General features: G+C 37.3%; 2 protein-coding genes and 1 pseudogene across 13 annotated transcripts in view; 1 reads left to right on the top strand and 2 right to left on the bottom strand.

Moving 5' to 3' along the window:
- Window positions 1–8,238: 8,238 nt before the first annotated feature.
- On the top strand, window positions 8,239–8,323 carry LOC112810382 (U6 spliceosomal RNA; annotated as a pseudogene).
- Window positions 8,324–27,698: 19,375 nt separating this feature from the next.
- On the bottom strand, window positions 27,699–101,732 carry TTC21B (tetratricopeptide repeat domain 21B). Of its 4 annotated transcripts, none has more exons than XM_025853692.2 (29): window positions 101,596–101,732; window positions 97,957–98,086; window positions 97,755–97,865; window positions 94,511–94,677; window positions 91,732–91,854; window positions 88,827–88,984; window positions 84,290–84,374; window positions 82,978–83,076; window positions 80,895–81,087; window positions 80,343–80,440; window positions 79,824–80,024; window positions 75,813–75,942; window positions 72,409–72,566; window positions 70,690–70,914; window positions 69,338–69,576; window positions 67,484–67,556; window positions 66,893–67,003; window positions 66,055–66,193; window positions 62,102–62,208; window positions 55,092–55,280; window positions 53,553–53,663; window positions 52,475–52,556; window positions 44,705–44,855; window positions 44,350–44,511; window positions 41,909–42,104; window positions 38,138–38,362; window positions 33,109–33,229; window positions 29,463–29,530; window positions 27,699–28,249 (listed from the first exon to the last, which is right to left on the bottom strand). In XM_025853692.2, the coding sequence occupies exons 1-29, from the start codon at window positions 101,614–101,616 to the stop codon at window positions 28,172–28,174; spliced, it is 3,951 nt and encodes a 1,316-aa protein (XP_025709477.2). In that variant the 5' UTR covers window positions 101,617–101,732; the 3' UTR covers window positions 27,699–28,171. The 4 variants fall into 4 exon arrangements, with proteins under 4 accessions (XP_025709477.2, XP_025709479.2, XP_073739131.1 ...); XM_025853694.2 differs by having other exon boundaries at window positions 38,138–38,305; XM_073883030.1 differs by lacking the exons at window positions 27,699–28,249; window positions 29,463–29,530 and adding an exon at window positions 34,596–34,768 and having other exon boundaries at window positions 33,120–33,229; window positions 38,134–38,362.
- Window positions 101,733–122,759: 21,027 nt separating this feature from the next.
- The window catches only part of LOC112809530 (sodium channel protein type 1 subunit alpha), a 143,924-nt gene continuing 122,504 nt past the window's right edge, over window positions 122,760–144,179 (bottom strand). For all 9 annotated transcript variants that reach the window (XM_073882996.1, XM_073883002.1, XM_073882998.1 and 6 more), the window contains 7 exons: window positions 143,406–143,528; window positions 136,077–136,358; window positions 133,610–133,663; window positions 131,960–132,097; window positions 129,782–129,886; window positions 127,975–128,245; window positions 122,760–125,829 (listed from right to left, as the gene is read on the bottom strand). In XM_073882996.1, the coding sequence (XP_073739097.1) occupies window positions 124,652–125,829; window positions 127,975–128,245; window positions 129,782–129,886; window positions 131,960–132,097; window positions 133,610–133,663; window positions 136,077–136,358; window positions 143,406–143,528 (2,151 nt within the window). In that variant the 3' untranslated portion in view covers window positions 122,760–124,651. The remainder of the gene's footprint in view (window positions 125,830–127,974; window positions 128,246–129,781; window positions 129,887–131,959; window positions 132,098–133,609; window positions 133,664–136,076; window positions 136,359–143,405; window positions 143,529–144,179) is intronic.

Here is a 144,179-nt window from a genome sequence, read left to right as displayed (position 1 = left end):
CATTAAAACAAAACCAAAACTACTTCACAAAGAAATAAAGAGAGAACTTCCGCAGGGAACTTGATCATCAAATGTGAGATAACACATCCAAGATCACTAAAATAGGAACTTGAACCAGGACAGATTGCTTCAAATTGCAGGGGATCTAAAATGCCATATAAGAGTGTCAGACAAAATGCTTCACCAGTTCAAAGGGGGGGATGCTTTATTCCTCTGTGGAGCACTCCCCTATTGAATGTGTTTTGAGAAATGGTGCTATGGCAGTAAAATCAGGTGGCCCAACCTGGCCTTTTCCCTAGAGGCATACCCTAGAGAGGCATGCCCCCTTTATGTTTTTTCCTGGGTAGAAAGAGAAAAGGAAGTTCATGGAGAATTAAAGCCTCACTCTCCTCTTTTGATAAAGACATCTGGCAGGAACCACCATGGAATTCCAGAGCATTAGTCCTTGGGAGATCTACATCACTGAAGAACAGAAAAACCTGTTGCTACAAGTTTCTTGTCAGGAATAATTTGGACTGACCAGTCTGGCTCTTCCACTCAATTTGGCTGCTGGTTCTCGAAGATGTGAACTTCTAGAGGTGTGTTTAGGTCATGGGTAGCTTTAAGTATACTGAAGAACCCTACTATTTTGACAAAATTGAGGATATGATTTGTTTGTGTTTGTCTATTTTATCTAATAAGAAAGAGACAGCAAGCTCCATTAGAGCAAGAATTTTGCCTCCCTGGCCTACTGCAGGTTCTCTTTTTTTTTTTGTTTTTAAAGATTTATTTATTTATTTATTGAGAGAGAGAGAGAATGGTAGAGAGAGAGCATGAGAGGTTAGAAGGTCAGAGGGAGAAGCAGACTCCCCGCTGAGCAGGGAGCCCGATGTGGGACTCGATCCCGGGACTCCAGGATCATGACCTGAGCCGAAGGCAGTCGCTTAACCAACTGAGCCACCCAGGCGCCCTTACTGCAGGTTCTAAATAAATAAGTAAGCAAGTAAGTAAATAAATGCCAGAAAAAAAACCTGTGAAAAGATTTATGTAGTTCTATTTTGGGGATTTTTAATGATGAGGAAGGTGGCAAGAATTACACGGAATAAGAAGAAATGCAGCCTTTAATTTATTATGTTTTTTGACATAATTTGAAGATAAAGCCAATATGCCAAGAAGGCAGAGCTGGAGAGATCTGCAGAGAAATGGAGCCTTATCACCCAGAGTCTGCCTTATCTCTGGCCTTAGTGTTAAGACAATGTGTTTCCTTATTGCTCAAATCTGTTTTTCTAATATTTGTGGTTAAAAGCATCACGACTGGTTCAGCATCAGTGCATTTACTTACACTGAAGCAAATTCCTTACCAGAAATGCATTTATCTCCTATTCTCGCACCCTTTTTTTATGTTGGAAGATCTAGGGAGCCAGATTAGTCATCAGATGGTTCTCCTTCCCCTCCACCCAACCTCCATATCTCTATCTCTATCTACTTCCATCTCTACCTCTATCTTCTTCTCTTTCTCTTTCTCTTTCTCTTTCTCTTTTTCTCTTTCTCTTTCTCCTCTTTCTCTTTCTCTTTCATCTCTTTCTCTTTCTCCTTTCTGAGAGTGAAGTCTTTTTAAAGGGAATGGGATAGTTATGGATAGTTTTCCAGAGGATGTTAACTCAGTCTTTAGAATTCCAGTTAAAATATTGCTATTCAGAAACAGGGAGCCTCTCTCTAGTGACTGGAAAATTCAGTGCACTCCAGAGCAAGACTTTTATTTCCTCTTGGACAATGATAGAGACCCTCTGTCCTTGTGTTCTTCTTTACTGGTGTTTATATAGGCCATCAGGGTTGAAAAGAAAGATAACATGAGCCTCAAGTGTGAGCAGAGAAATTTCCTAGTAGCCATGTTTTTAAACGTAATGAGAAATAGGTGAAATTAAATTTCATGATATATTTTTAAATCCATAAATCTAAAATATCATTTCAACATGTAGTCAATATAAAATTATTTTTTCAATATAAAATTATTGTTATTTTACATTCTTATTTTTGTACTAACTCTTTGGAAGTCTGTGAAATCTTATTTTACATTTCTAGCACTCCCCAGTTTGGATCAGTCACATTTCAAGTGCCTAGCAGTGCAGTTGTAGCTGGATACAAATCTCTACTTCTGTTACAGCCTGAGACACATGGGCACATGACATTTGATTAGGTGCTTGCATTACATGTTATTGCACTCATCCCCAAACTAGTGCCATTCATCCTTTTATCTGATTTAGTGCAGTCTTATGGTGTAATAGTTTTCTGTTTTGTTTTATTTTTAAGTAGGCTCAATGTCCAACATGAGGCTTGAACTCACAACTCTGAGATCAAGAGTCATATGCTCCTGACCGGCTGAGCCAGCCAGTGCCCTGTGTGTCATAGTTTCTAATAGTAAGTGAACAAGCCAGTCTTCTTGATAGATAGAAGGGAGGCCATTTGTCTTTATCCAAGGATTTCCTTATTAGTCCTTAAAATGTATATTACATATAATATAATATATATATATGTATAGAGAGAATATATTCTTTATTTCAAAAAGTGACTGAATGTTAGTTTTACAGCTATTAGATGGAAATATTATAATTCATCCTAGGAACTCTACTTTTAAACTATGTATTGACCAAAAGTAAATATGTACAAAGTGTCTGTTTATTCATGGTAAACAGGGATAGCTAATGTAGCAAACAGGTACTCAAACCAAAAAGTAAACTTTACTTTGTTGGCCTTTTGGTTTTAAAAGTGTTTTTATCTGATTAGTTGCATTCTAACTATCTTGAGAAATGGATGAACTGAGTGTCCAAGAGACGGTGTATCACAGTGAAAAGAACATGGCCATCAGTCAAGCCACTTGGCTCTATTGTTTACGAGCTGTGGGACAATGGGCATATTTGTTAACTTCTCTTCATCTGTTTCCTCATTTGTAGAATGAGAATGACAACATACCATGATGGAGACTGTGAGTTTTATCCCAATATCTATTCTTCCTTTCTTTATCAGCCCCAAATCCCCAGATGATAGCTAGACACCAGGATGCCCAAAGTGAAGTCCGCATTTCCAGCCTCCCTTGCAGTTAGATGTGCTTATGTGATTAATTTCTCCCCAAAGAGGTGAAAAGAAAGGTGGAGCCTGCCACTTCCAAGAAGTTTCCCTAAAAGAAGAGGGAGATTGCCCTTGGGCTTCCCTTTTCTTCCCCTTCTCAGGCTGGGATTCAGATGAGGCCGGTGGAGATGAATTAGGGGTCTTGAAAAATGAGAGGTAAGCAGAGTGTGGAGCCTAACCCAGCAAGAGCAGGAACTTGGGCATTTAGCTTCTAGGGCATTTGGGAACCTAAATGATCCCTTGTCAGAAGGAGAGCCGCCTCCTGGGTTGGGTCTTTGGGACCAGTGGGGATTAGGGCCTAATGGCTCTTGAATAGCTACCAGGCAACCAGTGATGCAGCTTGCCCTGGAGAGATGAGTCACAGGGTGCAGTGGGTAGCAAGTCCCTGGGAGGAGCCAACTGTGGGTGTCTGCTCCCAGGAAGGAGCCAAGCTGATGTGGACTGATGGCTCTGGGGCAGTGGAAGTGGACTGTGACAGGAACTATCACTCAGAAGGGGCAAATGGGAACTCCACCTCGAAAGATGGTAGCCTTCACCTTATAAATCTGATAATTTTGCCATTCCCCAAATGTCTTAAGTATAATTATACCAGACCCTGAAAAACAGAATGAATTAGGGGAAAAAATGAAATGAAATTATTTTGTACAAACACACAATTCTGCCTTCAAAGATGTTAGGTGCCCGTAAATAATGTTAAAAATAAATCCAAGAGCACCTCATATTCTAAAACTGGAGTATTCAGGAATCTGTATGTATCTGAGATGGGTAGTAACTTTTTTCAGAACATTTCTGATTTCTTGTGAACCTGGAGCCTTGAATGGTCATAGCTGGATCGGAAATAACATTGAACTCAGTACCATCATATACTTTTTTGCTCTTGTAGCATTCAAGGCCTTGAAATCCATCTCTCACTGCTCTTGAAAAACTCTGGGTCTTAAAGAAGGAATGCCTTTCGTCGTATATCCACCAGGGATGGGAAACCTTTTGATAATCCCCACAAAGTCTTTGCTGGTGGAGGTCTTGCTTGGACAGGCTGAGAGACCTAGGTTTGGATCTCAGTAGAAGTGCCTGCCACCACCATCATTCCTGTTTATATGAAGCCATTCTCAATCCCATAAACTCATAGGGTCATGGCATTTAGAACTTGTTAAGTATCTTAGAAATTGCCAATTTGAACTCATTTTATAGAAGAGATAACTGAGCCATGGAGAAGAGTGTTGCCCAAGTTTAGATAGCTAATAATAATTTTATCCAAGGACATTAATATAATCTTTTATGAGTTTGTTCATAGTCCCATTTTTATTAATGTATCACTAAAACTTTACTGTGTATTTATTGAGGTTTAAGTAGACAGGTAAAAATAAAGGCAATTCTGCTTACTGCTTAGGTCATAAAAAATGTTGGCTCTCAGTATAGACTTCCATATTCTGCTATTTTACTACATTCAAGATTTCCAGTTAAAATGTTGTGGTCACTTCCTCTGAGAAATCTTTTTTTTCCTCTCTAGAATAGGTTGGGTATCCCTCCCATGCGCCTGCCCATCACCTTGGTTTTCTCTCTGATAACATTTGTGACATTATATTATAGTTGTCATTTAAATTTTGATTCCCTATAACCCCTAAGCTCTATCAAATGAAGGAGCCAGGGGCACCTGGGTGGCTCAGTCGTTAAGTGTCTGCCTTCAGCTCAGGTCATGATCCCGGGGTCCTGGGGTCGAGAGCCCCGCATCGGGCTCCCTGCTCCACGGGAAGCCTGCTTCTCCCTCTCCCACTCCCCCTGCTTGTGTTCCCTCTCTCGCTGTGTCTCTCTCTGTCAAATAAATAAAATCTTTAAAAAAAAATGAAGGAGCCAAATAAGAGAGGTACAAATAAATGTAAGAATTAAATAGTTACAAAGTTTATAAAATTTATAATTACAATTTAAAATTAAGAATTACAAAAATTCACAAAGTTTTAAGATTTCTAAGTAGGACAGAATAAAATACTCGTTAGCAGAGTTCCCTGTCTTTGCCTTTATGTGCCTATTTACATGTGGGGGTGTTGGAGGTGTGTGGCAGACACCATCTAGGGGACCCCCCATGTTTCCTGCCCCCTGAGGTTCACATCTTTCTGTAATTCTCTCCCCTTGCATGTGGCCTTTGACCTTCTTCAAACCAATGAATATAGCAGAGGCAAGGAGGTGTCACTCTTGAGATTATATTACCTTATATAAACAGTCTGGCAAGCCGACTTCTCTAAAGGCTCTCCTTGCTGGCTCAGAGAAGGAAGCCACAGGAAAGCCTGTGTGGCAAGGAGCTGCAGGTGGCCTCTAGGAAATGGGGGTGTCTGCTAGGAACTGAGGGCAACATCCCGCTGACACTCAACAAGAAGCCAAGATCTTCAGTCTTACAAGTGCAAGGAGAATGAGTTCTGCCAACAACCTGAATACACTCGGAAGAAGATTCTTCCCTATTTAAGCCTCCAGATAAGAATACAGCCCAGCTGACACCTTTCTTGTGGCTTTGTAAGTAAGATCTTAAGCAAAGGACTCAACTAGGTCATGCCTAGACTCCAGACTCACAGAAATTGTGAGATAATAAATGTGTGCTATTTTCAGCCATGAAATTTGTGGTAATTCATCACACAGCAAGAGATAACTAGTATAAAGTGTTAGTTTATACAGATGCTGCATAAATAACTAGCCCTCCATTGGAAGGAAGGAAGGAAGGAATATAGCTTTAGTTAAAGTTTCTAGATTTTTAGAGGATTTATTTGGTCACTTTAAAATCAGTTTAGAAAACACCCAAAGATGTTACCTTAAAAGATTTTAAGAAAATAGCAAACATCAAATATCTACCTGACCTGGGAGGTTTAGGCAAATTTTTATGGGTGAATTTTGTGAATGTATAGGACTGAAGAAGATCTTAAGAAGACTGGTGATTTATGTGTGTCTTCAGGCAAGGTTGTCCCTAAACCTTCCCAAACATACAGTGACAATGATGATGATGACATGAATATTATGAGGTTCCAATATTGAGTTCCTCATATGCATCACACAGAATAAGAAGCAACTGACTTTTACAGAGCACTTAAAATTGTTCATGTATTGTACTGTGAACTTTATATAAATAATCCTATATTAAATATAGGATTTCTCTTTCACAATAAGCCTCGAGTATTATCTTCCCCCATTTTATTGCCACACGTGGGCTCACATGCTTAGCATGCATGCAAAAAGAGACACACGGAGAGATAGCGCTTTACTCCAAGTCAACCAGCAATTAAGTTGTGAAACTGTGATTCAAATACATAATTAACCATTCTTACTACCTGGAAATTTCCCCAAACAATCTGATTTCCAACTTTCATGCTATATTTTAATCCCAAGGTTGCTACAGATGTGAAAAAGGCAATTCACAGAAGAGAATGGCAAATGGCTCATAAGTATACAGTCCAATGGTCACCCTCACTAGCAGTCAGAGAAATATATATATATATATATCAGGTTGGGAAAAATTAAAACTTTCAATAATATCAAGTGTTGGTCAGTCTGATTAGATCAATTTGCAGTATTTGGAGAGATTCACCTTGTGTAGATCTAAGACCTAACCTAGGGCCAGCAACCTAGTTTGTAGAAGCTAGGAGCTGGTGTCAACCTAGATCTATCATTGGAAGAATGGATAATTAAAATGTGTTGGATGCCTCCTATGAAATAACACACAGTGGTTAGAAGCAATGAATTAGTACATATAGCATCATCTTAAAAATACAGCATTGAATGAATAAAAAGTACAGGAGAGAATGAGATCTACTGTACAGCACCACTTATGTATATTAAGACACGCATACATGCAACCAGTTTATATATATATTTTTTTTTAAAGATTTTATTTATTTGACAGAGAGAGACAAAGCCAGAGAAGGAACACAAGCAGGGGGAGTGGGAGAGGGAGAAGCGGGCTTCTCGCGGAGCAGGGAGCCCGATGCGGGGCTCGATCCCAGGACCCTGGGATCATGACCTGAACCGAAGGCAGACGCTTAACGACTGAGCCACCCAGGCGCCCCCCAGTTTATATATTTTTAAAAGACATTTACAATAACCTATATTGAACTCATTAAAAATGGCTTCCTGTAGGGGAGGGAAAGATCGATGGTGGGTGGCGGGGGAGGGATAAGGAACAGACTGAAAGAAAAAAAACATATGAAGGAAAATAAAGGTGGGGTCTTGACCAGACTAAAAATTGTTAATTATGAACTAATTAACTAATTAACTAATTAACTAATCTCTCGGCATTTGAGGTCCCCCAAAAGACAACTAAAAATGCTGTGGAATGAAGCTTTATTATTATTGGCTAAAGACCTTATGTTGATCTGGGATATTTGAATTTAAAAATATGGGTACCCAACTTTTTTACTGGAAAGAAGAGTCACATCAGGCAACGCACTCTCAAATGCTGAGGGAAATAGAGATTTTTTCTCTAAAAATAAAGTGGGTAATTTAGATTTGTACTTGGAGAAAACACAATGACAAATATTTTGGCAAGGTGTTAGAACTTGTGCATTAGTCTTGTCTTAATGGAAGAGAATCTGATGAAATCATTACATTTAAGCAGAGCAATCTTATAGTAGATGACGCTCTATCTATGTATAAACAGCCAAAAGAGACTTTCAGCCTAGGTTTCATGGTGCATCCCACTTATATACTCTCTAGCCAAGGACTGTGGGATCATCTCAGGTCTATGTGAATATCCAGATCAACAAGGCAGGGTACACTAATGGGATTTTTTTAATCCCAGTCAATCTGAGTTCACAAGGAAGAAATTACAAGGAATAGTTGACATATGTCTTTTCCAAACCATTACACATATTTGACATAGTTTAGACATGTGATTCAGAATACATTTTCAATCTAGCATTTTAGAACTCACTTGGGAAGTCACAAATTATAAAATAATGAATGAATAAACAAATAAACCAATGAAAGCAAGGCAAACAAAAATAGAAAATGCAAGGTACATGTCTTTGCTATGAATACAATTATCACCATTGGCTATGAATTTGAGGGAGTATGTCCCACAATAAATGCTATCATTTGGCTGAAAATGATTTTTGCCTATTTTGAAAAGTAGCAGATAGATGGAGAATAAAGAAAAGGTGAGTAAGAAATTTAACGACACAGAGAACATTAGCATGGACCCTATGCAAGGATGACGTAAATTCGTGAAGTGTCCCATATTAGAAAAAAAAAATAGGAAATTACTCCATTTATCTATACCTTGGGGGAATGATGAGATGTTTTATATAAGTGATTGATCACTTAACCTGATGACTACTTTTTTTTGGTTCACTCACCTCCTTTTCTTAATGTAAACACTTTCTGTGGAATTTTCTGGTTTGTACAGTGGATAGAAATTAATGATATACTTTTAGGCATAAGATCTCCAGGTATCCATCAACTCTGATGTAACACAGTAATGTCTGTAAGGGCCTTTGGGCTGTAAAGGCTTAGCATCATATATATAGCCCCAAACTCCACATGTTTACAAACCTAGTCTGCCTTTTATTGGTATCTTCCTTCTCAGTCTTCTGTTGTTTCCTCCTGCCATGATTGTTTTAGCTGTTCTACCCTTTCTTGGCCATTCCCATGCCTACCACATTCACATCCTCTCCCATCGGAAAAGAATCCACGGACTTTGTGACAACCATGTAGAGTAGCTATTTTCTTCTCACTTCCTGGTGTGTGTATCCAACTCGAATACCCAAGGCAAATTCTAAAAGCATAGTGGTACCCAGATTAGAAAATCCTTTCTGATTGAAATTATTTTAAATCAAACCGTCACAGTTTTTATTAGGATTTTCCTGTCTACTAATAGGTAAATGTGTCCCATTTGGAGTTTATAGTTCATTTCATTCTACAAGGTGATCCACCAACACACCAGATATAATTTTATCCATACCTATTTTATTGTGCTCCTCCTGCATTTTACTAGTGAGTTCAAGATAAGTTTTTTTTTCCTCTTGGCTCTCTTCTGCTAACTCCAAAATTTTCCAGAGGCTAATTAAATCTGAAACTTAATAAGCTCCGAGTTATAGCAACAGCAAAATTTTAGCATAGCTTAAGAGATAGGAATAAAACTTCCCAGGCTTTTTTCTCATTAGAATGCTACTCTCCCGATCCATAGACTAAGCCTCATGAATGAAGCTATGCTTAACAGTAGAACTGTAACAAAATTTCAGTGAGCAGCTTTTCATTGGAAGCCCTCTAAAGTTGAGCCTTTAGCATGGCCCACAGTACATAAACTATGACCTACAAACATAAGCCTTTCAAACACTAAATACAGTGCCCTGTTCCTAGTAGGTACTTTATAAATAGTAGAGCACCATTTCCCTCTCTTTACTCCTTAAAATAACCTTAACCAGTAAACATTTCAACCTCATTTTTCTGGATGGAAATTAAAAATAACAATAACCACTTGGCCCTACTTGGTCAGAATGAAAGAAGGTACATCTGACTACCCAGGGTGATTATAGAAGCTTAGTGGTAAAACTATTTCCGAATTGGTCTGCATTCTTCCAACTTAGAGGCTTCCTTAAGTATCAGCCACCATCCTGCTTTGCAGGACTGTAATTGTTAGAGTTGAGGAAGGGTTGGGTGGTCTGGGCTGTGCACCATGTCATGCTCTGCGCAGTCAATCAAATGGCCATCAGAACAGTGCGAGGACAACTGAATGCCTATGTGAGTAATTCTGAGTCTGTAAGCACAGAGTGTACACAGGAGAACAACCCTTAAAAGGTCTAAAAAGCATAAACTGCAATATGCTGGACTCCCACAGTCACACTCCAATTCAGTAATGTTTTCACTCAGTATTAATGAAAGGTCCTTTTTCAGGGGCTCACATGTTATTTTCCTGAAAGGAACAAAACATGCTAGAAGACTATCTTCTAATTCCTATCATTGTTTCTTTAATATTATTAAATAATAATGTACAGTAAACTCTGATGTCATACTGAGACAATACTTCTGTAAATCTAACATTTTTATTACACTCTCAAGTCACAAATACGGTTATATCACAAATTTACGTGTAATGCATAGTCCCCAAAGAAAGAACTCCATTCCCTAAAAAAGTGACAAAGCATTTGGGCATATTTCTGAGCAATAACATTCAAATCAAAATTACCAACAAGTGGTAGGTGACTGTTTTGAATGAAGAAAACTATAGAAAATAATTGAATCAGTTTACCATTTGTAGCAAAAATAAAATAATCCATACTTGATGCATTCTGTGATACTTTAGAAACTTTCCAATCATGGCATTTGCAAAAAGAAACGTATGTGTATCTAATATTTTTCTTCTGATATACATATAAAGTACAAGAACAATCATGACAATCAAAAGTTTTATGTAATTTTTAAATTTGATTTAAGAATGTCCAGTGGAAAGCCACTTTTAAAGCTTAATATCACAACAATTAAAACATCTACAGTTCATTAAATTTAAAAATATTCTTTTACTTTCCACCTGAAAGGTCAACAATTAATCCATGTTATTATAATTTATTTTGTAATCTACCTCAATTTAATACTTGCAGGATTAATTTATCTGCAACTTTTCTTTAATATTCTGGAATTCAAAGTTCTTTCTAAAAGGTTTCTGAAAATATTGGTATTTTTCTTCCCCTTGTATAAGAGGAGTTACTTTTTTTGGAAGGGGGGGAGTTGCTTTAAAAAAAAAACACATGAAATGTGAGTGGGCATTCAGTTACACACTATTTTAGTTTAAAATGGGAGGGGATGGTGGTGGGAAATACTCACAAAAAGATACCTGTCATGCAGACTCTTCAATTCGTTCATTTTATGTTTTCTTTCTTTTTTTCCTCCTTAATGAATGAGAGGAAAATAAATCTTTGGCATTCCAAGGAAGTGATTCTGAAGTGTAACCTCCATCAGATCATCTAGAAGATCAACTGTCCAACAACATTATATTAAAGGCCGTAAATAAGGTTGTTCCAAAGACCAGCCGAAAGCTGGAGCTTCCGTCAATGGCCATGACTGAAACTCATCATGGTTTGGACGCTGCAGCTGAAACCTCAAGCCTTATGCACTGAGCAACAATGAAGATATTGTACAATCAACCAGGATTACAGTGAAGAAAAACAAAGTGCTTTCAGATCATAAAAGAAATGATTATCACGAGGAAAGAGAAGGGGCTGTTGGATTTAAAAGGCAACCAGAGAAAAATAAAACCAAAAGTAAATATAAAACATCAGCACCCTACCCCTCGAGGATGTTAAAATCACAAAGAATTTCCAAAGGAAGTATAATAAGCTCACAGATGAAAAAGCATTTACACAATCCATTTTAGGATGTACACTTTGCTAAATGATCTGTAAAATGAGAAAAAGAAACTGATACATTGTAGAGGTGCATTATCTGAAGAGTACACAGTGTCCAGAAATTCTGTTGCTTCTTTCATAAGAATCAGTTTGAGGTTTGCATTAGTAAAGATGGAGAAGTTATTTTATAAGAAGAAGGAGGAGGAGGAGGGCCAGGAGGAGGAGGAGGGGCAGGAGGAGGAAGGGGGAAAAGAAAGCTAGAGAACTAGTATCAAGCCAAGAAGCAAAAGGGAGTGTCAACAATGTTTATTTCCGAATGTGGAGAGGACTTATTGCAATATAATAAAGTGCCTCCTTTTTCCTTCAACTAAGATAGAAAAGTTAAAAATCTCCAGTATTCCTGAAAAGAGATGGTTTCTGCAAATGATACATTTTTTAAATACCTTTCAATAGCTACTGTTGAAGTTTGGCTCATGAAAAAGTTGCCAGAGGGGAGGGCAAAATAGGTGAAGAGGAGCTGGAGGTACAGTTTTCTGGTTAGGGAATGAAAAAGCCGTGGAGCTACAAGTCACAGAGTAGGGCATATTGTCAGTGGCATTGTAACCGCGCTGTATGGTGACAGACGGGAGCTATACTTGTAGTGAGCATGGTATAGACTTGTCCAACCACTATGTTGGACACCTGAAGCTATTATAACCTTGTGTGTCAACTATTCTTCAGTTTTTAAAAGAAAAAAAGTAAAAAAAAAAAAAAGCTGCAGTTACATTGTTCATGAGGCAAATGACACTAGGCACACCAGTTAGTTGTGCAATGTCATGCCACTGTTTTGTTTCAGGTACACTTGTGTCAAAATTTTAACAGTGGTTCTTATCCTCTTATGTCCTAATACATCTGATGTAAATGTTATTCTCCTAGCAGTAACAGGCATCACTGCAGTAATCATGAATCCTTTCAGAGAAGATGATGTTGAGTGTTAAAACGCTTCTCTAGTGGGAAGCTGAGAAGGGGCCGCAGCTTTAAATACCTTGTTCAGGAGCTTCTGATAGGACCCCCAAGGGGTGTAAATCTCTTCCCCCTTTGAGAATAACTAATTTCCTCAAAGGCTTATAAACTCCTTTCCCCCTTAAGAATAACTGATCTTTGAATGAAGATAATTTTTTCTCCATGCCAAGTTAGCAAGATTCCAAAACATAGTGTATATATGCTGGATTCACCAAGGTCATTCAGTAACCCACATTTGGTAGGGCTTGCACTTTGAGATAGATATATATATATTTTTTTTCCCCTTGTAGCAATGAAAGATTTATACCTATCCATCACTTTATTGTGATCACCAGCAGAGGAGAGTTGTCTGGGGTTAAGGGTATAGACAGACCATGGGATAGAATGAAGTTTCACTTTGGCTTATCTGCTCGGCAATTCTAACCAAAGCTAATAAACCATAGATCAAAGTCATATGTTTACAGTAATATTAATGGCAACCTCAGTTTTAAGTAAATTATCTGGGCCTTTCACTCAGATGTGTGGATCTTAGGAAGATGAAGGAAGAGGTCAGACAAGCCTTGGCTGTGACAACATTCACTAGTATGACTAGCAACTGAAACAATTAGCTTTAGTAGCTTTAAGTGCTTAATGACTATTTTTCTATCCCAATGACTGAAAAACTATATAAAAAAGTAATCTCCTTATACATAGGCATTGCATCCCACCAGTGGATTCTGTAGTAGGCACCATCTTCCTCTTCAGGATCAAAGCATTCCTTCCCCCAGCTGCCAGGATGTTGGCTGCTGGTGGCTCACAGCTAAGCCCTTTTTTAGGAATTATCCTTGGCCTAAGATTATACCTCTTACTGGAGTGGGGGGAGGGATAGCCTGCGTACAATGCAGGGCCAAGAGGAAGGTGGAGCAAGTGAGGAACGGGCCTTGCCACAAAACTCAGTAATCAAGTGAAATAATATCTTCATGCACTATTTTTAAAAATAAAAAATATAAAGAATCCACGATGATCAAATATGACAATTTTAAATAAAGACAGCATCGGTAATAACTAATTTCTCTTTCGGCCTGAGGCTCCAATATGGGTCCACACAGCACTCTTACTGATCCCATCTTTATTTAACATGGTTCAATATTTTGTTCATTGTGATGTTGTATTAATTTAGATTTCTAGAAATAGTGCATTAAAATATTTATCTTGGTTACTGAGTTTTTTGGCACCCCTAAATTTTGTCCTTGAGCAGAGCGCCTCCCTTACCTCACCCTAGTTCCAACCCTGGCAGGTGGTACCATTGCTTGGTTCATTTGCCCTATAGAGGGACAATGTTGAAGGGCCATCCCAGCAACAGAATCCCTGTGGGACTGGCTGAAGCCTTTCTTGTGACTTCATTGAAGTCCAATCCTGTTTCATTCCCTTCCCAGTGTTCCCAGAACAGCCTTACGGGCAAGTCTCTGTCTCTGTGTGTGTTTCCCCTAAAACATCCCCATAGAAGACAGGTGAAAATCAAAACTCAGAGAAGCTGTGGGACTTGCCCAGGTTCTCCAAGCTCCTGAGTGGTGGAGATGAGGACCCAGGTATGTCCAACTTGAAGCCAGGCCTCCTCTTTGTAACACCCATAGACTAAGACCAGAATTTAGGACTACAGTCGAATAAGCCAAAGGTCAAACCCAGATACCAACAATCCCCATGCATTTACCTGATAATGAACTGGAAATCAGGCTGATTCCCAGGAGGTAAGCCTCTGCTTATGTCAGACCCTGCAGCATACAGAATAATGCCCGCCCTACCCCGCAACAAAGATATCTCCTCCTAATCCCTAGAACCTAGGAATATGTTAACTGACATGGGAAAATGGATTTTTCAGCTGTCATTAAGCTAAGGATCTTGAGATGGGCAGATTATACTGCATTTCCAGGTGGGCCCAATATAAGCACAAGGGGCCTTTTAGGGAAAGAGTTGTGATGATAGAAGCAGAGGTCAGAGGGGTGTGACCATGAGCCAAAGAATGCGGGCATCCTCTAGAATCTGGAAAAGTCAAGGAACAGATTCTCCCCTGGAGCCTCCAAAAGAAACACAGTTCTACTTGACCTTGATTTTAGCCCCATAAGAGCCATTTGGACTTCTGACCTCCAGCAGTATGAGAAAATAAGTTCGTGCTCTCTCAAGCCACTCCGTTTGTGGTAATTTGTTACAGCAGCAATAGGAAAGGAAAACAGATCCCAAAGGTGGCATCTTAACCCTCACGTCATGGCCCTGCTCACCACACTCAGAGGTGGAATGAATCCCTCACAGAAATCAGACAGAACCAGCAGTGGAATTTAACAAATGACTTCTCAGTTGTGTTATATAGAAAAAAAATTTTTTTAAAGAACTTGGATATGTGGAAGGATTGATGATCTTGTTCTGACTCCAGATGGTCATGTTCTCCTAATGACAGATGGAAGTCAGGACAGGCGGGCTCCTCTCCATGGAAGAAAGAGAGAAATCATTAATAGAAGAAGGCCAGCAAGATCCAAGATCTCTTTAAAGCAAGCTTCTTTCTTTTCAGATTCTTCATTAACTCTCTCTGAATTGTGAACATTATATTCCTAATTTTTACAATGGAACAAACTACTCTTGTTTTTCTTCTCTTTCCTTGCTGCACTTGAAGAGTTTAGAGTTTAAGCTTCTGCACTGAAACAACAACATTTTTTTTGTTCTTGTTGATCAGATTTGGGGTCTGATGTGCCATCAATTTTATTATAAAAAAGCTGAATCTCGGGGTGCCTGGGTGGCTCAGTTGGTTACACCTCTGCCTTCAGCTCAGGTCATGGTCCCAGGGTCCTGGGATCGAGCCCCGCATCCGGCTCGCTGCTCAGCGGGGAGCCTGCTTCTCCCTCTCCCTGTGCCCCTCCCCCCTGCTTGTGCGTGCGTGTGCACGCACGCGCTCGCGCGCTGTCTCTCTCTGTCAAATAAATAAATAAAATCTTTAAAAAAATTTAAAAAGCTGAGTATTACAGAGGTTTTTATTTTTTTGTTTTGTAAGACTCACTAGAAGAAAGAGGACAAAATAGTTCGGCTAGAAGCCAAAACAAGAGAATTTGGGGCACCAAGAAAATATCTTGAACAGAAACAGAAAACAGTAGGGCTTCGCTACAGGTAGGAAAGGGGTCCTGTCATGGGGACAGACAAGAAGAGACAAGAGAGTACCAGCACCGTGTGTATGTAAATCAGGGGTGGGACGGGGAGGAAAAGGGGCAAGGGGGGGCGGTTATACCTAAGCAGATGGGACCTCGAGTAGCCTTGCAACCATAGTCTTGCGTCAGTGTGTCCCCGTGAGATGTAGTACCACCAGCGACCTCACAGGAGCAGTCCTCACCGGGGAGTGTTAGCCTTCAGCCAAGGGAGCGTCTCCTGCCTCTGTAGGCTCCCTTGGCTTTACTAACTTGCCTTCCGCTTCAGCTGAAGATTTCGCTCCATCAGTTAGCATCTTGTTTGCGGCCTCCCTGAAGAAATGATGCAGATCCATTTCCTTAAATTTTGCTTGGTTTCTGCCTAACTGGGTCTTACCTCACATTGCCTCAGGACATAATGTGGGCCCAAGAGAAGTGGGCTGGAGTCCTGGAGACTTAATGGGATAGCACAGCAAAAAATCCTTGGGAGCTAAATGGAACCAGGTTAATTTGTTACCCCCTGCCCCCGTATGTCTTTCACATGAGATGGGATAATGTTTAATGGCCTCCTTTTACACGATAATAGAATAATGTGTAAATATAAGGGCCATCCTGCACAGAAGGAATATGCAGGTCAAAGGTCTTGTTATAGATCAACATAGTCTTTGAAATAGCTTACTAATCAGTATGGAGGAGCACTGGTCATTACGGTTGTTTTTTCCCTGCTGTGGAAAAGCATCGGCCTGGACAGTTATGGAGTCACTGAGACTCTCAGCAAGGTAGGCCCCCTGAACTCCTAGTTAGCACTGAAGTGGTGCAGAGCATGGTAGGTCCTCTGCTGGGTTTTTTAGACATCTGGTAGAAAGCAACCAGATGAAAGAATTACGATTTTGAACAAATAATTTACCATGTTAAAAATTAGTTTATCAGTGAAGCTTGAGGACTTTTTCCCATTATTTAACTGAAGTGTGTGTTTTTTTATGTAGATGGTCAGCTATGCTAGTGTCTGAATGACTTTTAAAAAAATATACCATATTAAATACTATGGAGGGAGATGTGCAAAAAGATCAGAGGGCATGCTTGTAGTGGGGCCTTTGGGCTGCCTGCCCAGAGCTTTCTGAGCCAAAGAGGGAGACTTGGGTAGCCTGTTTCACTGGGTGGCCTCTCTCGTGGCCAGAATGGGAGAGAGATGGGACCAAGGGGCTGTATGTCCGTCCCTGCATGTGGCTAAACGTGGACCACGGGAGCAGGGAAATGTCCCTGAGAAATGGAGAAGAGCATGTCTGCTTTGTTTGATGTTCTCTTGCCTGGCGCAGAAGATGTCTTCAGTGAGCATTTGTTGAATGTCTTGAATTAGTAAATGGCTGAATGGAAGGATGAATACAGACATGCAGAAAACAGCAGAGGAAAAGCGGTAGAGTCCACATTCCAATCCATGGTTCCAGTTCCTTCCTGCCTCCTAGCTCCAGTGCTGACCTACATAGCCCTCCATGAGGTCCTAAGAACCTCATGTGTAACTTGGGCCATTCTATGTTGGTTTCTGTTACTTGCAAATTATAATCACTAATGATAATGGGAAGTTTGGAGTCTCCTTTGAGACAAACATAAAAAAAAAAATCTGTAAGACTTATTCTCATATATGTGTATAGTTATATGAGTGCATGTGTATGTATATATAGTATCATGTACATATATAGAGCTCCAAATGAGCTGGATCAATTAATCAGTGTCCCTGAGCTCTCTCTTCCTTATATGTAAAATGAAGGGATTAGACTAAATGATCTGAATTTTTAAGAGGTAATGCTTTCTAGGAATTATGCCAATGATTTGTATAGAAGATATAATGTTGCCAGCAAACAGCGCCCAAGATAGGCACTTGGGAAATTCTTACACTTTCCATGTTGTGTCATTGCTGAAAACAGTTTGGCGGCTCTTTTGGAAGTGCATTGGGAGGTGGTCGCCCACTATTTGAACTCCCTCCACGGAGGCAGACCTCCAGTCTGATGAAAGGGTGACTGAGGGTGTTGGTAACACCAGTTTGGGCAGAAAGCAAAATCTGGCTGTACAATAGCAGTTTTCCTGTGACCTGGCCCTGGAGGCAGACCCCAAGGGCGTGCCGTGTTGTAGGGATGGAGTATCCGTGACAATGACAAACCGAACTGGAATGTCTGGAGGCGGGAAGGGGGATAACCTGCAGGCATCACTTACACGTGGCTGCCCTCTTTCTGGCTGGGACTTCGGGATCCCTCTCACGTTGAGCACAATGCTGGGCCTGTACCGTGTGTTCAATAAGCGCCGGGTGATTGACGGAGCCAGATTCATAGTGACAGCCAGGTCGCTTTACATAGATTTTCTTATTTCACACTGTCAACAGTCTCCTTTTTAGGCCCATTTCAAATGTTAGGAAAGAAACTTCAGGAACTTAAGCAACTTGTCCCAAATCCCACCACTAGCAAGCGGCAGAGGACTGAAGCCAGGCTGTCTGACTCCAGAGCCCACTATGGTCTCCTGCCTCCCCCTTCTCAACCATAATTGGAGGCAAGCGAGAATGGCACAAGGCATTTTACCCTCTACCTGATTTAACTAGCAATCATGAAGACTCTCCATTAAATAATATTGATCTGAGCCATAATGTTTTCCTGAATAGCATCGTCTGCCTAGAAAATAAAGTTAGGGGATCATAAATGGTTCCAAACATTGCCCGTCAATATTTTCACAATGTGAAAATAACATGCATTTCTAGCTGTTATTTTTACTTTGTATTTTCCGGATGTCTGAAAGGGCAGCATATCTTCTAGAATACTCTTCTCTACGTGTCTCTGCTGCCCATGTGGGCTTATACTGGCATTGCATTATCGTCCCCTCCTTCTCTTATGTGCCTTCAGTTAGGGCAATTCTGCCACCCACTGAAGCTCAGTTCTAAAAAGCGAATAGCTTTGGCAAAACAGCAGAGGGGTTAGTTATTTTCTTTTTTCAAGTTAGTGTGGAGAAAAGGGAACAGAACGGGTTCTTCCCAGCTGCCTGATTTCTAGTCAGCATGCTGCATGAATCCCTGGTTGAACACATTTCAGCCATCCTGTGCCTAAGGAGAAAACCACCACTTGTGCCTGCGTCGCTATGGTAACTGATGCTCAGCAGGCAGTTGCAGTTTCATTTAACATAACTGGCTTTTAGAACTTGAGGGGAAAGTATGCTTTCATGTAAGAGAAAGGGAAAGGCGAGTGGTTTAATTAACGTGTCTCGATTTAACATAGGGATACAGGTCACTTCCACTGTTTGACCATAACGTGTGTAGCTCTGTTTTATATCTGTACCAGATCTAAGGCATCAAAGGATGGAATATTGCTCTCATCATGTGTGAAGTGTACAAAGTGGGCAGAAAAGCAGAGACGCGTTGTGTTGGACCCTTTGCGAAAGGTTTTTCACTTTATAAAACCATCTCGGCTTGAGAGTGTATAGAAGAATTGCTTCCTCTTCTCGCATCCACAAAGGAGGCCTGAGAGATGGGTTGCTAAGCAACCTCACACCGAAGACTGGGGCTCTTTGAAATTAACATAGCTGACCTCCCCGTCAGCTCTGCAGCTCTGCTATTCAAAACCATTTTGTGAGGCCGTAGGATGCAAGAAAATAGCTATAAAATGTAAATACAAAAATAAAGACTAAGGGAAATACATCTAACTTTTTCCAGCAGAGACCAGGATTCTCTCAATGAAAAAGGCAACAGTATGAAAGGGCAGGCTAAGGGGAAAATGGTGTTAGTGGCTATAGATCTAGAAACTTGTATTTTGAATAATCTAGGAAGCAAAATCTCCTATGTTTTTAGAGATGTTTATAACTGCCACATAAACTATCATAGCAAAGGGTCTGAAAATACGTGAGGGCAAATAGAAATCAGTTTATGATAATAAGATCTGCTACATATTTTTAACAAAACGCTCAACTCTCAGTCCTCAGAACCTGATGTTTTGCTTAAGCTCCAGAGTCTCCTATTCTCCTTCCTGCGACTACATCATTAATATGACACTGGTTAGTGTGGGAAGGGATGGCATTTATTTTCCAAGTAGATGAATATTTGGAGGGAGATTGCAAAGTTGGTTTATGGAGCAAATCATACACTCTTGTCAGCAATAAATTATTTAGTTTGATTTTTAAAATACCTCATACCGCTGCAAAATGCTTATGGCAACACTTTAAGATAGGTTGTTAAATTTATCAACATTAAAATCAATCAAAATTGGTGGTGCTGAGGAAGGTGGGAGACAGCAAACAAATCTTGAGGTCTTTAGTAGGTTTGCTTTTTGTCATGAGTGTTGGGTGAAGCAATTCTGAAACTATTTTAGATGGATTATAGGATTGAAGAAATGAACAAATATGTTGAGGTTGTTGGGACTCAAGGTCTCACTGTGGAAGAAGGGAGGTACAAATGAAGACTGGGGGAAAGCAAGAAAGAACCCAAGATGATAAATTGGAATTGGAGAAATGGATGTAGTTTTGTGATTTCTAAAATATGTGTGTATAATTTGTGCATTCATGTGTATGTGCACACATGTGTGTATACATGTGTACGTGTGCAAATGCACGCATGTTTTTTATTTGCTCAAAGTGTTTACATTTCTTTTTAGAAGATTTATTCATTTGAGAAAGAGAGAGAGAGTGAGCGAGGGGAGGGGCAGAGCGAGAGGGAGAGAATCTCAAACAGACTCCCCGCTGAGCGCAGAACCTGACACAGGGCTCTATCTCATGACCGTGAAGTCATGACCTGAGCCAAAACCAGGAGTCAGACACTTAACCGACTGAGCCCCCAAGGCGCCCCTGCTCAGAGTGTTTAGAAGCAATTTACCCTAGCAGCAGTGAGCACTTTAGCAGTAAGATCTTGATCTCTAACACCATCCCCTCACTAAAGGGAACCAGGGCTCCTTGGAGAAACTGCTGACTGCAGGGCTGGGGAAGGGCAATTAAAAGTTCAACCTAAGACATTTTGTTATACTAGAAAGTAGGGAAGTGCTCAGAAAGGAAAAAAAAAAACAAAAACGATGGGGGCATGTCACAAGACCAGAGGAGCCAGCTTAACGCAGGTCCTGCTGGCCAAATCTGAAACAATTTGAGCACCAAAATAAGGACATTAGTGACTTATGAGTCATTGGGGGGGGCAATAAAAAGAATTCATGAATCCATAAATAATAGATTAATTCATAAAAAGTAAAAAATAATAAGTAAGAAAGGGAGGGGCTCTTGCTTACAGTAAAATGCTGAGGGCTGACTGGTTGGTACATGTGGAGAATGTGCTGATGATAGACGAGACTGTCTTTTATAATCATCATGGTAAAGAAGAGATCAGGAAAGAATCATGCTAACCTAGGGAATATTTTTGAAGAAGAGTAGACTCTTTGTATGATCTAAAAGTATCTCCTCACAGATTGGTTACTAGTTACAAGGGAAAACACTAACAACTCCAGAGTGGGAAATTTGACTGGGTAATCAAAATTAATGTCACCAACCAGGACAGATGGACACTGTGTGCTTCCAGAGGATATCCTAAGGACAAGGCATTACTTATATCGGATTATGGCCAGGTATGCTCAATGTAAATCTAATCATGAAGAGCTACCAGACTATCCCCAAATGAGGAACAACTCTACAATAAAGAAAAGGGCTGGATGACTGTATCCTTCAGACATGGCTGTGTTACAAAAGACAGAGAAAGGTTGTGGGAATTGCCCCAGCTTTAAACAAGACTAAAGAGGCATGACAAGCAATGCAGTCCCCGATTCCAGAGTGGAACCGGATTGGAGGAAAAGGATGCGAAGGGATAGAGGACATTATGGCACCAACTGGCAGTAGAGTGGGACATTAAAATTCTTGTGTCGATGTTAAATTTACTCAAGCTCACGACTGTACTGTGATTGGAGAAGGATTTCCATTCTTGGGAAATACACAAGAAAGTACTTAGGAGAACAGGGGCATGTATAATATATGCAACTTAGTCTCAAAATGCTCAGAAAAAAAATTCTATGTATGGGTATGAGTATATAAGTGTGTATGCATCAACGTATATATAAACATAGTAACTGCACAGAGAAGGCACACAGGATGGAGCCTTGAGGTAAGACAATGGCAATATTTTTATATCTGAGTAAACGGCAGGTGGGTAGTCTCTGTACTTTTCCTATTCGTGCAACTTCTGTAAGTCTGACAAGATTTCCAAATGAAAAGTTAAGTCAACCAAAAAAGAAAAAAAAGTTCTCTTTTTGTGAAAACAAAAACAATTTGTACTGGAACTAAAATAATGAATATTTGACATTTTAAGAAATCTATGACAACAATGACAAAAACGTACAAAAAGATGTGACACTATAACTTGGAGTTATGTGTTTAGCACAGAGAAGTGCTAGCAGGGTCCAGACACACCCTGTTTGTAACATTTCTTCCTCTTGCCTCTTTGTGGGGCATATGTTCAATCATTTTAACTTTGCTCTTGGGTGTTCTTAAAATCCTGGACTTTCCCAATTCCTAAATTCCCCTCCAAATGTCCTCTGCAATTTGTGACTTAAGTCAATGTGAAAAATTGGTCAGACGTTTTTCAAGAAATTATATGTCGGGGAGAAGTTTTTATTCATTAACTAGAGCAATTTCAAGTATTTAACTTAAACCATTTGAAAAGAGCATTTATATAACTGCTTAGCATTTTAGCACATTTTTTTTTCCTTCAAAGTTTTTAAACTTAGTTTTTCAAAGAAAGTTTAATCTCTAACTGGGGAGCAGAACCTCTTACCCTGGCCCATTGAAAGTGAGGATACTACGCCTCCTCAGCTCTGTTTGTGATTAAAAAAAAAAAAAAAATTTTTTTTTTTTAACTTCTTACATCATTTACCCATTAAAAATAAAAGTAGCCTGCCTTTGGGGGAAACTGAAATAGTAATTACCTTCTTAAAATACCCTTATTTTTTTTTTTAAACAGAGTTTCTTTTATGTTGCCAAAACAATTTGTTTGAAGAAAGATAAAAATAACATGCACACTATTTGAAAACAGTTTGGTTTAAAGATTGCCATAGCTTCTAAGGTTATACCACTCGGAAGGAAGACATTTAGAACCTGCTCATTACTCAGCTTTCATTTATGGGATCAAATTGCTTTTGTGGGCATGGTGCCAGATTCATTTATGTGCACTGTAAGGCAGATTGTAGAGTGAAGCATTTTTCTAGAAAACATCTGGTTCTTAAGAAGAGTATTAAAAGGTGGGTAGCACTTTTTTCCGCCCATAACTATGATTTATTATGTTACAGTAACCCCCCTCTAATCTGGCAGGCAGACTTCCAGCAACCACAACCAGGAACCTGGAAGTAAGTGAAAAATACTTCAGAGCCCAAGGGAAACAGAGGCCCCCAAATTCCATGCATATGAAGGAGTGGTACTGCATTTAGGTCAAAGTCCATTTTATTTATTACAAAATTATTGGAGCCAATTAGCATAAGGGCTCCCGAGGCCACCTTTATATGTCATACCTCTTTTCTGCAGTTTTTTGGTTCCGATATTCTCCTTACAAAAATCACACCTCCCTGCAAACTCTAATTCTTCTAAACGCCCCTGGACCCTCACCCTTTTCCTACTCCAGTTTTCCCCTCTTCTCTTTCTTATATCTTCAATATCTGTTGGCTTTCAATATTCCAAGATGCTCAAGTAGCTCCTATCTTAGAAAACAGAAAAACAAAGCAAGACACTGGTCATGTCATATGGCTCTGCAGCCAGCGCGCCCCCAATCCCTTACCCTCAGCTCTGTATCTAAACATTTCCTAGGCTGTCTGCTGTCTGTAACTCCTCACCTTCCATTCACAGGGCTGTTACTAACCTACAAGGAGTCTTTGTTCAGATTAGAAGAGGGGGCCCTCTTCCTCCAAGGGAGGGGGGAGGTTCACGACACCAAACTGAACGACCACACTTTGTGGCCCTGTGTGAGTTCAGTTATTTCCACTGGCTTATTAAATTTGGTAGGATCAGCACTAGAACTTTATTAGAATATGAGATAAAACTGCAGAGAACTGGCTTTGCTCTCAATTTTTCTGCAGTTGCGAGACTGTGCTCTTTACCCATTTTGACGAGAAACTTCTAGCCTCCTTAGTAATCCCATGTCCTCCTATTATCATGGCTATTACCACCCCTGTTAACATTTTGCGGCAGTCTTTTTCTATCTTCTACATCCTGAATCTTTTCCTCTGACAAGTGAAATAAACCAGATTACATTTTGCATAAACAATTAGTAGTAAAATGTGGTGTTCAGAGTTGAAAGAATGTTAGTGTTTGTTTAGTTTTTCCTACTCATCTTTGCTCAGCTAAAGAACTTTAAACAGTCAGCAAGAAGCAAGTTTGAGAATGTTATTCTCTAAAATAAAAAAATTTTTTTAGTGTATATGTTCATTGCAGCTAACTTGTGAAATACATCTCTGATTATTTCGGCACTCAGATATGATGAGTTAAAAATTGGGTTATTTAAAATAAAAAGATTTATTTATTTGAGAGAGAACATGAGTCGGGCAGGTGGGGGGTGGAGGGAGAGGGAGAAGCAGAGTCCCCGCTAAGCAGGGAGCCTGACGTGGGGCTCGATCCCAGGACCCTGGGATCATGACCTGAGCCGAAGGCAGACACTTAACTGACTGAGCCACCCAAGTGCCTCCCAAAAACTGGGTTAGTTTCATCTGGCTTTGTATGTATTTATATCCATGCATCTATTTTTTTCCAAGTTAATATTTTATATGGAGTTATGTTTCCTGCTATTTTGCTTATTATTTTGTGAGAACTTTAGCAGTTAAAAATCTTTGAGAAGGGGCGTCTGGGTGGCTCAGTCGTTAAGTGTCTGTCTTCTGCTCGGGTCATGATCCCACGGTCCTGGGATCGAGCCCCACATCGGGGTCCCTGCTCAGCGGGAGGCCTGCTTCTCCCTCTTCCACTCCCCCTGCTTGTGTTCCTTCTCTCACTCTGTCTCTGTGAAATAAATAAATAAAATCTTTAAAAAAAAAAATCTTTGAGAAGTTTCAAAAAACACATAAAAACATCTTTGAAAATAGTTTTGATGACTACATAGTACTCCACTATTGGGTAAACTTTAATAATTTGACCACTTCCTTTTTGTTGAGTGTTTTGGTAACAAAAACAACAAAAAACCCAAAAAACAGTACGTTTTTTGTTATTTTTAACTGAAAAATTTTGAGAAATTTCTGAATATCTCCCATGAAAAACTTCTCTAAGTGCGATTACTCAAAGGACAAGCTGTTAATTCATGCTGCCGACTGCCCTTCAGGAAGGCTGACTATACTGTGCCAGCAGAGTATGAGCGTGTTAGCTTCCTTGCACCTTTGCCAGTCTTTCATGTATTACTTTATCAGCGCTAGCAGTGCTATATAATCCTATTATAAGGCTAGTCACTTGTCTCCAGTCCCAAACTAAAAGTTTCTGTCAGTTTTAATTGGTCATTTGGTTTCCACAGCGACTCTACTGGCTCTAGCAGAGACCAGAGGTACCCTAATGCAAGGTTCAACGTAGCTTCCTCAGCTGTGCATGCGGAAAACCCTTCCAGAACTGCTCTAGGTTCTTGACTTCTAGGGTAGAAAGCTACTTCTTCTTGGGACCCAGTTCATCATACTAGCTGGCTTAAGGTCAAGGTGCATTAAACTTGTAACTGCTTCCTCACCATGAGGGGATGGTATTCTGATCCCAGGTTGACAGAAAATTCTTTCATGTTGTGCTCCTCTGCTCTCCGTCCTTAGCGCAGCCCCCAAACTTTCACTGCACCTGATTCCTTCAACTAGCAGTTCGAGTTCCCGCTTTCCTCGATATGTGATCTTGCGTACATCACGTAAGGCCTGGTCATAAACCGTGCCTCAGTGAACAAGAAAACATCAGAACTGGTTAAGTGTTAAACAGTTTAAAAAGGGTGATAAGATACAGCATGACAGGATGGCTACTTCAGGCTGTGGGCCCGGATGTCGACACGGCCTCTGAGGAGGTGACAATAAACTGACACCTGAAAGAAAGAAAGAAAGAAAGAAAAAGCCTAGAGCAGGAAGCTTGGAGACAGGAAGCAGGGCAAGGGAGAGGAGAGCAGGGAGAGAACCCCGGGTTGGAGGAGGCTAGAGCAAAGGCAGAGATGGATGAAAAGAGATCGTGCACGTAGAGAGTCCAGCACAGTGTCTGGTGTGGGGAGGGGAGAGGACAGCGGGGTAAGGAGGGGGGAAGTGTGGGGAGGAGCGCGAGCATGAATGAGAACCCTGAACCCCGTTCGGCTGAGCGGTCTTGGGGAACTCACCTCTCCTCTTTATCTCACCTTGGACTTCATTTTTTTCTTCTGTGAAGGTTTTTCTCAGTTGCAGTTACTACTTGGCCCTGTTCCACTTATAATAAGTAGGTAGAGCCACTATTCACTAAGAGCCTAAGTGAGTCAGGTTCATTACACGTTTTATGTTTTCTCATTTAATCCTTACAACGACCTGAGGCAGATTATCCTTATATGCTTCTTTATGGATGAGAAGACAGAAGCTCAGAGACCCTACATAACTTGAGAAAGATTAAACACCTTGTAAGTGGTACAGCCCAGCTGAAACCCAGGCTGGTCTGATTTCAAATCCATGTACTTAACTGCCGCACTACACTACTCCTCAGCTAGACTTCCTTTCGGTAGTTTCATGTTTGTAAGAACTGTTCACTCCACTCAGTTCATCTTGTTCCTCATTACTTGACTAGCTCTGTGATAGAACACTTAAGTTTCTTCTGCTAGCCAGATGTAGACAAGAGAATTTTTTCTTAGAGACACAATCCCTCTTACTGATGCAAAATGTCTTAATAGAGGAAACAGGGCGTGAGCTTTGAAGTTTTCTGGGTCAGTATGGCATCCAGATTCTGACACTTTTTCTGTGACCTTGGGCAAATCATTTAGTTGAAACTCCATCCTCCTCATCTGAACAATAAGAGTATTGTTTCTCTGGGGAGCTGAGTGTGAATTCTAAGACATAATGTAAGTAAAGTTCCTAGAATAGTACCTCACAAATGGCAGGTGCAAAATATTCAGTGGTTGCTAAAGAAACAAAAACAAACTCCCCATTTTACAGATAGGAAGACTGATTTGGAAGTGTCTTGCTGGGAGAAGAGATGTTCTACTTTCTCTTTCCAATTTCCAGGACTCTAGCATTCCATGATGCAAATTCACTGGAACTACTTAAGGTACTCTGTTATATAATATCCTTAACAACGTCCATTCAGGCTGAATTACAAAGAAAGAGCTAATCTGCCGCAGTTCCAGAATCACATATTCTAGGGTTCTGGTGATCAACTGTAATAAGACACGTGCAAGTGTTCTAACAGATATGAAATGCTTCATAAATGCTCCTAAATATTTTCATGAAATGCCATAAATAAGGTAGGTGAAAAAGAAGAATGATGAGAATTTTATGACGTATAACTGGAATTAGAAGGACCTCGGAAAATTGCAAAAGTAGTCAAAAACAAGAGAACATCGCCCCCCCCCCAAAATAAACATAGGACACTTATAAGCAACAGGCGACTTAAAAATACTCTGTATTTATTGGAAATGCAAGCGAAAGAGTAGACCCTATTTATGGTATTTTTAAAGACAACTGAAAAAGATGTAGACAACAAGTCAGAAATAATGCTGAACACTGAGATGATTAAGATTAGGTTAAAAATTTAACCTGAGAGGCTGAGAGCCGCTATGCCAGAGGGTGGCAGGCACGGTAAGGGAAGCAGCTGTTTTCACAGGGTGTGCCTGGTGAGTCCCTGCTGACCAAAACTGTCCTGTCACTCTTCCCGGCCACATGTTACCGTGTCTGAAGTGCCATCAAGAGATCTAGTCTTTGGGTTAAGGTGAATTATTGCTACAAGAGCTTACCTATTTTAACTGATTTCACATCCAGATTATTTCTTAAGATCACATTGGCATCGAAAGCAGAAAGAATGAGTTCAACAAAGGGAATGGAAGCTCCTGTTCTTTACACTTTTCCAAAAAGATTTTTCTAGGAATGTCACATATTCCAACGACTCATTAGCAGTGCAAATTGTTTAGGGGGCTTACCCTGATTTTGCAGAACTTACCACGTCTTTTGAGTTCCAAGAGCAATACAAACCATACATTTATAAAGTTTTTATTAAAATATACTTTTTCTTTCCATACATTATTTACAAGAACATTTTTCTCAAACCTTTGAAACAACAGAGAATGTTACAAAAAATTTTAAGAACAACAGCATTTTGAATGTATTTCCTGAAATAAACAACTAATATTCCTTAGAAAAGATACAGGATACTTAATTACCTCGTATTTAACAAAATATTCTTTATAGAAATGGGTTATAATCTGTACCACAGAGACACCAAATCTGCTCCTAATCAAGAAAGTCAATCAAATAAACCAGCTCCCACTGACCTCCATCAGAAACCCATCCATTTGCCATAGCATTTCTCTTTATATACAATAGCAGCCTCTGCTGGAGAAAGAAAAGTATGCTTCTGTTACAAAGTTTTAGCTCAAACCTATTCTGAACGATAAGAACTGATACCTGTCATTTCCTGCATAACCAACAAACTAAATTAAAATACTTTTCAAGGCCTCAAAGATGTACGGGCTTTATCAAGTATATCCTTCCTGATTTTTGGATAAGCTGGATGTGCTTCAAGAACCTGCAAAAACAAAAAAACAAAAAACAAAACAAAAGCACGAGAACTTGTAAATGATTACTGAGAACTGGAGAGCTACAAAACTTGCTGGAAATGAGCGTTACAGTTGAGATTTCATTGTATTAATATTACAAATATAACAACACTTCTTAAAGGTGACAGCTGAAATGTGACATAACTCATAGTAACAGTAATTAGATGACAACAATAGAATACAAATACACGTGAGAAACACAACAAATATGCTTACTTCCTTAATAGATCAGTTGCAAAAAGCAAGTACGTATCAATGATTTTAAATATTTAGAAAATTTAGGCTATTCATACGATATTTAAAAAACCCTTACAGAGTTATTTTTGACCAGGAGCACACATCATATTTACCTGGAGGGATTTTGAAACATAAATTTCCAGGTCTACTGAGTCTAGGAGTGGGGAGATAGTCATGTTTAAAAGAATTCCACAAATGATTCTAATGTATAACTTACATTAATGCACAACCTTAACCTTAATGTGAAATGTGAAGTTAATGTGAAATACTGCCTTACAGAGTTCAGCAATCAACAGCAATCACTGAAGCCACGTATTTGCTATAATGATGCTGAGACAGCCATCTGGGGTAGGAGACATTACATAATTCTTTTCTAAGGAGCTTTTCTTGGAGCTCCTAACGATGTTGAATATAATGCCTTATCTGGAACAATGGGGCAATGCTTTATATATCAACGAGACATTGTATATATAAAGAAGCTGCAAATTCTGAAAGTGTAACTTAAATATTTGTCATTTTAGTAAGGGATTGTTTAGTTAGGGATCAATTACAGAAATGTAATCGAATGGCTTCTAAATAACAGAAATACCTCTTATTTCTAATTTATAAATCTGAATTCCCTACTAACCAGACTTGGACACATTCACAAGAACTTCATTCAGAACATGGCTTGGAGAATCAGTAGTTTTATTTCACGTGCTTCTCCTCTAGCCTCTTTCACTTGACAGAAACGTTTTATTATTGGAGCCCCAATTAAAAACATGTTTAAGGAAACTTGATCATTTTCTAAACTTGGAAAGGTGGTAATCTCTCTCAGAGGTATTTGATGAGTCACTTAACCGAAACACAACATCCTCTACCTCTATTCATGTACATTTTGAGATGAACTAAAAGTAGGAAATTGTGCAGCCGAAAAATTTTAAGAAATCTAAATTGAAGTGTTACCTGGTGACATATGTCAATGGCATCCACATATCTTTTTGCTTTTAAGTAATTAAATGCCAGTTTGTATCCTGTTAAGACAAAAAAAAAAAAAAAAAGCCATAATGATGTAGTACTATTTATAGAGCACATGGCTAGCATTACCTTTTTTGCCTCCTCCTTTGTTTGCTTACTCACAGGAGAAGTCTAAAAGAAGGCTGGTGAGCACACTAGAAGAGAGAAGTGATGGGATGATGGGAGGGAGAACAGGTACAACAGAAAATGGAGCTGGAAAAGGGCCTGCAGTGAGAAGACTGCCATCCTGCAAGATGGCTTTTGGAACTTACCAACAAAGTACCATTTATGTCAGGTTATAGTATAGACTCATCACTGGACAGTAAATGATACCACAGCTATCCATTTAGACAGCATAGATTTATTTCGCCCTTAACATGTCAGGCACACTGTTCCTACAGGCAGGAGGTTTGCAGTCTATTAGGAAATAAAGTAGGTTATTTAAATAATCACGCAAGTAAGTTACCACTTTCAAAAGTGAGATAAATGGTAGGTAGGAAAGCAAGGTACGGGCCAAGGCCCGTAGAGTAGGAGACCTGGATGGGGAGAGGGTGGGTGTCAGGCAACGCTTGCAGTCTGAAGGATGAGGCCTGCACTGGGCCAAGGGAACGGAAGCGTGAACGCTCTTAGGCAGAGGAAACTGCTCCGATAAAAGGCAGTGATGGGAGCCACAGGAATGGAACAGACCCAGAGTACAGCGTGACAGGGCAGAGCAGTTAGGGGAGCCACCCAGAAGAGGGCAGAGTAGTCGTCAGACATTCCACATCAACCATTAGTAACAATTATCGCAAGCACTGATACTGAAGTGCCAGGTTTCAAATACTGACATTTAAAATAAGGTTTTAAGACATTCTTAAAGGACTGCTATTTTTCCAATAAGAACGCTATGAGAGTTAGCAAACAGAAGGAGATAAGAAAGTAACAGTGGCATTGTACTCCACAAATGCGAAGTGATATACCACGATGTAAAATAATATGTTAAAATTCATAAATTCGGTATTTCACTTTACGTCTTACAAATATAAATTAGGGAAATTTGAATGCTGCTCCTGGGCCCTAATAAAAGTACCAAAGCATTTTCTTTTTTAATTTCAAACAAATATTTGAAAAGAATTACTGGCTAATGTAATCATAAGGTAGTGAACGGTAAGAGAGAGGAATTATCTAAAATTCATAATATTTGATATAAACACACATAAACATACATGCCTATAAAACTGTCAATGATGAAAACAGTAAGTTTCAGAGAGTTAAACTTGATATCATTACCAAGGAAATGTAAAACGGGTTAAAAATAAAGTCGGTGACATTTAAAAAGGAAAACAATTTAAGATGTCATGCCATGCCAATCATACTTTACATGGAAACTAGAGCCAAAAAGCCTGGATTTCAGTTTTGGTTTCTGGCTTCCTGACTAGCTTGGAGACCTTAGCAAGTCAGGTGAGCTGTCAATTTCAAGTTTCCTCAATGGAACCCCACCCCCAACTCTGAGTGCGATTTTAAGATCAAATGAAATACTTGTGAAATGCTTTTAGAAGTTTTAGAGCGCCACACATATATTAGCAATTGAGTCAATACTAAATTGGAAGCATAAAGTTTTAATGTTGGAAGAAACTTGACAGATCATCTTGTCCAAAAAATCTGAGAGAGGAAATAAGGGGCCAGAAATGGCGAAGAAAATGTGCACTGCTGCCACATTACACCTGTCAAGCTTACAAAAATGCAACACCATGTAATCAGGGGGGAGAAAGGTAGCAGGGGAGGGGAGCGGAGAGAGGAACATGAACACTGTGAACAGTCTAGTCAGTGGTGCCCTGTGGCCCGAGGATGGGTGCAGAGGGGCAGACATAGATGTGTTTTCTTCCTGGCGCTTCTCACAGTGATAGCACTCAAGCCTGAATCTTACGGAAAGAACAAGACCATGATTTGAAGGATTTCCTGACAACTGAAAAAGTGAAATGCACTGTTAAATGTGGCCAGTTAACAACTGCGGGTGTTAGATGCAATGACGACCTTAAGGAAGAAACTAAAGAATGAATTGAGAGCCTCAGAGAAAACTTACCAATGAGAAGTCGGGGAAATTGATAAAACCATCTATAAAATACACAGATGACACAATGGAAGAACTAATGAGTTAGAATCTCTATATTTGCTGAAGTCTTCCAAGGAATAGAATGTTTAATTTAAACTTCTAAATGTATACCTTCTATGGAATAAAGTATCAAAATTACATATATTTTTAAAGACATTTAAGGAATTTTCATTTTACAAGCTGACTTGATTCTGTAGGATATAGGATACTTGAGAAGGAAAAATACCATCAACAAATGTGCCCTATACCAGTCTAGTAAAGTAACAGACCCCGGAAAAATACATGGTGGGGGAAGTCCTGAACTAACAGCAGTTAATGTAAAGATGACCTATCAGACTGCAAATTAAATCTGAGTCCATACCATGACATGGCTGCTAAAGACAGATGCTACCTTAAGGCCGAGTTAACAACTACTAAAATGCCTAATAAAAAAATCCAGCTTGATTATACATAATCTTAAGTATAATTCAGGAACTTGTTCATTTCTAGTACAAGAGGTCAGGAGGGGCATGGCCCAGTAAAACGACCTTTTCCAAACTCATCTGGCCATGAAATCTAATCTCCTCATACTCAACTCTCTCTTTTCATTTGTTCTTTTTTGTAAAGAAATAACTATTAATATCTCACCAAGTATTCCAAAGCACAGATTGGGAAGCACTATTTTAGAGTTTCCAGGAGACGGCAACAAGGAGGGTGAAAGATTTGGAAGCAAGTCTCAGGAAAAATGGGCGAGTAACCGAGAAAGGTTGAAGAGATGCGTTCGGAGAGACAGGACAGAAAGCTGAATTAGAGTATACCACACATGTAAGAAGGAAAGGGCTCTGTGGGTTGCTCCAGAAAGAAGACCTGGCAGCTTCAATGCAGCATATTTCGGCTCAGTACAAAGAAAGGGAAGAACATAGGGATGAGCTCCCTCACAATGTGGGGGGAGGCTAGTCACTAAGTATATCCCAGATCTGTCTATCTGGTAGGGATGTTGGAGAGCGCATTCCTTGAGTCTATCACTGGAACAAGCTGATGTTTCTAGATGCTCAAGAAAAAAAAAATGTCTATGGTCATACTATCGGGGGAAACATGTCCCCTCTGTGACATCCATCACAATTTGCATTAGTGTATAAAAGCACAGAGAAGTCCTGCAATAAAGAAACCTACAGAACTTGATTTAATGAAATGTTTTCCTAACTGACCTGATGCAGGAACACTTTTCCCCCCCAGCATTACCATTCAGAAATGGCTGAGGGTTAAGGGAGAGAAAGGGGCAGAATTAGATTAGATGTCCTTTAAGGTGACTGAGGACCAGTTTGAATCTCAAGAAATTATACTTAATAACTATTAAGTTAATAATCTATTATGAATATAAAATTTATTTTTTCAGAAGGACTAATAAGTTGGCTCTTAATGTATATTTTGTTCTTAAAAAGAAATCAAATGCATTTAAATGAAGATTTACAAACAGAACCCAAGTTTCCAGTGAAAACCTTGTATCTAATTTGTTAAACTCACCGACTGTTGGATTTGTCTGATTGCCATGTTTCCACGCCATCTCATAGTTTAAGGCAGCATCTGTGTATGCTTGCTCTTTTTCCATAATGTACCCCATATATTCATAAGCTTTGCAGCAAGACTGAAGGAAAATGGAAGAGGTATTAATAGACTAAACTTGATTTGATGGGGTGCTTAGGACTGTAGAGGTCGACCGTATTAACTCATTTAATTGGCACATAAAACAATGTTTTTCAACCTTGGCTATGCAATCAAATCATCTATGGGACTTAATAAAAGATTCTGATCAAGGCCGACTCCCATTCCCCCCAGAGTCAGGATTTTTAGGGGACAGGCAAGGGAATGTATATTTTACATACGTACATATACAGTTTTTATTACAAATAATTTCAAGTTAAAATTTACAGTGTAATGAACCCCATGAACCTGTATCTTCAACAATTAAATCACGACTAATACTGTTTTAACCTCTACCTCCCCATACTCGTCCTTCTGTATTAGCAAATAAAAAATCCTCAGATATTGTACCATCTCATTCATAAATATTTTAGTATGCTTCTTTAAATATAAGGACTTCCTTTAGACAGAACCACAGTTTATCATACCTAAAACGTAACAACTCCTTGGTATTACCAAATATCCAGTCATTATTCAAATTCCAAGTGGTCTCAATATAATTTTGTTTTGTCTTTAGTTTGTTAGGATGATGAGCCAAACAAGGCCCTCATGTTGTGACTGGCTGAAATGTCTCTTAACTTTCTTTTGATTTAGAGGTTTCCCTTCCATTTCTCTCTAGGTCTCTTTTCTTGTGGTTAAATGTAGCAAACAAGAATTTTTATCCTCGAGTTTGTCACAGCCCAGATTTAGTTGAGTGCATCCTTGCGGTGCTTATGTAATGTATTCCCATGTCACCGATATCTGGAAATTATAATTAGATCTAGAGGTTTAAATTTGATTTCCATCTTTGGGGAGAGAGGTGAAAGGACTTTAGAGGTCAGTGACCCTACTGAGCCACATTGGAGCCTGAGGCAAAAGGAAAAATGCACAACTCTGTATACATGTTTTTGTGATTTTTTTTAATTGTTAGTTTTTTCCCAAACATTAATTTTTACAAATCAAACTGAAAAGTGGGGATGTTGAAATACACATTTTAAATCTGGATATTTTCTTTATACCCAAACAAAATTTATTATTTTGTTTTCCTGACTTTAATGGGACTAAATATGTCAAATAATATTTTCATTAAAATCATTACCCATTGAAAAATACATAAAAACATGGATATGGAGGCATACATTTTCCCTTTTGTTTCTGGCTTCAATACCGCTCAGCACAGCACTGTCAGATGCTATTTACTTACCGTTTTGATTTAAAAAACATTGCATTATTTATTATAATTTTTATTATAATTTATTATAATATTCTATAATAACCTTGATTAAATGCTTATTTATCTACAGTGGATTGGATGTTTAAAAAATTCATACATTGAGGGGCGCCTGGGTGGCTCAGCCGGTTAAGCGTCTGCCTTTGGCTCAGGTCATGATCCCGGGGTCCTGGGATCGAGCCCCGCGTCGGGCTCCCTGCTCCGCGGGGAGCCTGCTTCTCCCTCTGCCTCTGTCTGCCGCTCTGCCTACTTGTCCTCTCTCTCTCTCTCTCTCTCTGTCAAATAAATAAAAATCTTTAAAAAAATAAAATAAAATAAAAAAATAAAAAATTCATACCTTGAAACCCTCACCTCCAGTGTGATGGTACTAGGAGATGGAGTCTTTGTGAGGGAATTAGGTCATGAGGATGGAGCTCTCACGAGTGGGACCAGCGTCCTTATAAGAGACCCCAGCCAGTTCTCTCGCCTTCTCCTTCCACCATGTGAGGCTAAAACAAAAAGTTGGTGGTCTGCAACCCAGAAGAAAGCCCTCACCGGAACTGAACCAGGCTGGCTTCCTGGTCTTAAACATCCGGCCTCCAGAACTGGGAGAAGTCAATTTCTGCTGTTTATAAGACACCCAGTCTATGGGACTTTGTTATAGTAGCACCAGCTGCTGAAGATAATTCCTGAGACTTAAAGTGCCCTTTTATATTCCGGACCCCAAGTGAGGGTTTGACTTGCTCACCCCAGTCCGGCCCCATCATAGATGGCACGTTCTTCCCTCAGCAGGCACATAATATCAGATTCTCTTTTTATGATGTTATATCCATTCCTTAATTTATCAGGGATGGAAAATGGTGATAGCCTACCACTCTTCATTTATTAGCCGGAAAATATCTATCATGAGAAATGTCTCCTTTTATGCTCTATTGTTACCCAGTAGTATAATTCACATAGAAAAGGTAGGCTAAGTGCTTAATGCCTTCCCCTTATTTGCTGGCTTCAGAAATAACAGTTCATGAGCATAGTTCAGTGGTGACCAATTAGGTTTTCGATTTTTTTTTCTTTTTTGGATCTTTGTAAACTCATGGATTTAAACTTATTTGGTGTGTTTCAATCCACTGCAGTTACTATTCTTACTGATAGTTAATGTGTTCCAACTTTGGCTAGTGTGAGTGTCTTCAAGTTGGCTCCTAAGTCCTTGACGTGACTCTAATCGTCTTCGATAGCTTCCTTGCCATCTGGTATGACAAGATGGTCTAGTATCATCTTGTACATTTCTGTCCCAGATCTGGATGATCTCCATCTTTTAATTATACAATTCAAGGTTTCTAAGCTCTAGTTCCTGAATCTCATGCTTCCAATATTGACATGTCTAATCAGCCAAACTGGCGCCTCTGAAGTAGCCATCGTGTTCAACCATGCAATGTATCGCTGTCAGTGTTCTGGCAAACTGAAATTCTATCTATACTGAAATCCTGATTCCCCTGTAATCTTGCTTAATCCTAGACTAGGCATGTAAGGGTCAGCCATCTGGCAGTTTACATTTTTTTTTCCTTTTTTTTTTTTAGTGAAGTATAGTTGACCCACAATGTTACATTAATTTTAGGTGTACAACAGAGTGATTTAACAAGTCTATACCTTATGCTATGCTCATCACAAGTGCAGCTACCATCTGTTATCATACAATACTATTACAATATCACATATTCCCTATGCTGTACCTTTCGTCCCCATGACTTATTCATCCCATAACTGGAAGTCTGTATCTCCCATTTCTCTTCACCCATTTCGCCCATCCCCTTACTCCCGAGCCCTCTGGCAACCATTAGTTTGTTCTTTGAATTTATGAATCTGTTTTTTTGTTGTTGTTGTTTGTTTAGATTCCACATGTAAGTGAAATCTATGGTATCTGTCTTTCTCTGTCTTATTTCACTTAGCATAATACCCTCTAGGGTCATCCATGTTGTCACAAATGGCAAGGACTCATTCTGTTTTATGGCTGATAATACTCCATTATATATATATATACCACACCTTCTTTATTAGTTCATCTCTCGATGTACACTTGGGTCACTTTTTTTTTAAAGATTTATTTATTTATTTATTTAGAGAGAGAAACATGAGTGGGGGAGGGGCAGAGGCCTGGGGGGGGAGGGGGGGAGAGAGAGGGGGAGGGAGGGAGAGAGAGAGAGAGGGAGGGAGAGAGAGAGGCAGACTCCCTGAATTAGTACTTTCATTTTCTTTGGGTAAATACCCAGTAGTGGAATTATTGGATCATATGATAGTGGCTGCACCAATACACATTCCCACCAACACATTCCCACAAGAGTTTCCTTATCTCCACATACTTGCCAACACTTGTTATCTTTTGTCTTTTCGATTCTACCCATTGTGACAAGTATAAAGTAATATTTCATCATGGTTTTGATTTGCGTTTCCCTGATGGTTAGTGATGTTGAGCATCTTTTCATGTGTCCATTTTGGCCACCTGTATGTCTTCTTTGGAAAAAAATGTCTATTCAGGTCCTCTGCCCATTTTTAAATTGGATTATTTGGAGGTTTTTTGGTGTTGAGTTGTACAACTTCTCTGTATCTTTGGATAGTAATCTCTTATCAAATATATCATTGCAAATATCTTCTCCCACGCACAGATTGCCTTTTTGTTCTGTTGATGGTTTCCTTCTCTGTGCAGAAGCTTTTTATTCTGGTGTAATCCCAACAGTTTATTTTTGTTTTGTTTTCCTTGCCTGAGGGGTCTGGGAGTTTAGATTTTTGAAAACCTATTAATGAGAATCTGTTTTTCAAGGACAATTTAACTTAAAATTAGATGTACAGACTCTAAATTGATAAATGGCTTGATGTTTTAGGTTTTTAAAGTTCCTAAGAAAATAATAGCATTAGATGATCATAATTGTTTAAAAAACAAATGATCCACTTTGTAATCTAATTTGCTGAAAATCAAACAGATTTACTATGATTAAAATGTTGAAGTAATTGTTATGAATCTGTAAAGATAAATATCCTCAAGTTCCTACGTTAAGTACAATTATTTCTCAACAAATACTAACAAATTCTTAAAAAATGATAAAATAAAACCTTCTTTTTTTGTGACTAAACACCAAAATGCACTGTTACTAAAAGGCCTTGGGTTTCCAGACTTGAAGATTTTCAATTTCATACCTAAAGATAAGGACTTTTTAATAAACAAATTAAATGCTGAAAAGACTTTTACCCACAAAATGTATTATGCATAGTGGATTCTAATAATGTGAAAACAACATGCAGCTGCGGTAAATTCATCTAGAGTATTTCTTAATAGGAGGGACAGACGTCCGCAATTAACGTTCTTCTGCAATTTTCATTAGGTCTGGGATGAGCTCGATAATCACAGGCAAATGCTTGACATTCCATAAACACTCTCTGTAAGTGGGGCATACCACAGCTGAAACTTGAAACTGAATAAATCTCTATTTTCAAGAGCAAATGGCTTCTTTCTTCTTATTAATGTTTATTTCCTGACTGTGGTTAAGAATAAACATTTAATGTTCAAAAAACACACAAGAACCCTTAGAAATGGACCATCATTCTATAATAACCTATTACAGAAAACTTTTACATCGAAGGTTAACAGTTATTTTTTACTCTTCAGTCACCTACCTTATTATGACGCAGGCACCGTTTCAGCAGCTCTTCCGCCATGTCGTATTTTGCTGATTGAATATAAATATCAGCAAGCAGCAGCCAACCCTTCTCAAAGTCCTCAGCATCAATAGGATTCCAGTTCATTTTCGCAATCCGCTTCAGCTGGTTTCTGGCTCGTGGAGTCTGTTTCAAGATCATATAAGCTGTTGCCATTCCCAGAAGTGCTGGAATATGATCTTTCTGTAAGGACGCAAAACTTCAGACCCCCAGATCCACAAACACAGATGTCCTATGTTTAGAAGGAAACATGGCAAGTACCAAGGGCTCCACAATATGAGAACTGGCCTGTGGACTCCATATCTGGCTCCTCACAGATAACTGTGATATGGTCATTCTTTAATGCACCAAGTAACCTCAAGCTACCATGAAGAAACTTGGTCAGGCACCACGTGGTCAAAATAATCCAATAAATACGCAGATGCCATAACCACACGATTCAGACAATTAGGGCGACTTGATCTTTAATGGGACTGACTATTATGGTTTTATGTAGAAACAGAAAAAAACAAAATTCTATTTCAATATAATCCTAACTGGAACATTTGTGTTTCAGATTCAGCATTTTGGCTGCTTAGTTCTTTCACTTGTAAAACAAGAATGAGACTGATTTACCTGCAAATGATATTCCTTACCTACAGGAACTTGTACTGACTTACCTATATTGACTTTTTATAAAAACTGACTTCTATTGCTCCTTTTCCCTTCCTTCTTGTTTTATTCAAAAGCTTTTTCACTCAATAAAGTTTTACCAATGAAATGTTATAAACAAGGCATGTGATTAATGAATCACTTGGAAATTATGAAATAAATTCATGCCTTAAAATACTTTTAGACTTAAGAGTCTGCAGCTTCTTGATAGTGTCTGTAAAACGCAATGTTCTTTTAGAGGGAGTTCAATGTCAGAAAATGTCACTCTGTGAAACCAACAAACTAATAAGAATTGGTATAAAATGGAAGCTATTGGTAATCCACCCAGGAAACCAAATTACCTAAGCAGTATGTGTATATCCCTGATAAAACAAGGGTGGCTTCTTACATTTCAGCAGAGGGATTGTGATGTTTTTATAAAGGGGAGGCTTCAGGTTAAAATACAAACAAAGGATGAGCAACTGTGATATAGAAATTATATCAAGACTATAATAAAAGTGCACGGTTAGACAGAAAGTTTGGGTAACCAATACGGAACACTGTAAAAGGAGAATAGAGCGGTTTGTTCATTGTCCAACACCGACCATGGTTGGAAGTCAGAAAAAACCCTGGAAGAGAGAAGGACAATTCCTTAGAGCTTGATGAAAATAATTTTTCGGAAGATAAAACTTTGGTTGTAATTCTATGCCTACCCACAATCTTCCAATATGTGATTTGTCCTCCTAATTAAGGAATGGCAAAAAGGTCTGAGTGCCAAATCCAGCTAACTGGTAGTAGGTTTCGGAGACACGAGGGGTATATCATCCATTTATTGAGGACCCCTTCCCCTGCCTCCTCCTGTAGAAAGGAAAGAAAGTAGAGGCCTGCTCTGAATTTCTCAGCCAGGTCCTAGGACATTCCAAGCCAAGAAGGGTCCTGTAAACATGTCCAGATCTAGTCACATGTTAAAAATATCCCACACTATACATTTAAAAATAAGTTCTCTGATTTTAAAATACCACACCCTGAGTTTGAGTAGAATTAATCAATATCTCACAGCTTGATCACTACTGAATGAACTCAAGAATAGTTTCTAAAAGTACAAACCTGAGTTCCAACCCCTGCATTAGACCCACATGTCTTTTTTGGTGCAGACACCCTAAGGTGTTCAGCTGGCTTTCCTCTGTCTTTCTCAGTCACTCTGAACTGCAACGACTTTAGATCACAGAGGACAATACAGCCATGTTATAAACAACACACCCTTCAGGTTCAAGGTGACAGGATGAAAGCAGGTGGAAACATTTTGCTTGGGTTTAAGGTATCTTGCACTGCTTCCTACCCTGACTTTCTGTCATGTAACTCTTTTTCAATCAATCTGAATGCCACATAGTGTCGTGAGTATACAGGATGCTTCCCTGCCTCCTTGCCTTTGTTCATATTTTCCCCTGCCTCTAGAATGTATCTTCTCCATCTCTGCCTGTGAAATGCAATTTATCGTGGTTCTTCTTAAATCATACTTCTCCACAAAAGGGCCTCCCCACTCTCCTAATATTGTTTCCTACAGCACTTTTATCTGCAACTCTAGAACAGAATGTAATAGATTTTGGTTTGTACACGGTCAGTATGCTTTGCCTCATCTTCCCTGGATTGTGATAAACTTGACAGAAGAGACTGTCGTTGGTTTATCTTTAGGATTCCCCCACTGTCCTTAGCACCCACTGGCTGCTTAATGAATATTCATTATATTTAATACATGCAGCTTATGAATTGAAAGGAAAAAACGTAAGATAAAAAACTCATTGTTTCTGAAACTTCATGCATCAGTCTTTGGCTGGTATTGTCAGTAGACAGATTTGAGGGTAGCATATTACTAATCACATATGTAAGAATGGTAAAAAAAAATGCAGTCTCACCAACACAAGAAACTGGTCTTTGTAGGAAATAGCCACACTGTCACTCACAGCTTTTGGTGTTATCTCAAACATCACACTTTAAACTCTCTCTCCTACTTCGGGTCTCCATTTGTCAGCCACTGTCATCCATCTGCTGCCCCGTGGCCTGCCCCCTGAGAACATTACTTCACGGGCAGCAGACGGGCCCTGCTCTAGGACGTTGCTGCTGCGGGAGCTACCTGCTGTTTAGTTCCAAGGTGGCTTACAGTGCTCATAAAATGCCATCTAGGATACGTGTTCCGAAATGGCAACAGGGGCTGCAGGTTCCCCAAAGCTCTCCCGGGTCCCAGGAGGCAGGAGGAAGGGGCCCCTGTAGGGAGTTTTTAGTAGCTTACTGCCACCACTGTGACCACTGAACCACAAGGAAACACAGCAAAGTTCTGCATATCCGCTGAGAGACACAAATTTTGAGTTTTCGGTGGCCTACAACACTGGTGAGTGGAAGAACACGAAATCCAATGAGTACGCTTAGACCTAGCTATCGCCCACTGCTCACAGAGTGGGCACCTAGAATCCCTTCCTTAATATCAAGCAATCGAAGAAATATAGGACTATGTGAGGGAAGGAAAAACAGAGCGCCCAGAGAGTGAGAAGGTGGGTCTGAGTGAGTTGGAAAGAGAAGAAAGCCTCTGCTCTAATTATTATTATTGTTGTTACTACTATTATTATTGCAGGGGGTTATTTCAGCATTGCTAAAAAACACCACCATTATTCGCATGACTGAATTATAAGCTGTCAGTACTGATCTCATTTAGCCTTAGAGCTGGAAACATTTCAAGTCTGCCTAAGTGAAAAGGTGAGTTATCAATGCAGCCAGGTGTTTTTCACTTAGTCACTTAAGCGAAACAACACAGAACTTCTCCAGACAATACAGCCATTCCTTTGAGAGTTAATTTATGCCCTTTTGAAGAATTCTTCTTTCTCTAGAATTTATCATTCTAATAGAAAAATATAACAATGTATCAAAATAGTAACAAAATACTATCTTCTAGAAACAAAGGTACATTATGTAGAATTATGCCAAAGTATAGAGACAATTTTTACTTGTAATTAAGTCAATCTTCAGAAAATACACAGCTCATCAAAATACATATTTCTATACTGCCAAGGAAAGAGAATACAAAGCTGAAAAACAAAATCTACTGACCTCAGATGTTGCTATCTCGGTGAAGGTATTCAATGCTTGCTCAACATTAGACTTCTGTTTGGTAGCGACAAGGCAATAGTTTTCCATGATGCGAAGCTGTACGTGACCCTGAATGGTCTGAGGTTTTAGTTCTTTAAGGAGTTTTTCTGCTGTTCTCACTGCTAACTGCACAGACTCTTGCTTTTCAGTTGAATTACTATATACAATTAAAAATAAATCTCTTATGTCTATTACTCATGAAGTAAAATTCATTGAGATTAGACTGAGCCCTAGGGTACACTGGTTTCTTTTCTGCCACTAATTTGAAGTAATCCTTTTGCAGAATATCACTCATTCTCTTCTAATACAAAGCGAACCACAGTTATAATGCATTACATTTACACAAAATTAATGTAGCTTTTTTTTAAAAGATTTTATTTATTTATTTGACAGAGAGACACAGCGAGAGAGGGAACACAAGCAGGGAGAGTGGGAGAGGGAGAAGCAGGCTTCCTGCGGAGCAGGGAGCCTGATGCGGGGCTCGATCCCAGGACCCTGGGATCATGACCTGAGCCGAAGGCAGATGCTCAATGACTGAGCCACCCAGGCGCCCCCAAAATTAATGTAGCTTTAATAATACACCATTAAACATTTATTCACTTTAGACTGAAGACAAAAATTGGACAGTATCTACATGTGGTAAGTGTGTTCATTTCTGCTAACATAAAACTAGAATTCAGGATAAGTAGAATCATATAATTATCAAGTAGATCTACTCAGAAAATGAAAGAAAGGAGGGAGTAAAAACTGACCTTGCTAAAGCACCTACTCTGTGCCAAGCACTGCAATATTTTTAGCTGCCTATCTGACTCTCAGAAGAGAAGCTATGTATCTGGGGCGCCTGGGTGGCTCAGACAGTTAAGCATCTGCCTTCAGCTCAGGTCTTGCTATCATTCACTCTTTGCCCCCCCCCCCCCCCGTTCTCTCTCTCTAATAAATAAAATCTTAAAAAAAAAGAAACTATGTATCTGTCAAAAGGTTGCAAATTTCAAGTGCAATAACAATTCGAATATGTAGTATCAATTTTTTTTTAAATATATAAATCAATTAATAAAAGGAAACTAAATTCTCAAAGCCCAATCACTAAAGCTATTGGTCTTTTTCTTAGGCTTTAGGCTTTATCTTCTCTAAAACATTTCACACTGTTAGGTACCTTCTTCGAAGTTCCCCTCCTTTGCCTTTTGTAACATTACACAGTTCTGGGTCTCTTTCTACCACACTGATTGCCCTTTTCTGACCTCCCTTCCAACTCCAATCCCCTTAAATGTCAGCATGCTCAAAATTTAGTTCTCAAACTTCTGTCACTGCATTCTATTTGCAAAGAGGCCATTCACTGGGTTCCAACTATCTACTCTGAGGATCCATCCCCCAAACCTGCATCTCCAGCTGCGACCTCCCTCTTGTTTTGTTGTTTTGTATTTTCAACTATTTGCTAGAGATTTCCAGGAGAACAGCCTATAGTTGCACAACACTACGTTACCTTAACCTTTCTAACACAAACAAACATGCCTCTCCCTTGCTCTAAAACTTTCAATGGTCTCTATAATCTAAGCCTTCAAATCTGTCATTAAAACCTCTCAGCAGTCTGGTTCTAATTTTCTCTCACTCCTCTGTTCATCTTCCCCCGACTGCTTGGCGGCACTGCTAGGATTTCTGTGAATTCCTGTAACACTTAATATCCATTTTGCCCATTCCTGTTTTGTCAGAGACTGGTTTCAAGATACTGTCTTGCCTCCTAGGTAAGTTACTATGCTCCTGAAGGCAGAAACTACCTTATATACCTTATACATTTACATCTTTACATATCCCCTATCATGCTTTGCCCAGTTTTGGGAACAGCAACAAACACAGGTTGATAGCAATAACACCACTTATCTGCAGTGCACTACAGGGGCTCCCAGCAGGGGCTTCACGGAAAAAGAGAAATTAATCCACATCTTGCCCCCACCCTTGACTACTACATTAGGTTAACTCTGAGCTTAGTTCACAACGCTGTTGCAGGGAGCAAATAAGACAATGCATATGAAGTATGAAGTACAGGGTATGGCACAGAACTACCATTTGCTAAGGGGTTACTATCATTGTGTGGATAGCTTTTGCTAACATAATCACATTCTACAATTTATCCTGTTCTCAACAGAGTAACTAGGGGAGCGTCTTCGTAACATGCTTATTCTGATTTCGGAAACCTAAAAGCATTTCATGCTTGTTTCAAAGAACAGCCATTCTAGCTATGATTTTTTCTTTTTTTTTAATTTTAATTTTTTTTTAACTATGATTTTTTTCATCTGACCTTTCATTAGTGCTGTCCTAGAATTGAGCCCTCTTTCAGAAGGTATCCTTGCCGATTATCCCTAACAAGTGTTTCCAGAAAAGGGATAATTTGTCAAACGATAACTCACCCCAGGTCTCCATCCAGATTTTCAAATACTTCACCTCCAACAGTTTCATTATCTGGATTCAGACAGATTTCTATCATATTATAAAGGGCATTTTGGCCCCAGTCACTGTCTTTCCGAGCTTTATTAAAATGTCGAAGGGCATCATTTGGTTCTCCAGTATACCTTGTTAGGTGTTTAAAAAAAAAAAATCACTTATTTCAGTCGTTGACTACAAACTTTGTCATTTATAATCTCTTTGGTAAATAAAATTATTGACATTTTTTAAAATGTAGATCTTAAGACAAGGAAATTTATTCTACTTTATTCACAATGAGAAAAAAGCTATTACATAGGATTTATTCACCAATAGATTTACCAAAGATATAGTCCTTTACAGTATTGAAATCCTGGCTCCAATTTTGCTCTGGAGTTATGTTTTTCAGCCATTAAGAAAAATCTTGGAACATCCTCAAGTTTTCCACATCGTCTCAGGAAATCAATTAAACGAGATAATGTCATATAATTATCTAGAAACAAAGAATATTTTGGAAATAGATAACATTTTATATCTCTTGTTTTGACAGTTATAATCCTACTTCATTAAAGTATAGTTTACTTCAAATGAAGTAGAATTTAAATACAATCAAAAGGAATGCCTTAGGGGTTATAAATCCCTGCTAAGTCCAAGGTTACTAGATATTAAAGTGGAGGAAGAGGGCTGAGAAATACAAATGGACCAATAATTTAGGGCCATCTTATTTTCAAAATAATGCTATGGGCAACTGGATAAGGGTTTGGTTGGTCTGGACAGTGAAAGAAGCTAATCTATAAAATACAATACAATCTATAAAAATGTACATTTGTTGTAGCTTAATTTTCAACTGTTCCTGGGAACAAAACCTAGAAACAGTCTCTGAATTGGTCATCTAAACTCTAGCTGTGAAATTCAGGAGGGTTGATGAGATTGCACAGGCTGAGTCTATCTCTGACGTAAGGACTGCAGTATTCACTGCAGCTAGGAAGGGGGCAAGAACAGTACCTTTTGATTATAATGTTTGGGGCGGGCAATTAGAAATTTTACTCCAGACTTTCCTTAATATGCGTATGTGACTAATATACTAGACGCTAGCTTACCATAATATAACTGTGATAAATTAGTCCCAGTATTTTTTTTTTTTAAAGATTTTGTTTATTTATTTGACAGAGAGAGACAGCGAGAGAGGGAACACAAGCAGGGGAAATGGGAGAGGGAGAAGCAGACTTCCCGTGGAGCAGGGAGCCCGACGCGGGGCTCGATCCCAGGACCGTGGGATCATGACCTGAGCCAAAGGCAGACGCTTAATGATTGAGCCACCCAGGTGCCCCTAGTCCCAGTATTTTACTCCTATTTTATCTTCTCCCAAGAAAAAAGAATTAATTTAGTTCTTTGGTGTCAGGTATAATTTCCTGGCAGTTTCCTAGAAAGCCTTCTCCCAATTCTATCTAGTTCTTTTGCATCACTAAAATACCAAGTTTTGAGAAAAAATTAATATTTTTAAGATTGTAAAAATAATGCAGACACTTTAGAAAATTTGGAAAAACAAAGAAAAAGAGAAGTATAAAGAAGAAAAAAAAATTACTCATATTCCCACCAGCTAAAGATTACCACCTTTTGGTACATTTCCTTTCATATAGTTATGAGTGAAAATCATCCTATCAATATTTAAAACATATTTCTTTGCTTACATATATACAAAGTTGAAGTCACACTTTGGGTTTTAATTTTGGCTCAACACTGGTACAGTAAACGTTTCCCAAATGTCAATAAATGGTCTTCAAAAACATGAGTTAAATGGCTTCATAACAGTCTATTATATTGATGGGTCACATTTTGTTTCTCTGTAGTTGTCCTTTGTAGATAATTTGGGCTCTCAAGTTTCAGTTAGTACAGGACTCATAGTAGGGGATTTGCAAAATTCCTCATTATATAAGCTATGCTGATCTTGTTTGTAGGGTTAGAATTAAAACACACAAACAAAAACTTTATCTTTGATTTTATGTTCTAAGAGAAAATATCGTATGATCCAGCAAGTCCACTTCTGGGTATATATTCAAAAGAACTGAAAGCAGGGAATCAAGCAAATATTTGTGCATCAGTGTCTACAGCAGCATTACTCACAGTAACCAAAAGTGGAAACAACCCCAATGTTCATCATCAGATGAATGAATAAATAAAAACGTGGTGTATATATACACAATGGGATATTATTTGGCCTTAAAAAGGAAGGGAATTCTGACACATGCTACAACACGAATGAACCTTGAAAACATTCTATTAAGTGAAATAAGCCAGGCACAAAAGGACAAATACCATATGGTTCCACTTTATAAAAGTATCTATAGGAGTCAAATTCATAGAGAGGTAGAATGGTGGTTGCCAGGGGATGGGGAGAGGGGGAGTTAGTGTTTATCAGTTACAGAATGTTAGCTTGGAAGGATGAAAATGTTCTGAAGATGAATAATGGTGATGGTTACAAAAATAATTTGAATGTACTTAATGTCCTTTAGCTGTACACTTAAAGATGGCTAAAATGGTAAATTTTATTTTTATGTTATCTCAATAAAAATATTTAAAAAAAGAACTTCTGTAGGCTTTGTATCTATCTACTCTATTGTATGATGTCAAGATAATCCAGGTTATGATGACAACATCATCACTCACCTTCCTTGACCTATAATCTTGGGTATCAAGATTTTGTTCTTCCTGCCTTTTGGCATCACTAAAAAGCAGAGGATGGTAAGACCATAGCTTCAGAAAGAGAGGATTCAAATATCGGTCTTGTATTTTGGCTATGCAAATTCAAGCAAATTATTCAAATTCTATGAGTCAAGAAATACTTATTTTCTTAAAAGAGGATTATAATCTTGACCCTCAAAATATCACTGAGACCAAATAAAATAAGGTCATGAAAGAGCTTTAAAAATACAATGGTCATTAGGAATATTTACAACTCCAGAAGTTTTGATAGGAACTAGGGATAACTACCTAGAATAAAGTCACAGAATCTAGAAGTTGTATTGGATTAGGCAGGACATAAAGGTTAAAATTTCAGGCCAAAGTTTTTTTGTATGATATTACTAATATGTGCGATGCATGATGTTGCTAATATTATCTAAAGTCAACCTTGGGAGGCCAGGTAATAATTATCACCTTCTAATATTACTGAAATGTATTATTAAATTATCATCACCACTGATAGATTAAATTACATTAACTTGTCTCTTACTTAAACATGAAATTTGACAGCAGGCAAATTTCTGTACTTAAGGAATCCATTGAAAACTGAAATGTATTACATTCTAAAAAAACATAGCTCATACTTATTGATGGATAGTGAGAAAATATCAAAATACAGTGTGATGTGATGCAGCAGGAATAAAGTGCTAGGGAATTACAACGCACGGAATTCCTCACTTTGCCTGGAGGAGGTTTTGTACAGAATCAGACTTGTGGGCAGCCTGAAGGCTAAGAGGAGGATCTTGCCAGCCACACAGAGACATTCCAAGAGGCAGATGGTGTGTGCAGGGACGGAGCAGCAGAGCCCGGGGAGTGCTGCTAAGTCCAAGGTTACTAGATATTAAAAGTGGAGGAAGAGGGCTGAGAAATACAAATGGACCAATAATTTAGGGCCATCTTATTTTTCAAAATAATGCTGTGATTTTAGACTGTACCCTGGAGAGCCATCCTAATTTTTTAAGCAAAGGACTAGCTTCTGATTTATAAAAGTGATGTGATAATCCTATGAAGGTGTGGGGCAGCAAGAAATGAGAGGCTGGAAGGTGAGTGGGGGACTGCACCGCCTGGGTCAGAGGGGAGAGTGGCCCTAATTCGAGCCAGGGGCTAGGAGAGGGCAGCCTGCATATGACAGCAGGCTCTTCAGCACACAGAACCGATGGGACTTGTTCAGCAGTTAGTGTCGGGGAAGGAAAACCCAGGATGATGTGGAGATTTTGAGAGAGAAGAAGTGTCACTTGTCAAGAGAAGAGTAATTCTATCTCTAAGAAGGATTCTCTACTAGCTGGGTTAAGTCAAATTAGACAGTACATTTCTGAAGTAAGCTAAAATACAGCATTAACTTAAGGTATAACATGTACTGCTAAGGATGACCTATAATTCATGCAGAAAGTATAGATACGTAATTCTGATAAAACAGATCTGTGAATGGAGTCCTATTAGGAATAAAGCATAAACTACATAAAATATGACATAGACAGTAACAATCTTCTTAACATTTTACATTTTTAAATGACTAGATATTTGAGTCATTCATTGGTCCATGCAACCAATTAACATTTCTTCTGCACCACCTACATGTCAGGCAATGTGTGTGACACCAGGGATGTAAGACGTGTATGACATGATGCCCACAAACATGCGGGGCCTGCAGTCTCATGGAGAAGACAAATGTATGCATAAGTATTTTCAGAAAAACGCTAAAAGAGCTAAAGAGGTATGGAAGAAGTTTCCAGGAATGGGGTGATCGACTCATCCCAGTTTGTTGAGACTTTCTTTCTTTTAGGATCAGAAGTCCTGCATTGTGCAGGAGATCCCCCAGTCTCAGGCAAATCGAGGCATCACATAAGGCATCTTAAAACGTCGTAGGTGGTGGCAGTAAGATATAGGCTTTTGTTTTTGGCAAAGGGTGAGTAGATTTCAGATTATGTGTTGGGAAAGACAGAGAAGAAGAAGAAGAAGGCAGGCACAGTACACTTTAGGCAAAAGGAAAAAGAAACATGCAAAGACTGGGAGGTGTGGATGTATGTCCTTTGATATTTGATATTTCTGGAGTACAAGATCCTTACACTGATAAACTTGCAAATAATTTTTGTTTATAAACAGTCAGTCCAAAGTTTCCAGTCGACTACGCCAATTTGACTATTATTTATTTTAAAAGACTGCTGATGCTAAGTTGCCTGGCTGAGACCAAATTCACATGAGAGATGAGGGCTTCTTCAAATCTTCCATGTGAGCACACACTAGTGTCCTCAATGGCTTACAAGATTTGCAAGAGGGGAGGTGTGTTTTTAAAGAAGCCAGGCTGAATTACTGTCTCAGAGGGCAGTGCTACAATATGCGAACAGCTTAAGGCAGAACGTCAGTAGTACGTGCATCCCCTTAAGAGGCAATTCAGAGAAGAAGAAAAGGACACAACTGAGTCTGGAACCCAGGAGAGGAAAGCATGAGAAAAATAACTAGGCTGAAAGAAAGCAAGAATCCACTTTGGGCAACTGGGCGGGAAGGCCAGGCCTGTATTTTGGAGCCCTAGCGAGTAGAAAAGGTAAGGTAAGGTGCTGATGTCATGAACACCGAGCAGAGGCTGGGGCCAACGAGGCCAAGAAACAACCGCATGGCCTGAGGCAATCCGGTGGTGGGAGAACATTTAAAAAAAGACAATAAAAATGATACAAAGAAAAATGTTGATATGACCATACAGACAGACAGGACTTTTTTCCTCTCAATCTTGACCCTAGCTAGGGGTACTTTATTCGTAAGCAGAAAGCGTTGTTCTCAAATTCAAACTTTTTAAAGGTACAAGCGTTAGTAAGTACAACACGGAGAGGACACCTGGTGCTTTGAGTCGCCCTACTTGAAGGAGAGCCGTCCGTGTGTCCACGCCGCCCGGGCCAGGCAGCTCTGATCGCCCGCATCATCCCGCCACGAAGGCGTCAGGGTTTACAAGAACCGAATGACAGCTCCAGGGCTCCTCTGGGACTTCAAATTCTCCTTGGTAAAAACGTAAGTAACGCACATTACTGTTTCTACCTTCCCTTCCTGTTTTCCCCTTCCTTCCCTTCGCTCCTTTCCTTTGCTCCTTCCACTCTTCTTTCTATTCAACATTCACTGAGCACCGAACCAGCCAGATACCGTTCTAAATCCTGGAAACAGCAACGAAGACAAACTTCCTGGCCACTTGATGCTTATTTTCAGTGATTTATAATTTTTGTTTTGTTTTGTTTTACAAGGGTGATATGAAACAACAAAACACAAGACAGAAAGATGGAGAGCAGTAAGAGGCGCTGTTGATACAGGATGGCCGCGGAAGGGTGCTCTCAGGAAGTGGCATTCTGGCGCCACGTCCTGAAAGAAGGAAGTAGCCGCCACCTGGCTGTTTGGGAGAAGCATATTCCAGGACGGGGGAAGGGCAACTCTAAAGTCTCTGGGCACTAACCTGCTCAGACTGTTGCCTACCTAATATCTATTATCCCTTTCTTCCTCACTATCAGAATTCTGACTTTATACGACGTGGCCCTGGGTTCAGGTAAAGGATGACATTACCCACCATCTTGGCAGCCATGGAGGTGCTTTTAGAAAGGAGTTTTTTAAAGAAAAAAAAAAAAAAAAAAGGGTTCACTGGGGAGGTATGCCTTTGGCCCACCCCTACCCCAGCCTTTCTTCCCCATCCAGGTCCTGGAACACTGAGGCTAGAGCTGCAGTCATCCTGGACCATGAGGTGATCCTCGGAATGGAAGTTAGGCTGGTGACGACTGAAGAAAAAGGCAGAGGACTCAGGTGTCCTGATGATACTGTGGAACCTCCGTGCTACTCCCTGCATAACCTACTTTTAAATTTCTTTTACATAAGAGAAAGACAAAAAGCCGTAATTATTTAGGCCACCGGAATTTCAAGGCGGGGAGGCTCTGCTCCTTTCAGCTGAAAGCATTTCTAAACTGTCCAGAGGCAAGGAACAGAAACTGGGGTGCTTACGAGAACGGAGCAGTAATAATCGACAGGAGAGCTGATGATGGGCAGCTGAGCCCCGGTGGCAGCAGCACAGGAGGTAAAAGGTGATGGGATCCCAGACGGACCCTGAAGGTAGAGCAAAGAGGGATCTGCTGACAGGCGGCATGTGGTACAGACAAAGATGAGCCAAAGGCCACTGTAAGAATTAGGGCCCGACAAAGTGGGTAAATGGTGCTGCTATTTACTGAGGTGAGAAATGGAGAAGGAGCAGATTTGAAGGGACGGAAAGATCAACCGTTCTCCGTGGGCATGTTAAGCTGGAGATCCTCCAGGACAGCTGAGTGGGAACGTAAACAGACAGTGGTGTGTGTGAGGCAGGACGGGAGATGCACATCTACAAGACACCAGCACGCACACAGGACGTAAAGCCACGGGCCTGCATGAAGTCACCCAGAGGGCATAATGTATAAAAAAAGAGAAAAAGTTCAAGAGCCAAGGTCTAGAACATTCTGAGATTGACAGGTCATAAAGAGAAAACAGATCAAGCAAAGGGGTGGGGCAGCAGAAAGCAGAAAACCCAGGACATCCTAGCACCCCAGTAGACAAGTGGAGAAAGTCCTTCCTGAGGGCGGAGAGAAGCTGTGCTAATAAGGACGAGGGCAGGCCGCGCTGGCGGAGAGCTGAGACCTGAACGCGGGCCCCGCAGCACAGAATTGGCTGGCTGTCCTGCAGGAGCAGCTTCCCTGGACTGCAGGAGTGGAGCAGCCTAAGGGGACGCAGCTTTGAGGCGATTTGCTAGAAAGGGAGACAGAAGAATGGAGCCATCACTGGGAGGAGAGTTAAGAATTGGTTTTTATTTATTAACGTATTTAGTATGTTTGTGTGTGGACAGGGGCAACAATGGTGGTGCAGGAGAGAGAGGGGTCAGGAGGGAAGCGCTCTAGGAGGTGAGGGGTGGCGTCCCGGGCCCATGGGGAGATGCTGGCTGCATGGTGGGATGGCAGACCTGGGGAGGGCGATGGCTGGGAGCAGGCCGACTTTGTGACAGGTGGATGTAGACATTCTCTTTCAGTTGCTCATATTTTCCTACTCAGGTAGGAGGCAACATTTTTAGCTGAGGACAAGGAAGGGGCAGAGTGGACTGGAGGTTTTAGGAGGGAGGAGAAGTGTAAAAAGTACTTGGAGGGAGCGAAATCATTAGAGAAATACAGCAGGATGGCCAGGCAGCATCTGAGGGCCCATTGGGGTCTGTGGTCATCATTTAAGGCGAGGCCAGTCCATGCTCTTGCATTTTCCTTACAGCTATTTCTGCAGCTCAAGGGCAAGTGTGGACTAAGTAGACAGCTGGATTCAGCCGAGGCTTCCATAATAGCCAAAAAGAGGCTATTATGCATTAGAAAAAAAACATAATCAGTGGATATTTACCTGGTTTGCGTTCTAAAAGCTGCTGTAAATGAAACACTGCTTGTTCATAGTCCTGTTTTCTGAACATGAGATCTGCCATCATCTATAAAGGTAAAAGTTGGTTCTAAAAATATTGCCATTATGTTTTAGAAAGCACATCTTTCCTATCAGATAGATTTACGGCTATGCAAACACATACAAAAAACACGAGGGAGGCAAAGATTATAAAAAGGAGCCATTTAAAATTCAAGTATACCTTAAGCAAATTAGCACTGATATCAGCCTAACAGAAGATAATTAAGGATGTGAAACAGATCGCTCTGTTCACAAAACTTTATTTTTAGCAGAAAATATGTTCCAACTGGTTATTTTAAAAACAGAAATTTGAAGGGAATTGCACACTCTATGTGTTATCATTGAAAAGATACCTCCCTGGACTTGGCTAAAATGATGGGAAGATTTAAAAAAACCAAAACACTCTTAAACCCTCAATATTTCAAAAGAATTTAAAATGAGCAAAATCTACTGAGATTTTCTTATTGTGTGTTTTAAAAGGGATACTTTCTATATTTCTTTTTAGTTATAACTTTCAGTGAACCTCATGCACTGTCATCTATGTAGCTGTTTGAAAGCTAATGAATACCTCAACCCAGGCAAAAATGAGAAAGCAAAAGCAAAACTCTGAAACACACCATCTTAGAATGATATACGAAGTTTTCCTCTGAAACTCCAAAAGTCCCACAGAAACTTTTAAATGAGTCCAGCATGTCTGGGTAAGAACTTAAGACTTAGTCGTTAGCAAATTATAGCTTTATCACATGAACTCCTCCTGACCAAGTATCCTCTTTGGCATAAAGAAAAATTAACTAGGCCTGCCAGGGCAAGTGAAGATCTGATCCAGGTTTACCATTCTTATAAAACAAAAAGACTCTTGGTCTTTATTGGTAAAATGAACTAATAATGTTAAAAATATTATTTCTTCCAAAAGCCAACATGAGCTAGGTCTCTCTAGTATTAGTTTTATCCGGTAAAACTGAAAACTTCCCCATGGAATATAAAACACAACGGCCCTTATGGCACTGAAGTCTCACGGACTGACCATGGTGGCAGCCTCACTGTCCTGGTCACTCTGGAGAAGGAGGGTACAGTGCCGCAGGCAGGCATCGGGGTCATCCTGTGCCAGGTATAATCGTGCCAGCTCCAACAGTATCTACAGAAAAAGGGCAACATCAGTCAGAAACTATCTGGAATAAAACGTGAGTAAGGAAAATGTTTGGACACAGATTACGCCTTAGTTGACCAAAACTGATTGCAATAAAAATGCCAAACCTGAGAGGCAGGAAAGCTAAGGCATGTTCGGCTCTACTTTCTCTTATACTGGAACAAAAGGGGAAAAACAGGTAGCAACTCACTCGAAAGGCAGAGAGACACAAAGCACTGTGAAAAGAACACTGGTCTTAAATCAGGGATTAGATTCTGGTCCAGGCTTCTCCACGATGGGCCTAAGTCCCTGTTACCTCTCTAAACCTGTTTTCCCGTTTGAAAAATATAAAGCTTGGAGCAGATGATTTCTAAGGTATGCTTCAGATTTCAAACCATGATTCCAACTCCCTCAGCCACCACTAAACAAGGTACCTGTTTGGTTATGCCTTAAAGGTTACTTCTGCCTCACATCTGAGTTGTATTCATTTTAAAATATTCAATTTAAAACCTTAAATTCTAACATATGGCCGTCTTTTGTTCTATACCATGAAATAAAGTCAGTCAGAGAAAGACAAATACCATATGATTTCACTCATATGTGGAATTTAAGAAACAAAACACACAGGCAAAGAAAAAAAAAGAAGAGAAAGAGGAAAACCAAGAAAGACTCTTAACCACAGAGAACACACTGCTGGTTACCAGAGTGGGGGGAGGTGTGGGGGGGAATGGGTGACACAGGTGATGGGGATTAAGGAGGGCACTTGTTATGATGAGCACAGGGTTACGTATGGAAGTGTTGAATCACCGTATTGTACACTGGAAACTAATATTACACTGTATGTTAACTGGAATTTAAATTAAAAAAAAGGAAAAAAGAAGTATTTAGCCATATATAAGTTTTTAAAAAAAATTAATCTATCAAGATCTGAAAGAGTAACAGGATTTTAATTTACATAACCAGAGACTGTAAAGTTTTCTATACCAGTATTATCCTTACATTATTCTCATGCTGAACCACTTGAGGTAAGCGATTCAATCTAGTCACCTTTTTTTGCATATCCAGCACAAACAGCAATTGAAATGCAGAGGTATACAACAGCACTTTAGTAAAGTGAACTGAAGCATCTAGATCCAGATATTCGAGACGGAGAAATTGTTTTAAAGTGATTATTAAAACACAGATTAATATCAACAAAACCAAAGACCTTACAGATTTACTTTATATCACTTGTTCTGTAACTTTAAAACTCTAACATTATTAAGGCATCATATAAGTATTTCAAAGAATTTCTAGAAACGATATTTATTTTTTGGCTTGTGTTTTTATTACATTTCTTTTTTGACAAATAAACTGGTAAGAATTTTACATTTGGGGCAACAATGTAACAGATGACATCTGGAATAAAAGGTGGTGAAATTGTATAAAGGTACTGACCTTATTATCTGTTTCACAATGAACAAGAGCCTCTCTATAAAACTTAATTGCTTTTTCATAGTCTCGCTGAGCAACAGAATGTTTTGCAATCCCTGCACAAATTTCAGCCGCTAAGTGTTTCTGTGCAGGAGCTGCGTCTGGCTGTTCCATCTGAACACGTTTTAGTACCCGAGCTTGTAATTCTCGAGCCTAAAAAAAAATGAGGATAAAAAAGAATTTAAAAAAGAAAGAGAAAATAAATTAAACCATTCTCAATAATTCACACACAGCATAATTGTACAGAAGATCTATTTAAGCATTACTGGCCCTCAATGTAACAAAGCCTGATCCAAAGAAAATGTCTTAATTAAGGTCTTAAACATGCGCTTGTTTGCAAATGAGCCAGCGTGCACATATCTTTCCAACCAAAGTAGAAGAACATTACTGAGTCTTTTCCCACTGTTATAAGGATTATGTACAGAAAGCTCATGAAGGAGGAAATGCAGCCATGAAACAAAAATTTGAAAAAGAATCTAGATGCTGTAAATAAGTGGAAATGTAAAATGTTTATTAAATTAATAAACTAGTATCTAAAAATTATTAAATCAAATATTGGCAGGTTTCAGAGAGTAAGTACATCCACATATTGTTAATGGCATACGAATGAGTCCAATCTTTCTAGACTGGACTAAACAAAACATGCCAACTTGGTAAAACTAACCAGACTATTGAACTTAGTTGTTCCACTCTTAGGAAGGTATTATGGATATTACTGGAAGAAAAAAGGAAACATGTTATCTATTATAAGGAAAAAACAATCTCTGTTATTTGTTGTAAAAAGAAAAAAGAAACAACAAAAAACTAGAAATCTGAAAGCAACTCAAATGTCTAATGACGGGGAAATGACTAATCAATTGATGGTGTATATATGAGGTCCAATGCTATATACAGAAACCCAGAAAGAAGGCAGGGGCCTCCTTCAAGAGGAGTACAGGGCCTACTCCTGCAGAGTAGGCTGCTAAACGGGGAAGAGTATCAGCCTTATCACCTATATGTTTGATTTCTGAAACACTGAGACCTTCCTTTTGTAAGTGACAGAGAAATCCTATGTTTTAGGCCTTCACAATAAAATTTAACTTTGAGCTATAGATAAGCATCCACTAATGCATTCATGCATTCATTTAACAAAGAGTAAATGCCCACCATCTGCCACACATTCTGCTACACACAGGGAGCCCTTCTGGGGACTCCTGTCAAAATGTTGGTTGACAACTGGTATTTGATGAAGATGGTCTAAAGCTGAGTATTCTTCAGAACCACGGGTCATAAAATTAATTTAAGGCAACATAATAAGCATTCTTTTGGAAATGAAAGAGGAAAGATTAGAAAATAATGGTGTATATAGCATGTGGTCAAGGGTAATACTGTTTCATGGAAGTTTTACTTTGGTTATATTAATGTGTGCTTATTTTAAGTACAGAGATATGTGCACATTTGTGTATTTCATTTTTTTATATATGTAAATATTGGTGTGCATGGTTTTGCACACAGGTGAACATATGCACACAATGACAAAAAACTCTGAAAAACCAGTCTAAATAGAGTGATCGTTTCTTTCCGTTTCGCAGTACCTTTTATACCTGTTGTTCCAGCTTAATTCTGCCTTCTTCCCTTTCAAAAGTATTTTGACTTGAATGATAAATTCTATGGTCACCCTAGGTCTAAAAGATATACAATTCATTCTCTAGCTAGTCTAATTTTTATCTCTGCAGCAACTAAATCTCTACAAAGTCAGACAAGACCTCATTAGCTTAACTTCCTAGAGAAACACATTTATAAGTTAGATTTTGTGATGCTTTGCATTTTTTTTTTTTTGTTAAAAGATTTTATTTGAGAGGGAGAGAGAAAGAGAGAGAGAGCGCATGGGTTGGGGGAGGAGCAGAAGGAGAAGCAGGCTTCCCACTGAGCAGGGAGTCCGACGTGGAACTCAATCCCAGGACCCTGAGACCATGACCTGAGCTGAAGGCAGACGCTTAACCGACTAAGCCACCCAGGTGCAAAGAAATGCTTTGCATTTTCTTAAAGGTAAATAATCAGGGCAGATTTTTTGCGCAAAATTCTTTTGCATTTCTTATAAAAGGCATTTCATGAAAGAACGCTCAATTATTGTAAGTAGATACAATGATCATTATGAAACATTTTCATGCACAATAAAATTTTCTTAAAGAATTGATACCATTCCCTATGTTTTCCTTGGATTCCAGAAAGATCAGAACTAAATTTAATTATCTATTACAATAACTATGTTAACCTTGATTGTCAATGCATTTACATTTCTCAGGGGTGCCTGGTAGCTCAGGTGGTTAAGCATCTGCCTTCGGCTCTGGTCAGGATCCCAGGATCCTGGGATCGAGCCCTGCAACAGGCTCTCTGCTCAGCAGGAAGCCTGCTTGTCCCTCTGCCTACTCACCACTCTTGCCTATGTGTTCTCTCTGTGTAAAATAAATAAAATATTTTTTAAAAAATCAGAATATCACATTACTTTTTATATGATGAATTGTAAGTGACAGAGAAATCCTATGTTTTAGGCCTTCACAATAAAATTTAACTTTGAGGTATAAATAAGCATCCACTAATGCATTCATGCATTTATTTAACAAAGAGTAAATGGACCTATATAGACATAATGGAAAAATCCACACAAATGAATGTTAAGTGAAAGCAGCAAAAATAATCTGTATTATTTAAATATATAAAGTTAGAAAGTCATAAAATTCTTAGTGTTTTATGGCATATGGGTTATTTATATATGATTTATTTAATTTCATTTTCACAGAAATGATGGTTAATGTAATATGTCAAAAAGTGATTTTTTCCCTGTAATTAAAAAATTAAAATAATGTATGGTTTCCTTTCAGTCATTCAACTAAAATTTCAAGCACCTATCATGGTTGACAGATTTTAAGAGGACTCCCATGATCCTCACCTCTTGGTCTTCACTACCTTGTATAATCACCTCCTTTGTGTGAGGCGCGACCTATAACTTGCTTGTAACCAGTAGAATACGGCAAATATGATGGAATATCACTCCCATGATTACATCATGTAAGACTGTCTTGTTAGCAGACTCATTCTACAGCCTTTCTCCCTTGCTGGCTTTGAAGAACTAAGTAGTCATATCAGCTGGCCTATCAGGCAGGGTGCTGATGAACCTCTAGGGTGTGAGAACCTCTAGGATCTGCAACAAGAAGCAAACAAGAAGCTGGAGCCCTAAGTCTTACAGCCTTGAGGAAATGAATTCTGCTAATAACCTATGTAAGCTTGGAAGTAGATCCTCCACCAGACAAGTCTCTAGATAAGAACCGAATCCTGGCCATACCTTGACTATCTTTTTTTTTTTTTAAGATTTTATTTATTTATTTATTTATTTATTTATTTATTTATTTATTTTAATTGACAGAGAGAGAGAGATATCGAGAGAGAGAGAGACAGCGAGAGAGGGGACACAAGCAGGGGGAGTGGCAGAGGGAGAAGCTGGCTCCCGTGGAGCAGGGAGCCTGATGTGGGGCTTGATCCCAGGACCCTGGGATTATGACCTGAGCTGAAGGCAGCCACTCAACCAACTGAGCCACCCTGATGCCCCCACACCTTGACTATCTTGACACCTTGTAGAGAACCCAGCTAACACATGCCCAGAATATGGACCCACAGAAACTGTGAAAAAAATAAATGCGTGTATTGTTTTCATCAACTAAAATTTGTGGTAATTTGCTACACAGCACAGAAAACTAATGAGACAAGCATTTGCTAGGGTCACAAAACATGGGACTACACCTACTCTCCCGGAAATTTTAATTTTAGCAGAAAGATAGATAATAAAATAATTACAGCAAATTATGAGGAGTTTTATGACTGGGAAATACCACTTTCCATGGGAGTACATAATATGAGACCTAACCTAGTCTTGGAGGTGAAGTGAGATATAAAGAATTACTGGTAGTTACATCCATGTTGAGTTTGGGAAAAGAAAGGAGATGGAACCAGAGTACAGACATTAGGAATTACAGGTGAAGGAAAGAAGGTAAGGGATACTATTGTTTGACCAAAGAATTAGAAGGAAAAATGGCTAGAAATACAGAGAAAATTTATGTCAGGTAAGTCTGTTAAATAATTTGCTGTTTATTCTAGAGGGCAGTTTTCTCTACAGAGCAGTTACTACTACATGTTTATAAGCGACGGAGTAACAAGATTAGGTCTGCCTTTCAGACCGATTACACTGGTGTTGTGGAGAACCGACTGGAATGAAACAAGATTGGAAGAGGAGAGGGATCAGGCAGGAGGCTACTGGAGGAGTCTGGGCAAAAGATAATGCTGGACAGGGCTAAAAGGTGACAGAGATGACAGAGATGGAAAAATGGGGAGTAATTTCAGAAATCTGGAGTTTTTAAAAAGTGAATTAATTAAGACGTGGGGATTCCCTAAATGTAGCAGTTCTGACACTGCCTAAAATGTTTAGCAACTATGCAAAAATACTACGATGGAACTCCTAAATTTCTATACTGTGGGGATTAGGCTCAATAAATGGTTCCTGAATAAATGACCTTTAAATACCAAAAACTATGATTACATGTGTAAGTTTCTGTTTGAACTGTAACTCAAGATTTATCTTTTTGGATATCAGAATGCAGAGAATGTTAACGATTGGGAAGAATTTTTGGCTCTTTAAATTTTATTAAAGATGAATAATCTCCGTGCTGTAACATATGAACTTAAAATTAATTAAATTTGGTTCACTGGCAGAGCCTAACCATGTATACTGTTTATCCTCTTCTTAGTGTTGCTTGAAATATCTGCTCGTGTAACATAAGGACTCACGTAACCAGGGCAGCTGGGACTAGTAATATTCATAAAAAGGTAAAATGGGCCAAATTCACTTCTAAAATATTTTAAACATCTAAATTTACTGAAACTACACTTTCTTTGTAGCTAGTGGTAGCTAACCTAGGATTAGGCATAATTTTCTTACCATGGGATCAGAATATAAGGATAAAACATACCAACAATTAAGGATAGGATATTAACATTTTAAAGATGACATGTTGTAATGAAATCATAAATTTAGATGGTTATCACAGAAATCAAATGGCCCAAGCTCAATTCATTCACAACTAGAATAAAAAAATTGGACATACTGGACAAATTACTGAAATATTTTACACACAGATACACACACCCCACTGTTAGCTAAAGCTCAAAGTCAAAACATTTAATAAATTATTTGGAAAATGCAGAACTCTTCTGGGTACATGAAAATTAGGTCAAAAGGTGGCAAGTAGTGCGGTATTCTAGAAAGCATACAGGATTACTAGTGAAGTACTCTATGTTCTACTTCAAGCTCTGAGAAGATGGAGGATAAATCAATTCACAAACCTGACTTAACTACCACATATTGAACTAAGCATTCAGTAATGCCAGAAACACATTATTTCAAATCCACATGGAACCTATAGCAAAACTGATTATAATATAGGACAGATACCAAGTTTTGACAAATATCAAAGGATTGAATTGTTCAAAGTATGTCTTTGACCACGGTGGAATTAAACTAGAAATCAATATCCAAAAGATAATAAGGACTCAAATACAGAGAACTGGTGGTTGCCAGAAGGGATGGGGTGGAGGGATGGGCAAAATAGGTGAAAGGGATTAAGAGGTACCAAAAAAAAAAAAAAAAGATAACAAGAAAATCAGAACTGCCTGGAAATAACCCATGGGTTAAAGAAGCAATCAAAGTAGAAAGGAGGAATATTATGAACAGAGTAATAATAAACTTGTGGGAGGTAGCTAAAGCAATGCTTGAGAAAAATTATCACCTTGAATGAATAAGAACAGAACTAAGGCTAACTAATCCATTACCGAACATACTATTTCAATAAGCTAGGCAAAGATCAACAAACCAAACCCAAAAAGAAAGTAGAAGAAACTAATTAATGAGATAAAAGGAAAACATTTAATGAAGCCAGAAAAGGCAAAAGTTGGTTCTTTGAAAATATTAAGATAATAAACTCCTGGCATAATTGATCATTAATAGAAGGAAAATAAAATAAAATCACCAATATCAGGGCCATAAAAAAAGACATTTTTATAGCACTTGCAGACATTCAAAAATAAGATATAATGAACAAATTTAAAAATACAGCTGTTCAACCTAACCTAAGAGGTTTAAAAATGATCAATCTGAATTCTAAAGATGTTGAATCCACCAATAAAAACCTTCCATCAATGAAGCCTCAAGGTCCAAATGGTTTTAACTGAATTGTTCCAAACATTAAAGAAACAGCAATAGTCTTAGAGATCCAAACACCTTCATGAACGTAGATATACAAATTTTGCACTAGTATCTTTAAATTCCAGCAATATCTTTTTAAAAATCACAATAAAGTGACATTTAAGAAAGATAAGGGTGGTTTAGCATTTGAAAATCAATTTAATACACCACATTAACAGGGAACAAAATAATAGGAGAAAAGTCAGATGATGACCTTGATAGCTGTGGAGTGCTGTAGATAAAATTTAAGTCATTTATTACAAAATTGTTAAACTAGAAATTGAAAAATCATCAAAAACCATCAGCTGCTTAGGAATACATCTAAGCAAATGTATATAAAACCTCTCCTTAGAAAAACCTCGAAATATTAAGAGAAATTAAGGAAGATATAAATAAGCAAAAGAGGAAAAAAAATGAGTTCACATCCGGCCTATGACCCTATTCATGTGACTTTACACAAATTATTAAACCAAGCTTCCTCAGCTATAAGAGATTAAAAATAACAACTTGCCCTAATTGTTATATTAATTAGCAATAACATATTTAACCAGTACAATCCATTCACATTCAATCATTATTTCTATTTTGGCTTATTTTCTGTGGCAGTTGAGCAGAAATAAATTGTCTTCCTCTGTTACATGTGGCATTTTGCCTTCTGCTCCCACCTCCCACCCCACAACCACTCACAACCAAACACATTTACCTGTTGTAATGAAGTGATTGCATCTCCAGGTCTTTCCATTTTACTATAAACTTTTGCTAGAAGAACATGAGAACGTCCATCTTCCATGACAGCGGACAGTTCATTTACTAGGAGAGAAGATATTGGGAACAAATATTCATTTTAATCAACATTTACATTCTTCTACAAGTTTTGAAACTGCTCTTTAGGAAGAATGACTTTGAACAATAGCAAATAAAGTTGAAAAAGTTTTAGTCAGTTAACTGAAGGATGGCCAAATTAAAAAAAAAAAAAAAGATTTAGGATGAAAACTAGCTGGAAAAAAAGTTAAAGAAATGGATAACAACAAGGTTTTCTTAAACATATATTAAGAGATAACAATGTAACAACATATATAAAAATTTCAATTTTCATTTTTAAGTCTGTAAACATCTTTGTTTACTGAAGCATTAAAAAATAATCAGACTAATTGCTATGGGCAATTAAGAAGATAACTGCTGTTTTTAAAATAATAGATACTTGATAAGCGATGAAGTATGGTTCTTAAGAGCACCGACTTTGATAGCAATCTGTCTGGTTTCAAATCTAGGCCTTCTCACTTACTAGCTATTTAACCTTGAACAAGGTACTTTTCCATTTTGTGCTTCTCTTTCATCTGTAAAACAGTGGAAATAATAGTACTTATCTCAGAGGGTTGTTGTAAAATTTAAAAAGTTCGTAAGTTATTGGGTGCCTGGGTGGCTCTGTTGGTTGGGCAACTGCCTTCGGCTCGGGTCATGATCCTGGAGTCCTGGGATCAGGTCCCGCATCGGGCTCCCTGCTCAGCAGGGTGTCTGCTTCTCCCTCTGACCCTCCCCCCTCTCATGCTCTCTTTCTCTCTCAAATAAATAAAATCTTAAAAAAAAAAGTTCGTAAGTTATAAAACAAGTTCGCATATGCAATTAAAATATTCTAGTACATGGTAAGTGCTATTTAAATACTTGGTATTATTATTTTGTGATTTAAGAGCAATAAAAGAACCCTAGATAAATAACAAAAATATATTTCTTCCACTATCCATCCAGTGCATGGTCTGTGCTACACATGTATCAAAGTGGTTTATATACATTGTCTCTTTAAAGTCTCAGGAGGGGCAGGTTTTGTTATTGCTACTTTACAGGTGAGAGAAACTGTGAGACTGCACAAGGAACAAGGAGACTGTCACAGTGGGCCAGAGGAGCAACGCTGCACACATGAGAAGGGCCCCAAACCCCACTGTGAAGACTTCGGCTTAACTCTGAGGGAAATGCGGAGACGGCAGTGAGCTTGAGCAGACAAAAGCAGACCTCCTCTGCTGAAAAGGCTCAGTGCTGCAGCTGTTGAGAGAGGCTACAGCAGGGGCTTGGGGCTGAGGACGGACTAGGGAGGCCAGCTGGAAGGTCACTGCCAGAATCCACTTGAGACGATGGTGGCTTGTACAAGGCGACAGCTGTGGAACTAGTGGGACAGAGTGGGGTTCTGTAGAATCAACAGGATTTCCTATGGTCAGGGACAAGGGTGACGGCTAGGATTGGGGCTCTCAGCAATGGCTAAGAGGGATGAAGCCGTTTTTGAGACGAAGAAGGCTGCATGCAGAACAGATGTGAGGAGGCAGATGACGAATTCTGACTAGACATGCCAAGATTAAGATGCTTATTAGAACCCAGGTGCTACTTCAGCTAGATGAAGGTGGATATGTCAAGAAAACTGAGGCTTAGATTGCTAATTTAAAGATGGAGATAATTATAATCACCTCAAAAACAAATGTGGACATTAAGGAAATAACATATAATGAAATGCTCAACAAATATTTATTATATGAAAGCACTGATATTACATAAATGTAATAAACTTAACACTCATACAAGTAGAACGTGCTACTTGAATCTCTCTTCTTTTATACCCTTTTCAAAAATGCATATGCACATGTAAGGCCATCTGCAGTGTTTCAAGCAAGGTCTGACAGATCCATGCAAATGTTTTTATGGAACTAATAACACTTTATGTAGTAAATGCATCCCAAATTAGAAGAATTTAAACACCAACTTCCTCAAAGCTAAATTAAAATGCCATTTTGACAATACTAGAAAACTCAAGAGTTGGGCTAACCTTTTCAGGTATCCAAACACATTTACAGTGAATAGGACACTGGCAAAAGCAAAATAACTCAGGGTAAGAAAATGAAGATTCCCAGAATCAGCCATACATATAAATAAGTTTATTATATAGTAAAAGTGGCATCTCACTACATGGCACTGAAACAAAATTGTTCTCCATTTGGGAAACTATATAGTAAAAACTATATGGGGATTAAAGCACATGGGTTAATGTTCTATAAAAATTCCAAAAAATATAAAAGAGTATTTTTACAATGTTAGGATGAGGGAAGTTTTTCTGAGCATGATAGGAAATTCAGAACTCAAAAAAAGAAAAGACTGGCATATGTAATAATTATTTATTTGACTGAGAAAATAATAAATTGAATTGAAAAAACAAAAAAAGGAACAGGATGGGAGAAAAATGTCTCCAAATGAGTAAGAGGTGACAGATGATGAATCAGAGGTTCAGGGTCAAAGATAAAGGAATATGAACAAAAACATCCTAGAAGAAAATGTGATCTACAGACATAAAATAATGCCTAGCCTTATCAATCATCAAAGAAATGCAAATTAAAGTGTTTTTCCCCCTCTGATTAATGTTACACAATGATGGGACATTTTTGTCCCAATGATGGGACAGTACTGTCTTGAACTTTTCTTCAATCTAAATGTCTATCAATATTCTGATATCAACATATAGTAGAATGCTCTACCTGTGCTAAAGAAAATAAAGAAGAACTACATTTACCAACATGGAGAGAAGCTACTAAGCGAAAAATGCCTACTGCAGATGTGCAGTATAATGCGATCCCATCTTGGTAGGAAAAATGTGGTATGTAATTATGTGTGAGAGAGAGAGAGAGGCATGGTGTGGACACTAATTAGAATGACACACAAGGTAAATGTGGTTTTCTCTGGAGAGTGGGACAATACAACTTGCATTCACTTCTGTAATCTTTAAATTTTGGTGATGAGTAAGCGCTAGATTTTAATTTAAAATAAAGATCTTTAAAAAGCAAACTTGTAAGAAGGCAATTTATAGTACCCAGTTATGTTTTCAACGCACGTAGTTTTTGACTTAGCATCTTGCTCCTAAGAAATAGAAGGAAGTATATACCAACGAATGAGATACAAGGATATTTACTGTAACATAGTTTATTAATATCAAAAGAATGGAAAACCAACTAAATGCCCAGTAATTGAAGGGAAGTTTAAAAAACACTATGGAGTTATAAAAAAAACAAAAACCAAAAAAAACTGTGGAGTTATAGAATATTATGATGCCATTAGAATGACATGAATGTACTAACATCAAATGATATCTGGCACATGCTGTCTGAAAAAAAATTACAGGATGGAAAGAACAATCCATTTGAAAAGAAAATTATGCATATTACACTTACATATTTACAGACACACTAAAACACGAAAATGGTTACCTCTAGGGAGGTAGTTTGAGAACAGGGCAAGTAGAATTCACGGGAGAAATTGGAGACTTACATATTATATTCTTTTAGAGTGTTGAATTTTTAAAAAAAAAACTTAAAAGAGGAGAAAAGATTATAAACGTGTTGACTTGATGTATAAAAATATCAGCTGTAGTTGTAATTTAAAGGAAACGCCCTTTATATCATTTTGGAAAGTAAAGTATCTCTCTATAACACAATCAGCTGTTTCATAAATCTGTTATTATTCAAATATCTTATTTTAGCAGAGTGACATGCTCATAAATGAAATAATCAGCCTCACATATATAATACTGAGAATACAAATAAACATTTATATAATATAAAAATAAAATAGATCAGACCTATCGGTATGGTATATATTTTTTTCAAATCAGAAAGACTTTCATACCAGGTTCATGAGCGAGAGCATGTTGAAGAACTTTCTCTGCTTTGTCATACCATTTCAATTTTAATAAAAGCTCAGCCAGGTCATAGCAAAGAAAATTTTGTTGTCCACTTTTCAGAGCGGCTTCATAGTAAGTGATTGCCTAAACAAAATGCATTTCAGTTAGGAAAACGAGGCAATGAGAACGGTGTTAAGTGTAGATACTTTACACACTACAGACTTAAAGCACACAAAAACTGGAAAAAACCTAGGAGAAGCTTAGGCATGTACCTGCCTATCAGTTAAGTATGCCATTTTGCTTAGACAATCAAACATCAGACAAGCCAACAAGCATTTCTTATGAAAAGCAGCTAACGAAAAGTGCTTGGTGAAACTGTTTTTACCAGTTTTAGTCAAGAGGCCAGTGAACTTCAGTGAATGCAAATACTCTGCTAGTGGCTGTATATATGTTCAGTAGTTACCAGGAATAGAACAAGACATTAACAATTAAGGAAAATCCATTACCCCTACTGGGGGGGGGGGAAAGCACACAGCTTATCAAAACTGGTTCAACAGAAAGGACATCTGTTATGCTCGTCATAGAATGAAAAAGATATAACCACAGCAACTTCATCATAATTGGCTGCAGCGTTTAGGTGTAAGACGATGTCAGAAGTAAACTTTGCAAAATGCAGTGATGAAGAGACACTGAGAAAGTCTTTAACATAAATTCCAGTTTGTGAATATAAATTTGGAGTTTACAACCATCAGGATGTAAACAGTGCTTGCTAAAGACTTCTCATAGAGCAGGGTTTGAAACATTGAATCCAATAGACATATTTCAAACATATAAAGTACTTACCTTCGAATAGTTGTGGGTTTTGACAAGTGCTTTCCCAATTTTGCTTGCCAGTGTTCCATCTTTGGGATTCTGATTTAATGCCTGCTCATACGCTACTATGGCTTCTTCAGGCTAATGTTGGCGGATACAAAAAATAAGCAATGAATAAACAGCTTAGCTGGATCCCATTAAAGGGCAACATTTCTATAATTAAGCTCTATACCTGGAGTATTCACTCAGTGAGACAAATAAAGCACATATTTAAGTCTAGAAACGTTAACAATTTCAGAGAGGTGAGAGTCACTACTGTTAGGTGTAACTCATTAGTAAACACCATTTGGGCCAGTAGCTCTCTTCATTCTTCCACTTAAAAGAGACTCTTAACTTGCTTCTGGTACCATCTCTATTTCAAATGATAGTGCTGAATTATTGCATCTCAATTTGAAAACAACTTTTTTATTGTAATGGTTATTTCCTTTTACAGTGATTACTGGATTGTCATATATTAAATAACATTTAAAAATTCCTTTTAAGAGACTATGAAGCTAATCACAAAAAAGAGTTTTACCATTTTTAAAAAAAATCTGAGTTCAGTAGCATCAGAAACTTTACCTCTTGTATATTCATGTATGCATCACCAAGGAGAAGAAAAGAACGAGGGCTGGGCATTCTCTCAGCAATTTCTCTAGAAATCAGACCAACTCTATTTAGTAGAATGAATACAAATATCTTCTACACCAGCTAAATACAAGGTAAGCTCACTTATTTCAATTAACCAATAGCCTTCAGAGTACCTTCTACATTTTCAACAGTGTAACATTGAAAGAGAAAAAAGAAAAACCACCTACCCATACCCACACCCAGACTGTTTATGCTAGATCAACCCTTTTTTTTTTTCATTCAATCTTCCCATTTTCTGAAATGCAGGTAACAAGAGTACTGGTAGATAGATAGTAAACATATCAATTATACAGAAATAGGGTTTGTTATCTCTAATTCTGAAATGATGTGAGAGTGAAGGCACAAAAATATCATGTGATGCTATTGCAATGTATGGTTTCTTATTCAACTGGTCCAAAAACTATTTAAGAAGTATAATTTTATAGATGTTGAAGAATTGAAGTCTACAACTAATGTGTCAGATCTGCCTGAAACAAAGCCTGTGCTTTGAACTACGATATTACAGAGTATCCCAAACAAAGTGACCCTATTTTAAAATATTTTCCCATCAGGGAGCCTGGGTGGCTCAGTTGGTTAAGTGACTGCCTTCAGCTCAGGTCATGATCCTGGAGTCCCGGGATCGAGTCCCACATTGGGCTTCCTGCTCAGCAGGGAGTCTGCTTCTCCCTCTGACCCTCTTCCCTCTCATGCTTTCTATCTCTCATTCTCTCTCTCTCTCAAATAAATAAAATATTAAAAAAAATATTTTCCTATCATGAGAGATGACAGTTAGTGCTGAACTTTTGGAAACATAGAAAATATGATCTAGGACCTCTAATTCATCCATCTATACATGGAATCCTGCTCAGTTTCTTTGAATCACTCAGCACCTACAAAGAACCTGAGCAGTGTTCCGAGTTTGGATATTTACATAATATAGATGAACCAATGACTGAATTCATCAACATGTTGCTATGTTCTCAACAGATAAAAATGTTGATTTTCTCTTACATAAAGTGTGTGCTTATATGTTTATCTTTTTGTCTGGGGAGAAAAGAGCAACCCGTGTGTATGTCTGTGCACACACATGCACACACACGCACATGAATGTGTGTATCCCAATAACTCCTAAGGGCACGAGTGTATAATATAACTGTTAAAGTCCCTGCCCTTTCACCAAGGAAAACTTGTAATCCATACCTTGGTGTGGTATATACTAAGCCATAATTTTCTATTGCTAGAGCTGTCATGCTGAGCATTAAAAATGGCCCTGAGGGGTGCCTGGGTGGCTCAGATGGTTAAGTGTCCACCTTCAGCTCAGGTCATGATCCCAGGGTCCTGGGATTGAGCCCTACATCAGGCTCCTGGCTCAGCGGGGAGCCTGCTTCTCCTTCTCCCTCTGCCTCTCTCCCTGCTCATGCTCTATCTCTGTGTCTCAAATGAATAAATAAAATCTTAAAAAAAAAAAAAAGACCCCTGAACTGCTGTTACATTACACAGCTTTCTTAAGCTATTAGAATACACATAACTTGCTCTTGCCCATCCCAAACAGAATTGAAGTGAAATCACATCTAATGAAGGAGGACAGCTAAGAATCCAGAGCAAGCCACAGGTTGAAATAATCATAATCACTATGGTTTATGTCTTAGGGAGACTGAGTTACTTGGTTAGTGTGATTGTGGTTGGTAGCTGAACATATTAGGGAAAGGGTCTATACCGTAAAGTAGTTAAAAGAAAAGAAAAAAAGAAATTTGGGGATTAATTTTAAGAAGTGTCAAAATACAATGGGTTAAAATAATCACTTACCTATAACAAGTAATATATAACATTTTCTCTTTTCTGTGCTTCAGATAAATATCTGCCATTTTCTCTTTGGCCTCTGTGAAATAAGGCTGCTCAGCTGTAATGTTCTGAAGCATGCTTAAAGCCCGCTCCACATCTCCTTGCGCCAGAGCTAGGTCTGTGTTAGCAATGGTAACACGTAATTCTTCAGATGTCCCAGAAAATTCATGGATGGCATCTTGTAAAACTTTTGCTGCCTCATGCTGTAAAGATGAAGTTAAAATAACACTCTTTCAAAATATTCAACAAATTACATTAGAAATGAAGATTTTCTCCAAATCCAGAATGAACAGTAAATGTTAGGCTCTTCATGAAATACTGACAGATTTTTGAAAAGTACAAAAATTAAAAATTAAACTCAGAGACCAAATTCAGATGACTGTATAAATAAGTATCTGTTGGCTGAAAAGTTTTCATGACCAGGACAATGGGGGTTGATACACGAGAGCTGCTGCTACTGCAATTTACTAAGCATTTACTTTGCATCCGGCACCTAATTCTCATAGAAATTCTCTGAAGTAGTTACTATCATTATCCCCACCATGCAGTAAGGAAACTGAAATTTGGAGAGTGAAGAAGTTAACAAATGACAGACTCAGAACCCAAACTCAGGCAGCCTGACCCCAGAGCCTAAACTCTTAGCCATGTTCATCACTGCCTCCTTGATGGGATCCAGTCCACAATCCTCCCCTGTACCAAATGGCTCTTCATTAACTAGCAGATTACTTTATTCCCTATGCCAGGACCTCATTTCTGTTATGCCTCAACTGAATATATTCCCTCAGTTCCAAATCTGTACCTAGATGAATCTAAAATGTCATTTATTTTAGGACTCATCTCAACTTAAGAGATTATAAGACATTTTGATTTCAGAAATGTTAACATGTGAAAAAAAATAGTGCATTCTGGAATCAACTATCTATGGTAGAATTGGTTCTTCTTAAATATATATTTAGGTTAATGTATTAGTGAAATAGAAATTATTTTGAGATTTGGCAAGTATCTAGATACAGCCTTCTTAATTTCCACTAAAATATGAAAATAACTGATGAGCAACTGTTGCAATCTAAAAACAGATATAAATGATGTTAAGTTCCTCATTTTTTTTTTTTTTTAGATTTTACTTATTTGACAGAGCAAGAGAGGGAACACAAGCAGGGGAGTAGGAGAGGGAGAAGCAGGCTCCCCACTGAGTAGGGAGCCCGATGCAGGGGCTCGATCATGACCTGAGCTGAAGGCAGACGCTTAATGACTGAGCCACCCAGGCGCACCAGGTTCCTCATTTTTTATAAGGCTTGAATTAAAACTTGACTTACCTGTTCTCCATTTAAGCGGTGAACCTCTACCAACTCGAGAAAGATTGATAAACGAAGGTTTGCATCAACTTCGGTTTTTCTGTATTTTGATTTTGAGGAAGCTCCAATTCTCCTCATTCCTGGTAAACTCATTGCCATATGTAGAGTTTTAATTGCTTCTGCTATTTCACCCATTTTCTTTTGTGATTGAGCTTTTATCAAATGATATAAAGGATATTCTCTCACCTGAAAAAAGTAATATTCAGAAATACTTCCTTGGAGTGCTTACAATGCCAACACATAATTTACAATCCACCAAACATTAAAATAAAATAAATCTCTGAGGATAGTCTATCTGTGATCGTATACATGAGGTCTATTTCTGTCTTTTTATTAACTTTCTGACCATTTATTGTGTTAAATCAGATTCAGGCAACCTGCCACTACCTAGCATCCTCCTGGATGACAAACAAGGTGATTAAGGGCTTTTACCATGATAGAAGAGAAAACACCAAAAAAAGCTTGTAAGGCTAGCAAATATATTCTAGGAAATTTAGTTTTCAGGAAAGGAATTTATCTGGGACTTCTAATACTGATATCAAGTCATTAGATTTCTAGAAACACAGTTTTTTCCCTTTCTTTTTTTAATTTTAAGATTAAAAATCTCAGAACACTTTAGTCAAACTTGGTTTTACCCTTTGATACTACTCTGAAACACCTAGTTATGAAGACTCTATCTTTTATTTTGGGTACCAAAAGTGTATACAGAAAAAATAAGAAAATGACAAAAAGATTGAAGAAGGAGTTGAAGGAGACAATCCAGAATGAGGTGATGGGGCAGCCACCTAATGTCTAGGAAGGCTCCAATCATCCTTAAGGCTATGGCTGTAAGCCTGAGCTAGGCATCATATTTTCTGGTGGGCTCTGTGTAAATACTCATGATTCTGTTCTTCTCTCAGAGATTTCGATTCATTGGGATGGGGTACTAGCACTAGGGTGGTAATGCACCACTAGTCTTGAGAACTACTAACCTAAGAAAAAGGCACTGTCTTCTGCAAATCCTGAATTCTCCAGTCCACTGAAGGGTCCTCACATAACAGGGTTCAAAACCCTGTGAACCAAAGCAAAAGTTTGAGGAGCTCCTCCATGACTCCAGGTAGTTCAGGAAGCACCTGAACCTATGATTTTTCCTAATGCTCAGGGATATAGGATGTAACACAGAATATCTTGGCTAGAAATCTAATGCGTTTATATCCTCAAACCACATACGAACTTTCAAAATGACTAGGTGTTCTTTGATAATGACTCTAAAAAGTTATTAAAACCCACAATCCAAGAAAGAAACAAACAATAAATATAGAGTTCTTACACATAAAAATATTTGGCATAATGCTCTACAGTTTATAATTATTTTTATATACATCCATTACTGCATGTAATGCCCACTATAACTGTAAGGTGTTATTATGAGTTTTATAGAGAAGGTTCAGAGAGAGAAAAGTGGGAAAACCAGACACTGACCCCCAGGTCCTCTGTCTCCAAGTTCATATAGTTTTTTTTAATTACACAACAGCTGCCTCCACTTCTTCTCCTGCTTGTGAATCCAAACTTTTTTCCATTAAAAATAAATTTATTAGCAAAACATTATACGCAAAAATACAAAACAAGTGAACATGCAGACACTTGCTAAAGGTTCAAGGAGGGTGATATGTTTTATCCACCTGAATCTGGAATACTTACCTTAAAATTATAGCTCAGACAAAGTTCAAGTGACTGAGAACACAATTTGAATTTTTCCTGAGACAAATAAACCTGAGCTATCAGGAGATGAGCATCTGCATAAGAAGGGTTGTGTTCTAGGCAATGCTGCAGGTTATTATAAGCTGCTTCAATGTCACCTAATAAGAGAAACAAAGCATTATAATTCAAATGATTGAGAGAGAGAGATGTGAGAGAGAAGAGGGACATGAATAGTTTATGGACAGTTCCATGCCTACCTGCCCCAGGTAGCCCCTTTCTAATCTTCATGAAAGAATATACCTGTAAGTCAGGCCAGCCATAAGAAGCAAACCAGGGAAAGCTGTGAAAGGATCAGAGTCAATCACCATTGCTACTTCTGAGAGGACTATAAATGTACCTTTATTTATTTTCCTGATCAAAAAACTTTTTACTTAAAATTTCATTACAGTAAGTTTTGCAAAACACAGACATTTAAATAGCTAGAATTCTGTGCTGTCACTTATATTAACAAAGAAGATACATAGTCTTATAATCATCCTTGGCCAGAAATTTTACTGCTGTATATAAAATAACAAAAAAAGCATTAAGGATATATTCCAGACATTCAGAAATAGGAGCTATTGATGTAATATGCCTTTAAATGCCAAGTGTAATAGCCAATGTTTTGGATACACATCCTCTGTACATCTACAAGTCTTAGGTGGAAGAAAGGATCAAAATTAAAGTGACAGGAATGGTGGAATCTGTTAGGCTCAGGCTGGTAGATGGGGTAGAAAGAGGCTCTTCAGAGAAGGAAGAATATAAACTCTAGGTCCTAAAAGAAATTTCTAGTGATATAACCCACAGCATTCCACCTAAAGCCATCTCACAGACTGTGTTAAGTAGGTACAGGAACGCAGCTCCCCATTCAACCTTGCTAGGAGCATCAGGGAAGAACAGACCCTAAATTACTCTCTGTTCCATTACGCTCCTTAACCTCATCTGATACCTCAATAGACCAAACAAGTTTTACAGTTAGGGCTTCCACTTCCCAAAGGCCCAACCTACCCATGACAGAATCCATCTACATGGAAAACAGTTTTCTTAGAGACATAGGATTAATAAACAAGTAACGGGCTGAGGCTGCATAATAACATACTAAACATAGTATCAAAATTTGTCAATCAACCAACAAACATAATAAATAATATTGGATTATTCATTGTTGTGATACACTCTAACACTCAAGAACCAAGCAGGCAGAAAAGGAAATAAGAAATGGGAATGTTAAGTATAATAAACTGGTGTGCAAATTACCAGCCCATGTTCTTTACGGAGGAAAAGGATTAAGGAGATAACTTGAAGGTTACTGCTAAGGGGGAAAGCACACAGGAGAAGAATCAGGGTTTACAAGGAAGAGACTGAAGAATGTGAGGACTGAATGAATAATTGAGATTAGCATCTTTTAAAAGTGATCATGGGGGAAAGATGCGTGGTTAGTATTTAGAAGGTCACTAAATATTTAAAAATGAGAAATGGGTAATCACTGTTGCAGAAAATAGCCATATAAAAAAAGAACACAACAATATAACATTTTAATCTAAGAGCGGCCTAATTTCCTTTAAGGGAAAAATGAAAGACATTTCTGTCCTGCATGTATGTCTTTGTAACACAGAATTTGGCTGGTCTTTGTCCCAGGTTCCTGGGACAGAGTCTTAAAATCTTGGCATTTCCTGAGTGAGAGAAGTATCTTTGTTATTTGAGGTTGGCTTTGACAATTTATATAAGTGAGAAGATGAATAGTAAGCCCTAGATAGCTTATGTTAAGAATATGACTCAGTGGGGACCAGCCATGCCAGAAAGACCAACCAAGCAGAGGATGGTGTTATCTACCTGAACTGGGGAGCAGGACCCTGGAGCCTGAGTTCAATCACATGCCCAATGATTCCATATCCCTGCCTATATAGTGAACCTGGGGTGAGCTTCCCTAGTTGTTAATGCTCTCTACGTACTGTCATATATACACGTGTTGGATTGTTGATGTGTACCAACTCCACAGACAGTGAACAATGGCAGCTTCACATTTGGAACCCTCCCAGGCCTTTGCCCTGTGCATCTCTCCCTTTTGCTAGTTTGGATTAGTATCCTTTTGCTATACTAAAACTCTAATCATATGTATAGCAATTTCCCGAATTCTAGGAGTCGTTCTAGTGAACTTGAACCCGAGGGGTCATAGAAACCCCGAATTTGTAGCCAGCTAGTCAGAAGTTCAGGTGGCCTTGGCAACCCCGGAACTTATGGCTCATGTCTGTGCCCTTAACCTGTGAAGTCTGGCCCAACTCCGGGTAGTTCTGGGGTTAGAAGTCATTGTAGTTGGCAGTTTTATCAGGATACCGCTATTCAGACATACGGCAGCACTATTTTAAATGATTTAAGGCTGCTGTTTTTAAAAATGGGGTCAATATATGAGACTTTCATTTCTAGAGACTTTGGCAATTAAGAATTACTACACTGGGACTGATTTATATCAATTTTCAAAATAACAGATGTCTAAAATAAATTAATCAAAGAACTCAAAAGTCCCAGTTCAATTATTTAGTAGATAATACCAGTTCAACTCAGAGGAAAGTAGAAATTTCATGTGGCTCAACAGAACTTAACCAGAGGAAGGTATTATAGAGCCACTTCTTACATCTAGAGTATTTTCGAGATCCCAGCTTTTGAGATCATCTAGTTGTTTGTTTTTTTAACAGTTAAAATTGAGGTACAAAAAATTAGCAAAGTCAATCTTCTAACTCTCTCCATTATATATAAGAAATAATTGTTTAGGATGATACCTTTAAGTTGGTTTCTACCCCTTATGATTTTACAAATTTAATTTACTTTGCATGGTATTCATCTAGAAAAGGTACATAAATACAAGCCCCAAAGGCTGGTCTATTATGTATATAGTCACAAACCCATTTGTGTCCTAAAACAAAGGTTATATATCTGGGTGTTTTTTGTTTTTTTTTTGAGCTATACATAGTCACAGACACTAAACAGGAATTAACCAATACATTTCATAAAGGCCCCAAACCTGGTAAACCTTTCATCTGGCTATGCCAATGAGTCAATAACTATGGACTAAAGACTATAAATTCTTATTGCCATCTAAGTATCTGACGGACTTTTTTTTAAGTGGTACAACTGCATTTTCCCAGCAATTCACTTGATCAACAAATATTACATTTATTGTAATTTTTAAAGAATTAAATAGTACAGAATATTATGCGATTTTGTTTTGGATTAAAATTATTTATTTGTGCACAAGTAAAATGCATTTTATGTGACTGTTCTCCATATATATACTTAGTTTATTTCCCTTTTGTTTTTGTTAACATCAGAATAAAAAAGTTATTTTAAGTTTTTAAGGTATATTCTACCTGATAAATATTTCACTTTTGCTATTAGGAAGACAGCTTGCAGAAGACCTGGTACAGTTCTTACTATAGTCTCCAGGATTGAGGTACAACGTCTGAGAAGTGGAGAAAGAGGTTGCCCAGGACTTGCAGGCTATAAACAAAACAAATCAGCATATCATTTTATAAGTTCTAGTATTTAGTTAAAAGTGAACACACACTTTAAATTTTAGTAGAACTAGCAAAACTATGTATTTTTCCAAAATTTCTGTTATTCTACTTTTGCATATCTTTACCATAATGTGACTAATACTAATTTGTCTCCCTGGGATCTATGAACAAACCATGTAAATAATGGCTTTTATTCAGCAAAATAGTTATGAATTACACAATTACTGATTTGAAAACACGAAAGGAGCGTATTTGTTCAAAAACTGTAAAGGAAACATATTCAAAGGAAAGATAACTAAGAGGCAGAATTTCTTGCTGGAATTGAGAGTCGAGGCAATGTGAATTCTAATTCTAGACCTGCCTTGTGATTTATTCAGTTCAGTAACTTGCATTGCCCCCTAGAGTACTGTAAGATGAGTTTCTGAAAATTCTTTTTTTTCCTAGTAGATATCAGAAGGTAGAAAACACGTGCGCTACACCAAATGTCTCATACCTTCACATTTTCTGCTTCTCTGCCTGGCATGCTGAAGGTCCTCAAAGGTTTTTGTTATTTTTTTTTCTCTTTTTATTAATACGCAGTAAATATAACTAAAAGAGTACTAGAAATCTATTGTTTTAATGGCTGTCTTAATCAATGGTTACCCACTCATAAGCTAAAATGTGATATTAGAATTTAAATGTCAAATGTTCATTCTCCCTGCTTTGCCCTACTAATGCTGCTTCCTTTATTTGAAAAATAATCCTCCCCACTGTCCCCCTAAACCCCACAGGTATATAGTCTTAGCTAGAGTATGGTCTCTTACTGACAATCACTTCTACCACGAGACGCTGTTATTGACAAGAAAGTGCCACATCTCTTTGCTACCTTGTGGCACAAAAAAATGTGCAAAAATTTCAAAAGGAATTTCAAAATATGACCATTGATGCCTAGAACACCTCAACTTCTTTAAATTTCTACAGCATTTATAATCTGTGTAATAAAATTTAGCATTCTATATTATCTTATACAATCCCATAGTAGTTTCATATTTTGTTTTGCTTCTTTTATAGGGCTAGGGTGACTTAAAGATTGGAATTTTACACGTTTTCAAACAGTAATGAATACAGAGTAAACTCTTTAAAAGTATTTTTTTTCACTTGAAAACAATGAAAGTGTAGGTGATATAGTGAGGTTAAGGTTCTTTGCCACCTGCTAAGAATTATTTATTGAAAAAAATTATTTGAGACCCATCATCATTTTTACTGTAAATGCTTTCGGAGTAAAGCATATACGGACAATCTCTAAGATAACATCTGTTTGATTAAAAAAAAAAACTATATAAAAGGAGCAAGGAACAGAGCTGGAGACACAGACAAGTCTGTCTTTCTGATATTTCCCCATGGAAAACAGCATTATAAGCGCTAACTAGGTGCTATTACTCTGACAAAAGTTATATTGCAGGAACACAGAATGTCGTGGACTAGAGACACAATTACCACTTTACCACATTTCTTTCTCACCTACAATTAATTCTTAGCATAGCTGCCAGAGAAATCCTTTTAACCTGTTGAGTCAGATCATGCTGAAACCTTCTGCTGGCTCCTCTCTGTGCTCAGAGTTGATATTGGGGAAGTGACAACAACTTCTAAGGCCCTACGTGGTCTGGTATCCTCTGCTGTGACCTCCTCCTCACTCCCTCCCGGTCACATGAGTCTCCTGTGTCCCTTGAGGCCACAGCACAAGTGTTCCTGTGCCTGAGACAATCTATACCATATTTCCACGGGAACGCTTCAGGTTTTTGTTCAATTTTTACCATTTCAAAGAGGCCTAACCAGACCATCTTATCCAAAATTACCACCCCCGACCCTAGTCTGTTATTTTCTATTACATAATTGACTTGACTATATTATCTGTCTCCTCCGGCTAGTTATATATGCTTCAAGAGGGCAAAGGCTGTGGTTTATTCTTACACGACCACCTCGCCAGCTCCAAGCGGAGCCCTGGGTACTCTACAAGCATCTGTTGAATGAATTCTGAATACTGCACAAGTACTGAAAAATGTATTCCGACTCTAAGCAACTGAGAACAGATCATGACGGGGAGACTGGGATCAATCCTAGGTGTTATTCCAGAACGGTTAATTCATTTTTCTTTCTTTTCAAGTTTTTATTTAAATTCTAGTTAGTTAACATACACTGCAATATGGTTTTAGGTGTAGAATTTAGTGACTCATCACTTACATATAACACCCAGTACTCATATAACACCCAGGGCACACAAATGCCCTCCTTAATCCCCATCACCATCTAGCCCATCCCCCACCCACCTCCCCTCCAGCAACCCTCAGTTTGTTCTCTATAGTTAAGAATGGTTAATTTAAAACAGATTATGGGGTGCCTGGGTGGCTCAGTTCGTTAAGCGCCTGTTCGGCTCAGGTCATGATCCTGGAGTCCCGGGATCGAGTCCCACATCGGGCTCCCCGCTCAGTGGGGAGTCTGCTTCTCCCTCTGACCCTCCCCCCTCTCATGCTCTCTCTCATTCTCTCTCTCAAATAAATAAATAAAATCTTTAAAAAAAAATAAATAAACAAAACAGATTATGAAAGTCTGTAAAAGGACTTGGTGATCAAAACAGCAGCATGGCTTCCCTCAAGAAAGGCCATTATCCTCATTTCTTCAACACAAGGAAGCTGTAAATCAGGGAGAATGCTAAGTATTATGCTTTTAGCAATGAGGTATTTGATACTCCCTCCTAGGATACTCCTGGGCTGAATCATGAGCTGAGTACAGTAACGTTAAGTCATCTGCTTACTGTCTGTAATAAAAAGAGTACTGACTAATGGTTCTACATAAATTTGGAAAGAACTCTCTGAGAATACAATAAAAGGTTACATCTTCAGTTCTATTCAGAGGTAGATAAGGCAGATAATGGATGACAGTAAAGATCCGTATAAAACAGATGACAATCAGGATCTAAAAGAATATGGTAATCTGAAATTATGACTCTGAGGAGATAAAATTTCCTAGGGATAGAGTCTACACATGGGTCCTCAGTTGCACTGAATAATAGATCCAAGGACTTTAGTTAACTATTAATTCAACAGGGGTCAATAATAGAATATAATTCACAAAAGAAAGCTAGAGGAACACCCAGAATTAGGGAGGAAGAGGATCTGCCAAGGCCAAACCCATACACGGAACAGTGACTTACTGAGAGCTTACTAACAAAATAAAGGCTGTCCTCAGGCTCACGGCCAGGGTTCTACCTATGTCATGTCATATAAAAAATAAATGGCTAAAAACCTGGAATTGTTTAGGAGAACCATGAAAACTATTTTCTAAAATCCAAAGGTCTGTGTTATGAGTGAGAAATAACCCTTGCTTTGGCGAAGTAATTGGATTTGCTCTGTGCCACTCCGGAGAGCAGGAGGCGGACCAGGAAATGGGTTTTTTTTTTAACACAAAGCTGAGTCTGACAACATAGGAAATACAGTCTAATAGTCATAGTCATACAGTAAGAACTGCATTTTTGAATGCACCCCGGGGTTGGATGGGCATGTAATGTGGATGCTGTGGAGAAGATTCAAATATTACATGCATGTCTGAATTAAATGACTTCTAATATTTCTTCTAAACTGAAGATTTTAAGATTTTATGAACTATAAGTGAATATTTGTAAATCAATACATTATTATTTGATAGCAGTCATTGGTGTAAGTATTCTGATTTAAAAACTATTTCAACTAATATAGATATAAATACGACCATTGTAAGATGCTGATATAATCTAACATGTGAAAGACAATTTATTAGCATGTTTTATAAAAAATCATATAAGTGATGGCGAAAATATTTTCGTTGAAAATAAGTCCCAGGATTACTTACCTGCATTGGACAGAAATTCAGATATTCGGTAATAATTTCTAGCAAGAAATCAGGATTTAAGTTCTCAAAATACTGTATGCCAAGTGGTAGATCTTCTAACTGTGAAAAATGAGTGTCCAGAACGTCGTTTAACAAATTAATAACTTCCTCTTGTCGTTTATTTTTCTTCATAGCAAGAATTGCATGTAAATAGGTTAATTCCTAGAAATTAAGTAGTTGTCATTAATTACCCCATTCAGTTGTAAAGCCATTTATTTCTATTTAGATTTCAAACATTTATGAAGTGCTATTTATGTGCATTATCTGTTCGAATTTAAGTATTAGCCTGTACAAACTTTTAGAATCTTATACAAGAATATTTAAAGTCTAATTCTGTGTGGAGGTAAGTTAGTAGATGCAATTATGTATTAAAATTAGTGTATATTAGTCCTGAAAGCCATTACTATTACTAAAATTTAAAATCTCGTATTTTATAAATAGTACCTAGGATCTACCATCTGATAAAATAAAACACTGTACCGCAGATTTTCCAATAGACTGCTGAATTTCCCTAAGGAATTCTAGCTGCTGATCTGCATCCTGTAACTGCCATTCAATTAACTGACATCGGACAAATCCTAAAACCAAACAGGACAAAAACAGTCAAAGTCCACATCAGTTCAGGCATGTACAGTTCAAGCTAACACAAACATTAATGAAACAGATTTTCCCTCCATAATATATTAAAGTATTAATCATTATAATAAAGTATAATAGACTAAAGTAATACAACTTCAGATTTAAGGAAAAAAAGAATAAAAGAAAATAAAATGGGCAGCTTTGTACCCAAATAAAATCAGTTACTAAGAAATTCAGAATTTATAGGAACTATCTCATAAAAATCTATTCTCAAGATAGTTAAGAAATAAAAACTTCATTTTTGAAGACATGTTTTTTTTTTCTATTGTGGATAATGGAGGACAGTTTAATTTTAGAAAACCACAACACACATTTTTTTCTCCTTTAACAGCAGGTATTAAAGGAATTATGACTTGCATCTCTCTGAGGAACATTTAGAAAGAGCTGTCATACCTGTCAGTGCAGGGACGCTAGTTTCATCAAGTGTCATGGCGGTCTTATACCACTTCAATGCCTCTTTAACTTTTCCTTGTAAAATCATTTGGTATCCAAGTTCTGTAGCAAATTCTGATTGCTGAGGGGCTAAACTAAAAGCTCTTTCTAGTAATCTCTGAATTTTTTGAAGAATGAGTTGACTTCGCCCACACTAAAAAGAAAAAAGAAATTTTAGACTAGAAAGTCAAACACTTCTACTCAAGTGGGAGGATTATTTTTTCTTAAAGATACAAATTATTTGTACTTCATAGAAATAGAATGAAAAAATAAAAGTATTTAATAATCAAATAAAACTTCTCTATTTACTAACTAGACAGTACAGCAAAAGTTTATATCCTAGCAGAACTTAAAATCCTAATGAGCTATTTTAAACAACAGCTTCTTGAAAAGTATACTCTAATGAAGTTGCTGTACATTTTTTAGAACTTTTTCTACTTTTCAAACTTTTTAAAACTGTCTCATGATTGTTTCACAAATTAGACAAGAAAATTGTTTTATAAATTGGTTTATATATATATTAATCTAATCAAAACTTAAGACAAGGATTTGCTTTCCCCCTAAGGAGAAGGTATGCCACCAGGGAGAATATTTTAAAAGATCACGCATTAGAATCTTTATGAACAAAGCTTCAAAAAAATTTCAAGAAATGGCAACTCTGCTGAAGTATGTAATGTTCTAACATAATAACTTTTAAGAGTAAAATATTAAACTGCTTGAATTTTTGTAAGCTTGTTTAAAAACTAATCAAAATAAATTATCTAACAATAAAGTAAATAAAAAAGGTAAATACCTTCCTTAATTCAAACTTTTGTAATAGCACAGGATTTTTTTCCCCTCTACATTTCACACAATCTGACAATCTGTTTTTTAACAAAAGAATTCAGTTTCAACGTCATTTAATAATTAAGATCCTTGATTTTTTTCCTTCAATTTTATGTCTAGTAGTTCACTTGTGTATACAGTTTTCCTTATTTTTTTTTAGTTTAATTAAGAACTTTTCACTCCTCTCATTCCTTGTATTGAGATTCTGTAGTATTTTTCTGTTCCATTCCTGATGATCTTCTTATTGGATGTTGTAAGAGAAACATTTCTTTACTAGTATTATTAAAAAAAAAAAAAAAAAAAAAGATCCCAGCCATTTTCCCCACCAAAATTGTCTCTTATCCATGTTAAAACTGTTTTTCAAATACAACTGACTCTTGAATAACTCAGGGGTGAGGGTGCTGTCACCCACGCCCTACCCCCTTCTCCCGCACCACACAGTTGAAAATCTGCATATAGGGGTGCCTGGGTGGCTCAGTCGTTAAGTGTCTGCCTTTGGCTCAGGTCATGATCCCAGGGTTCTGGAACTGAGCCCCGCATTGGGATCCCTGCTCAGCAGGAAGCCTGCTTCTCCCTCTCCCACTCCCCATGCTTGTGTTCCCTCTCTGGCTGTCTCTGTCAAATAAATAAATAAAATCTTTAAAAAAAAAAAAAAATCTGCATATAATTTTTGACTTCCCAAACACTTAACTATTAATAGCTTACACTGACCACACCTTCCTGATAACCAAAACAGTCCATTAACACATATTTTGTATGTTATATATTCTTACAATAAAGTTAGAGAAAAGAAAATCATAAGGAAAATTCATTTACAATACTGTATTGATTGAATACATCTGCATTAAGTGGACTCACACAGTTCAAACTTGTGTTGTTCAAGGGTCAACTGTAGTTTCAAAAAACAAAATAAAGAATAACCCTAGTTATAAATCCTATGCTCTGATTAATGACTTCCCACTTCCTCTGGAATTTCCCACTTCCCTATCCTTAAAGGCTCCGCAAGGGCCACTTCCATGAAACCTCCATTATGCCTTCTTATGGTTGGAAATCATATCTCCTCTGAACTGACAGGATTTCCTAAGACTGTATCACATATTTACATACATATGGTATTTTCATTCTAGGCCATATACTCTTTGATGCCTCAACCTTTGTGACTTGCTTTATATTCCCAGGCACAGATAACAGAGCTCTGTTACATAGCAGGCTCTCTTACAGTTCTGCTGAAGGCTACTGTGATCTTATAAAAAAGTTGAGCATTCTGTGGTTCCATGGCATCCAATGCATTCTCTAAGTTTTCCAGCATAGTGGCAGCCTAAAACAAAAGTATCAGTATAATTTGAAAATAAGAAAAAAAGAATACATGACATATACACTAATAAGTATTAATATTAAAAAAAATCCTTGCTTTTACAAATTCCCTCTTGTCCAGTGAAATCTATGTTTCGAAATGTATTAAAAGTTCTTTTAAAAAGCTCAAGAATTATGAATAAAGAATTGAGTTTTAAGATGTGTTTTTTAGGGGTCCCTGGCAGGCTCAGTCAGAGAACATGAGGCTCTTGATCTCGGGGTCATGAGTTGGAGTCCCACATTGGGTATGGAAATTACTTACATAAATAAAACGTAAAATAAAATAAATAAAATGTGCTTTTAAAATATTTGTTATTAAATGGAAACCTCTGGGTAGATAAAGATACCCATAATATTCAATTAACTATATATGCGAAGCTCCCTCTCCAATCATTAGTTCATGACACACGAGATATGAAAAATAACATATAATTATAAACATTAATATTATATGAGGTCAGATTTTGGATTACCTATATAGTCTGGTTTATACTTAAAATATTTTCTAGAATAGAAAAATCATCAAGACACTGAAAGTAATTTCAATGCCTGGAAAATTTACTAAAGAGTTGTCCCCAGTAAAATTCCTCTGGTATTTACTGAAGAACTTAGTTGCCGTCACATTTAACAATTTAACCAGTTTAATTTACCCAATGAAACACAATTCACATCTACTACTTATTATAATACTATTTGCTTCAGACTGGATTTTGGCATTCCATAACCCAGTACATAATCAATGTGCTCATTACTAGAGAAACATGAATCTTATTATAAGGTCCGGTCCAATGGGATGTCATCCTAAGCCCATTTAAATTATGCAAACTCAGGTGAACTGTAAAAAAACTAAGAATTATATTTTGCATATGTATTCTTTCATACCTAGCACCACCAGTTACATTAATCATGTATATTACTGTATAGGAGTTTTATGTAGGAAACCACATATACTGTAATTAATGATTTAAGGAATTTTCAAGGTATTTTAACTATTCAATATTTTTGCTTTATTAGTTGATTTAAGAAGCTCATCACTGTATTAAAGTGTATTTCTAGGAATCAAGGAAAAACTACCATGGCATACATTCTGAAAGAGCTCTTCAAGGCTCTGATGTATGGGCATATGTGTGTGTAACTACATATTTTTTAATACAGGAAATTTAAATAATACAACTTACCTTCTCTATGTCCCCCTCCCTACACAAATAGTAAAGAGCCAGGATTCTTAGTGCTTCCACATTTTGATTATCCTGAAGCATTAACCTGCAGAAAAACATTTCACTTAATGTTCAAATAAACTTAATGTGGTTTTTTTATTTGAGGGTTTGAAAGGACAGTTTGCTGGTCTGACTATTCCACTGTCTAAATAAGAATTTTAATCAGTAAGATAGCATATCCTTTATGAAAATTATCAACCTCATTATTTAAGCTAAAAAAAATCTCTGAATCTTTAATATGTTTTAAAAAGATAGGAATAGATTGTATCAGTCTCTTTAAATCCTTTGGCAATCCTAAATAAAGTATTAGTTAACCATATCCAACAGTATATTAAAAGAATAATTTGAGGCACCTGGGTAGCTCAGTTGGTTAAGTGTCTGATTCTTGACTGCAGCTCAGGTCATGATCTCAGGATTATGAGACAGAGCCCTACATCAGGCTCCGCATGGGGTGTAGAGCCTGCTTAAGATTCTCTCTCTCCCTCCCCCCCCCAACCCTCTCCCTCTCAGAAAAAAAAAGAATTCACCCTGACCAGGAAGATGTATTACAAGAATTGCAGGAATGAAAAGATGGGTTAAACATTTAAAAATCTGTTAATGTAATTCACATTAAAACAGATTCCTATGTGAGAAAAACAAATCAGAAAAAAATCAGTAACAACTCCCCTTTCCCCAAAAAAACATAAACTTAGTAAAAAATATGCAAAAGCTATATAAATTCCTAAACTTTACTCAAACACATTTGAAAAACTGAACAAATGGGGTAACTAACACACTAGGTTTCTTCTTATCACGAATGGTGTGGTACATTGAATTATTAGCTTCAATCTTCCCAGCTTCCCTTAATACATGCTTTCAGCCATGAAAGTGAGCAGTTCCTCCCATAAATGCTGACATGTACTTTACTGCTTCTTGGCTATGGACTTGGGACGTTTTCCTTATTTGGTCAATGGAACGTGAATAGGAATGGCAGTGTGCCACCCCAAAGTTTCAGAGGCACTGAATATTTCTGCCTGTCCTCTTGCATCTCTGCTATCACCATGAGAAGAGTTTCCTCTGGGTAGCTGCTGCTCTCTGGCTTGAACCCAGAGAAGAATACCCTTAGAGCTGACCAGAGACCAAACTGCAATGAGGTGCTACACCCAGCCAGCTGGATCTAAAATTTGAAGCAGAACCCCAGGCAAGCCTGGTTGAGGTCAGATGATCCCTACCAAAGTGAGAAATGAGTGCTTATAGTCATATGCCCTGAGATCTGTAGTTGTTTGCTATGCCTCAATAGCTGCCCCATGATAATACTCATTTTTGGTTAAAAAAAATTTTTCCCCAAATAATCTATAGATTTAATGCAATTCAAACCAAAATCTTATGTTTTTTTTTTTTAACTTGGTAAGTTAATTCTGACAGTCAATTGCAAAAGAAGAGCCAAGAAAACTATCGAAAAAGAAACATGATGGAGAACTTGCCCTAAAAAATATAAAAATCCATTAAAAATATAGGAAAGAATAGACCCAGTTTAAAAAAAAAAAGGACCAGTCAGCATACGGGGAGGGTGGGGAGGGGAATAGCTTTTGGTATTAAAAAGATGCTCAATCTCAACATAATTGAAGAAATGAAAATAAAAATAAAGTTTTATTCTACCAGATTCTACCACTTTTATTCTATCAGATAGTTAAAAACAAAAACACCACACCAATAGCCAGAATTAATAAGGAAGGGTGAGGGGGCATCCAGTAGACTACGGATGGGAGTATAAATTCTTAGGAGAACAATTTGGTAGTGTCTTCCAGAATTTCAAACATGCATACCTGAGGTAGAGACTGCAATCTGTCCCCTCAAATCCATTCTCTCTTCATTTGCTTGGGCACACAGCTAGCCTACATCTTCCTGTCACCTTTGCAATTAGATGTGGCCCATGGGAGACCAAGCACCGTATGCCACTTCTGGGCCTGGGCTTTAAAGAAAAGTGGAATGACTCCACCCTCTTTCCCTTTGTACCAGCTGGATAGCAATGTCATGAGGTTTTAGGACAAGGCAGAGTTGCAAGATGGAAAGGGACTAGGTCCCTTAATGACGGTGTGGAGGAAGGCTGCCTGATCAAGATTTACACCCACTCAAAATAGTTACATATCACAAGAAAAATTCTGTGTTTAGATCTTTTTTTTTTTTTTTTTTTTTAGGAGCTTAGCCTATCCTAACAAATAAGATTCCCTTTAACTCAGTAATCCCTCATTTGGGAAACATCCTCCAGAAATACACAAAATGTGTATAAAGGGGTGTGTGTGTATAGGCCTAAATGTCTACCAATGAGGAAAGATAAATTATTTGTATGTTTATTTTATAGATGTTTCCATTGTTAAAAAAGAACTATGTATATCTGTGTGAATGGATATAAAAGAACATCCACAAAATACTAAGTTAAAGAAAAATCAAGTTTAGGGGCACCTGGGTGGCGCAGTTGGTTAAGTATCTAACTCTTGGTTTCAGCTCAGGTAGTGATCTCAGGGTTGTGAGATCAAGCCCTGCACTGGGCTCCGCGCTCAGCACTGAGTCGCCTTGAGTTTTCTCTCCCTCTCCCTCTGTCCCTCCCCACCAGAACATGTACTCTCTAAAATAAAACTTAAAAAAAAAAAAAGAAAAATCAAGTTTAAAAACTATATAACAAGTCTATTTTTTACACACATCCCCCAAAATATATTTTTTATGTACTGATACTCCCCTCACCCCCTCACTCACACACAGTGCCTAAAAATCTAGAAAAATATAAATATCAGTTACTAATGTCCAAATTGTGGCCTCCAAATATCATTTCCCACTAAAAGGGATTAGACTGCGTTCCACAATGCCTAATACCTGTGTGGGGCAGCAAATATACAGAAGTACTCCGGTATATCTTGCTCTCTACCAAATAGCAAGGAAACTATCAAGGACTATGAGGATCATATGGAAAGGACTTAAGAACTAACTTGAGGAGGCTACCAAGAGCCAAAGATGAGATAATTTAAGCAATTTTAATAACCAAAATGGTTAGAAACATTTAAGTTTAATCCATGTCATATAAACAAATCCAAACTACTAATCAGTCACTACTGCAGGATGCCAGGGAATTTTTAAACTTTTTTTGGTTTTTTGAAACCCAGAAATAAAAGACTCAAGCACTTATCCAATTTTTCTTATATGAACTATAACACCAGATAACCACCAGTAGATTAGAAGGTTTTTTTTTAATAGTATTCCAGCTAAGAAATGAAGAAAGAATGATATAACCATATTAATCCTACAGCACCCACATACTGAGCACAAATTTCTGAGCCACCTGGGTGGCTCAGTCAGGTAAGTGTCCAACTCTTGATTTTGGCTCAGGTCACGTTCTTGGGGCTGGGAGATCGAGCCCCGCACTGGGTGTTGGAGGCCGCTTAGGATTCTCTCTCTCCATCTGGCCCTCCCCCCACTACCTCTCTTAAAAAGAGAAAATTCTGCTAATAGCACAAAAAGACAAGCAAAGATTATGTCCCTTTGATGAAAGAACACATCACCACTTACTAAATAATTGCAAAAAAAAATTGAACATGAATCTAACCAAGCCTCTATATCCAGTACCAATTTATAGGAAATTCATAGGATAGCAACAAGTTATACGGTATATGGCATGTAGTCAATAAAATTCGTATGTAAAACCTACAGGATAAAAGACTGGTTTCTTTAACTTACACATCACAAAAAAAAAAAAAAGAGGTGGGAGAAGTGGGAGGCAGATGGAGGGAGAAAGAAGGAAAATGAGAAGGGGCGGAGGGAGAAAAGGAATCCTCCAATGACTTCACACTTCAGAAGAAAAATCCAAACCCTTAAGATGACCAAGACCTTTCAAATGCTGGCTCCCTAAGACCTCTCACATCCTGGCTCCCCTGCTCCACCCTTCTGCTCTGACTTCACTGTCCAGTCATTTTATCTCCTCCCACTCCTTAAAAATATGACACAAACTTTTGCCTCAAGGTTTTCGCACTTGTTTTTCCTTCTTTCTCTAAAGTCTTCTTCCAGATAGCTGCATGGCTTGCTCCTTTAGTTCAAACACCATCTGCTCACTGAGGCCTTCTTTGGCCATCCCATCAAATGGAACCCTTCCCCCGACTCCCTATTTCACTTTCCAGTTTTATCTTTTCTCCATAGCACTTATAACTCTCTAACATACTACATAACCTCTTATTTGTTCTGCTTTTTATATGGTTCCTATCATTTGAATATAAGCTTCACAAGGGCAGGGACATTTTCCATAAAAGAGTGTCTTAGAACAGCTATTCAGATATTTATATAAATCAATAAATTGAGTTTTTAAAAATAATGCAATGTTAAGTTCTTCAATTCTATATTGTTTGAAAAAATCAAACTTAAAATATGAAAAAATCAAACTTAAAATATGATAAAAATATATAGTTGTTTTTTTTTTTTTCCTGGAAATTATAACCAGATCCAAAGGTACTTGTATTATCTTTTTTTACTTAACCTGTGTGCTGTTTCAACAGTCTGGTCCCAATCCTGTAAGGCAAGTTGTAGTTTCATTTTCTTTACAAAAGCAGGAAGGAAACTTGGAAAGTTCACTATTATCTGGTTCACAGTCTCCAGAGCACCAGAATAATTCTGGCTCATCTCAAGGCATTGTGCCTAATGGGAGAAAAAACGTGGTATCAAAACTGTGATCATACATACCAAGGTTCTCACAACAGTTATCCTGGAAGACATACAATACTAGTGTTTAACATATTCTTTCTATATTCTTGTTTTCTGACTTTTCTGTAGGGAACAGTTATTTTTATAATGAGAAATACAAAACAAGTTTTTAACAAAACAAAAATTTTCAAACATTACAAAACAATAAAAATATTTTATGTAATTGACTTTGTTATAAAACCCTAATTTAAATAACTAGAACAGAAAAATTATCTTTTAGAATAAAATATTTCTAGGCTATTTGCAAATGGAATCTAAAATGAAGAGATTTTGTATGTTTTTTTCAAAAAATTACTTTCAGGCTAAAGAAGATAAGACTTTAAAAAATAAGCAAAATAAAGTTCAAGCAACTCCTTCTAGCTCAACATTTTCAATTCTAGAAAGTATTTTAAGGAAATAATTGAATAAGACCACACAAAATATAGATTATAGTTATGGCAGATTTCTAATAGATATAATGGAAAAAATAAAAATAATCCAAAATGTCCATACAGGATTAAATTATAGCCTATCTATTTAATCAAATTTTAGGTGGTTATGTGGATTTGTAGATCTGTATTTACTGACATGAAGAGATGTCATCTATGATGCAATAGTTTAATTAGTTATCTTTAATGGTGATATTTATTCTTAATTCAGATATTACTGAATTGTGAATATTTTTTACAATGTCTATGTATTACTTTCATAGTCAGAAAAAATAAAGCTATAGAGTTACTGCTTTAAGAAAAGATATGAGGCATATTTATCACATATCAGATTTTTAAAAATTTGCTTCGAGATCTCCTTTAGGAATAAATTTAGTCCTGGAATATCTCAGTTCAAAATGAGCATCCAGTCTCAAAAAATGTAATATAATCCTAAAATTGGTTTGAGATTATATTTTCATATATATTCCCATATAATTATATTCCCATATAAAGTCTGAGAACCATCCAAAGATGCCATTATGTCAAAATAAATTACTATTAAAATTTCTGAATAGCTGAGAAAGATTAATGCAGAGCATTTTTTCAAATTACATGTATCTTTAGAATCTGCCTAAATAGCGGGTAATGTAAAAAAAGAAAATCATGTTAAAAGACCACATCTATTACTTCCTTAGACTATCATCTCCCATATGATGCCACATACATATTAAATGAAACTAAATTTGCTGTGTATTTGGTTCACATCATTCCAAGTTGGCATTAGGCTAATGCAAACATCCTCTATTGAATTAATTGAAAAATAAATACATAATTGGGATGGGTTGTAGCAGAAAAAGAATTTAAACCAATCTTAAGTATTGGAGGAAAAAGGTAAGTCCCTCCTAAAATATATTAACACCTGAAACAGCCCCACCTTAGCAGGTTATCAACTAGCTTTTCTTTAAGAAATAGGGAGGAGGAGAAATGATCAAAAAAAACTTTTTTAAAAACTTGATAAACACACAATTCCTCTAGCAGTGCCTTTAGGTAAAACTTGACTCCAATCAGCTGGAATGCTAGTTGTACCCCAGGCGCGTATCTGAACAAGCTCACTAGCCACAGACATTGACAAGAGTGATGAGGGGATATTAACAACAGCCAAGACACTAATCTCTCTTCTTCCTTTTTATCCTCCCAATTACTGCTTATCTAACAAGGTGTTTTCCTAACATATACATTTAATTTCTTGTTGCCAAATCAAAATTTGAAAAGTTTTAAGGCGTTCTAAAGGCATCAAGGGAACTGAAGAAAGGCCCGAATTATACATTTCTACCTACCAATGATTTCTAATGACTCCACCAATTAATTGCTCATCCCTCACAATATAAGTCAGGTCATACTGTTTCTCTTTTCACCGGCTGCCAATCTGGTTCAAATTAAAAGCCAAAGGCTTTATACAACCAGCCCGGCCGCTCATCCCCCCATGCCCACCTGCCCCCACGCCCACCTGCCCCCACACCCACCTGCTTTTCCTCCAGCCTCTTCTAACCTCCGCTTTGCTCATTCCACTTTCATCTCCTGGTCTCCCAGCAATACCCTGAACATGCCTTAAGGTATTTCAACTTGTTATCCCCTCTATTTGTAATGCTTTCCTGCAGGAGCCCAGAGCTTCAGCTCTCACCTCCTATATATGTCTTTGCTCAAATGTCACTTTTCCTGACCACATCATTTGAACCTACAAATTCATAACCCAGCTTTACATCTCCCCTTTACCTGATTTATTTATTTTTCCATTGCACTTATCACCTTCTAATACACTACATAACTTATTCATTTTTTATTATGTTATGTTAATCACCATATATTACATCATTAGTTTTTGAGGTTTACTTATTTATTTTATTGTCTATCTTCAACAATAGAGTATAAGCTCCAAAAAGCAAGAAGTTTTATTTTGCTTCAGGGTATCCCTACTACCTAGAGTGATGCCTTGCACATATTAGACTATAAATGTTTAGTGAGTAAATAATATAGGAACCACCACCACCAACAATTAAAACCAATCAAGATTTAGGAATTTGGTAAGGAATACATCTCTCTAGCTTGTTGTTCACTGTCCTATACAAATAAAATCCAGTCCCTCCCATAATTGAGAGCTGAAAGAAGTAACATGACAATTACTATCTTTTTTGAGCTACTCATTTTGTTGGGTTTCAAATATATTATGAATAAATTTTAAAACATGATTTATTTACCCTCACTCCAACTCACCTTACCCAGCAGAGCAAAAATATCATTTCCATCTTGTAATCCCTCTTCAAAATATCTCAGTGCTTTTTTAGTATAAGGTTCTTTTCCTCTTGTGATATCAAGCCATGCTCTCAAAACCTGTCCCTATAGAATGAAAAATTCTAATCATACTTTCATTTTACTGGAAATGAAAGAAATAAATGTTGATGAAAGAGGTAAACCTAACATCCTTTTTTGTGATGAGTAACAAAAAATCACTCTGTCAAAAATGTTATGAATAATAAACATGTTCAGTAAAATTGTTTTCAAACCTTTCCAGCCTAAGTCTTAGGAACCGTTATGTATTTCAGCCCTTAAGGTTACCACGTATTCAATATTAATATTAAGAAACTTGTCAAACATTCCGTTAATCCTAAATAACCAATATTCTTACCTGGGACTTTGCTAGTAAATTATTTTAGTATTTGTGCCGCTGAAGCGAGCACTAGTAAATTATTAATAATAATTGTTAAACATGTAATTCAAAACACAAACAAGAATCCATTACCTCTTTTTTGGGCAAACAGACCAAGTGAACTAAGATGGAAAAACAGAAGTGTCTTGCTTGATACATATTAAAAGTTAAGATAATCTGGCAACTATCTTAATCCTTGTGACTAGTCCAGTGAGTTCCAAATGAAAGGACAAATGACCTCAAAAACCAAAGACTGAAGAAGTCATGGGTGTTTACTTTCAGAAATGCTAGTGAGTCAGCAGGTTATAAGGTTTTTAGGATTAGAAAGAAGATGGATACATGTTACTGTACTTCTCAGTGTCCAAAAAAATTGTACAATCTGTTCTTCTATCAAAAAATTTCTAGGTTAACTCATAAACTTATCAATCTTTAAGATTATATTTACCTCCCTGCATTTCACTTGAAAAGAAAGATATGAATACTAAAACAATGCTATTTCTCTCTTTTTTAAAGATTTTATTTACTTGAGAGGGCAGGCATGCACATGTGGTAGGAGCAGGGGTGGAGGCAAAAAGAGCGGGAGAGGGACAGCAGGCCCCTCACTGAGCGGGGAGCTGGATGCAGGGCTGGATCCCAGGACCCCAGGATCTTAAACTGAGCCGAGGGCAGAGATTTAACCCACTGAGCCACCCAGGCGCCTCTAAAATAATGCTCTTTCTACTCACTAGATCAATGTTCTGTATTTGAATCATTTCAACTATTGTCTCTGTGTGGATGATGCCCAGCCTTTTTTCTATTCCAATACCTCGTCTAAACTTTTCTTTTTCCAAAAGCTCATCTACTATCTCCATCACACTGTTCTACCAGAGATGGACACACAGCATGTCTGGAACCAAATATACTACCCCCTCCAAGATTACCTTCTTATCCCTATAGTCTCTGTTCATGTTAACCTGAACCACGGTCTCTGAACTGTCCAGGCTTAAGACCTCAGAGAGACATCCTTGATATCTGACACCTCAAAATCTTGCCCCTGCCACTTATAATCAGTTGACAGCTCTTGTGGGTATTTAATAATTTTCAAACTCATACCCATGGTACAATATTTTAGTCTAGGCTCACAAAACCTTCTGTCAGAAAGCATGTACTACCATTTTTGGGGCTGCCCTCTAGTTTCTCCCCAGGCCAGTTCATCCTATAAACCATCATTAAATCAGTCTTGTGAATTTGCACTCTTAATAATACCACTGCCACGATTATGTTTAAAAACCTCAATAACGGGGAGGCCTCGGTGGCTCAGTTGGTTAAGCGTCTGCCTTCAGCTCAGGTCATGATCCCAGGGTCCTGGGATTGAGTCCCGCATTGGGCTCCCTGCTCAGCGAGGAGCCTACTTCTCCCTCTGTCTGCCATTCCCCCTGCATGTGCTCACTCTCTCTCTCTCTGACAAATAAATAAATCTTAAAAAAAAAAACAAAAAACCTCAATGACCTCTCCATTGCCTATCAAATTAGATATAAATATGTGTAGCTAGCTGTTAAGGCCCTTCACTTTGTCCCAACCCACCTCCCTAAGCTTTTCTTCCACCCTCTTTATCTATGCACCCAGTGTTTCTGTCAAATGTGAGCTTCTCACTGTACCCAGAACCAACACATCTCCTTGTTTTTCTTATTTCCATTATTTCCCACCTTGGGAGTACTGCTTCCCTTTTCCATCATCTTTGCATTTGGAAACTGTATCCATCTGTCAGGTTTCAGCTCAAATGCTACTTCCTTCAAGAAATTCTTCCTCATTCTCCTAACACTTATAGATGCAATCTCTCCTTAAATTCTTAGAATAATGCCTAGCACAAAGTAAGTGAGCAATAACTGTTAATTATTATTTTATATTTTAATCACATGTCTCTCATACCACTTATAAATGTTCTCATAGAATTAGCTGGGTATGTGCTCTATGACACTACTAAACTGATCCAACCATGTAAGTAAAGTTTATGTATTCCTGATCTTTGTATCACTAACAGTGCAAATATCAGTGCCTTGTACCTAGAGTTCAATAAGGAAAGTGAGAGGAAAAAGAGATAAGGAAGGAAGGGAGGAAAGGAACCAGGGAGGAATCTTTTAAAGAGTTAATAAACAGCATAAAAACAAACAATGTGAGACAACCACAATTTTACAAGATAAAGCTTTTACAATCTTTTACAATAGTTTTGTAATATTTACAATATTTACAAAATATTAAAATAAAGCTATTTATAAAATGAGAATAGAGTAGAATAACAAGGAATACTACTGAAAATATAAGCTTCTTTTACTAGTGTATCTACTTCAAAATAAGAAACTCAGTTACCTCTTTATTGCCATTTGACATTTTGATCATTCTGTCAATATACTCCCTCGCCTTGTCATGACGGCCAATGTGCCATAGAAATAAGCCTGCATGGTACAAAGCTTTCGGCCCAGCTCCTTTACGTTGCTCCTTTACTCTGGCATCTGATTCCAGAATAGCTTCTCTATCTAGGAGGGGAAAAGAGGCATTAAATGAAAATTAAATTCCAGATCAACTGTTCATAATGGGTCAATTAACAGTGCACAGAATATAGTTCTCTCTACAGCACCACTGTCTAACAGAAATAAAATACAAGCCACATCTGTAACTTAAAATTTCCTAGTAGCCACATCAAAGTAGCAAAAAGAAACAAGTAAACCTGATTTCATAATACATTTTATTTAACCTAATATATCCAAGTTACCATTCCAACACAAAATTGACATGAAAATTGAGATTTTTTTTTATTAAATTTTTAAAATCTCCTATGTATCTTATACAAAGTATATCTCAATTATGATGCTAAATTTTCTTCAAAAATACTTGATGTGGGATGCCTGGGTGGCTTAGTCCATTAAGCATCTGCCTTCAGCTCAGGTTATGATCTTAGGATCCCGGGATCGAGTCCTGTGTCAGGCTCCCTGCTCAGCAGGGAGTCTGCTTCTCCCTCTGCCCCACCCCCTCTCATGCTCTCTCTCTCTCTCAATAAAAAGTTTAATAAAAAATACTTGATTTGTACTTAAGAGTCCATAAAATTTATAGCTAAAAATAGCAGATTCAAATATTCACTATTCCAAGCATAACTTTTCTAATAACTGAATCAAATTATCAGTTTTAAATTTACATTTAATTAGAATTAAATGTGTATTTTAAATTCAGTCTCTCAAACTAGATACATTTCAAGTACTCAGCAGCCATGTGGTTAATGACCACTGTAATGTACACTATAGTTCTACAGTTTATGTCATTCTCAAGATCTAAAGGCTAAATATGCCAATTTTTTTTAATAATAAGACTTGAAAAAATTAGCAATGATTCTAAAATTATTAGGGGCAAATCCAAAACTAGTGCTCAAATTACCCAATCCCCTAATCCAATTCTAAAATATGTAAACATTCCTGGCTATTGTCATAGCCCAGTGAAAGGTAATATAATTACTATTGATTTACATGGTTTAATACCGACCGCTTGGCAGCTCCCTTACAAAGATGGTCTACCTCTAATAACTTTAACCATTAAATCTATTAGGTACGTACGTAGGACACAAATGTCAATTGGATCCAAATCCTGAATTGAATCAGAATATGGATCAGCTATGCAGTAAGTTTTAAGAAATGTCAAAGTTGAAGGCTGTGATTCTAACCAACTATGTTTCTGGAAATACCAGAAAACGGTATTATCTCTTCCTTTTATCTCTAATGATACCAATGTAAACTTACATTATGAGTTCACGAAACAAAATTGTTTTTGGAAGGCTACAGATTGCCTGGCAAGAAGACCCTCCAACACACCCACTTGAACACCTTCGTAAGTTTTCATTAAATAGTCATGATACAGAAAGAGAACTCATCAGGGCAGGGGCAGGATTTGTACTTCCCTGCCAGATGTCCATCAAGTCCCAAGTGGGGCATCTGTTAGCTGTGACACCATCAGCACAAAGCTGGCTCTTACCAGATATCAGCTCAAGTTCTTAAAGCACGACAGCCCTTTTATAATCAGGGCTTATGTCAGCATTTAGAAAGAATGAACATGAACAATCTAGGGCCTTCCTAGGCAATACTGATGGACATCTGGGTCTTTCCTGAGCTTAAGCCCACTCAGAATCATCTATGGTAGAAAGTAGAGTCAGTACTCAGGTGTTTCTAAATAGTATTTCTGCCTCCATCTTTTTACTGTCCTGGAAATCACATTTCCCAGCAGAACCAACACCCGTTGAGAATAACCAATGAAATGAAAACGTGACTCTAAGAGGAAAATATTTTGTACTAATTTGCTTTTTAGATTTACTGGCTATATCTCTCTCTGCAAAGTCTCTGCTCCACCTAATACACTCCTGCTGGATCAGAGACCCACACAAGAGCCTAATCCTGAACCTTCAACATATTTCCCATCGATTTAGCCTGTCTGACAAATATGCTTTATATTCAAATCCTACTTGCCCTTCAAAGACCAGATTAAGGCCCCATCTTCCACAAAACCTCCACAGCCTTCTACGGAATAAGAGTACATATCATTTTCAGTTAATTATGGACTTGTTTTCTCATAATTTTATTTAATAGTAACATTAGCATTTAACTTCTGTGGGTTTTACATTTTCTTTTCTTCACTAGACTATAAACTTGATGTCATGGACCACTTTTTACAATTCTTTTGTATTCTCTAACTATATCTGACATAATCCCTTGCAGAAAGTAAGCATCTAGTCATCAGATTTGTTTACTTGTTACACATATTAATGTTTTAAATAACTTTTTGTTCATTTGTGCAAGTGTATGTGAGGTGAAGGAGGTATGTGATACTTTGCTCAGGAAAAAAATTTTCTAATATTAAAAAAAAATTCTGTGACATCTGATTATCGTCTAATTATTTGAAACATGACCTATATTTACAATGCCATTAGCTGTTAGTGAATGTATATGAAAGAATACAATACTATTTCCTCTTTATTACCTATAATTATGATATTCTGCTTCCACCATTAAGATCCACCATATATTGACATTTCACACAATTTTAATTGCTGGTTTATGCATAAAGTTCTATCATCTACTTATATTTCCCAACCTACTACTGGATAAAAATTTACTGAATATCTTCCAAGAGCTAGCAAGCCCCCTGTGGGGATATGTACAGGCCTTGAAGAAGCTTAAGATACAATGGAAGAGATAAATTGCATGTAGCTATAGATTTGCACATAATAAGCTATAAAGTTGGCTGCTGCAGAGCAATTTCTGCATATATCTCTTTTGGGCTGTCCTTTGCTTAATAACTGCCAATATACATTCAACTTGATATTAATTCCAATGATTCCTATATATAAATGAAACTTCTGTTGTAAGACATAAGGAATATGAAAGGGATATAAGACACGTATTTCTTGTGCTTGACAAATTTGTAACCTTCTCAGGGAAGATAAGACAAATTGATAAAATAGTATTTACAGAAAATTATAATATAGTATTATTAGACTAAGTGCAATGGTGATTGAGAAAAATCAAAATTGAGTAGAAAAAATTGTCTTAAGCCTTATACTTAAATACTATACCTGGATTAGGACTCATTTTATGGGCATATATCAGTGCAATTAGAGAACAAAGTGATACATCTTGTTTATTTTTAATAGCCTCAAATTCACGAAGAGCTTCTTGAGTTTTACCTGAAAATCAAAATTATAATGTGAAAAATTGTTCATACTACAAAACAAGAATTTAAAAACGTATGGAACACGTTTAATAATTAGCACGTACCTTCCATTAATGTACCATAGGCATGATAAAACCTGAACACTGGGTCATTGCCATACCTCTTAACTCCTTCGTTGGCAGTAAGTAACACATGATGGAAATATTTCTCTTGACAATAGTAATTAATCAAAGTCTAAAAGGAAATAAGGACTAAATGTTAAAAGAGATTTTGCCGTTCTGAAATACTGTTAAGAAACAGATATTTACCTAAAATCTTGAATAATCTAAAATTAGATGTGATTTTTTTTTCTTCCAAGTTCCTGAAAATATTGTTAAAGACTAGCATTTAACAGTAAGGAATGCAAAACACAATGAACACAAAAGTTTTGAAAAAAACTCAATGTTTCCTAATAATTTCAGTCTTCTTTTTCTAAACTGTTTGTTAATAATACTGAAATTAGGCTACTTTCACCTCTTTCCTTTGCCCACATTTTCTTAAAGGTTTTAGAAAATGGGAAAACAGACAAAAAACAGGAATAATAAGAGCCTTCCATTGCGAGACCATAGGATTCTTTTTTAAAAAATCTTGCTTCTATTTTGTTGTTATAGCATTACAAAGTAATAACAAACTGAATTCAGCAATTCATTGTCAAATGTTGTCTTGTTCTCTGAGTTCTACAACAAATAACTGTCAGTAAGAACAATTGATCTGAGCTGTTTCTTAATGGAAATTACTATCTTTAAGTCCTTTCTGAAATTGTTTTATTTAGATTTACATGGCAGAAAACTAATACCGGGAGATACTAAGTTCTGATTAATTGGGTCTATGCTTTACATCTTTTTCTCAGGATCATGTGTAAGGCTTAGTTGCTAACCTAATCAAAGAGGGAAGTCAGATTCACTATCGCTGAGATATACCTGATTCACCTCCATTAACCAATCTGGGCCATCCCATACTCACCTACTGACTTGCAGCTGGTACAGCAGGGGCGAGAAATAAGGATGAAGCAGCAACTGACAGGATTGAAATATGAGTGTCTAAACTGCTTTTTTTTTTTTTACAGTCTGTTGTCTCTGAAGGGCTACAGTCCACATGCTTCTCTAGAGCAGTTAGACATTCTCTGTAACTTCTACTCCGCTTCCCTCCTTGTGGTTACTGCTCTCTAGTTCCTGTGCCCCCCACAGCACACTTCAGTAAAGTGCAGTTTTGTTCCAGTACCCTTCCCTAAGATCGCAGATGACCTTTTAGTTTGCCACAACTGAGGACTTCCGTTCAGCATTTAAGCACCTACAACTCTCCTGAAATGTATCATAAAAAGGACATGGATTTAAAGGTGAAAAGACCTGTTTTTAAATTTCTGGTCCATCTTACAGCACCTTAGTTTGCTCATTTGTGAAAAGGCTGTTAATTATTTACAAATCATTGTGAGGATTAATTATAACATTATACTGTAAAGCTCCTAAAAAAAATAAGTTCCCCTGAACCCCATACGTTGATGAAGTAAAAAACGTAGTATCCAATCAAGACCTCTCATCTAAGCTCCAGATTCATCTTTCCATTTGCCCCTGCTACCCAAGCCCGAAATCAAGTCATGGCATTCCCCCTTCCAGTTTGCCCAGTCCCCCAATTCTAACCAGTCAGTAAGACTCTTCTGTTTCTCTAGCCTACGGCCTACTCTCTATACCTTACCACTCCTTGGTTTGTTCAGTCCAACATTTACTGCCTACTAGTGCCAGGCACTGGGCTAGATGCTGTGAATGTGAAGATGAGTAAAATATGGTTCCTAACCCAGAAATGCTTAAATTCTCCAACTGAGACTAAAATCTAAAGACTAACAAATACAATGCAGTAAATGCAAGCAAGAAAAGAGCTTATAAAGTGCTTTAGGGATGTCGAAGGGTGAGGCTGGGGTGTGGGAGGATGGAAGAATAAAATTAAGGGAAAGATTCTCCAGGAGGACTTCAGAACTGCCTCTTGACTCGTGAACTCCTCATTCTCCCTCCACACATACACATTCTCCCTATTTCCCTTTCGAGATCCTTGAGGAAGACAGAAGACTTAGCCAGGCACGGTAACCGCAACAACACACATAAGAAATCAGCAACGATACACAAGGATGGGGTGGGGATGGAGAGGACTGAAAAGCCATTTTATATTGTAGAGCAGGGCAAACTATGGCCTGCTGCATCTCTTTGTACGGGCAGCAAACTAAGAATGGTTTGTACATTTTCAAATGGTTGAGGGGGAAAAAGAAAAAAAAAGCAAAAGAAGAAAAAAATACTCGTGAAAATTTTAAGAAATTCAAACTTTAGTGTCCATAAATAGTTTTATTGGAACAGGGCCGTGCTCATTTGTTTAAGTATGTCTATGGCTGCTTTCAAGCTAGAATGGCAGATTAGATGACAGAGACACTCTGGCCTGAAAAACCCAAGATAATGTACTATTTGATCGTTTATAGGAAAAGTTTGCCATTCCCTGTTTTAGAGTCTTAAGTAAAACAGATTATAGGATGAGGAGGTTGGAGAGAAAGGTAGGGTCTAGCAGGGCCTCATATTAAGTCCTCGGATTTGCTCCTCTAGTCTAAGTGATGAGGAATCACATAACTGTATTTAGCATGAAAGTGTTTTTATTAAAGATTTCATTCGGGTGGTAGTGGAAAGGATAAAGTGATGAAAAAAATTAAGGAGATGGGGAAAGGTTTCAGAAAATCAGCAGCTCAGGCAAAAAAAAAAAAAAAAAAAAAAAAGCTGCCAGCGCTCCCTACCACTGCGAAATTGTCCTTCATCCACTTATCACCATCTAACATTGTACTTCCTGTCTGACTCCCCCTACTCAAAAGTAAGCTCCAAGACTGGGAGAATTTTTCTTAGTTTTAATATCGCAGGGCTGATTATCTTCAGGGCCTAGAATAGTGCCGCAATATAGCGTGCTCTCAATACATATTTATTTACGAACAAGTATTTATTGGGTTAATTTAAGGTTTTTGTCCAGCATTAGACTGTAAAATCTGTGAAGGCAGGGACTGTTCAGTTCTGCTCATCACTGTCTCCAGCTTCTAGTGGACACAAAGTGAGCGCTCCATCAACATGTGCTGAACGACTTAATCAGTGAACAAATAGAGACTATCACCCTACAAGAAAAACCTGTAATTCTCAAGCCTCATGCCCGTTTTTAGATCATTTAAGTGGTCCGTCATAAAATAATTGCTTAATAGATGATCAGTGACAGAGAAGACCATCACCCCCAAATACTCTTCCACTTTCAAGCCTCTGTCTTTGTTTTCATGTAATCTTTCCGTGCTCCTTTCCGTCCAACAGGTTTACTGACATGACTTTGCTTAATTAAGTCCTTAAAAATCGCACCGGGAGGCGTTATTCGTTGACCAAGCTTTCTGAGCCGACGGGATACAAAGCACAAGTACACACCACAAACCTGGTGGGACAAGCACCCTAACGGCGATTTCTTAACAGCCTGGCGCGCGGACAGCCCTGGACCTCAAGATTTTAAAGCAGGGCCCACAGAGTTGGCCCGAGTGATGCAGCTACAGGCCCACACGCCACGCTGGGGCACCTGGCGAACTGGGGCAGCAAAAGCACAGCAGGGTAACAACGCCCTCGCTAATTCTGCACCCCCCCCCCAGGCTCCCCGACCCCCACGCTCACGGCAAAGGCAGCTCGCGTCCAGGCCCGCGGCCCGCTCACCTTCAGCCCCTGCGAATCCATGGCTCCCACGGGGCTGGGTCGCAGGCTTCCAGGACGAGGGCCTGGCACAGCCTAGCCGAGGAGCCAGGAGCTCAGGGACCCCCGCAGCCCAGGCCCAAACCCCGCTCGCGCTCCGGGACGCGACGGGAGGGGCGGGGCGGGGCGGGACCGCGCTGCCATTGGCTGCCGGCGGCAAGGGGCGGGCTCTCAACGCCAGGATTTGCTGGGGAGGAGGTGCTGCGGAGGAGGAGGTGCTGCGGGGGAGGGGGTGCAGCGAGGAGCGCGAGGAAGGGCTGCGGGTGTGAAAGGGGGAGCGACCTGATGGTGCGGAAGGCGAAGGGGTTTCAGACGACGGAACGGCCCAAGGAGGACAGCGGGTGGGCGGGCTCGAGGATTTGGAATGAAGGCACTAAGGAACTAGGGCAGGAAGGAGGAAAAAGAGCAGTGTTTCCCATCTCTGGCTACAAAGAAAGACACCATTTTCTGCCCGTTTGTGTAGAGGCCAGTTTCCGCAATGCGGCTGTTTGGAGGCCTGACCGGCGCAGAGAAAAACCTTTAACTTTCACGTGTAGTAGTTGTATTACCGCCGCAAGGTGGCGCAGAAAAATCACAGCTCTTAACAGAAAGGTGATAAGCTTCTTGAGCTCTACAGACATTGCTGCAATCCCTTGTTAGAATACGCTTTAAATTAGTCCTTTTTTTCTCTCTGCTAATGGTAGAAGCATTTTTTTCCAGCATTTTAAGTTGACAATAAAATTAATTCCTGTGCATGGGGCGCCTGGCTGGCTCAGACGTAGAGCATGTGACTCTTGGTCTCCCGGTCCCGAGTTCTAGACCCACGTTGGGTGTAGAACTTACTTAAAAAAAAATTCATTCCTGTGCAAACTTTTATGTTTGCACCCATTAGGCAACTCTATCAACTGCTCATAGATTTCTTCAGGTCAGAGACATTAAATTGAATTATAATGAAGTAAGAGATTTCCTATTTCTGCTTCAAGATACTTTAAAAATAGTGGTAAAGATTTGAGGCTTAAGTGTTCTTTGTAGATTCCAAATTTCCATACCATTGTTAATTATCTTACTTTAGTTGATATATTTGGAAGTTGCCATAGTGCTCGCTTCGGCAGCACATATACTAAAATTGGAAGTTGCCATAATCAAATTTTAAATTTGTTGAGGAGGAGGGGCATCTAGGTGGCTCCAGTGGTTGAGCTTCTGACCCCGGGCTTGGGCTCAGGTCATGATCTGAGGGTGGTGAGATCCAGGCCAGCGCCTAGCTCTGTACTAGCTCCTGCTCGCTCTCGCTCTCGCTCTCTCTCAAATAAATAAATCTTTAAAAAAGAAATTGTTGAGGAGACAATGAACATTAGCTTTTTTCCATGCTAGTAGGTTAGGTAATGACAATCTAGAAGGAAAAGGTGGTTACCTTCCCAGACTTCAAGGCTAGGTAATATTTTTCATTGGTTTCCTTTTAAAGACTGCTCCACCCAAAAAAGCACATACTGTTTTCATGAGGATTGTCTTTTTTGTTTTCCATATTCACAGTCAAGCTAAATAGTTGTGGTGATGGACAACTTGTAAGTGCTGGTCTGATTTTCAAAGCATGTGGTGTAATCTGCTCTTGGCATGCAGCAGAAAATACCACAAGCCATGGTGCTCATCAAAGCTTATAATCTTGAACTCTTTCGTTTTGGTTCCAGGTGAAAAGTTCATCTGAAAGAAAATATCTAAGGCTGTGGTTAAAGGAACAGGTGGTCAGCTACCTTTCTGAGAATTTTAAAATCTTTTTTTTTTAAGATTTTATTTATTTATTTGACAGAGAGAGACACAGTGAGAGCAGGAACACAAGCAGGGGGAGTGGGAGAGGGAGAAGCAGGCTGCCCACGGAGCAGGGAGCCCGATGCAGGGCTCGACCCCAGGACCCTGGGATCATGACCTGAGCCAAAGGCAGATGCTTAATGACTGAGCCACCCAGGTGCCCTAGAACTTTAAAGTCTAAACTTTGTAAGACCATTAGAAGGCTGCATGCTTGGACCATATTAATTTAGCCCTTTATAGAATTTCCTTCATTGAATTTTATTCTAAGGTTAAATTATTTAACACAAAACACCATGCCTAGCCCTCCATGAGTGGTTGTTGGATTAAATCTACTTTGGGAATTTGCTTTGACACTCCTGGCAACTTGATGTTCTCTGCATAAGGTAAGAAGTGTCTTTTGGATCTCAGGCAGAAAAAACTGTCTTTCCTGAAAAACCACGGAATGTATTCCTCAGCTCGAACATTTTTATTGCCTCACTTTTGCCTACCAACATTTGAGTATGGCATCTAAGACCCTTCACCTCATTGTCTTTTCCAACCTGCTTTACCCTTCCCAGAGCCTTTATTCCAGGCAAACGAGACAACCATTCTTTCTTCTGGGAATGCTTTCCGCTACTCTAAGCTCTTTCTTCATCTGAGAAAATCTACTCTTGATTCAGAGTTCATCTCAAATCTCATTCTGTAGGAAGGCTTTAGGATCACTGTAACTGGATGGATGTGAGAGACTGCATGGGATAGTAGCAAGAGTATGGTCTCCCAGACTTAAGGTAGAGCTCTTGTCTGTTTACTTTTGTGACTTAGAAAGAAGTAATTTCCTGATCCTTAATTTCCTTATTTACCAAAGAAACTAAGCACTTAACATACATGGAAAATTCCTGACATGTACTAGGCATTCTACAACCAGTAATTACCATTAAACATACGGTGCCCAGCAAGACCTACAGCACTTGTATATTCTTTGTATTATGGTCTTGGTGTGCTGTTTGTTAATCTTGTTTATTATATGGTGAGCACCTTAAGGCCATGCATGTAGTGTAGTGGGTAAAAGCTTAGTCCCTAGAGATAAATCATCTGCGATCATATCTTAATACCATTATTCACTAGTTGTTCATTTGGAAAAATTACTTAACCTCTCTGTGTTTCAGCTGTAAACTGAGACTAATACCTCAGAAAGTTGTTAAGAAGATTAAATGAGTTAATATTTAATGGACCCAGCAGTATTAGGTACATGGTAAGCACTGAATAACTTTAACCTATAATTATTTGTACTCCCAACTTCTCCAAATGTAGAATATAGTATTGATTCTGTAAGCATTTAGTAAATCTTATGAGGACTGTTGGGGCCCTTCAATTGTGTTTCTGTTTGGCTTTCTTTTCCCCCATTCTTAAACTAAGCTACCTTTATCTATATTATTTCATTATATATTCTAGAAGTTAAAGGAAAACATTTAGGAAAAAGAAGTGGTTCTGGTGAAAACAAAAGTAAAAGTAAGAAAAAATAAAACAGAGATATGGAATTTGGAATCTGGTAAGAACGTTAGAAACGATTGTCCAACCTCTTTATTTTACAAAGGAGTAGAGTGAAGTCCAAAGATACAGAATAACTCACCCAGGGTCTCACAGTTTTCTATTTCCAATCTAGCCACCAAAGCAGTCATGAATAATGGACAAGATGAAGTGTTTGTCTTTCTTTTTTCTTAAGGCTATTACTCTAAAGTTGAAACAGGAGATAAAGAGGTTAAAAATGTATGAAATCCAAATAAACTAGCACACAGTTCAGTCTCAGAGGTGACATCATGGGAAAGTTAGAGATTAATGAAGTCAGGAATTTGAGTTATGGCTCTGACCCTTAATAACTCTGCAATTCTAGGCAAGTGGTTAATCTTTCTCTGCTTTAGTTTATACGTTTACAATTGGAGTAATTGGAAATAGGATCATAATATTTGCTTTGTCCATGTATAGACTAAATGAGATTATAGTAAGGTCATTGAAAAACTCTGTGTAAATGTTCATATCACATTTACAGGAAAACTTCATAGCACAGTTGTAAGAAAGCTCCTTAACTCATGAGCTGTTTGACTATGGGGCAGCCACCTTACTTCTCTGAGTCTAGGATCCAACCTTTCATATGCTGTCTAGTGCTCTTTTCTTTTCCAAATAACACAGTACAAAAGTACCGTATTTTTGAATCATGTATGAAGCATGGTATCTGCTGACATAAAAAATATGATTGTCATAACTCATCCATTTATTTATTTTTATTTTTTAATTTTTTAATAATGTTATGTTAATCACCATACAGTACATCATTAGTTTTTGATGTAGTGTTCCATGATTCATTGTTTGTGCATAACACCCAGTGCTCCATGCAATATGTCCCTCCTTAATGCCCATCACCGGGCTAACCCATCCCCCCACCCCCCTCCCCTCTAGAACCCTCAGTTTGTTTCTTGGAGTCCACAGTCTCTCATGGTTCGTCTCTCCCTCCGATTTCCCCCCTTCATGTTTCCCTTCCTTCTCCTAATGTCCTCCCTGCTATTCCTTATGTTCCATGAATAAGTGAAACCATATGATAATTGACTTTCTCTGCTTGACTTATTCCACTTAGCATAATCTCCTCCAGTCCCATCCATGTTGATGTAAAAGTTGGGTATTCATCCTTTCTGATGGCTGAGTCATATTCCATTGTATATATGGACCACATCTTCCTTATCCATTCGTCTGTTGAAGGGCATCTCGGCTCTTTCCACAGTTTGGCTATTGCGGACATTGCTGCTATGAACATTGGGGTGCATGTGGCCCTTCTTTTCACTACATCTGCGTCTTTGGGGTAAATACCCAGTAGTGCAATTGCTGGGTCATAGGGTAGCTCTATTTTTAATTTTTTGAGGAACCTCCACACTGGAGAAAGGGGAACCCTCTTACACTGTTGGTGGGAATGCAAGTTGGTACAGCCACTTTGGAAAACAGTGTGGAGGTTCCTCAAAAAACAACTCATCCATTTAAAATTCTACAATTTTATTCATTTAAGTTAGGGAGAAGACAGTAATGGTCAGGCACATGCCTTTCACATTTCTTTTGCTTAATAACACTATGGAGGAAGTTGAAGATGTGATCTAACTTCTAACAATATATTGTTTAATCATGTATTCATTTCATTCAGCCAAACATTTAATGAGTGCCTATGACTGAGAACAAAATTCTTGTTCCCACCCTCTTATACTTTAAAGTCTAGTAAAGGTAGACAGACATTGAATAGGTAGTCACAAAAGGAAATGAATAAATTACAAGTAGTGACAGTTTTAATAGCTGTTTTACGAAGGCAGTTAAACAAGAGACTAAATTGAGTGGTCTCTTCACAACTTTAGGGATTAGTGTATTAAGAATGAAGTGAAATTAACATCACTTGTTACAGTCCAGAGACTCCTTCTAGTCAATTCCTACAATTGACTTCAACCACTGATACTTTGTTTTTCTTCAAAATGACCCAGACAGCTCAGACATCTGGCTAAGAATGTATATGTTTCCTGATAACAGAAAAATTTGCTTCTTGCTCACCTGTCAGATGTAGTGACTGTATCTACTCAAATATCATGATGGAGACTTACCAGGAAAGTTATTTTTTCTTGGGTTTCTTGATTATCTCTTGACATTTCATCTATGTAAAAATAGGAGAGAGAGGGGGCGCCTGGGTGGCTCAGTTGGTTAAGCGACTGCCTTCGGCTCAGGTCATGATCCTGGAGTCCCGGGATCGAGTCCCACATTGGGCTCCCCGCTCAGCAGGGAGTCTGCTTCTCCCTCTGACCCTCTGACCCTCTTCCCTCTCGTGCTCTCTATCTCTCATTCTCTCTCAAATAAATAAATAAAATCTTTAAAAAAAAATAGGAGAGAGAAGATACAGAAAAATACTTTTCAGAAGAGTCTGGTATTTTGAAATAGAAATAATGAATTATTTAATTGTTTACGACCACAATATACAGAACATCTTCACAAGATGCCATTTGTCATTCTTTCTACTCCTTTCAAGAATCTTTATCTGGTTGATAAAATAAGAACGCAGAATAATGATAACTCCCCCCTCAGCCTAGAATTTACTCACTTAAGTTGAAGTTCACATCGGAAAAATCTTACCCAACATCAGATTCACACTGCCGTCTTCCTAGACACTCTATTATTTCTGGATGTAAGATAACCAGAGGTCTGTTCTACTTTTTATCTGAAGGTTGAGAAAAATCAGGCCTTAGCTTTATAGGTGTCGCTTGATAACTTTGTTTATAGCAGGGTTTCCAACTAGTCACCAGCATTCCTTAGAGGCAATACATGCTAATGTGAAATGTTGAGTTTGCAAAAATAAGTGAGGGACCAGCGGCTTCATGCGCAGTGCACTTGAGGTCGTGAAGGGTGCTATGCTCGAATGCGATTGTCTTTGAGTATGTCAGATATCATTTTTCTCAGCAACCTTCCTTTCTCTGCCTTTCCCATCGGTCTCTCTTCCCTGCATCCACTTCAGTGTCTGTGTTAACAGCCATTGTATGATACCTCTGCTCCCCACTGAATTGCCTCTCTCAACTTGTCATTCCAATGTTCTTGTCCTAAATACCTCTTATTCTTCCAACTTTGACTTCTTTATCTACCAGAAATCAGGCCAGAAGCTCATTAGAGTGTCACCTTACCCAGAGGCACACGGCATTTCCTCCGCAGTGAAGGCACCTGAGTCCATCTCCATTAGGAAGAGCACCTTTCCCATTTAGAGTGATGCCTGGAAGCAGAGCTTCCCTCTGACAGCTGAGGATTTTTTTTTTTTCCTCACCTCAAAGCATCCAGGTTTTCTCTTTTCGCATCCAACTCCCAGCTTCTCCTTCACAGGGCCCTCCTCATCGGCCCCTACCACTTATCTGAATTAGCTGAATTAAAACAGCTGGAGCTCACACCGCAGGATCCCTGCTCATAAATCCATTTATAACTGAGCTTTAATTTGTGGCAGTATATTTTTCCCCAGACCTTTACTTTGAGAATGTTCAAACATGTGAAAAGTTGAACAATGTAATGAACACTCCTACACTCATCCCCAGAAAACTTTTCGGAGATGCTCTTTTGTATTGCTTTCCAGATTTTCCATTCTCTTTGATTTATGTAGACAACTAGGTCATTAGTATTTTGTGGCAGGGTGGAAGCAAAAGTCTTTAGAAATGTGTTGCCCAATAAAGTAGCCACTAGCCACATGAGGCTGTTTACATAGTTAACATTGAACACTACATCAAAAACTAATGATGTACAATATGTTGGCTAACTGAACATAATTAAAAAATAAAAATAAATAAAATGAATGAGTATATGTATATATAAAGAAAAAGAAAATAATGGATGCGCTAAAATCTGTAAGTGAATTATAATACATATTTGAACAGTGTATACAGAAAAGTGGAACCCATTAACAGGGTATTTCTTAGGGGGTGGGGAGAGGGATTGAGAGACCAATTGCATTTTCTGCATTACACACATCTTAAATGTTTGAAATGTATTTAAATCAAGTTTTTAAATGTCAGAGAAAAAAATTAAAAAAATAAAATTACATAGTTAAAATAAAAATTGAATTCATCAGTTGCTCTAGACACATTTCAGATACTCAGGAGCCCCGTGTGTAGTGGACAGCACACAGAGAGGACAATTTTGTCATCTCAGGAAATTCGATTTTACAGCACTTTAGAAGACTTTGGGATCTTTTGTAAAGTAAAAATCTTTTTATAAAGGATCTGGGTTTCTTGGTGGGTAGTAGGGGCCAGAGAAGTGCCACTCAGGCAAGAGAAGGAGGAGCACTTTCCAGAAACAGAGACAGATACAAAAGTCAATAGGGTCCTGTAATTTCAGGCATCCACCCACTGATCTGTGGCAGTGCACCCAGAGGGAGATGAAACTTGAGATAAATGGTGGCATGGTGTACCCAGTAGAGCTGATTCTACAATACTGCCCTGACTATAATACTGACCACTTTAGTTGGGACAATAAGGATGTCATCAGAAGCTGTCTTGGACCAGAGGGTCAAGAAACTTCTCCCATCTTCTGAACACTGTATGAGCCTCTTGGATTCTGGTTGAGTCCTGGGCGAGGAGGATGTTAATACCAAGTGGAATGCATTTCCTGGCAATCCAGTGGACTGATGCTAAGCTTTGGATTTTATTAGATTTAAAAGAAGAAAAAGAAATAGAAATTTTCGGCACATGTGAATTTTGGGACTGAATTTCAAGCCCACTAAAAATAGTGAATATTTTCTTTGGTAATTATTTAAAATATATACATGTATTTACATAGCGTATGGGTTTTTGGCCACTGGGGGACATTGTTGTCCCATGCATAAGACAAGCAGTGGTTCTCAAACTTGAGCATGCATCAAAATTACCTGGAGGGCTTGTTCAAACAGATTGTTAGGTTGCCACCTATGAAGGTTCTAGTTCAATTTGGGGGAGGGGGACTCAAAAATATGAATTTCTAACACATTCTCACATGATGCTGATGCTGCTGGTCTGGGGACCATGCTTTGAAACCTACTTCTCCAGTAAAAATTGTAAAATATGACATCAAGACTACTTATGGATCAAACTTGTTTCATCATTAGGATGTTATAATGGACACAGAGAACAATTTAGATGCTATACTAATAACTGGCCTTAGTCTAGCATAGGAATGTTGTGTGGTATTTCAGTAGTTAGTAAGAGCACTTTAGGAAGTCATAGTTTCTATACAGTTGAAGTTCATTGTTCTATATAGTGCAGTGGATGGAATGAAGTTTAAGAACAAAAAACTTCAGGGCTTCTGAAGCCTAAATTAGCTTAGGTCTAGACAAAACTTGATCTACAAATAATTGATTTAGAAGATGCCTCAAGATGCATACCTGAAAATTACAGACCCTAAAACATGATAATTTATTTCCAGATAGTAATTCAGACAATGTCAAAGACACTCGATTTGGCAGCATAATCGGGGTGAGTGTTCTGTATTAGAGTTGTATTGGAGACTGGGACATAAGCTCTCTCATGAAATACAGCCTTCCAAAGCAGAAAGAAAATCATTTTTCATGAATTCCTAATAACTGGTGGCCTTTCCATAATGTTGTATCTTTTTTTCCTCCAGACAGTTATTATATCAAAATCAATGTGTAGATAGCAGTTATCCCTTCTCCTGAAAAATCCTTTGTATATTGTCTCAAAAGCCTAGAAAACTAATGGAAGCTTTACTTGATTTGCCATGTTAATTATGGTAGTTTATTGTTTTATGCTGCCAGAATTAGTTTTATTCTCAGAAAAATAATGTTTTGAAACTAGAATGGACCTTGAAAATTCATGTCTTTTCAAACCCTGCATTTTGTAAATGAGATTCCAATGTTCAGGAAAGTTAAATGATGAGTTCAAGGCATTACAGATTTTATTAGAAGAACAATATTTCTGGTCTTCTGGAAGACTGATTGACAAACAGCTTAGGAAGTTTGAAAGGTTAAGTAAATGTTTGGATCTAATGTTACATGTAGTAATAAGTTATGAAAAAATGTAAACCAAGTTTTAGCAATATTTGTCTTTGGGCTTCTCATCTTCTGCTGTGTAAATTTATAGGCTTGATTTTGTTACAATAATAATGTTTTGCTGTTGTAATGAAAAACTGAGATAATTTCTATTTCAGAAATAAATGTAGCAATACTTTTCAATATTTTAGAAGAAAAACTATATTGCTGAATGAGATACCTTAAGTATAATTGTACATCGATAATTTAAATTACATTCTTTATTTATCATTCATAGGCTATGTAGGAATTGAATAGCATCATCTGGGCTAATAGTATTTGCCGTAACTCCCCATTTTCATTCTCAAGTAGGCATTTTCTTTGAATAATATTGTGATGATATGTGGCTCCTATCATCTGAAATACGGCATTGTTAAGCATGCTGCTTTGTGTTGGGTTCACTGCAAAAAAAAAAAAAAGTATTATTGGCTTTATGTTTTTGATCCTAAATTTCAAGATATTGTGAGAAAAGTTTTCAGTTTGCAATATCTATCCAAGTTGGTAGGTTATTAATTTACACAATGTTTAAAAAAGTACAGTGCTGGCACTATTCTCTACCATGTGAGATGACTGTGGTTCCTGACCTTAGAGGTCTTTTGATTGTAGAAGTGTTTGTCCTGGAAGAGATGTTGGGAGATGAAAAATTAAAGAGTATCCTTTGATGGCCCCTGCTTCAAGGAGAAGCACCTACACCCAACCCAAATGTCTAATATAAACATGGAAGATGTGAATATCTTTGACCTAGAAAACCCAATTTCAGAAATCTATCCAACAGAAATACTCACAGGTTTCACAAAAATACCAGAACAAAGATATTCGTTACAGCCTTGTTAGCTGCAAAGCAGAATTGGAAAAATCTAAATGTGCATCAAGAAGTGACCCATTAATTACATCTATAGAATGGAATGCTATGCACCATTTAAAAAGAATGAGGTAGGGCGCCTGGGTGGCTCAGTTGGTTAAGCGACTGCCTTCGGCTCAGGTCATGATCCTGGAGTCCTGGGATCGAGTTCCACATCAGGCTCCCTGCTCAGCAGGGAGTCTGCTTTTCCCTCTGACCCTCCCCCCTCTCATGCTCTCTCTCAAATAAATGAATGAAATCTTTAAAAAAAAAAAAAAACTAAAACCTTAAAAAAAATAAAAAGAATGAGGTAGATTTAAAAATATTTTTTAAAGATTTATTTATTTATTAGAGAGAGAGAGAGAGTGCGTACATGAGTTGGGGTAGGGGCTGAGGGAGAGAGAGAGAGAAAGAGAAAATCCCAAGCAGACTCCCCACTGAGCTCAGAGCCTGACATGGGCCTCCATCTCACTGCCCTGAGATCATGACTTAAGCCAAAATCAAGAGTTGGATGTTTAACCAACTAAGCCACCCAGGTGCCCCAAGAATGAGGTAGATTTATATGTGCCATTTGGAAATATACCCAAGATATATTAATTAAAAGGGCAAGTTGCAGAACGACGTGATATGTATACAACATGATATGTATACAACAGTATGCATACAACAGTGCCTGGAGCGTTACGCAAGAAACTGTTCAAAGAAGAGAGTGGGAAAATAAGATTTTATACCTTTCTGTGCTGGTTTAGTTCTTTTTCTGAAATAAAAGGCATGTTTTGTTTTTATAGCCCAATCAAAAACAAACAAACAAAACCACATCACACTTCAATAAAGGTTACAAAGACCAGTAGGTACTGGTCCTGATCCCTATCATAACTTTTAATTCTCATGTTTATCATAAGATGCTATTTGAGTAGAAAAAAAATGTTCCATAGCCCTAAAATATTAGAATGGTCATTGGCTTAGAAGTTAATCTTCCCTGTGTGATCTCTCTTGGTATTGGTAGTCTGTATCAATAAATGACCATTCATGGTTCAGATTGTCCTGCACCAAGATACCATGTCCCAATTGCCAAATTCTTTATCCCAGTGCACAGCTGTTTTCCCCAGAGGAGAAAGGGGGATCTTTCTTAAATTTTACAAAGGTCTGTGTGAGCTAATCGTGTCCCTGATGTTAGAATTTATCATATATGCTGAAGTTTAACTATTTTGTTCTGTTTATTCAGCCCAGATTGCTGGGAAGTCTTGCACCTCGAAGTATCATACTGAATCAAACTCTAACTCGGGGATGATCCTTGTGCCAGCACATTCTGACCATTAAATATTTTATTGGTTACGTACTCTCACTAACTAATGATGAGTTTCTGAAGTCCTGGAAACTTACCAGGCTGCCTACCCCTAATGAAGGGTTTCACAGACTTGCTAATCGTTAAGACTCTCCTGGGGAGCTTACTATAGCTTTCTCCGGCCTCATTCTAACAGCATAACTCAATAGATATTTTTTTCTAAAGATTTTGATATAATTTGAGCTGAGGCTTAATACTGTATTTTAGCTATTGCCCTGGTAGGTTTTTAGAATTAGGTAAGTTTCAAAAAAGAAAGAAAAGAAAAGAAAACTGCCCTAAGATTGTTGAAAGGTAAGAGAGATTATCTGATAGGCTCAGAGACTTGGAACCACCGTATTGAAGTTATCCTAGGATTGATTTGGACACTTAAGGCATAGTCCAGGGAGAATGCCATGGAAATACCTAGGTTTTGGTGTGGAAAAGAGAGAGTGTCTTAAAGTTGTAAGACATACCTGGATAGTATACTAAATTTCATGCAATTAACTGCATACTGAGTTTTATTTTATTTTATTTAAGATTTTATTTATTTATTTGACAGAGAGAGAGACAGTGAGAGAGGGAACACAAGCAAGGGGGGTGGGAGAGGGAGAAGCAGGGAGACCGATGCGGGGCTCGATCCCGGGACCCTGGGATCATGACCTGAGCCGAAGGCAGACACTTAACGACTAAGCCACCCAGGTGTGCCCCTACTGAGTTCTATTTTAGCAAATCATACAACCTCTGCTGTATTTGAATGAAGTCCTTTTTCACTCTCCTTGTCTCTGAAGAAAATTATTTCCAGGTATTTTCACCGTTCTCCACAAATCCTATTATCCATTTCCTACGTATTTATGATCACAATCTTATAGTTACCATCTATAGTTTGCTCTAGCATTGCGCCTATTTTAAGTTATCAGTCAGTATAACTCAACAGACTTTTCCCTAAGGTTAGGCAAATGGCTGCACTCTACAATTGAGGTTGATCAAAGGCACAATCTGTTTGCCTTTAGAAATTTGTATTTTCTATGACTGCAGGAAATACTGCTGAACAAGACATTTCTTCACCATCTTTGATGAAAGATGGGCATTAATAATGCAGGTAAGAATCAGGCCAAGTGATGTGGAAGAGAAAACAAGGTCCAGAAGCCCTAATTCCTTTTAGAGGAATAAATTTAAAATAGCAAGCTCAATAGTTCCACTCTAGCAAAGAATGGGGTGAGTATTATATAATCCTTAAGTTCTAAAGAGTTAAAAATCAATTTATGAACTCTTATAGCTTAGAAATATTTATGTATATACATATCCATACCTATATCTATGTCTTTTTATTACCTTATATATCTTGTGTATAATGATAGCTCTCTATATAATATATAGTATATAAGTAAAGAGGAAAATATCTTAGAGGGGTAAATAGTTTTTGAAAATAGAACTATTTTGAGCAATGCTAAAAATTAATTAATTTGTTCATTTGCTAAATACCTACTGAAAATGTTCTGTGTGTAAAGCTCTATAGAGGATAAGAAGGCATTTAAAGCCAGTCTCTGCCTATCAGACATTATCTGCTGTGTGTGTTCCTGTGGTGGAAGCAGAGAGGGAGGGTGGTCAGAGGAAGCAATCACATTCCAAACCACTGCATCCTGGCAGTTTAAGTGCCATACGAATGACATATATGAGGTGATCTTATGTCCTGGTTTGCCTGGAAGAGTCTGTTTTTATGCCTGTTGCTTCTGCATAATTGTTAATAGTCTCCTCCTCCTCCTAATAGCACTCTCAAAACTGGGTTTGGACATATGCAGCAAAATCCCATGGAAGTTCATAGGAGAGAAAATCAAGAGATTACAAGGGCGCTATCACTGAATCCCAAAGTTTGGGTTTGGTTTCAGTGGGAGGAAGTGAGATGAGGAAGGTACGTAAGACTAGTGGTGTCTCATCATTGCTTTCCTGTAGCTTCTCAAATTATGTCTCTGCTTTCCCTTTCCTTTTCCTTAAAGTCAAAATCTTCTCTAGCATCTTCACTTCTACCTTCACTTATTTTACAAATATCTTAATGATTCTTCATTACTATACATTGGAGCCAAAGCCCTGACATGCACTTAGGGCCCTTTATTATCTGACTCCTGCTTGCCTCTCAGTTGCTGTCAATACTCACTTTTCAAGGCACCTGGGTGGCTCAGTCAGTTAAGCATCTGCCTTTGGCTCAGGTCATGATCCCAGGGTCCTGGGATCGAGCCCTGCACTGGGCTCCCTGCTCGGTAGAGGAGTCTGCTTCTCCCTCTCCCTCTGGCCCTCCCCCCAGTTGTGGTCTCACTCACTCATTCTCGCTCTCAAATAAATAAATAAAACATTTTTAAAAAATACTCACTTTCACTTTATTGTGAATGCTCTGAATGTGCCATGCTGTTTCCCATTTCCATATGTGTCTTGGTCATCATCAGCTGGGCAAACATGTGTATAGTAATTACTATATGCTTGGAACTGTTGATCTTAAAGCTTTATTTGTATTAACTCATTTGATCCTCATAAAAATATTATTATCATTTTACAGACAACAAGATTGAGGCAACAAAGGGTTAAGAAACTTTTCAAGGTTGTTCAGCTAATAAGCAGTATAGCTGATACTTGAATCCAGGCAATCTGCCTCCAGAATCTATCCTTTTGATCACTATTCTCTAATATTTCTGCTGTTCAGACTGCCCTTCCCCTCTTATTCTTCAAACCCAGGCCAGGATTTACTGTCATAATTACTCCTATATCCTCCCTTAGAGTTACTCATCTATCCCTCTGCATACTCTGTAATGTGCACTTACTTATTTTGCTGAATTAGAAGGATAACCCACACCATAACAGATAATGGGAAAGCAGGTTAACCTCTGGGTAGTTTTGTTGGTGGCTGAGAGGAATAAAATGTAGTCAAATCACTTTGGCCTTATTAAGTAGAAAGTGATAGTTGAATATGCAAATATAAAAGACAAATAGAAAGTTGAAATTGCCACAGCAGCTCAGCAAAAAAAAACTGATGGTGCTGTATAAATACCAAAGGAGAGAAAAAGTTACCAAATGGTAAAGGCAAAGATTCTAAAATATAGGAAGAAACCTAGAATAGTTTTATGGAAGGCAGAGGAAGATGTGGTTTAATAAGGGTGTTGGTGATGACCAACATCAAATTCTAATAATCTGTCAAATATAATAACGACTGAATAAAGATCAGTGAATTTGGCTAGTTGTAGCCTGGCAGGAATAGGACCCAGATTTGAAAGCACTAAAGAGAGAAAGAAGGTGTTTTGGAAGAATAAATATCAGCATTGGTTTAGTATTTGAATCTGTTAGAGTCACAGTTTATATCAAAGAGCTTGATGAAGAAGATAAAACCTGTATCTTAATGCTTTCCCAAAACGCGCATGTGTGTGGATGCACGTGCGCACGCACACACACACATTTTGGCAACTTTAGCACAGGTTAGTGAATTCATTAATATCTTAATGAGCAAATTAAACTTTCTATAATGATATATTTTTTTCATGAAAAATTTACACTTAAAATATAACTTCCTATAAGTTATAAGAAGGTATTTACAAATGACATATCTGATAAAAGGTTAGTATCCAAAACATATAAAGAACTTATAAAACTCAACACCCAACAAAACACATAATCCAGTTAAAAATGGGCAGAAAACATTAGTAGACATTTTTCCAAAGAAGACATCCACAGGGTCAACAGACACATGCAAAGATGCTCAACATCACTCATCATCAGAGAAATACAAATCAAAACTATGAGGTATCACCACACACCTGTCATAATGGCTAAACTTAACACAGTTAAACAACAGGTTTTGGCAAGGATGTGGAGAAAGGGGAACACTCTTATGCTATTGGTAAGAATGCAAACTGGTACAGCCACTCTGGAAGACATAGAGGTTCCTCAAAAAATTAAAAATAGAACTACCCCAGGATTTGCACTACTAGGTATTTACTCAAAGGATACTAGAATATTAATTCAAAGGGATACATGTACTTCAGTGTTTATAGCAGCATTATCAACAATAGCCAAATTATGGAAAGAGCCCAAATTTCCATCAACTGATGAATGGATAAAGAAGGTGTGTCTGTATAAGTATATATAATGGACTATTACTCAGCCATAAAAAGAATGAAACTTTGCCATTTGCAATGTTGTGGATAGAGCTAGAGAGTATATGCTAAGTGAAATAAGTCAGAGAAAGACAATTTCACTCATATGTGGAATATAAGAAACCAAACAAGTGGACATGGGGGGAAAAAGAGAGGCAAACCAGGAAACAAACTCTTAACTATAGAGAACAAACAGGGTTACCAGAGGGGAGGTAGGTGGGTGGGGGATGGGTTAAATAGGTGATGGGAATTAAGGAGGTCCCTTGTTGTGATGAGCACGGGGTGTTGTATGTAAGTGTTGGATCACTAAATTCTACACCTGAAACTACTATTACACTATATGTTAACTACCTGGAATTTAAATAAAAACTTCGGGAAAAAAAAGAACTTTTTGGTCTCCATCCCTTATAAGTAAAGGCTACATTCCTAGAAAACAAAACAAAACAAACAAAATGCTGCGGTTAACAGTTGAATAGCTCTGTGGATGTCTTTCCCTTCTAAGTAAACATTAAATAGAGAGGATGTAATTCATGATAACCAGGAACAGGGTATGTACATCTTTGCTCCATGTGGGTAGTGTTCTTTGTTCCTATATCTACCTTTTGTAAGTATTTTCATCTTCTCCTCATAATGTTATTGATAATAGCATAACACTTCGAAAACTCAATGTGCTTATGTCAACAAGATATTTTTAGGTAATCTCTTACACTCAACAAGAGGTTCAAACTTACAACCCTGAGATCAAGAGTCACATACTCTACCAACTGAGCCAGCCAGGTGCCCTCAAGAAGATTATTCACAGCCAAGTTTTCTCACCGGCATGACAGGGACCTGTATTTCATTTAATTTTAGCCAAGAGTGAAGGTGGTGAGTACAGAACCCTGATTTCAGAAGGTAAATTTTTAAAGGAATGAGATAATGGAACAGTGCATAAAGATGCATCAGAGTTGAGCAAATTTAGTTTTCGAGATTGGAAGAACCAGTTTTGAAAGTGCAAACCCTGACAGAAAGGATCAATCAAAAAGAGAGAATAAAGGTATGAGAGAAGGTAAAGAGCTTATGGAGCAAGTTATCATAGTGTGTGAAAATGAGTGGGGAGAAATCTCTATGGACAGATAAAGGAAGGGAAAAGAGACAGGGAGAGAAGCAAGGAGAAAGGAAGGAAAGCAAAGACAAGGAGCAAAGAAGGGAATGGAAGGAAAGAAAGGAAAAGGAATGGGAAGGGAAGGGAAGGGGAGGGAAGGAAGACATTTTTCACTGGAGAGGAAAGAATTTGAGGAAGTTCATGACAATGTCCTCGTGTTTCTTGGTAAGAGGCAGAGCTCTCCGCAAGTAGGAGTGTTCTGAGGGGATGATAAAGCACTTGAACAACACTGAGTATGCATTTGGCACTGCAGATTATTCAGCTGTGATGGTAAGCATTTCTTGGTGATGCAACTTCTCCAGCAACACTCGACTGCCTGGAATATTTTCCTCCTCCAGTGCCAGTTCATTGATAACCTCAAAGAATATTCCCATGTGCCAGGAAGAGCAGTACTATCAGCTGTACCTGATTGAAGCAATAATATTTTTGTTTATAAATATTTTAATAAATTTGTGGTGATCAAGAAACATTTCTTTTTTCATAATAATATGAAATTCCAGTGCACACATGATAGAATATGCAATTACAGAACATATTTGCTGTCTTTAATACAGTTTCTATAGTTCTAAGGTCACTTTTTGGTACACACATATACAAATTTATGAGATCAAGTAGTATTTGTCTACCCCAATGGTTCCTAGACTTTTGAATTCATGTCCCAATAAAATACAAATGAGAGGACAAACACAAAGTCACCAATTTTTATTTTTTATTTTTTTAAAATATTTATTTATTCATGAGAGACAGAGAGAGAGAGAGAGAGAGAGAGAGAGAGAGAGGCAGAGGGAGAAGCAGGCTCCCCGCTGAGCAGGGAGCCCGATGCAGAACTCGATCCCAGGACGCTGGGCTCATGACCTGAGCCGAAGGCAGACGCTTAACCATCTGAGCCACCCAGGCGCCCAAAGTCACCAATTTTTAATGTGGCCAAATAAAATATTAAAACAAATAACCCACTATTGTTTATTCTCACTGTAATTTCTTTTTTTTTAAAGTTTTTTTTGTTTATTTGTTTATTTGAGAGAGAAAGAGAGAGAGAGAGTGCTCAAGTGTGAGCAGGCAGGGGGAGGGGCAGAGGGAGAGCGAGAGAGAGAATCTCAAGCAGATTCTGTGCCCAGCACAGAGACCAGACACAGGGCTCAATCCCACAACCTGAGATCATGACCTGAGCCGAAACCAAGAGTTGGGTGCTCAACCGACTGAGCCACCCAGGTTCATCCTTAATTTCTAAAAAAAAACCACTTTAACATAAAAATGATTTTCATCTTTGAAAATAATATAAAAGACACATTTTTACAATGGCATTCTTTAAATTGAATGCATTAAGCTTTATAAATATTTATGACATTATTCTTAATTTTCTGGCTTAACTCTAGGCATATGAAAACCTTGTCGTGGGGGTGCTGGTCTGTGGAACTGTGTTTGGACTATTAGTTTATACCTACAATGTCTTGTCCCAGCTCAGACAGTCAATAAGCTGCTTTCTTTTATGATATAGATAAAATCACCAGAGTTTAGATCATAAAGTTCCAATTTAGGTTTATCTGGTTTCAAATACGGATGTCTTAACCACTAGGTCACATATTTCTTTTCAAGTCTTCTTTTTTTGACAATATAAGGATTATCATAAAGGGCAAGAAATGTAATCATTTAAGTGATTTTAGAAAGATGACTTCCAGAAAAAAAGAATTGTAGTTCAAATACAATATTCTTTGAAGTAATTAGAGATAGGATTTCTAATTTTGAGGGTAGAAATGATCAATTCTAGGACAAAAAAATCAAGTGATAGAGTGAACACACATACATACACACTTCAGTAACTTAACAGGAACAAAAAATTCCTCCATTCCCCAAAGATATACCACATTTATTTCTATATCTACCTATATATTAAATATACACATATACACATAATTCATTTTCCTTTGAACATATCTTCTTTTGAGAGTGAGTTGCAGACATCATCCCATTTACGCCTAAATACTTTAGTGTGCATTTTCCAAGAAGGACATTACTTACAGTTATGTAATAGCTGCCTTAGACTTAATAAAATGAGAAAGATCAATGTTCATATATTAATTAATCAACAGTCCATATTCAAACTTAGTTTTCCCAACAATATCCATAATCGATGTTATTTTCCCAGTCTAGTATCCAGTACAGAATCACGGATTGTGTTTAGTTCTCAGGCAGTTCCTGACCTTTCTTTGTTTTTCATGACTAACATTTTGAAGAATTCAATTCAGTTGTTTTTCAGAATGTCCTCAATTTGATTTTCCTTATAGTTAAATTCCTTATTTCTAGATAGTGTGATGTATCTTTTTCAGTGTAGTTGGCCCTATAATTGATGATATCTTTGAAGGTAGTATCTTCTGGGTTTCTCCACTATAAACTCTTCTTAAAATTTTTTAATTAATGAAAAAGAGATACTTTGAGACAGTGTAATTTTCCTATTCCCCATCAAACTTTCATTCATGAGTTTAGTGTTCATTATTCTTGCATGAGTCAGTTGTCATTATCGCGGTTGCCAAATGGTGATTTTCTAACTCCAGTATTTCTCTTACACTCGTTAGTTAACTTTCACCTGTAAGAAAGAGATTTTTACTTCTTTCCATTTATTTATATCAGTATACACTTGTAGATTCTTATTTTATTCAATGGGTTATAATCTACTACTATCGTTATTTATTTTGATTCTCAAATTCCCCTGGGTTTGGCCAGTGGGAACCCCCCTTCAAGCTAGTGTCTTTGTCCCACTGATGCGACTCATTATTCCTTGAGCCTTATATTACTTTCTGGCACAACAAATATTGTGCAAAATAATACCAAAAGGAATAGGGTAATTTATGATTATGTTTCACCAGCTCTTTTTGTATTTTGAAAAATACCAGTAAGTGTGGTGCGGATATGGAGTATTAAAAAAAAAAAATCTGTAGAGATTCTCCTATAATCCTTATTTGCGTTGTTGGAAAATTTTTCAGCCACTAATAAATCAGAATTAATTGTCGTGATATCATGAAGGGACGAGTAAGTGTAGGAGGACAGGAGAAGCACTGTGCATGACTGCTCCTTTGTCCGTCAGGGCCGTGTCCCCGCTTCTAGTCACAACAGAGATTGTACTACCCTGATGACAAGTGAAGGCTTCTCTTTCCTCCTACATTTAGATAAGTTTTTTAGACTGTCAATCTTACCATTGGGACTGCTCTGGTAACATTTCTATGATATCTACGAATAGAATTCTTTGCTTGGCTTTACTGTAGTCCCCCAGTTCCAGTTCCTTTATCTACTTTTATCTACCATAGCCAGTTAGATTGAGTCTCCAAGCAGACCTAAAGCAAATCTTTGCCGTTTGTCCCATTTAGGAAGCTATGTAATTACTGTGTCTTCCGGACAGGTGACAGATGAAACAGAGAATGTTTTCATGAAGGGACCATTTGAAAGGGTGTCAGCAAGATAGGGGGAAAGCTGCCAGGAATAGGGAAGTCCAGCCCCAGGTCTAAGGGAACAAGTAGGGGAGTGATGACCACACCCCAGAGTAGCTTTTGTTGTAGAATGGGATTGTCTGACCCAAAGTACATATGTTGATGGGTGCACCACTGCCAACTGAGGGCAACTCAGCAAAGAAGGATCTGGGGAATAAACACCCAAGTTCACTCTCTCCCACTGGTGCTTTCTTTGCTGGTGCTTCCCAGTTGGGAGCCAGAGGGTAAAGGAGCCCAATGATGTAATGCACAAAATCACCCTCCCACAGAGCAGGATGGAGAAGCATGGAGAGTGGTTCTAGAGGAGCAAACAAAATATTCACAAGGCAACTTTTAATTTTGTAAATATAGATTTAAGGGCTTATTTTTGTTCCTCAAAGGGCCATCCACCATTGCTCTAGCTCCCATACTTCTTTTCCACATAGAGCCACCAGCTTATGCTCTGGTATTGGTTCCTTCTAGCAGAGCGCATACCCTACTGCTCGTAGACCCTGGGAGGTCATTCCTCCCAGTCCCGTTTCTACCCCAGGTTTTCTTACTGTCAGCTCAGGTAGACCTGTTTGTGTGTATATTTCCCTTTCTCCCCTAATTTGTAGAATAAAATGCCTTCATCTTCTCATAAAATGCTTTTAACAAAAAGTAACTGGGCAAACAATAAAATAAAAAAATGTAATCTTTATTAGTTTTGCACATTTTTAATGTTGGTTAGCATCATTTAGGGTAATAGTAGCATTTTCCAGCATGCAGTTCACAAATACAGTTTATCTAAGTAATTTTAAGAAAAAAAGGAGCCTATGGTTTGCTTCTGTAAGAAATGCAGAATGTCCTGATGTAATTGTCTCTGTAAGTTCACTACTCTCTGTTCTTGTGGGAAAAAAAAAATTGCAAAACCCGCATTATATTTAGAGCAATCTAGAGCAGCATGACTCCTAAGCAATGAAAACATGAACAGAAGTTAGAACGAAAAGGACAAAAATGAAAAAAAAAAAAAAGCATTACCTTCAATCAGTTTGTGCAGGCACTCCCAAAAATGTAAATAAAATTTTATACCCTTTTCCAATTGCAGAGCATAATTTGGACGTGACTTGTGAACATATTTTGCCCCTTAAAATTATGAAATAAGCTAGAATTAGCAAATGTAATAAAAAAGCAGAAATCTACAACTACCCAGTCTTGTTTTTCTTTTCTTATTTAGCAAATGTCTTCCATGAAAAAGTACTATGGACAGAAAGTAAGAAAAGTGATTGTGATATCAACCCGAAGATAATTTCCTCTTTATATTTATGTACATAATGCTGAAAAAGAAAATAAAATGACTTTGTACAGTATTTATATTTGCTTATAAAATTCTAAACACATTTTTTAACAGGTTAACCAGTGTTTGTTGTTGTTTTAAACATGTCTGTACAGTCTGCTTATACACCATATGTTATTCACTTAAAATTTAGAAATAACCAAAAAGCTGTTAAAGTGCTGCAAACTATTGCTTAATGACTTAAAGAAATGAGATCTGTTGAACAATTTCCTTGACTTTACCACTGACATATGGTTTCTCATAAATGAGATTCTGAGCAGTGGGAGAAAGCAGATACAGCCGCATGGTAATATAAACATGCACTGATAGCGTCCAGACTATCTATAATGGTACAGAATACATTATATTACCTGTGTAAAGCTTGCACTCTACAGTTCTTGTGGTACATATTTGATGCAATAAATACTGTGCTTAGGTCATTATTTGTTTGCCCAAACGTGCACCACAGGGTAAAATGACTATTTACATAATAAATAGCATTTCAGTAACATATACAGTTGTCAACCTTGCTGAGCTGAAGATGGCTAACCAAAGTGCAGGATTAAGCAGAAATTTATAAAGGGTTCTTTTGGTCAGTCTTCAGGGGAGAAGCAATGCTCATTTCTCAGTTTTGTTTTGTTTTGTTTTTAAATACAATAAACAGAAACACAACATTTATGACTCCAGACAGTTGAAGGAAGTTTGCACCTGCTAAGATTTAATGGCCTACCCCCCAGAAATGATCTACTTGGTCTGGGGGCTGGATTTGACAAAACAAGATCAGCAAAGCACCTCCAATTATCACCCAATTACTCCTCCCAGAAACATGGATGGAATTTAAGAACTCATTGTTTTCCTTGTGACTTGTTTTTTCATGCATGATCTCTAAGTGCAGCATGCCCTCATGCATACCACACCTTTGTGCAGATGGGAGGCCTCGTGATTGCTCTAACCCCCCGTGGCTTACCTATTGAAGAGGCCCTTTGTCTATTTCACAACAGAAACCCCGTTTACAAAAATATTCACATATAATAAACAACATATGGATTAAAAAAAAGATGAATCCCCTAACAGATTTTGTAAAAATGTGACAAATGTGGCAGTTGAAATGCAAAGAGTGGATACAATTACTACACTAAAGTGTTTCATGTTAAATAACCCCCAAATTATAGGTTTGCACCCCTTTGAACTGGTCCCTACAGTCTGAGTAGCCATTTTGTCTCTTATCTTCAGCAGTGTCAGCTGGTAGTGAGAACAGTAACCTCCTGTTGAGGTCGTCTTCCCTTTACACAGAGTTACAGTTTTCTGACAAGGGGCCACTGTCTTATTGTAGGCACGGACCTTAAGTAGATTTGTGTAAAAACAGTCAGTTTGGCATAGACCTCCCAAAGGAGTCCTGTTGACAAAAATGCATCACCTTCAGAGGCTGTAAACAATTTGTCACCCAATTATTCTTATTTATTTTCATTTATTTCCCTTTGGCTTTTTCATCTTTGCCTTCTTGCTCATGTTTTTCCACGATTGGCTTTGTTACCCGATCATAGGAAGGTGGACAAGCTGCTGTGGACATGGTCAGGTCAGTTTTTTCTGTAATCGAGTTTTCGTTTATTCTGTCAATTATTAGGTCTTCTTTTACAAGAAGATTAGCCCCACCTTTGATTTTATTTTTATTATACGTAAATGAAGCTTGTTTTACAGTTCGCTTTAGAAGGTGGCGCCTGTAAGCACGCTGAATAATCACGGCAGACACCTCCTCTTGTTTCCGTTTTAAAGTCGTAGTTATTGGCTGATAAGAGACCTTTGATGGATTGGAAGCCATGAATCGCTCTTCCATCTGTATTCGGAGAGCATCCATCTCTCCACTCTCTCCCAGGACCCGCTTTGTAAAAGCAAATAAGATGTCAAGACAGTGGATTCGGTCACCACTGACCATAGGTAAATCCATGGCAATGAGCTGGAGTTTGTTCGGTTGTGGCAAATTGAGGGGGGGTTCGAGAGCAGCGGCAAACTGAGATAGTTTTTCAAATTCCATAAACTGTGTGGCATCAGGATCAAACTTCTCCCAAACCTCGTAGAACATCTCAAAGTCATCCTCACTTAGGGGCTCTGCACTTTCCTCGGTAGCAACACTGAAGTTCTCCAGGATGACAGCGATGTACATGTTCACCACAACCAGAAATGATATGATGATGTAACTGACAAAAAAGAAAATCCCCACAGAGGGGTTTCCACAGTCTCCCTTAACTGAGCTTCCAGGGTTAACTTTATTAGGATCACAATCAGGTGGCTTACTGTTGAGAATAGGTGCTAGCAATCCGTCCCAGCCAGCAGAGGTGGTGATTTGGAACAGGCAGATCATGCTGTTGCCGAAGGTCTCAAAGTTGAACATGTCATCAATTCCAACCTCCCTCTTGACATAGGCAAAGTTGGACATTCCAAAGATGGCGTAGATGAACATGACCAGGAAGAGCAGGAGGCCGATGTTAAACAAGGCAGGAAGGGACATCATCAGAGCAAAGAGCAGCGTGCGGATTCCCTTGGCCCCTTTGATCAGACGCAAGATTCGACCAATCCTGGCGAGCCGGATCACTCGGAACAGGGTAGGGGACACAAAGTATTTTTCTATCAGCTCAGCCAGAAACATGCCTATGGATAAAAAATGAGAATATCAACCATTGAAGAAGATATGCATTAAAATAATAATTACAGTTCTGTTAAGTCTCCAAGGTAAAGTTTAGAGCCTGAAATTCAGTTACATAATCTTAAATTTGACATGCATATAATATATATAACTGTATATAATATATATTATAAATAAACCTTAATTTTGAAATTCCATATTAAACTCAACTCGATATTTGTTATAGACTAAATTGTGTCCCTTCTTCCTCACTGCCCCTCCCAATTCATATGTTTTAACATATGAATTATTTAACATATGAATTATATGAATTTAAGCCCTAACTCTCCAATGCCTGGTATTTGGAGATAGGGTTTTGAGGAGATAATTAGGTTTAGATGAGGTCATGAGGATGGGGCTTTCATGACAGGATTAGTTCCCTTATGAGAAGAAACACTGGAGAACTTTCTCTCTCCCTGCCATATGAGGACATAGCGAGAAGATAGCCATCTACCAGCCAGGAGGAGAGCTCGCACCATAAACCCACCATGCTGGCAGCTTGATCTTAGACTTCTAGCCTCTAGAACTGTGAGAAAATAAATTTCTGTTGTTTAAGCCATCCAGTCTGTGGTAATATGTTATGGCTCTCCAAGCTCAGACAATATCCAATAACAATTTTACAATACTTTTTGTCTTTGAGGGATGTCTAAAGACTATCTTTAGCTTATACAAAATTCCAAGACTAAATCTAAAATAAATAAGTTAAAAATTATGAAGTCCATCTGAACAGCAGTGGCCAAGGTTATAAGTACACACTTATATGAATACAATTTTTTTTCTGAAGTTTCCTATTGAATCCTTATCCATCTAAAAGTATCTGCAATTTTTAATGCTATTTTCATCTCTCTATGAACTTGATACTTGCCTAAATTTCCACTATAATATATATATATGTATTATACACACACACACACACGCACACACACACACACACACACACACACTCTGGTACATATCTAAAAGGATCCAAGCTGAAGCTCTTACTGGTCTCCTGTATCTAATGTTAGTCTCTCAGCCAGTTTCTTTTAAGCCTTTTTCTCCAATTGCCTTTTAAATAATGAAATAACGATTGAACTGAAGAGGAGTTCAGGAAACCAAGTGCTTTCAAGTTACACGGTCTCATTCTATAAAGAGTAAGTTAGTCTAAGTATGTGTGGGTGTGTGAGAGAGGGAGAGAAAGAGGAAGATGGAGTAAGAGAGAGAAGAGAGGTGAATACAACCTTAGTACCCTTTCCACAACTGATTACACCATAGATTGTTGTGGAAATCAAAGGCTACCTGCAACATATGGGTTAGATATAAGACCAACTTCTTCAGAGGGGGTAATGGAATGAAAATCTACCCAACAGAGGTGCCCCATATTGAATGGTAAAGTGTTGGCCCAATCATATTATCTGGTTTAGGGAAGAATGAATACTTCATCACTTCCCTGGAGCTAGAGTTGTATCTTTAATGAGATGAGCTGTTGCTCATGTGATGTGTTGTACATTCCTGACTTTGAAGTGTGTAACTGATAAAATGATGTCCTATACCACCTCACATCCCCTTGTGCATCATTGCTATAACCCTATTTCAAAGTTACCTAGAAAATCTCTACCTGATACCCTTAAAGAAACTACCATCTGTATTTGCTAACATTTTGTTCTTATCTTTATTTTCTTTCACTCCATGCCTTTCTTTATCTTGCCACCAGCTTCCACTCCTATCTATATCCTGAGGGCTCTACGTCTGTATATCCAATGTAGTGTCTCTCTTGAGTACCAGACTAAATTTCTAGTTCTCTTCTCAACAGAGCATTTAGATGTTTTACAAATTACTCAATCTCGACATGTCACAAATATTTTTATCTTAGTTAATAACACATTCCTAATTCAAATGAATGGGAATTTACCATTAGATTCAGCATAATCTAAAATGGTTAGATTAGGATACAATTCTGTACAGACAGTAGGATCCTCATTTTGTAAGAAAAATAAACACACCTGGATGAAATACATAAAAAATTTCAGAGGAGTTATTTCTGAGTGGTGGCATGACCTCTAATTTAAACTTGAATGTTCCAACTTTTACTTTTCTTAAACAGAACTTAAGAGATTTTAAATACTTCTTACCCACAATGGAGAGAATGACAACCACAAAATCAAAAATATTCCAGCCTATGGTAAAATAATAATGGCGGAGGGAGATGAGCTTCAGCACACACTCTCCAGTGAACAACACAATAAACACCAGGTTGATGCGTGACAAAATGCTGGTCACATATTCACTCTGGTCATCTGTTTCTACCATCATTGTGACCATGTTGAGACAGATAAGAATCATGATGCTTATGTCAAAAACTTGTCTGGTTACAAAGTCAAAGACCATTCCTTGAAATTTGTTCTGTAGGGAAACAGAAATGCTTTTAGCAACAGAGGAGTTTTCCTGTACATAAGAGCATCTGCATAAGCACTTTCGGCATTGATTAACTTTCTAATATCATACACAGTAACCACTGACCCTGAATTTTGTAAAAGATGGCTTACACATTAATTTTTAAAACTTAGCTATTGAAATTTCTATTTACCAATATGTATTCCACAAAATAACAATCCTTGTCAAAAGGGGATTTCTGATAAGAAACATTGCATACTATACACTTCACTCAGAGGCACAAAATGCATATTAACATATTAAGATTATGAGAAATTAAGAAACCTGCTTAATTTTGTTTTACCAGAATATCTCATGATCAGTTGGACCATGCAGCCATTTCAAAACATAGTATCTATTAACATTCCATCTGTCTTATTCTCAAAGAATTGTTAAGGGGAGCTTGGAATTTCAAGAACACATCTATAACATGATGCATTTAAAGCCTATGGTATGGCAATATTGATGTTCTTTCACCAAACAGTCCTTGCTGCTTGACATGGAATGCTGAGCCTACACAGGAATAATCAGACCAGAATGACATTCCTTATTCTTTGTTGTCAAAAATTAATGTCTCTGTCAATGATCTGTGGCTCTGCTCCCCATTTCTGCCACTTTTAGTCCCTGCAAGCCATTGTCTGGCTCATTTTCCAAGGCCGCCCAGGAACTTTGGATATCTTCTAGCTTACATTTTCCTACACATAGTTCACCATTTCTACTTCCAGTGTTAAGACTTACCAGAGAACAGTATGTATTTCTCATCATTTTCCAAGAAGGCAAATTTCGGCTAGCACAGTATGAATATTCACTACTATTTTGTTCCCTAATGTACCCCAGGAATTATTTTAACTTCACAGATCATCATCACAAAAATCAATACAGTGTGGGATAAGCCTTCTCCATTTCACTGAGTTGTTTGGTTGGCTCATCACGGAAACTTGAGATTTGTTATTTATCATCATGAATTTTATTTATTGACCCTGACTTCTGAAGACATTAGTAACTTCTAACTTTACAGCCATATATACAAACAGTAGATACTAGAATTCTTTTGTTCTCCACTCAGTACCTCTAATGGAAAATAAAATGGAAGTAAGATGTTATTTCACTCAGCACTTTGTCAGTTTGTTAATCTAGCAGAAAATAGCATGTATTTTAACCCCATCCAAGGTTTACTCCTCTCTTTAAGATTACTTGGCAACTACTCTTGAATTATATGATCAACATTTTCTTGTGCATATCACCTACTTATGGGTCTTTGCCATTTAGTTTGGATTCTAGTTGTGTAATTAGAAATCCCCTGAAAATAGGGTGCATTTTTCTGTTTCTTGTTGTTTTTGGTGGTCTCTCTCTTTTTAAAAATTTTTTACCATTACCATAAAAGGTATTAATTAATGAAGCTCTAATCTTTGCTGCTGGAAGTGTTAGTTGCTATCTCTTCTGTGAGAAAACCCATGCGATTTTTGTTTTTGTTTATTTTTTCCCATATCATTTGGTATTTCTTACTCCTGGTCGAGGTATAGGCTTTTGTGGCTTTTTCGATCCTAATTTTTTCATTGCATTATAGTATTTCTTCTGTTCTTCTGTCATAAAGATGTCTTGGCCTCCAAAGTATAGAAAAGAAAAATAAAAAACTGGTTAAAACTGTGTCCTTTAGCACATGATTTTTCAATGTTAAACTTAAAACAGGAAAGGGACAGTTAAAAAAGGAAATGGATAACATAATTATGCTTAGAATTTTGGATTTGAAAAATAAGAAATCTACTTTTTAGGTACTACAATATTATTTAATTCTCTAATTATCTAAAATTGACTTTATTATTTTCATTATTTTATGGCAGAAAAAAACCCAGAAACTGAGAGGCTAAGTATTTTCCCCAACACCATATACTCAGTGAGTGGTAAAATTTGATTCACTGAGAAATGAAATGCTCAGTTTCTAACGCTATACATACTGCTTTTCAGAAGTTAAAGACAATGATTTTCTTACTCCAATGTAGCAGTACATTATAGTATGGATATTGCAAGATGGGTTAAAGTTACTCATAAGAAGCCACTTTCACTCTGCCAAGAATTGGAACAAATGGATAAAAAGGAAATGGGCTAAGTTGGTAGAAGAGTTGGGGATACATCAGAGATCATTAGTATGGCAAGGATGTGGTAGGCCGGGAGGTACAGAGGATTGCAACTCAGGCTAATAAGTGAAATAAAAGCCTGACATTGACCATAGAATATTAATAACAATAAAAGGGGATGGGGACAGGAATGTTCTATAAGCATCTCATACAACAGAAGCAGTCATAATAAGAAAATATACTGAATAAATAAGATGAAGGAACAGTAAGCAAAGGAAGAAATAAAAATGGCAAAAATCACTCAAAAATATGTTTAAACCTACTAGCAATAAAAGACATAAAAATTAAAATTAAAAACAAATTTTCATTTATCAAATATGAAGTATTAAAAAATAGAATGTTTGATGCCTGTGAAGCTGCAGTGACCTGGGCACATCTGTACGGATGTTATTATGAGTATGATTATGAGTATGATCAGGTATATTATTTGGGGGAAGCAAAATACTTCAGAAATTAGTCAAGAAAATAATTAAAGACTCATTTTTTTGCATTAAGACTTTTGGCAAGACACTATTTAAATCATTAAAGACTAGAAACAACATAAAGCATCATTTGTTGGGAGATGGTTAAGTAAATTACGATAATGTATATACAAAGACTTAACAGAATGGAAAAATACTTACGTTAAGTCAAAAAGAGAATTTGTAATCATATGCAACACGTTTTTTTTTTTTTTAGTAGCCTCCACGCTCGGCGTGAGCTCAACATCGAGCCCAACAGTGGGCTTGAACTCATGATCCTGAGATCAAGAGTCAGAGGCCTAACTGACTGAGCCACTCAGGTGCCCCAAGAATTTATAATTATGGCTAAAATAATTTTGATACTAAGAACATATGTAGAAAAAGTATGAACAGAAGAGCATAAAATGTGAACAGAAAAGCATAAAAGTGTACATTACTCCCAAGTAATGATATTTCTTTACTTTTCATATTTTCCATATTGTGCATATATAATTAGGATGATAAAATGGGCTTTACAAATGATAATAATAAAATAAAGAGCTATTCAATTCAACCTGGAACTAATAGTTTATAATTAAATATCAGGAAGAAGGAAGTGGAAATTATACAAGGAACCAATGAAGGAAAAGAAACACTAGGAGAAGTTTACATCTTAGGCTTAATTTATTGCAAACATTCTAAGGGTTTTCACTAGAATGTATAGTTCCTAATTAGGAGGGAAATCACAGGGATAAAACAAGTTGACCTTGGAAAAAGGGCATATGCTTGGATTCTTTTCTAGTTTTTTTTATTATTAAAAAAATTATTCTTTTCCAAAAGATTGAAAATGTGGCCCCTGACTCTAAAAAAAAAAAAAAAAAAAGAGGCGAGAGGTTTTGTGAAGTTATGTACAGGAATATGGAGCACAGCTGTTCTTGACTTTCTATGGTCTGAAAGAGATGGGCAGTGGGTGGCAAAAGGGAAGGATGCAAAATAGATTTTAACATATATGCTCACTTGGCTTCTGAATCAAAGTACTCATTTAGTGGAGAAAACATTTCAAATAATTTTATGATCTTTGTGGGAGAGAAAATATTAGAAATACTTATCTTCTTTTTTTGCTGGTTGAAATTATCTATGATGACACCAATAAACAGGTTCAAGGTAAAGAAGGACCCAAAGATGATGAAAATAACAAAGTAAAGATACATGTATAGACTTTCCTCATACTTAGGCTGGAGTTCCACCTACCAAAGGAGAAGAGTTTGTAAAATATCACAATACAATTTGTTGCTGGAAGTCGTTGGTGCTTTTTCATGAGAATAGAAAAGAAAATGCCTTAGTAATACTTAGCAGTACTTTTCTTTTTCCCTCTGAATCAGCTACAAAGTCTCTGAAATTAGCCTTTAGAGGTATTTTCATGTTAAAAAAATGTAATTATTAGAACACTTTAGAATCTATTTTTATAATTATAAATGTAACTAGTATCTTGCTATTCAGATAGTAGAGTGCTAAATTTGGTAAATTTTTAATACTGAATTTCAATAATTTAAAAATTATTAGTGAAAAATTTTATTTCAGAAAATATGTATAGGCTATCTTAGACACAACCATTTGTGTATGCATGAATTTATTTGCCAAACGAGAATTGAGTTATTCATTTAGATGTTCAGCATCATACCTTTAACATTACAATAGTCATTGAATTTTTTAGATTAAGTAAACATAACTGGACATCCATCTTATGAATCCTCAATTGATATTTAGTCTTTGGATTGTACTTACAGTAAGTTCTCAGTAAGCTACCACATGTCACATAATAAAGGGTAAATGAGTCACGATAGGTAGTTCCCTAAAAATTCATGTCCTTCTAAAGATAACAGAGTTAAAACCAACCAAACACACAAAACAAAATTGTAGTAACAAATGAAATAACATAACTCTGGAGGCTATCAGGAAGGTACTCAACATAAAACTAAAGCCACTTAGGGGAAGTGTACATCAAAAAAGATAAGTGAGCTCTATCGGGTCAGTTAAAGATAACAAACACAGAAATTATTTTTTGTGATAATAGACTAAACAGATTGGATTTTGGAACAGAATGATGAAGACTAATAGAACATACTAAATTTTTACAAAGTTTTGAAGAGCAGAGTTGGAATAAGCATGGGTTTCAATTCTCTCCTTGAAGCCTGGAAGAGGCTATCATAGGAGAAACCAAATAAAGTAGGTCTTTCCCTTGGTGATAAAAACTTAAAGGAAATGTTGACCACTGAAGTGATAATATCATTGGTAAAGGCTCCAGTACATTTATGGATGCAAAAATCATGTAAAAAATGAATTTGAAAGGGATTATTATAGAAATCTAAGGCTGTCTGGACAACATCCCTAACTTTTCACACTGTCTACTTATGGAGAATTAACTATACATTTCAAATACTGATAGCAATCATATATTTTTTTACATTTGCTCCTACACACCAAAGCTATTGTTGATTATATAATTAGTAGATAAAAAGAAAGCAAAATAGAAAAATATTCAACAGAAGAATATTCATCACTTATCAAAATAATGTTTTGATTTATTTTAGTAAGATCTTTCTGATAAACAGTTATACTTGAATATTAATTTGAGTCATATTTTTTTCCTTTTTTAAAATAGTCATCATAGAATCATCCCATTTGGCTGCTATGCTCTGTTGAATTAATTTTAGTACCTAACCAATATTATAAAAAGGCAGGATATAAGGAATACTTACATTTCTGGAGTCAACTGCTGCATACATTATATCCATCCATCCCTTAAATGTGGCCTATTAAAAAGGACATGCAAGCTTTACTTTGGAATAATTCAGACCTGATGTTTAATAAATACTCTTACTTATCTATTTTTTAAAAAGGAACACTTTTGAAAGACATTTCAAAACAAATTTTACATGGATTTTGGACAAATACCATATGTTAGTAAGGCTTTTCATTTCTAAAACACATAATAAACAAAATGGTCATTTGAAATATCCTCCTGCTTGATAATCAACTCATAAATACTTCTCAATTCCTTAGAGTTAATGGAATAATGCTAATTTAAAGTAGAAATTTGGTGGAATACTTTTAGAAAGCTTCACAAATGCCAACACCCTTGACAATATGTGTAGCAACAAAACAATTACAATTTAGATCGCCAATCCTCTGCTGAAATCTATCACCTAGGTGATGACACTGACTGAAAGTTTAACATTTCTCCTGATCATAACACTCTGAGGATCATATGGGATTATATAAAGTCACAATTGCAACAATTCTTTTAAGAATTTTGAAGCATAGCATCCAGAAATAGTCTTTTATTCTATTTTTTTCCTCTGTAGTTTTTAATGAAAGTGAGTTAATATGGGCAAAAATGGAAAAAATACAGTAGACACTTGATGTTCTAGATTCAAGATAGATCCTAAGTCTAATAACTTATAGTAATTTATTATTTGTCATAGGACATAATTTTAACCCTGGAAACCTGAGAGGATTGTTCTTAGCTAGTGAACAGGTCTAGCAAAGCTTTCGGCAACTGTATCCCAACACATCTTTGTTTTCGTAACACTAACACTTGTGAAGTGGTGATGTCATGGGAAGAAAGCCAAGGAAGGGTGCGTGTGATGGCAGCGAGGAGAAACTAATGATTCTTAGCTATAAAACAGAAGCTGTTTGCATGTCAGAGAGGGAAATGTTGAATGTCAATGGCTGAGGTCAGTGAGAACAAGTCCATTACACACTAGGTATGGGGATAGAAAGTGATTCAAGGAACCATTTCAATGAGTTACTCATCAACAGAGGCGATTCTGTATAAAGCCAACTATAAAGTAGTACTTCAGAGTTTCTTCAGTGGTGGAATTTATTTAATGTCTTCATGCAAGAGCTTTACCCTACATTTTCAGAATTATTTAGCATTTTAAGGAATTGCTTGAAAATTTTTTTTCTTTTCTCAATTTTATGGAGGAAGTGATATACTTTAGTGATATTTACAAGTGTGGCTATTAAGGGTTAGGATAAAATCTCAAGAAAATGTCATCGTGTGTCCACTATAATATTTAAAGAATTCATACTTGCCAGATTTTTTAAATCCATAGTTTAATTGCATAAACATTCAGAGTAAGTCAGAAACATCTAGAAGAGAAATAGGAATTTCCAACAAGAAGGTGGGAAGAACGAGTAAAGGTATCATAGTACAGACACCTCTGAAAGAGATGCAAGGGTGTTTTGACCAATGCAGGTTTGTTTGCTTGGTTAGTCTCCTGGCTGAGCAAATGAAAACATAATCGTGGGGAGTAGAAATGGATTTCTGCTCTAAAGCCTCTGTCGAAACACAAAGGAAGAACTTTTATAGCCTGTTTTTTAAAGCTGAGTTTTCAGTGGCCAAAATAGAGCAGGATCTTTCTGTGTTTTTCAAACAATCTAGATTCTGTTTTTAGCCACTGCTTTGTCGTGAGGCAGCTCCTGCCAAAAGCAGCATCAAATGCAAATCCTTAAAGGGCTACCACCTTTTGAGTTTTTATACACTGTGAACTATTTTTCTCTTGTGTATATCAGGCTTAGAAATCCAGTAGTAAGAAGCACGAATATTTAGATAAAATAGACTTAAATAGTTGCACTGAAAGGCCATTTTATAGTGAGACCACAGCGGCTTGTATTTCATTTCTGTGTTTAGGTACTACCCTGTATTATTTCCATTTTGCTATGAGGATCTAACCCTAAAAGCTAAATATCATTCATTCCCTGATCTTCAATCCAAATCGTACAACTCAGTAGCAGTTAATTGCCACCTATCAATTAGAATCCAATCAGGTGTGTGAAGCGTGTATGTTTGGGGAGGGTGATCCATCAGCAAAAAAAAAAGCTTTCCAGTTGCAATAGGAAAAAATAATAGCAAACTTAATGATTAATCAATTTGTTCATATGGGAAGAGAGAGCAATATGGGCAGGAAAAGAATAAAACCTTTGGGAAGAAGTGAAATAGCTCGTCACTATCAATTATGTCTGCACTGCATTTACAAGGACCCAAGGTGCCACCCATCTGGGCTCATACGCTTGTACTCATAAATCAAAATTAGAAATAAAGTATGTTATAAACTTTCTTTGTAATAACTAAACTCTCTTCTTAGTAACTTAGATGTATGTCATTACTTTGTTATTATTCCAAACAATAAACAAATTTCAGAGAAAAGAGTGTTCACTTACAACTTGAAGCAAAGAGAGATACCCAAATCCTACATTATCAAAGTTTACTTTCACATTTTTCCATCGGGCAGTCTCATTTCTTTCTATTAGTTTTAGGCAATCAGAATGATTATTCACTTCGGTGATGTCAAACATGTCACCAGTTGTGGTGTTAATACAGTGGTAGAATTTGCCAGCAAACAAATTTACGCCCATGATGCTGAAAATTAGCCAGAATATAAGACAAACCAGAAGCACATTCATAATGGATGGAATTGCTCCTAAAAGGGCATTCACAACCACCTAATACACAAATGGAAAAAAAGAAACGTCAGAATTCTTGTTTATTAAAAAGGAAAAGACATTCCCCTAGTAATCTTTAGTATTTCTTTTTTCTGTCTTTTTTTTTTTTTAGTATCGAGACTATTCTAGGACACTTAAAAGCAACGTAAAAAAATCTTAAAATGAAATCCATTTGTTCTTAAGCAATACATTTAGGGAAACAAATATAGACGATATAAAAAAGAAATAAGAAAAAAAAAGTTTAAAAAAGAGGGGGAAGTACCAAAAGGTTAAAAGAAAGGCAAAACCAGAGGAATTTGCTGCCAGATGAAATTAGAATATTTGTTGTTTATTAGAAAAAAGAGAAGTAGGAAATCCTAATACAGAAGATTAATTTTTAAAAAGGCAATATATTAAATAATGAAACTAAAATATTGGACACAAGTTGGTTTGGCCAATATACTTTAATAAATTAAAAATTCAGATATATAAATATAAAAATATTAATAAATGCCTACTATAGTTTTGTCCTTAATTATTCATGCATTGCTAAGACTAATAATAAGTTTTGCATAAGAAGCAAGACAATTTAGCATCATGTATTTCATTAGATCATCACATCGTTTATTTCAAGCTCCAGTCATGTCAGTTGTTTCATTTACTGAGTTTAATTCAATAAACTTATTTTAAATGAAACATAATAGAAATTGGTTTCTTAGGAAAATAAGAAAAGGAGGGATGCGATACATAGGTCCCAAATCTGATGTGATTAACATCAAATTCTGTACTAAATAATGATCTATTCTTTTTCTATGGAAGCATGTTTTTTTCCCCCTCTTAATTTTTGGATCCCAGCTGAAAAGATCTGAGTTTTCATATTTGGCAACACTGTAGGGATGGCTGTCCTTGCTCGCTCCTTGACAGTGCCCATGGGAGCTGCATGGGAGTAGCTAAGAGGGAAGACAGAGATAGGCCCTAAGATGCTCATAAGCGGCAGAGGATGCCTCAGACTTGAACATTGATAACTAAGTTACTTCTACCTATGTACTTCTGTTATTCTTGTCAATCGTAAATAATAAGCATCAAAATATCTTCTATCTGCAATTTGATGCTGGTGTATTTTTAGAGCAAAGTTTTTTGATTGCCTGTCTGAAAAAAACAAATACATGAGCCAATTCCTTATGCTTCTGAGCTGTGTTTAAAGTTTGCAAAGAACCCTAGACCTTCTGGGGTTCCAAAAACAGTGTGCTAAGTGGGCCTAAGGAAACAGTAAAACCACTGTTGGCAAAGGTAAGGAAATAGCATAAACATTTTAGGTTGGTGGAGTCATCCAGGCAGATCCAGGTGATATAGCCTCTGCAGCCTACCAAACTGAAACATGGCACCTTACCTTATCTCATTTGCCTGTCTGCAGTAATACAGTTGATCAAATAAATCCTTATTTTATACATCATTTTAAATGTGTGCATACACTTAGATTTCTCTTGGATTCAAAACTTGGTACTTGGAATCAAGTTAGTTATTTCCCTCCTTTTCTGAATATTGTGCCTACCATCCAGATTAAAAAAAAAACAAAAACACCTTATTTTTATTGTGTCTACACAGAGTACACGTTAGAACGCACATTTTTACTTACAACAGCCAATACAGAGCCTGCATAGAATACTGGTGACCTATACCTATTTCCTGAAGTTCTTTTCATGTCAACCTGTAGGTCCCACACTTCTTTCTTCAAGCCCTTTCTCACCTCTGTCACTTCTTTCCCACTTTCACTGTTCATCCTAGCTCTGGCCTCTAATAATTCATTCGGGCAATATTGTCAGAGTCCTCTTTCTCCTTCCTTTCATCTATGTGATATGAATTTATCCTCCCTAAGTCTCACTTTAAAATTAATGGATCCCCACTGATCATCAACTATTTTCCTTATGTTGGTATTCAAATCACCCCACAATGTACATTTCTAGTTTAAACTTCCCTAGCCGCCTACCCTCATGCCAACCCAAGTGATACAATTACCAGACAACTGAGATGCCTTTGAAATCCCTTGCCCAGTATCCCCCTTTCTGGAACTTTCTTTCTTCTACAAGGTCTAGTTCATGTAGCACTTCTTTCATGGAGCCTCACTTCACCCTCCATGTTAGCTTCCAAAATAAAGATGAGCGTTTCCTCTTTTGAATTTAAGACTCAGAATTCCAGTGCTGGCCAGGACCATAGAGATAATTTAGTATGGTGTTCTCTGTTGGTAATGAGAAAAATGAGCTAAGATCATTTAAGTTCGGAAAGTAGACTAGAAGTATCATCTAGTGCTTGCTCGTTCCATTCTACCTCACTCATTCTCCTTAGAGTTGCTTCCATTTATCTGGTTCCACATTGCTCTGGATTCGAGTTAATTGCGTTCCTGTAATCTTGACAGACAAGAGGCTTTTTCTTTTTCTAACTTAAGATGCAAAAATATACTTGTGAATTCTCCAAGGTCTTTAATGCTTCGAATATGGGAATATAACAGAGTACTTTGAATATAGGGAAAAAATGGTTGAATGAATGAGTGGAGTAAAGATTAGCTTAGCATTTACTGATGAAAGCAGAATTTTTAACGTTACTTTGTATACAAGATGAGAATAAAGAGCCGGGCACAACAAAAAATTAGGGGTTAGCCAATAAGTCTGAGAGGTTTTCTTTGAAACTGGGGATTAGTTTTGTGTTAAAATGAACTCTCTGTAATTCATGATACAGGCAAGTACTCCAAAGCAGCATCTTTCAGGAAATGATTTGCAACATTGGCCTACACTGGGTCCAGAGAAAAGGTTTATTTTTATGAAGATAAAAGAACTAAATATTGGAAAACATTTGGCATAGTATTGGGAAATTTACTATACAAAGGTCCAGCATATTTAAAATTTCTTTAAATTAAACAATAAAGTTCAGAGAAAGGATTGTCTCTTCCCAAGAGCCCCAAGCCATTTCTTGGTTCAGCACAGAGGGTGGTGTATTAATTCTTTTCAGACTCTAGGGAACTGCAGCAATTGGTTCCCATGAGGTGAAGGCACTGGGCAGAAATGGCCTGAATAAATTGGAAAGAGCAGATTGAGGTTTCAGGATGCATAAAAGAAGATGTCTAAGGAAGGAACCGTCTTAATAAATTAATACTAGAGATTGCTTCTTCTCACAAATGTTTTGCAAAACATCATCAATTGAATTTCTCTATTCTAGCACAATCCATTCTTATAAAAAACTCTTTCCATATCTGGTTCATTATCTGCATTTTTATTAAATCAACACAAAATGAAGGTTTGACAAGTATACAAATTAATGTTAAGAATTTTGATACATGTAGAAATGTCTTGTCTGAACAAATTATCTCTGAACTTCAAATAATACTACTCATGGATTCTAATGCTTCTTTAATCTAAATACAAAAACTACATGAATAAAAATCAAAAGCAGGCAAAATAAAATCACACATTTTTAAGTATGAAGAATAATGGAATCTTTTTTTAAATCTAATGACTACATTTGTGTTGTGGGTTTTAATTAAGATAATTATCTTAGAAAGATATGATACAATTATCCAAACAAAATCTCCAACTTTATCTCTTTCAAAAATAAAAACTCTCCTTCTCCTACATTATTTTTAAACTTCAAGAATAAACAAAATATAGATTCATTTTTATAGATTCAATTTATGTTTTCATTGTGACATCTTCTAAGATCCTAAAAAGTTATTTGGGAGTGACTTATGCCAAGAAGTGAGTTTATGCATTAAATTCTACTTAATACATATGGTAAGACATTTCTGTTTTATTTCTATGTAGGTATTCTAGTCTGTATAATTCAAATATGCGGATCTCTTTACATTAACTTTTCCCCATTTAAAACACAAATCACATGGGCTGACTCAACTCTTAATATATTTTTGCCTTATTACATTTTGAAAATAACCCTCATAACTTTTCACTTAATAAAAATGAATATGGTCACATAATCAATACCAGTGTTATGAAAGCTTGAATATTGAACCCTAGCATCTTCTCACACATATCAACAAGGCAGGGAATCGACTGCTGGTATCTGGATGGCCGTTTTCAGGACCCAGGCCAGTGTAAAAAAAATGGCAAGGGTTTTTATGCCTCAAACAGCATCATCAATTGATAAGTTAAAGTTTTCACGCATTCATTCTAAACCCCCACCCTCACCGATCAGATAATCTCCCCATAAATGGATAAACTCCATATATACATAACTAAATCATATTCAGTGAAACTTAATAAAGATATCAACAGTTGGTTTCCAAATCCACAAGAGGGTAAATTCACAAAGGTATTTTTCTCAAAAGAAAATTTAAGACAATTGAAAATAGGGGATTAGAATATAGTGTATTTTCCCTACTGCGGTGTGATAGGACCCCTCCCAACCCCTCCCTCGTCCCACTACACAAAGGCACAGTGAAAGGATGAAAGGTAGCAAAAGGGGTAATACAGTACCCATAATAAGGGGCTGAGGGGAGGAACCAGCGCTCCACCCCATCCAAGTTGGAGCAAGATTATCCTATATAAAATAGAAATATATAGTTTGTTATTAGTTAGAAATCTGTTATGACAGAACATTTGGTGTTACTTTATGTATATGATGGTCTCTGTTTCCCTATCAATCAAGACTTGAGTTTTTTTGAAAAAGAAGATATCTAAGATTTCTTAGATTAGGAAAGTAAAAATACAAATTTAAGTACAAATTTTATTTTACTCTAGATATTCACGACATCAATTCACTCAGTTCAATTTTACAAGTTGAAAAATTTGGACTGGAAATTTGAAATACAATAAATGTTTAAAAGCTGTCAGCCAGAAATGTGCATAAAACATGCAAAACATAAAGTGCAACGTGATGATAATTTATTACTTTCTAACTTCTTATCAAGCACTAAATACAACATGCTTTATTTGGTAATGTTGCATAAAAGCACATGCTTGAAAACGTGACAAGTCAACAGAAATAAAATGAGTGCTTGATTTACATCCTGACAAAGCTATTGTTATTTTATGCTGCTAGGGAGGGAAAAGAATAAAATGAGAGTTTCTGAATATATTCAAATATCACTTCCCAGTTATATTCATCATTATTATCTCTATCCTCACCGTTATCCATGTTTACGTTTTTTAGAAAGTAAAAAAAAAAAAAAAAAAATCCAAACACTAGAAACACAAAAATAGAATCAAGAATCAGGTTATTTTGTCTCTACAATGCCAAACACATGTTGAAATGATCAGCCATTTTAGGGTTGTGTATATGCTGTCGCAGAGGCAAGTAACCATATTCATAAATCCTGTAACTTAAAGATGAGTTCATCTCCTATCAGCATCAATAAGAAGTTTATGTTTTTAAAATCCTCAGGTGCAAACATTAACCTCTCCTTATAATATAGAAGGTATTATTGATTAATAATTACAGATAAGGTTATTTCTGTAAAAATCAAAGGTAGACCCACAAGACCAATGTTGTTATGGAAATAAAGTGTTAAACATGGGACTATCTGGCCACTTGAATCATGGATTTAGCACATTTTCAAAAGATTAAATTCGAAATGTTTATAACAGCTTCAAATACTTAGCATTGTTCAGATTTCAGAAGACATTTAAAAGGTATTACTTTGATTCAGGCAATATGTTTTCAAGTAGAATGTATAAAAATAATATTTTTCTCAAGAACTGAAACGGCCAGTCTGAAACAAAAGAAAGTGACATTTTAATCAGAAAATAAACTTAATTTTTACATACCCTGGAGAGAATTTCCTTTAACATTTTAGTAAAAATGTGAAGATCTCTGTGAGAAATAAAATAAGACTGTATTATATTGTGTTAAATTGTTTCTAGTGAGGAAAAAACTTTCTACATATGTTAGGGAAATTAAAGACAAGTCTCATGTTCTTAAAGAGTGATATTTACAATAAATCTTATTTTAAAAGAACACGTAAAGCTATCAACAACCTAGAAGATGTAATTGGAAGTCTTCAATACAGCTCAATTTCCATAAATAACTAAACCCTAGGCAGGAAAAAAAAAAAGCAGCAATGTTTTTCTACTGGTATCACACTTATTAAGCAGCTTTGTTTTGATAAAATAAAATTCGACTTTTTTTTTAAAAAAGGAACTACTTTTTTTGTTATACATCTTATATACCAATGCTTCATGAATTTTAACAAGACATGGAAAATAATAGGTCAATAATGGCAACATTTCTAATCTGTAATGAATCACAGGGAATGGAAGAATATTTCCTTGAAAGGAATAGTATAACATTTTCTGTAACTCAAGTGAAATTTGAGTTATGCTTAATTTATGAATCATCTATGGTAATGAGTCAAAATTATATTTTCTATTCATTATATTATAAGTGCTTTATTTATTGTCATGAAAAATTGTGTGGATTTACATATAATCTTTAAGTTAGTATTACTATTTATGTCAATTAAAAAGATTAAGGCAGTTATAAATTGAGGCTATATTAAACATAACTTTTAAAAAAAGTTTAAAATTCAGTCAATATTTAATATCTACCCTTAAATATATTCAAATAATGCAAACTTTGGCATTATACAGACAAAATTTTGACACTTAAAAATGGTTTTCCTTTACTTTTATACTTAGGCACGTGTGTGATTCATATTATTTTTGATAAAACTCATTAAGTACAATTTAGGTCATCACAAATGAGAAGCATATAATGTAGACTTCACTTCAGTGGATTATTATCATACAGTTACACATAGTACTTTAATAGTGCATTTGCTTCTTTTTGTATACAGATTTGTAAGGAAACTCCCAAGATGGATTAGGAAATAAAGTCATTTTAATGAGCACAGCAGATAAATGATATTATATCATTTCAAGGGAGGCCTAAGTTCTCTTGCATATCACCCAGAAGTAAATATGCAACAGATAAAATGATAAAAGTAGCAATTTTGCAAGGATTTGCCATTCCTTTTGCATGCATGGGTTTTCCTTTTATAGAATTTAATGTAATTAATTTAATTTTTATTATATGTAATACTTCACGTTCTTTCATTTTCCTTACCCTCATCCCTTCAAATCGTGATAAGGCTCTTAGAGGTCTCAGAGCTCTTAGTGTCCTGAGAGATTTGATGGCGCCAAGTTCTGAGTAACCCAAGGCATTTGCTGTTAAACTGACCAATGAAACCTGCACCAATAAATAAGGAAATAAAATCATGATTCAATTTACTACATAAGTACAATTTTTGCTTATAATTACTCAGAAGATAAATGGTTGCATATTTCCCATAAAGCTTTTAAAATTTTAAGGAAGTATTTTCAGCTTGATGCAAAAAAAGTGCTTTCAGGATGTTAATTAAAGGTAGTTGAATAAAAAAACCTTAAATGTCATGTAATTTATTAATCGTTACACTAATTTATTAGTAGAGCAATTAGTTAAAAAAACTAGAAAAAAATTAATTTAAAAAAAGAAGAAATTCAGGTGTAAGAAAAGGTCATTGGTCATCCTTCTTTTATTTTATTAAGTTGTGGTGAATTTAGGGCTTTGTATGGCTAGTGATAAAATACAAAAGCAAGAAATCTCAATCCTGCATTGTAGGTTCAACTAATTATAATTGCTACTCTCAAAAATTAATAACTTGGCGCATTGATTTTGCAGTTGATTTTTGAAGGTGAGTTTTTTGTTTGTCTTGCTAACACCTGTTTTCTCTAAAGTTTATTCTTACATAAACAATGTAACTTAATAAATAATTCCATCATAAAACTTCCTCAAAATTTTCTATACTAACTTACAGCTTCTGCCGTGGTTACCTGGCTGAAAATGGATAATCAACAAATA

Source organism: Callorhinus ursinus, unplaced genomic scaffold (genome assembly GCF_003265705.2).
Source record: "Callorhinus ursinus isolate GAN/ISIS: 27379988/994484 unplaced genomic scaffold, GSC_fseal_2.0 scaffold2, whole genome shotgun sequence".
In the NCBI taxonomy this organism is placed as follows: domain Eukaryota; kingdom Metazoa; phylum Chordata; class Mammalia; order Carnivora; family Otariidae; genus Callorhinus; species Callorhinus ursinus.
Note: the sequence above shows the minus strand (reverse complement) of the source record. Positions and strands in the feature narration are given on the sequence as shown.

Excerpts from the sequence above, each read along its gene's own strand:
- TTC21B (XM_025853692.2), bottom strand. The coding sequence starts at position 101,616 with ATGGATTCGCAGGGGCTGAAG. Across the intron at positions 98,087-101,595 it reads TGGATTCGCAGGGGCTGAAG|ACTTTGATTAATTACTATTG; the intron begins GTGAGCGGGCCG and ends ATTTCCTTTTAG. Across the intron at positions 44,856-52,474 it reads GCTTTTAGAACGCAAACCAG|ATAATTATATGACATTATCT; the intron begins GTAAATATCCAC and ends CTTTGTTTCTAG.